Source organism: Polypterus senegalus, chromosome 7 (genome assembly GCF_016835505.1).
Source record: "Polypterus senegalus isolate Bchr_013 chromosome 7, ASM1683550v1, whole genome shotgun sequence".
Classification (NCBI taxonomy): domain Eukaryota; kingdom Metazoa; phylum Chordata; class Cladistia; order Polypteriformes; family Polypteridae; genus Polypterus; species Polypterus senegalus.
Window position 1 is genome coordinate 26,770,886 of NC_053160.1, and position 118,544 is coordinate 26,889,429.

The window sequence follows — 118,544 nt, forward strand, 5'->3', positions numbered from 1 at the left end:
GTAACCCACTGAAAACACGTTTTAAAAAACACTTTTGCGTTGGACACAATGCTGCCAAATGCAAGGCAGGCTAAATACTTTGCTCAGCACAAAAACAGGTCACTTTTTGACCACTAAGTAATATATGGCTGTCAATACCGAAGTAGTAAGCATCCAAACTAACCTTTAATTGAGCAAACCTGATTCCAATGCCGTTTATCGGCCTTGTATGCTTCCCTTACATTTGTCTTCATAGACTCGTTATGTGAAGGCTATTGAGGACAAAACTAAAAATATAAATGCATTTACCTCCACAGAAGGACACAAAAGAACTGACAAAAACACATAAATGAATGCTCCGAGCTCCTTAACCTATGAAGATTAGCAAGCCTATCGGTGTTTAAGAAATCAACTGTCAAAAGCAATAAAGAAATGTCACTTCAAAATTTGATTACAGGACATTTACTGTAAACTCTAGATTTAGAAACTGATGATTACGTCTACTTATGAGTGCAAATACTGCCCATTAAGATATCTAAATTCTTTTCATTTTATTATGAAAGGACTGGGAATGAAAATATAACCTATTTGTAAAGATCCAGTTATCCATTTTATATACAGCCATCTTTGTTAAGATTGCTGGATTACAGATGCTGCTTCAGCCACACTGAGTGCAAACCAGAAATCAGCCATGGCCAAGAAAAGATCTCAAAGAACAAACTCCTGCACAGTTAAGCTCACATTCATACAGCAATAGGGTCTGGCGGCAAATCTCCACAGTCACACTCCACGGATATCGCTGTGGACCGAGGACATTTAGCATCCCTTGCATATGTCAGTGATGTTACACAATACATCTGGCCATTTGCATCTTTCTCAGCACACCCACTTTTAAGGCGTACCTCAAGCTTCATTCTCATAAAACATCCTTACACGACGACGATGAAGATTAGTGATGTGGGACGGTTATTTAACTCATGAATAATGATGATGACTGTCGAGTAGGTATGTCTTACAGTGGACGTGTCATGAAGTACGACTGGCTTATTTAAACCATACAACGTAAATATGAAATAATCCACTTTGCTGTTCAGTGGAGCTCCTAAATTGTGGAGGTGCCTTCTTTCATACTTTCATACTTCAACTGTGAAATGAACATGGCAGCCAGACACAGGTTCAGCAAACAGATGTATACCTATCAGGAACTACCTCAAGCACAGGTCAGTGAAACAGTGTGATGGTTTTGCTCGGTACTTTCAACAAAGTATGAGGTTATTAAAATCCAAAAACAAAAAAAATATTTAAAATTACAAAATGCCTTGAATGATAAATCCTCTTGCTATTTAATATTATTATATATAACTAATAAAATGTTTTATTGGCGAATCTTAATTGGCCCTAGTGTGTGCTTAGGGTAGATTTCAGTGTGTGTGTGTGTGTGTTCACCCTGGGATGGACTGGCGCTCTGCCCAGAGTTTGTTCCTACCTTGCACCCTATGCCAGCTTGGATGGGCTCCAGCAGACCCCTGTGACCCTGATCAGAATAAAGTGGGTTAATAAAATGACTGACTTACTGACTTTAAACAATTATTACCTAATTTGTAGTATACCTGGCTAGAACATAATACCTGTTTCACTGTACACTTGGACCTTTTTAACGATGTTATTCTTACACTTATAAAGCAGTAACGAAAATCCTTTGGTTCATAATAAGGTGCATAATATAATTAAGAGATATATCAGTATTTACATGAAAATGAATTTTCCTTTTATCTTTAGGCTTTTTTAATTCAAAACTCTGAATTTAAATTTTAAAATAATTTGTGCTTACAGAACTAAAATATTACAGATATAAACTATTTATTTACCTTACAATGGCTTTTAATAAATACACACAATTGTTATTAGTGTGGGTATTGTTCTATCAAATCCCACTTGTCTAGACTTAAGCAAACAACTATAATAAATTTAGCCTACTATATTCATCCATTAGTTTAGAATAAGAAGATATCACCCAAGTGACTAAACTACATTTCTATAATAGAGTTCTTTAAAGTTTTGAATGATGTTTAAAAAAAAAAAAAAACATAAGAATTTTGTAACAATTCAATATGTTTATGACTCGAGCAAAGACAGGTTAAATGCCATTGTTAGGATGAGATGCACTGGTGCAACTGGCCGTGGGGTTTACAAATCACTGCCTTAGTCCCAAGGACCCATACATAATCTCTATAAACTTTACTCATTATAGCTAAGCTTTAGAATTCTAAAAGAGAAAAGTATAAAATCAGTATATGCTTAAAGCTGCACATAAAACATTCATGGCAGGAAAGGACTCCAGGATTACTCTCTAGAAACCAATGCAGAAGGGCTGTCAGATGGGAAAGTAAATTTAACAAATCTGTCACACCGTGTCCTCCTCGGTTCAACACTGCTTGTTATACAAGAGTAAGTCAACTGTTACTGTGTGAAGGTCATAAACATATCAATACTAATATAATACTCAATAACTCAAAAACAAAATTGAATGGAAGGCCATTTCTAAATACAGTATATTAAAGTTGTGCAGTATCTTTTCACACTACACAAAATACCCAGATCAGCTACAAGATTTGTGGGAGAAAATATCCTAAGCGTCTATTATTTATTACACATGCTTATTAGTTAAGTATATAATAATGGCCCAGCCTAGAGGACAAAGCACAACAAAGCAAAGCAAAAATGGAGCCAGGCTGAACAGTAGGTGATCTGTGACTAGAAGGAATGTAATATTTCTGGACGACACACTGCACTTATGAGTGTCTACCAATAACGTTGAGACGCAATGCACGCTCAGAAGTAGTCAAGTCATCCTGATTTCCACCCATTTACAGCAAAGCATAACACGAGCCGTAGTACACCTTCAGAGAAATTACAGAACTTGATTTTGATGTAAGAAAGAATCTAAATTTACTGGCAGCCTTTACTTCTTCAGGTTGCAGAGAATGAACTATTGAATGCATTATTTTTCTTCTTATGAAATACAGATATTGTATCAAGCAACAGTTGCTTTGCTAAGTAAAACATTAACTTTCCAAAGCAATGCCAAATTATGGGCCCTTCAAATAAATATGAAATAAAACTCTAACTCAAATGCTGTATTCCAAGAATTTGAAATACACAAATATAACAACATGATTGTGAGATTTAGAAATGCTCCCGCTAGGATGGGTGTAAAGTTCATTGCTATGTACTCACAATAAGATGCTAATGACTATTTTCTTTCTTGACTTGCAATTTACTTTATAAACTTTGGTTCCTTTGAAGCTCTCAGGCTGGAGACTTTTCTATGTCTTCAATAACCAAATAAATCACAGATGGCCAATCTGCATGTCTTCAGTTCTTGGAAAGAAGACGTGTGCAGGTAGGCAAACAATGTATTATTTATGAGCAGCAAAACTGAGACAAGAACATATAGTGTGCATATAGTCTCAATTATGATTTAATGTAGCTGAATATTATTAAAAAAAGACAAAAACAAATCACAGCACAGTAAAAAAAAAAAATGTACATGAAAGTGGACTGGTTTTATCATTAACAACCAATAAATATAACAGCCTCAAGTGTAGCAGCGTTGCTTTTGTTTTGTCCGTGCTATTAATTATCTTTGTCGTCTGCTTATTCATTTGTGAGACCTTTATTTTTATATTTAATAATATCTGACATATCAGTCCATATCATCTTTGATTTTGGCATCACACCAAGTAATTTGTAAATTTTAATGAACACATTTCACTTTCATAATCTAATGTTTAACAAGTGTTCACTTTAAATCTTACACTGTATTTACACAGTATATTCTGTATATAAGGTCTGCATTCTTTTTTTTACTTCATAAAGATCAACACTTGCCCTTCATTTAAATCAACAGTGACCGGTACTTTATACAACTGACACAACCATTTTCTTAAACATTTTACCACTAACCTGTTTATCTGAAGGCGTATAAAACCAACAAGAGCAAGTAGCCATTGTTGAGCACGTGTAAGAGATACAAAAGGCACTTTCTATGTCAATTTGTATAACTGAAAAAATATAAATGTAAGGTGGGTTTAATGTTATATTAAGAAATTTCATTCAACATTCATTATATCTACAGTTGGACTAGATATACCAGTTTGTGCTGAAGATGGTGTAAGTATATTGATTACGGTTAAAATACTGGTGTAATTAATTTTGAATATATGCAACAGGGGAATATGGCAAGCTTGTGCACTACAATCTAACAAAAGCCTCCTTTCTGAATATTTTCTTTCTAAAAATAATCTCTTATTACAATCTACCTATAAACTTAAAAAGATTTATTGCCACAAAAGTGCTTTGAATTACCACCTTCATTATTCTAATAAAGAATATATATTCATATTTATTTTTAAAATATTGAAAGGAAGAGTTGATTCAGAAACAAAATGAAAAAATGGGTGTGGCAAACTGGAAACTCAATTATATGGTGAAGTTCATACAAGAATAGTAAACCTTTTTTTTCATTTTTACTGAAGATTACACACAAAGCAGCATATTAATTACACATTCCTGACCTCACTGACCAAGGAAGCAATTCCACCAGACAATTTAAAAAGAAAACTTCAGAAATATGCAACTTATTTTAAAGGTTATGTGAGAACTAAAAAACACTGTACGCAGACTCAAGTGCTTTATTCAGCAGCAAGCTGAAATAAATGGCCCCGCGTCATGATGTCTTTCAGGTAGTACAGTGCCTTCAGTCTATAACATGCAGCAATCTGTTGTATGCCCTGTTGGTTAGGCTTGTATGCATCACTGCACCCTGTTGGTGGATATCAAACACTGCAAACACAACTGTGACAACAGTTTGATTAATAAGTGTCGCACAAAAAATTGAGTATAAAAGGGATTTTGTTAGGTGCCACAAAATGAAGAAGTAAAAGCTTGAAAATGGTTTAAAATAAAAGAAGAGGACTTCTAATAAAAGCCTTGTTCTTCAGCCACCAGCAACCTCATCCTTATTTCTCAATTTTAATGGACTGGATGGACTTACATAGTCAAATAAACAAACGATTGAGAATATTCTTTAAATTGAAAAAAAAAAAAAAAATCTGGAACAGCACAATTTTTTTTAGTTTAGTTCTTTTTTTGTTTTGTTAAAGTTTCCTAATTAGTTCTCCAAAGCCATATCACTAAATGTGCAAATTGAAATTTTCCTCAAAATACAACTCCAGATTTAAGCATTCACTTAATATGACTAAGGCAAGCTGGATGAAAAGTGATAAAATGATTGTACATATATACATAAAAATATAAATATCTGTGTGTGTGTGTGTGTGTGTATATATATATATATATATATATATATATATATATATACACACACACACACACACACAGTGTGTATATATACTTATATACACATATACATGTATATCTAGATATATACATACACACACACACATACATACATGTATATATCTAGATATATAGATATATACACATACATACATACATACATATAAATAGAAACTGAATATTCAAATTTCTTTTGATTTTATTTTACTGTATTTTCTTATGACTTTGAGATCATTTAAAGTGAATGTTTCTATTGCCACTACAGTTATAATGATAGGAGTATTTCCGGTCCCTTGGATACATATTTAGCTCAAGTAGAAAACCACAGCTAAATCAGTGCAACTAAAAATTATTTAACGAAAGTATACATATTTTGTGGAAAATGCCTATGAAGTTACAGTATCAATAAAACCCTAATTTAAGGGTTCTTTCTCTTGTTTTAGTAAACAATGCCAATAAAGGATAAAAAAAAATCTTTGAAAATATTGTCTTTCCAATTCCTAGCACAGTATGATTAAATATTTTACTTCCTGTACTAGTAAAAGGAAAAAAATACTGTGAAACAAGCTTAGGCAGATATATAATAAAACACTGTGATTTGACAGTTTAACTCAAGTAACCCGCTGTCTGCTGTAAGTCATTGAACTCGTGCACATGGGTCACCATTACATTTTGGCTTATGATTTGAATATAGTATCTCAATATTTTTAGTGGCCCCCCCATTTACACAATATAAACAGATTACAAATGTGCAAACGATAAATTTGTGAAAGTGATCATCAGGACTTGACCTTTAGAAATGAAAATAAAAACAAAGTTAAATCCTCTCATTCAGACCCAATATATGTCAAACAGATGTTTACTAAAAACACATAAATAAAGCTGGCTGTCGAGTACTTAGTTTTCCCAGTCAGTGCATGGCAAGCTTTCATCTTCAGATTCTGACTCTGGCGATGCCTCTTTAATTCGCCGCAGTGCTTCATGAATGCTACGAGTGAGTGGATCTGTGGAATCTGGAAGTTCTCCCAAGGAGTCTTTTAGCTCTTCACGTTGTACCTTCTTCAGTTTAACACCTTTGCGGATCTGTGCCAGAATATTGTTGCTATCATCTTCTTCTGGGGAGGGTGGAATGGCACGTTGTTCTACTTTGCGTAAGTGAAAACTGCCTCTTTTCAAGGATGCAAGCACTTCATCCATTGGTGAGCTTACTGTCAAAAGAACAAAATATAGACATTTGGATTTAAACACACTTACACTGGACCATTAACTATATAAAGGGCATGTGAACACATAAAACTGAAAAGTCATTTTGGGGTTTTTCAAACTAATAAATTTTGTAAATTATTTTTGATCAAAAGATACAATAACTGTTATACTTTGCTTTCAGCAGCAAAACAAAATAATGTATCTTTCATTTACTAATACATTTTCTATTCTTGTTTATACAATTACAGTAAAATGAGAAGGATAAAGATGACATTCATCAATGCAGGATACTCTCTATATACTTGCCTTTTAAAAAGCTTCTTTTCATCCTAAATTAAAGTTTCATCAGTGGCACTTTCTGGCCTTTATGAGTTGGCAATACAAGCTTGTGATCTCAAACGTCTTCTTAGTATGTAATGATGTTCTACATTCCTTATTCATGGGTTTATTTCATATGTATACCATTTTTGTTGTCCATCTTACCTGTTCAGATCTTTTCAAAAATCCCTTTAATAAAACTGTTTCTCCTTACAAATGTAATAGACTTAAACTGACCTGGAATGCCTATTGAAATTATTCTGGATCAACTCCATTAACGAAAAGTTCTGATTAATTAAAAAGGCATTCTATTATCTAAGTCTAACAAAAAGAAAATACTTTCTTTTCATATGTTAAATGATCCTAAACTGGAAGGGCCAACATTAATGTATTTGCAAATAAGCACCCCTTCACAAAGCTACATGCTAGTAGCTTATAACATTATCTTGCTTAATCTCAAGTTAATTATCATTCAAATATGCATTATGAGGGGTAAAAGAATGTGATGTGGAATTCATTACAAGCAGGAAATGTTTCTCATTTACCCTTTCATAAGATATTGTAAACAGGGAAAGATTAAGGGGAAAGGGAGAGTGTGAGGGAGTTGTCACCTCGGACCCCATGTTAGCAGTGGGGGACTTTGTATTGGTATGGGCAGAGAAGGAGAATGAGGCTGGCTGGGAGAGACGGGGGCAGTGGAATTAAAGTGCAGCCATAGCTGAACACTCAGTTTCAGCCACTGTGTAACCAATGGTCTTTTTAAGGCGGTCTCCAGCATCCATGTACCAAACAGGTTAAGAACCACTGTGTTAGGCTTTAACTACAATACATTACATACTGTTTTATGCACCTATTGTAGAATATTTTGAGCTATGTTTATTTAAAAACTACGTGAGACAATTACCTGTACTTTGATAATGTCATTTTATTCTATCCAAGAAGCCTCAGTATAAATTCTGACTATTTCACACCTGAATGCCGAAACAGGAGAGGCTTTTCATTATCACCAGTGCGTTTTGCTATTGAACTCCTGGCTACACTTCTCCACAAACAGCCAGATATATAGGGGAATCATAAGGGATGGGTTTAAACAAAAAGTATCTCTTTCAATGGCAATAAAAGTTTGATATATATTCAGCATTGCCACTCATATTAAATCAAAAGATAAATTTCACAGGATCCCTATGTTCAAAATTAACTTAAATAACGGTGTACTTATCCTAGTGAATAGTGCTGCAAATCATACTAAACTAGAACATATGGTAGAACTCCCACGTGTCTGACCAACATGCAACGTGTCACTATGCTTGGTTGCCATGAAAGTAGCAATCAAAAACAAGAACTGTGATAAAAGTCATCTAACTCTATTTACTATCAGAGTTGAATATCACTAGTACATTTGAAATGGCATAATCTACACTTATTACAGTACTGAAGTAGCCAAATGCAACTATTATTTATGAACATAGTAAAAACACACTAGTTGCTTAAAGGTAAAGGCAAGTTAGTGAAATCAAAAATCAACATGTGATGTAAACTGAATGGACAAAGATGACATTTAAGACATGCTACAAAGAACTGCATGTAAACACAGGAAAACAGAAGGAGAAAAATCAAACCATGATTACCTCTTCTTTTTTGTGATGCTTCCAATGCACTAGTTTTCTTTAGTTTTTTTCTTGCATTCACCAGCTGACTACTGTCAAAGAGTTGGGCTGAAGGTTGGGGTTTAAAGTTGTCTGAAGCATCAGTTTTTGCTGAACTTGCTGACTGCATGTCACTGACATTAGAGACATCTTCACATGGAGGGGGTGGAAGTGGGGGAGGAGGAGGAGGAGGAAGGTTTGGGACAAGAGATTCACAGGCTGCAGCAGGTGAAGTATGCACCAGAAGATCTGGAGGTAGGGAAATAGGAAGACAGACCTCCGAGGGTGTTGCGAATGGGGTACTTTCAGGAGGTAATGAGGTGGCTTCAAGCTCCACTGCTCCAGCTTCTTGCAATATTCTACAAACTGCTGGTTCAGCCGAGTCTTTCACTTCTGCTGTATTCTCAGTTTGTACACTTACTGCCAGAGACTGTGGCTGATCTGAACTGCCGACAGCAGTAACACTACTACTTTTTCTTCTTGAAGAAGCAAGCCTCAGTCTGGTTGATTTTAATATGACTTGACCAGGATAACGCTGCACAAAAAGAAATCAAAGATTTTAAACTTCATTATAAGCATCTAAAGTAAACCACATACTTTTAAAATATTACATACTGTAGCTTACAAGCTTTGAGGAGAGTTATGACTCAGAAAACGAGTGAAAATCTCCTAAGTATAACACTAATAAAAGGTTATGTTTCTACTTCTTTCATTTTTTTTAAATTAATTCATTCAAATTGTACATAATTTTATTTTTTTTAATAACTTGCAGCTGTCATTATCTTATACAGCACTATAAAATCAGTATATGAGGTGTCACAAAACTCACATTTCATTTATGTTAAATACATGCAATACTAGATTTAGAAGAAATACATAAATATTGCGAGGGTAGCATGGTGGCACAGTGGTAGCGCTGCTGCCTCATAGTAAGGAGACTCCCTGCGTGGAGTTTGCATGTTCCCCCCTTGTCTGCGTGGGTTTCCTCCTGGTGCTCTGGTCTCCTCCCACAGTCCAAAGACATGCAGGTTGGCTGGGATTGGCTCCAGACATTTTTGAATGTTTGTCCCTGTGATTTAATTGCCATAGTAAAAGCTATTCTAACGGGAAACAGTAAACGTTTTAATATGAATGGCATATCAAGATCTCCTTTGGTGTCGGTGTCCAATGTTATCCGCAGAAGATGTACTACATTACTTTTCTTGTTGCCTGTTAAAAATTTTTACACGTTAGAATTGTTTGACCAATTTTGAATACAACTAATCTTGCCCTATTGCATAGCCCATCACTCATACATAAATTACGTAATAACATTACGATACATTGTTCTGTTCTGTATATTGTATTGTATTGACCCCCTACTTTTGACACCCACTGCACGCCCAACCTACCTGGAAAGGGGTCTCTCTTTGAACTGCCTTTCCCGAGGTTTCTTCCATTTTTCCCTACAAGGTTTTTATTGGGAGTTTTTCCTTGTCTTCTCAGAGAGTCAAGGCTGGGGGGCTGTCAAAAGGCAGGGCCTGTTAAAGCCCATTGCGGCACTTCCTGTGTGATTTTGGGCTATACAAAAATAAACTGTATTGTATTGTATTGTATACATCCTTCTTTCAACAGTAATTTGGCCTGTGGAAGACCAGACGGTGTTAATGATTGTAGATATTCTAAGGAATATTGTAAGTTGATGTTTTCATCACCACCGACTTAAAAGTGAGGAAAACATAAAAATTTATAAGAGCTGAGAGCGCAGGAACTGTATCTGACAAAAGCATTCACACGAATGAGAGGTGACAGGACCGTTGGCGTAGGCCATTAACTGGAAATGGTTGAGTGCAGTGCGGGACTTGGAAAAAATCTCTTGGTAATAGTCTCGTCTCAAGATTTTCTTTTATAATAGAGAGACGAGCAAAGCCATTGAATACTCTATCAATAAATATTTAATACATGAAGAAAAGTCACTATAAAATGAACCCTAAAAATAATGGTCCCTTATTCATGGGCTGCAGATATAACATTTTGCATCAAAATACTGTTGATGTACTGTCATCTATTTTTAACAAATCAGAACAGTCATAGTTGGATCATGCTTATGGAAAATTTTGTCCTCTCTCTGCCTAATTCAATACCACAGACAACAAGCACATTTTAAACTTCTTACTGCATTAACTAAAATACCAACCAAAAATATGAACTAAGGGTTAAATACTGTTTGTTAAAAAGAAACTTCTTTCTGAAACTTCAGTTAAGCACTTAGTTACACAAGTAACGTTGCTTCCAAATTTTTTTTTTTTTTTTAAGTGCTTATAGTATTAAAGATTAATATTTTGAGTCAAAAGCTACTCCGAATATTTCCTTTTGTATATATTTTTATATTGTGGTTTACTCTGTTTTTAAATTAAGATTTAGTTAAACATGCTGCTGGTTGTCACTTTTGCTACACTATATTGTCCACCTACATGCCTACATAAATCATGTACTGGCAACACAGACCAACTTGAAGACTGAACACCTGTAGTGGGATAGTTTGGCCCGATACAAAAGGCCAAAGGATCATCTTAAACTACTACTGATTTATGAAAATGACACTATAGTAACATGAATCTGTATCATTAAAGATTAGCAAAGCAACCCTATGCAGAATGCTCACTTGAATATTTTTTCCTCTTGATCTTATTCTTTTAGTCATTATGTATGGCTTGTGATCAAAGGTGTCAACAGAGATACAGACTGAGTGTCAAACTAAAAGCTTTATGTGAAGGCATTAACTTTCACTTTACCATGAAAGTCTGAAACACTGTTATGAAAATTACCACGGCTGTTTGTTACGCAAGGTTTTATGGGATGCACAATGTTAAATTTGTCTGCAGTTCCTATGGCTCCTTCAATATTTGTTTAATGTCAAAGAGTTGACCTACTCTTCCACAACCAGGATGGAATCTGTGTTGCTCCTTCTGGATCTAAGGTTTAACTTTCACATAGAGTGTCCATCCAACCTAAACTTGCTGAGCTGTCAAATGCTTAGCCAAGACCTCTTGGATGCTGCCAAAAATTCAACACCCATTACCTCATCAAATTATTCCACATTTTAAACCTCTGTTAAAGCTGCTAGTGTTTTGGTCTAATAGTAGTTCTCAGTTAACTTCAGAAACCTTCCAGCTAACATTTCATGAAGCACTTTAACTTGACTTCTCTTTCAACTAATATCTACCAAGGAGTTCATTATGCAACTTCGAAACTCCTCCGAGATGGATCTTTCATCCACAAGTACAATTTTTAGCTATATGACACACAGCCATGTGCTTATGAGTATCTTCACACCTCGGTATCTCCTTTGGGGAAACAATAAATTAAGAGAAAGGATACCCACAGCGTAGTTAATGTTTGGTATTGAGGCGATTGGTATCTGGAAATTTTTCCACCTTTCCATAACTTATTTTCCATGCAGCAGGAATATTTGCTTCATTGCTAATCTACACATACTGGTAATCTGTTCTTGCTCCTCACGAGTAGTGTGACCAAATGGTGGCTCTTCTCTGGTCTGTGCATGTCCAGGCTATGTGAATCAACTAACAATCAGGCACTAGCCAACATTCACCAAACCTCAGACCTGGCCCCAGGAGCGGGATTTATTTCAGGTGAGGTTTGTTTGGATTTGTAGAGAGTCTCTCTTTTGGAATGTTCTTTGTGCTGTTCATGCCTTAGAAAGATTTTCTACCGGGAACACAAGGCTCCCAAAAAGTAGTTGTAAGGATCTTTGAGTCACATAAGCCCCTCCACAATGCCATTTATAATTATTATGACAATAAATGCAGAAATATATTTGTTTAGTTTTATTTAAAATTAAAAAAAAATGTTTTTGTTTTCACATTATTTGATTATTGTTTATTAAGAAATGTACTTCTGTTATCAAAATTACATTTAATTCAAAATTAGCCATACTGGCCAGTATCTATACTAATAAAAGGCAAAGCCCTCACTGACTGACTGACTGACTGACTCATCACTAATTCTCCAACTTCCCGTGTAGGTAGAAGGCTGAAATTTGGCAGGCTCATTCCTTACAGCTTACTTATAAAATTTGGGCAGGTTTCATTTCGAAGTTCTACGCGTAATGGTCTTAACTGGAACCTATTTTTATCCATATACTGTAATGGACTGCAGCTCGATGGCCGTGAGGGGCGGAGTTGCGTGTCACATCATCACGTCTCCCATGTAATCACGTGAACTGACTGTGAACGCAGTACGTAGAAAACAAGGAAGAGCTCCAAAGGGCACTGAAGAAAAAACGCATACAAGCATATTCATAAGTGCAGCTACTGCGGAAACAAATCACGGTGTAAACCGTAAGTTTAAATTAAGTTTATAGACACGCTCCTGCAGCCGTTTGTCATGCCTTCGACGAATACTTTATTCGCGAGATGCAAGTTTAATAAGAAGACACGAGGTATAAACGAGACTTTGGATCACTTTGTAATGGAGTTAAAATTGCTGTAGCGACAAAATTTTAAGTGCCGGGTCTTAGCTTACATTAAATAAAGCCGTGGACATTTAAAAAGGTTTTCTTTTCTTCTTAATAAAAATTTAAAAGCAGTACTTTGTCGCTGCGAAGCACAGGGATTTTGCTATATACAGTATATGTACTGTGTGTACAATGTATATATATATATATATATATATATATATATATATATATATATATATATATATATATATATATATATACACATACTATAAATATATAGTACAGGCCAAAAGTTTGGACACACCTCCTCATTCAATGTGTTTTCTTTATTTTCAAAAAGTTCTATCTTGGTCTCATCAGACCAGAGAATCTTATTTCTCACCATCTCCGAGTCCTTCAGGTGTCTTTTAGCAAACTCCAAGATAGAACTTTTGGGCCTTAATTCTAAGCGGTATGTGTGGAGACAACCAGGCACTGCTCATCAATTGTCCAATACAGTCCCCACAGTGAAGCATGGCGGTGGCAGCATCCTGCTGTGGGGTGTTTTCAGCTGCAGGGACAGGACAACTGGTTGCAATCGAGGGAAAGATGAATGCGACCAAGTACAGGGATATCCTGGACAAAAACCTTCTCCAGAATGCTAAGGACCTCAGACTGGGCCAAAGGTTTACCTTCCAACAAGACAATGACCCTAAGCACACAGCTAAAATAACGAAGGAGTGTCTTCACAACAACTCTGTGACTGTTCTTGAAGCCCAGCCAGAGCCCTGACTTAAACCCAATTGAGCATCTCTGGAGAGACCTAAAAATGGTTGTCCACCAACGTTTACCATCCAACCTGACAGAACTGGAGAGGATCTGCAAGGAGGAATGGCAGAGGATCCCCAAATCCAGGTTTGAAAAACTTGTTGCATCTTTCCCAAGAAGACTCATGGCTGTATTAGCTCAAAAGGGTGCTTCTACTAAATACTGAGCAAAGGGTCTGAATACTTAGGATCATGTGATATTTCAGTTTTTCTTTTTTAATAAATCTGCAACAATTTCAAAAATTCTTTTTTTTGTCTGTCAATATGGGGTACTGTGTGTACATTAATGATGGAAAAAATTTAATTAAAATGATTTTAGCAAATGGCTGCAATATAACAAACAGTGAAAAATTGAAGGGGGTCTGAATACTTTCCGTACCCACTGTATGTATGTGTGTATATATACATATACATATACACATATATATATATACATATACATACAGTGGTGTGAAAAACTATTTGCCCCCTTCCTGATTTCTTATTCTTTTGCATGTTTGTCACACAAAATGTTTCTGATCATCAAACACATTTAACCATTAGTCAAATATAACACAAGTAAACACAAAATGCAGTTTTTAAATGATGGTTTTTATTATTTAGGGAGAAAAAAAATCCAAACCTACATGGCCCTGTGTGAAAAAGTAATTGCCCCTTGAACCTAATAACTGCTTGGGCCACCCTTAGCAGCAATAACTGCAATCAAGCATTTGCGATAACTTGCAATGAGTCTTTTACAGCGCTCTGGAGGAATTTTGGCGCACTCATCTTTGCAGAATTGTTGTAATTCAGCTTTATTTGAGGGTTTTCTAGCATGAACCGCCTTTTTAAGGTCATGCCATAGCATCTCAATTGGATTCAGGTCAGTGCTTTGACTAGGCCACTCCAAAGTCTTCATTTTGTTTTTCTTCAGCCATTTAGAGGTGGATTTGCTGGTGTGTTTTGGGTCATTGTCCTGTTGCAGCACCCAAGATCGCTTCAGCTTGAGTTGACGAACAGATGGCCGGACATTCTCCTTCAGGATTTTTTGGTAGACAGTAGAATTCATGGTTTCATCTATCACAGCAAGCCTTCCAGGTCCTGAAGCAGCAAAACAACCCCAGACCATCACACTACCACCACCATATTTTACTGTTGGTATGATGTTCTTTTCTGAAATGCTGTGTTCCTTTTACGCCAGATGTAACGGACATTTGCCTTCCAAAAGTTCAACTTTTGTCTCATCAGTCCACAAGGTATTTTCCCAAAAGTCTTGGCAATCATTGAGATGTTTCTTAGCAAAATTGAGACGAGTCCTAATGTTCTTTTTGCTTATCAGTGGTTTGCGTCTTGGAAATCTGCCATGCAGTCCGTTTTTGCCCAGTCTCTTTCTTATGGTGGAGTCATGAACACTGACCTTAATTGAGGCAAGTGAGGCCTGCAGTTCTTTAGACTTTGTCCTGGGGTCTTTTGTGATCTCTCGGATGAGTCGTCTCTGTGCTCTTGGGGTAATTTTGGTCGGCCGGCCACTCCTGGGAAGGTTCACCACTGTTCCATGTTTTTGCCATTTGTGGATAATGGCTCTCACTGTGGTTCGCTGGAGTCCCAAAGCTTTAGAAATGGCTTTATAACCTTTACCAGACTGATAGATCTCAATTACTTCTGTTCTCATTTGTTCCTGAATTTCTTTGGATCTTGGCATGATGTCTAGCTTTTGAGGTGCTTTTGGTCTACTTCTCTGTGTAAGGCAGCTCCTATTTAAGTGATTTCTTGATTGAAACAGGTGTGGCAGTAATCAGGCCTGGGGGTGGCTACGGAAATTGAACTCAGGTGTGATACACCACAGTTAAGTTATTTTTAACAAGGGGTAATTACTTTTCACACAGGGCCATGTAGGTTTGGATTTTTTCTCCCTAAATAATAAAACCATCATTTAAAACTGCATTTTGTGTTTACTTGTGTTATATTTGGCTAATGGTTAAATGTGTTTGATGATCAGAAACATTTTGTGTGACAAACATGCAAAAGAATAAGAAATCAGGAAGGGGGCAAATAGTTTTTCACACCACTGTATACACATTTATATACATATACATATACACATATATATATATATACATATACATATACACATATATATATATACATATACATATATATATACATATACACATATACATATATATATACATATACATATACATATATACATATATATATATATATATATATATATATATATATATATATATATATATATATATATATATATATATATATATATATATATATATATACACACACACACACACATTATTAGGAACACCTGTTCAATTTCTCATTAATGCATTTATCTAATCAACCAATCACATGGCAGTTGCTTCAATGCATTTAGGGTGTGGTCCTGGTCAAGACAATCTCCTGAACTCCAAACTGAATGTCAGAATGGGAAAGAAAGGTGATTTAAGCAATTTTGAGCGTGGCATGGTTGTTGGTGCCAGACGGGCCGGTCTGAGTATTTCACAATCTGCTCAGTTACTGGGATTTTCACGCACAACCATTTCTAGGGTTTACAAAGAATGGTGTGAAAAGGGAAAAACATCCAGTATGCGGCAGTCCTGGGCTTAAAATGCCTTGTTGATGCTAGAGGTCAGAGGAGAATGGGCCGACTGATTCAAGCTGATAGAAGAGCAACTTTGACTGAAATAACCACTCGTTACAACCGAGGTATGCAGCAAAGCATTTGTGAAGCCACAACACGCACAACCTTGAGGCGGATGGGCTACAACAGCAGAAGACCCCACCGGGTACCACTCATCTCCACTACAAATAGGAAAAAGAGGCTACAATTTGCACGAGCTCACTAAAATTGGACAGTTTAGGACTGGAAAAATGTTGCCTGGTCTGATGAGTCTCGATTTCTGTTGAGACATTCAAATGGTAGAGTCAGAATTTGGCGTAAACAGAATGAGAACATGGATCCATCATGCCTTGTTACCACTGTGCAGGCTAGTGGTGGTGGTGTAATGGTGTGGGGGATGTTTTCTTGGCACACTTTAGGCCCCTTAGTGCCAATTGGACATCGTTTAAATGCCACGGGCTACCTGAGCATTGTTTCTGACCATGTCCATCCCTTCATGGCCACCATGTACCCATCCTCTGATGGCTACTTCCAGCAGGATAATGCACCATGTCACAAAGCTTGAATCATTTCAAATTGGTTTCTTGAACATGACAATGAGTTCACTGTACTAAAATGGCCCACACAGTCACCAGATCTCAACCCAATAGAGCATCTTTGGGATGTGGTGGAACGGAGCTTCGTGCCCTGGATGTACATCCCACAAATCTCCATCAACTGCAAGATGCTATCCTATCAATATGGGCCAACATTTCTAAAGAATGCTTTCAGCACCTTGTTGAATCAATGCCACATAGAATTAAGGCAGTTCTGAAGGCGAAAGTGGGTCAAACACCGTATTAGTATGGTGTTCCTAATAATCCTTTAGGTGAGTATATATATATATATATATATATATATATATATATATATATATATATACACACACACACACACACACATACATATAAATATATATATACAAACATATATACATATACACACCCACGTATATATATATATATATGACAGCAACACTCATAACAGTGACAAAACAATTACACTGACAATCATGTTACGTTATTTTTAAAATGTATCCTATTCTTTTTCATAACTTCTTTAACAGACTACTTCTCCGCTGCGAAGTGCGGGTATTTTGCTAGTTATAGGATAACTATTGTCAATAAAAATACCAATAAAAACTATTTCACCACTAATGGCTGTCCAAAGCAGAATGAAACTGAAGACACCCTCCAACGTATCTTTTCCCCCCTATAGGGTCTGGTGTCCAGTTTACAATAACTACCAATCCTGATTATCTAGTGGCTTTTAATTGCCCTGGCAATTGCCTTGAAAATTTCACAAAATATACAAACTCTTGGCAAGCAAAGAGTTTGGATACATTCATAAAGGGACAGCTGCAGAAAGCTACATTGAAAACCTGACCAGGCCCTTACCCTAAACAAGACATGTCCCTGAGGAACACAAAAAAATGACTCACTGTCCTCTTATCTTGCATTCAAATTATGCCTGTTGATTCAGGTAACTAAGGCGAATGGGTTTAGTATTAGTTTTTTATATGGAGCAACATCAAATGCTTTCAGTAAACACTGAACAACTACTTACTTTTCATTTTTTACATCCTTTCTTGATTGTTAAAAAAAACAAAAAAAAACCAACTTTTGAATACTGTGATTGTCTGGCTTTGTGCTTAAATCTAGAATTAGAAATTTAATTTCTGAATATTGTGCCTATTATTTGATCCAGCACAAATGAGAATACCTCACTATCATAGGCTATAAATTCTCTATCTGAAACATTCAGCAAATGATCAGTACAGACCAGAAGTAAACATTAGAATTTACAGAAATACCATGATAAGCGTGGATAAGCCAACCTTTGAATTTTTAACCAAAATACCCTAAAAATGCATCACCCAAAGGCAAGCCAGACATGAACATTAAAAATTTCTGCAGCTGTTTGTATAACATTGTGCAAATATGTACTCCAGCCATCTGGTGACAAGTAGTGAAGAAGCAGCCAATTATGTGTGTAGTATGCAGTCAAGTGAAAAGAACTGAATAAAAGTTATAGTTATGTGCTGAGCATTAAACTTAACATTAAATGTAATCCTCCCAGTTTAGGATCACAGTGGTCACTGCAGCACCACTGGGTGTAAGGCAAGAAGCAGACCTGGTACACTGGACTTTTGCAGGGCATAGCAAATCCAGTAACAGAATCCTAAAAATAAAGTATCAGTTTAATTTATTTATTTACTATAGATATTTTGAAACAGTGTGATCTGGTGGTAACAGCAGCCAGTTTTTATACTACAAATATTTGGGGCTTGTGTTAAGAATAGATAAAAGGAAATGTATGTTATTTGTTTCACAGCACATGAAGGACTAAACATATTTATAAAACACTAGAAAACCATAAAATCTGGTTATGCTCAGGTCTCAATTAACACATTCTGGTCAATGAAATGTGCTGTTTTCATACAAAAGAAGAAAAAAGTAACATAAAAGTAACAAATTGTTTATAATGCATTATATTTTATAATAATAACTACAAATTTAGTTACTGGTTTTTGTAAGTAATGGAATGTAACAAAGTTACTTTTAAAAGTATTAGTTCCCCAACACTGTTGAGACATGATGGGCTTTAATACTTTGTCACACTTGGAGTGCGACTGCAGTACTACTGTTCAAACAAACCAAGCGCCTCCTATTTCAGGAATTTCTCTTTTATGTATTCTTTTAAAACACTTATATTAAATATTACTTGAGCATCAACATTTCTGCAAATTGATTTAATAATAGCCTATATAATAAATTTTAAACTAATTTTGAATTCTGCCTCTGGTAACAATAGAAAAACACTGCAGTCAACATTTTCAACTCTGGCCTGTAGATGTGCCAAATCACATTTTTTGGGGTTTATATTGAATCCTAAAATTATTGCCTTATCCTCAAGTATATATACACAGTAAATGTTCTTATAGGGCAACCCATGTCTAGTAAAGCAAATATATTTTGACAGTGGTGGATACTTAAAAGAACTTTAATTTTTGACTAGGCTTTACATGTGTGTATATCGGGATAAACAATCATACAAGGCTGTTTATACATTTCAGAATGCATTGAGAGTGGGAGACAACACAAAAGAGTCAAGATGAAAAGGAAACCTGCTCCCCCGGCTAATTAGTCTAGTTTATTCTGTTTATATCGGGAAGCACACTCCCCACAAGCAGAGACGGCCATTCAACCCTGGCACTCTTTTACTTATACGGCTTAGTGATACTTCGATTTTTTTACAGCATGTAGCACACACATATTTTTCTTTCCAAGCAGGACAGTTTTTGTTTGCTTCTTGTTGATACAGACTGTTCTCTTTATATACAAGACATATAAAGACTGACATTTCAGATTGGTACACACTGTGACACAGATCATTTTCAGTTTAGATTGAGAAGGGTAGCTTGAAATAAAGCTCAGGGTTTCTGTATGTGCATTTAGTAGCATGTCAAACGACACTTCACTTCAAAAGCGTTTATTGGTTAGACTGTTGTCACTCACCACTATAATTCAAATACTTCACAATATTCCATAAATAAAATAGGCAGTATGGTTGTTGTATTGCTTTTCTCTCATGTGGCTTTATATAGTGTTGTCAGTCATTAACAGGTCACTAACAATCTTAAGTTTCATCTACTGCGCTGCGTCATTTGTGTCATGCTAATATAGGTACAAGAAGACCTATGAGAGTCAGCTGGGGCCTTTGAATTTCAACTGCTGCACTACACAAAATATCCCAGCAGATGGCAATTGGTATCACTATGTGGTAAGATAACACAACCTCGAAAATCACAAACATGCAGAAAGTTGTGAAAGAAAAAAAGAAAGAAATGGATCTGAGTTACCAACAGTTACACAACTCTAAAAATTGCAGGTGGTTTTCTTAAGTCAGACAAAATTCTATTTCATTAACAATATACTGTATAGGGATTAATGCAATAAAAACACATATATTAAGGGACATCAGTGTTGTTTCAAATTACACGGTCATTCATACAGTTTGCAGGACAACTAAAGACCCAACATCTGTTATCTGTTAACGACCATTATAAACACAAATATTTGAAGATAACAAGGTGACAAATGTGCAGTAATATCAAATAATTGTTATAATAAAACATTAAAATACATAAATTTAGATAGCAAGCTTTAATGAAAAGAGCATAAGTAACTTGAATTTAAGATTTTAATAAACAGGAAAAGGAAACAACATACACATCATCAATCATTTTGCTTTGCCAGGAACATATAACGATACATAAAACGATCTATAATAAATAATAATGAATTAGCAAGGCTGTTAGTCAATTAACCAACACTGACCTGCTTAAAACTCTTAAGTCTGTCCAGTGTTTTCTGACGTTCCTGACTGACCCAAAAACTCTTTTTTTCATCTTCTTCTTGTTGCTGTTTTTTCCTCTGGAAGCACATACAAAATTGAACAAGGTTTATAAACTCTGTAAAGGAGTATTTCTAAACAACTGCCCTTTTCACATTTCATAGATATGTAGATGGGGATAAAACTCCCATAATTCAAAAATCTAATGTTGTATGATTTTAGCAACAAACTACTGTTCATTTATAACTAAATGAAATAATTTATTATGCGCATAATCATAGCAATAATGACGACAACAAAAATAATAATAATAGAGTTTCCATGTTAAAAAAAAAAAAAAAAGCTTTCAGTTCTTTAGTTTTACAAATATGGAATACATTGTCTATACAGGGTGGTCCAGATCTAATTATGCAGATCCAGATCGTCTGGATGACTTTGATTTATGCGGGGACGATTCCAGGTTGGCGCGAAGACGATTCTTCATGTCGTCAGTTTGCACACTTCTCGATAGTCCAGGATTTTTCGGGTGATTTTCTATGTAATATACTTAAGTTATAGCGGAATGAAAACTGCATAATTAGATCTGCACCACCCTATACATTCATAGTCTTAGTTGAAAAATGTATGTAAATCCCTAGGCCTCTAATTACTTCTCCAAAAACTAATTGGAATCAGGTGTTTCAATTAATGTAATGAAACTGAATATGTTGGTTGAAGGTACCCTGCTGTATTCAAAAAAAGGAACTCCTGAGGGAGTTTATGTCATGAAGAAAGATCCATTAATATGAACCATGACCTGACCTGCAACAGAAACATCAGATTATCTTTGAAGAAATCTATTCCTGAGGCACAGACATTCAACAATCCACAGTAAGACAAATTCGGAGATTTCATACTGTTCCTAAGACAGAACTCCTTGCAAAGAAAATGGGGAATGGTCTTCCCTAGACTTTCTCGTATACTCAGATATGGGGATGGATATTTGAGGAGTAAACCGCAAGACGATTATTGTATTTTTATATTACGTACATTAAAGAACTATCAACAACAAATCAAATTAATAATATATTGAACAATTATTATGAAAGTAAAAGTTAAATAAATCTGACTCTGCAGCTACATGAATAAAAGGTAAAGTACAACTTCCGGTTAATGGAAAAACCCCAAAAGTTGATAGAAATTTACGTTTTGTACCTAATACTTGAATGCAAAATTGGTTGATTTAAGTGAAATCGTACTCAGGTTATTGTGTTTACATACACACAGAAAGACACACAGACATAATTCCAAAAATGGTATTTTTAGACTCAGGGAGGTCTAAAACGTCAAGATTCATCAAAATCTCAAAACTGAATTTTTGGAGGATTCCAATACTTTCCCCATACTTCATATATGAAAAATTCAGGGAGATCTAAAACATTGAGAGGTGAAAAGATCCCGAAGGGCACAGCATCTATGCAAATCTTTTAAATTTGCCAAAATCTCTAGTCATGTATCCACTATAAGAAAAACAAAGACCATGAATGGCTTTAATGGAAGGATGTCAAATATTAAACTACTATTCTGAAAAAATATAATTTTTTGTCTGTTAAGTTTACAAAGAACACTTGGATAATGCTTCTTAGAGAATGTTTTACGAATGAATAAGACAAATGTTGAACTGTTTGGCCGAACTGCATAATGCTGTGTTTGGAGGAGAAAAAGCACTGCACTCCAAAAACCAAAACCTCCTCATCTTAAATGTGAGCGATGTTTGAAGAAGAGGCATGGTTTGAGATTGTTTTGCAGCCTTGAGGCATAGACAGATTGTGGTCATAAAGGGAACAAAAAGAAGGTTTATGGGATAATGTCAGGGTAGTGATCTATCACCTTTTAAAATGTGAATAGAAGATGAGTATTACAACAAGACAATAACCCCAAAACCCAGGAGTATATCAACCACGGCTTAAAAAAAGCAAATTCATGTTCTGGAATGGCCAAGTCAGAATCCAGACATCGACCCAACTGAGATGCCTTGGCATGACCTGAAGAGAGCTATTCTTGCATGGAATCCAAGAAACATGAATGAACCAAAGCAGTTTCGTATGGAGGAATGATAGAATATTCTTCCTACCCATCGTGGGAAACTGATCAGCAGTAGGCGCTTGTGCTAATCTCTAGAGACTTTAACCATGTGACGCTGGGCAAACAATTACCTGCGTTTTGGATTGTAACACCCGGGGAAATAGGACTATTGACCTACTGTATGCAAACGTTAAAGATGCATACAGCGCCACCCTGCTGCCTGTGCTTGGGAAAGCAGATCATAACCTGGTTCTGCTTCAGCCTCACTACAAACCAAGAGTGAGAGTCGCTCATTCAGTTAGTGGTCCACTTCCCCTGAGGCAGAGCAGGCTCTGAGAGACTGCTTTGGAATTACAGACTGTGATATCCTGCAGGGGTCACATAGTGAGAACATTGAGGAGGTTGTTTACTGCACTACTGACTACATCAACTTCTGTATGGACATTGTAGTTCCAGTAAGAACAGAATGCTGCTATGCTAACAACAAGCCATGGATTACAAGTAGCATCAAGGGCCTTTTAAACCAGAAAAAAAAGGGATTTTAAAGGCGGTGATCAGCATGAGCTCCAGCGCGTGCAGAAGGAACTCCGAGTCCAGCAAAAAAGCTGGAGCAGAACTTTCAGAAAAACAGCATGAAGGAAGTGTGGGATGAGATGAAGATCATCACTGACTGCAGCTTGAAGCAGGGTGCCACCATCGAGAGAGACGTGGAGAGAGCAAACCTGATGAACAACTTTTTTTTTTTTAACAGGTTTGACCACCCTAACCCACTCTCACCTCAGAGTACTGCATCCTCCACCCATCATTCTGCTAAAATCAGCATAGGAGAGAGTTCCCTCCACCCACAATTACAGCAGCCCAGGTAAGCAGAGAGCGGAGGAGACTTTGTGCCAGAAAAGCAGTGGGTCCAGATGGAGTATCGCCATTACTGTTGAAGACCTGTGCGTTGGAGCTGGGGAGTCCTCTACAGCGCATCTTCAACCTGAGCCTGGAACAGGGGAGAATCCCGAGGCTTTGGAAAACATCTTGTATCACCCCAGTCCCAAAGGTATCACGTCCTGGTGAGCTTGTCGCTCTGATGTCACATGTGATTAAGTCCATGGAGCGGCTGCTGCTTCACCACCTGAGGCCACAGGTCTGCCACGTCCTCGACGCTCTGCAGTTCACATACCAGGAGAAGGTGGGAGTGGAGGATGCCATCATCTATATGCTACACAATCCCTCTCCCACTTGGACAGAGGCAGTGGTGCAGTAAGAATTATGTTTCTGGACTTCTCTAACGCCTTCAACACATTCCAACCTTGGCTCCTTAGTGACAAGCTGACAGAGATGAGGGTAGACTCACACCTATTTGCATGGATCGTGGACTCTTACTAACAGACCTCAGTATGTGCATCTCGGGAACTGCAGGTCTGACATTGTGGTCAGCAACACAGGAGCGCTGCAGGGGACTGTGCTTTCTCCGGTCCTGTTCAGCCTATATACATCGGACTTCCAATATAACTCGGAGTCCTGCCACGTGCAAAAGTTTGCTGACGACACTGCTATTGCGGGCTGCATCAGGAGTGGAAATGAGGAGGAATATAGGAACCTAATCAAGGGCTTTGTTAAATGGTGCGACTCAAACCACCTACACCTGAACACCAGCAAAACCAAGGAACTGGTGGTGGATTTTAGGAGGCCCAGGCATCTCCCGGACCCCGTGATCATCAGAGGTGACTGCGTGCAGACCTATAAATACCTGGGAGTGCAGCTGGATGATAAACTGGACTGGACTGCCAATACTGATGCTCTGTGCAAGAGAGGACAGAGCCGACTATACTTCCTTAGAAGGCTGGCATCTTTCAACATCTGCAATAAGATGCTGCAGATGTTCTATCAGGCGGTTGTGGCGCCCTCTACTACGTGGTGGTGTGCTGGGGAGGCAGCATAAAGAAGAGGGACGCCTCACGTCTGGACAAACTGGTGAGGAAGGCAGGCTCTATTGTAGGCATGGAGCTGGACAGTTTGACATCCGTGACAGAGCGACAGGCGCTGAGCAGGCTCCTGTCAATTATGGAGAATCCACTGCATCCACTGAACAGAGGAGCAGCTTCAGCAACAGACTGCTGTCACTGTCTTTCTCGACTGGCAGACTGAGGAGATCGTTCCTCCCCCACACTATGCGACTTTTCAATTCCACCAGAGGGGGTAAACGTTAACACTATACAAGATAATAGACTGTTATACCTGCCTCGTACTCTCCACCTTGCATTTTTTAACTTGCATTGCATTTTTTTGGTGCTGCTGGAGTATGTTAATTTCCCCTTGGGGATTAATAAAGTATCTATATATCTACATGGACTGTTTGGTGGAGATTATTGCTGCTAAAGGCAGTTCTGTAAGTTACTAATTACAAGGGTTTACGTATTTTTCCTAGCATGTACTGTGAATGTTTAAACAGTATGATTAATAATGACAACAAACTATAATCTGTTGTGTGTTTTTAGTTTAAGCAGTTCATGGTTGTCTATTATTGTCACCTCACTTTTATGAAAAACTAGGACAGAAATTCCAAAAGGTTCACAAACTTTTTTTACTTTTGCAACTGTATACATCTGCAATGACAAGAGGAATCAGATCTTAACTAAAACACATGTAAGCACATGTCCATATGTTGTTAGCAATGGAGCATGGACCTGATAGCTGCAATTTAAGAATCAGAAGCCGAAATTGTAAATATGAATAAAATATGAATTTCAAATACGAATAAATTGTGAATATGAATGTTTCAGATAAATTGGTATTCCATTATCCTAAAGTAACACACAAAGGAAGCCCCAAATCTTCATCTCTTCATGGAATATTTAACTATTTTTAAAAGGAGAAGTGTGCTCCTTCCAGTCTAAGGTGGGTTTAACATGATTTTCCTGCTAACAGGAGCATCACGCTCAGAGATAATGGATTCATTGTACAGCAGGGAAAGCATTTAAGTACACACATGCAATCAGATGTGAATATGATTTAATTTTATAAAAATACTGTATATCCATCCCACAATAGCCTGGCACCCTGTCCATCATTTTCACATGAAACTGTGTTAACATCTGCCTGACTTGTGCAGTAAGTTATTATGTTAAAAAAAGAGATAATCAAATGGAAACTACACATCACAGCTCACATAGTATTACACTTGTAGAAAGAAATACACTTACAAAGTTATGAAAATAATTCTTATTAAACATTTTTGTTAAATCATTTTCATGTTACATAAATTTGAATTTAACCAAGTATATATTTTACTTGAGTGCATTCTATACGCAGCTAAGAAGTGGGAAAATAGGTGAAAAACGTTAGCACATTATCATTTTGATGCAAGTTAAATTTTTCCATGTCTTAAAAGAAACTAAAGCAGCTCTAAAATTATTGAGATTTGTATTGTGATATTCTAATTTTAAGATTTGTTAAAATTATAGGTAGCACTACAGTGTTGGTTAGTTCAAGAAATATTATTTACTTTGAAGAATATTCTTAAAGTCTGCTTCTAACAATCAAATACCGTTAAACAAAAATGGCACAAACTAAACTCTAAACAGAGGAATTAAAATCTATTAAACTGCCTCTGGCATTTAAACTCCCTTGCTTAGAGGCTGACTGCTTTACTAATTGGCTTCACACAGTGCTTGGAAATGCCAGCACTTTTCAGGCTATTTAAAAGTATATCTTCTAGAAATGTCTATGTCTGGAAGATTGAATAATTTGATGTTTTCTCTCAGGTAACAAGTGTAGCTGACACCTTATAGCCTAACATACCATCTGAACAGCATGACAGGATGTGTAGTCTTCTTCGCTGATTTGTCGTCGTTGCATTTTCTCATTGTGATTCACAATACAGATCTCCTGTGTAAAAGAAAAGTAACACTGTTACATTATTGAAACCACAAAGGTAAACTTAAAATAATATTTCATATTAAAATTTAAACTATAATAACTGAAAGAAAAAAAAATTACAAAATGAAATGCTATGTTGTAGTATTTCTTCTTATTTCCAAGACACATGCAGATAAGAGCTATTTTCAAAGTAAATATTTAGTGTTTCATCAAAAATATCTGGTCTTTCGCAGACATCTTGATAATGAGGGATTATTGGTTGCAATCAAAATGCAGAGGACTGGGCTGTGGAGGGGAAAGCAAGGCTTCTGTATGGCGCTTTAGAGCAAAGAACAGAAAGGTTAATGTAATAACCTGCAGTAAAGAAAGAAGTAGATGGAGAATGAAAAACATGTTAACATTTGGTGGTTTAACTGCTGAGTTTTTATTTGGAAAATTATAAAAACTGTAAAACTCTGTAATAAAAGGTACACCTAAATATTTGTGGCTCTACTATCATTAACACAATCACTTTTGTAAGAAAGCAAATCAATAAAATTTAACTACAATTCTTTCAAACAAGTAAATATTTTTTTAATTGCATATAACTAACGTAGGCAAACATGACACAGTAGTGTAGTGGTTGGAGCTCTAGAGTCTAGAATTCAAATCCTAGTTTATTCAGTGTTTAATGTGAAGTTTTGATGATCAATTCATTAATTTCCTCAGTTATCCCAAAAATGTTGAAATAAGGTTGATTAGTAAATCTAAATCGACCCTGTGTGAGTGTGATGGGCAAGTACAACATCAAATGTGGCAGTTGTGTCTACTGTTCCCTACAACCACGAACCGGAATAAATGGATTGATAAAAATAAATAAATTAATTAATAATTTAGCAAACCCACATTTATTATTGATAATTCAGTATAGAAGTTTATCCAGCACATGCAGATTATGGATTTTTGAGGATCTGCATAATATAATGGAACAAATGAATCGTATTTGAAACCCATAAAAAAGGGTATCAAGAAAGCAAACATGAGTTTGTTGAGAAGTTCAGTAAACATGCTCAGTGTTACAGTACAATCTGTACTACACAAGACAATATATTTGAATTTGAAGATCTGTGCATCGTTATAAGTCACTCTGGTGAGAGGAGAACTATAACACTACATTTGATTACATCAGATTTTAATTTAACACAGTTACAAAATATAAGAAGGAAACTTTTGACTTAGTTTATATCTAAGTAAAACAGGTTACAAAATTTACTAGGTTTATAAATTAACAAGTGTGTAATAATCTCCAAATAAGCCACGTCTGCACAGTTTGAACCTTTTACAGTTAAACAGCAGCATAATTCTAGTGTTGACTGCACTTCAGAATAACTTCTAAGCGACAAAGAACAGTATAGTGTCCTAGCTTATGAACTGAAATGTATTGCCTTTTTAAAGGTGAGGCCCAAGAGGTAGTTGTCTTCCTCCAACTCATCATTTGACAGGACATGGTTCATAAGTCAAAAGACAGCAACTTTGTAGATCTTTTAAGTAAAGCAGATTGGAAGCTGCCTCAGAAATTTGAAACTTCAGGACCTATGGATGGGGTCAGTGGTGCAGTGTTCTTGAAGATTGCGAATTAAAATTTAGCTAATGGTGCCAAGAATTTATAGTCATGTGCCTGATTCTGAAAGTAATTCTGTTCTTTACCTGTCTAAGTACTCACCTCACAGTATGAAATACACCGGATCTGAGGCCATGAGGTTAGTCAGGTGGAAAACTCACCTGATGGGCATAAGCAAGCTCAGAGTCTGATGGACAGATTGAGAAGGAGAGACAGATGGAGATGATAGAGATTTTTCAAAGTGTTATAAATGTACAGGTGGGTCACATAATCAGGCTCAGAAAGCTCAGAAAGCAAGCATGATTACTTTATAATAAAGCTTATCAATTATGCATACTTTGGCCACCATGGCATCATCTGGCTAAGAAGAACCACTATGATAATTTTCCCTCTAAATAATATTACTATGATAGTGATAATCCTAAATCACATACAATTTAGATGCTAACAAAATAAGTTCATAATAATTACGGAATAGTATAAGTGTAATGTCAAATTATCCAAAACTAGGTTAGAATGTTCTTGTTACAAATAGGCATATATTTAAGAGTAAACATATTATTGTTCCTTAATGTTGTTGGTCTGCACCGCTTGCTATCTAAACCAAAGGTTTTCAAGATTGAGTCAGTTTCTACGTGAGGTTGACAACATTTATATAAAAAAAAAAAATGGGGAGAAAGGGCAGCAGCTAAAGAGTCTCCATGCTGTGTTGTGGTTTAATCCCACTGTGCCATCTCACAATGCTCCTGCTTGCAAGAATCCACTCCTCTCTTTCCTACCCTTGTTTTCCTTATTCGTGACCATCACCCACAAAAAAATCCAAGTCTTTCACTTCTCACGTTGGCTCTTAGGGAACAGCTCCCTCTCACATGAGAATTTCTGTGAAAGAGGGCTGCCTTCCTAACACTCTCCATCCATCTCTCTCAGGTCCAATGCTCCAACGTTAAAAGGTTTTTAGTACTGTTACTGTATGTTAAGAACAGTTTTTTAAACTGGCAGACCAAAGCAGAACAAAATACAATGAAAAATAAACTTTCATTTTAATCCTTCTATATAAAAGCGGTCGGGATTGTCCTTCCGTCCAGTGAGTGCTACGCAGGCGCGGAGTTTCACACACGCCCCGTTCATTTTGCAATGCACGATGGGATTTTTAGTTTCGTTTTTCCAGGTAAAAGATGATTTTCTACTCCAGACTGTGTGATATCTTCTTCTTCTTTCTTACTATATAAAAGCAGTCGGGATTGTCCTTCCGTCCCGTGAGTGGAAAGCGTAGCGGTATTCCGCTTATCACAGACTTACTACTTGCAGCTTGCGCACGGCGACATGATGTGAGCAGAGTTCTGGTGCTCCCATTGTTCCCTTGCTTTTGTGCGCGATGCGCTGGAAAAATAGACAAATTATGTCTCTGGAAATAATTAATGTTGATGGAGTACAAATGCTTCACCGCGTAGTAAATATCAGGGGAGTTCAAAAGGGCGACCTCAATATACAAAAAAAGTTTAAATTTCATCACAAAAATAACAGAAACTACGAGTATTAAAAGTAATACCACTCAAATGCAATATAACCAAATTAATGAGTTTGTATAAAATATCAAATTGATGTACATATTGAATTGCCTTAAGAAGTGGTCAACTTAAAAGTCCGTCGCCTTAAAAGGCGGGTCAGCCTAGTATTTTTAATATATTTAAAAATAAATATAGGAATAGGCTGAATTTAGGATAAGAATTGTGCTTAAAAAGTATCAAAACTGAAACCTGACATTGACCCAATAAAACAAACATATGCAACCTTCAAAACTGAGTGACTTATTTCCCTCTTTTTTGACCTGAAGTTTTATGTAACTTGTATTATTTTTATGCTTCTATTGATGTAAATTCATAATTAACTATATAATTAATTTAAAATACAAAATAAGGAAATTTTAAGCTTTCTAATTATTTTTCCTGGCCAAATCATGCTATTTTTCTTAAACTGAAAAATAATTCATTAAAAAAGCATTTGTTGTGAAGAAAAACTAAAAGACATACACAAGTCAAGTTGGGGAGCACACTGGTACAGTGGTTGCCACACCCACTACACGACGAAACAACTCGGGATCCCGGTTTGCAACCCCCAGGCAGACACACGGTCCAGTCCCACCCTCCGGAAATGACCCTCTAACTGCCGCAAGCCAGTTGTTACGTGGGCGACCCCTTGGCCTGGTCCAGCCACTCAGGTCCCCAACAATGAGGATCTTACGAGCCAGATCACCCTTGTGGAAACGCACCACATGGCCATAGTGCTGTAACTGACGCTCCCTCACAATGCAGGTAATGTGCCTCATTCGGGACTCCATGAGCAATCGCTCATTTGACACAAAGTCAAATCAATGGAACCCAAGGATTTTCGGGAGAGACACAGTACCAAAGGAGTCCAGTCTTCATCTCATGTCAATAGCGTCCATGACTCACAACCATATAGCAAGAAGGAAGCACCAGGGCTCTAAAGACTTGGGCCTTCACCCTTTTGCATAGATATCGGGAGCGCCACACACCCCTTCCCAGCGACCTCATGACCCCCCATGCTCTCCCAATCCATCTACTGAGTTCATAGGAAGAGTCACCAGAGACATGAATGTCACTGCCAAGGTAAGTAAACCTCTTGACAAGGTTGACACTCTCTCCGCAAACAGATACACTGCTGAAGGCTGTGCGCAAGAGGTCATTAAACGCCTGGATCTTGGTTTTTATCCAGGACACTCAGACTCCTCACTCAGTCTCTCGAGCGCCCCGATTAAAGCCTCCATTGACTCCGTGAAGATCATAGCATCGTCAGCAAAGTCAAGATCCGTGAACCTTTCTTCACCAACCAATGCCCCACAGCCACTGGACCTCACGACCTTGCCGAACACCCAGTCCATACAAGCACTGAACAGAGTAGGAGCAAGAACCCCAGAATCAACTGGGAAAAATGCAGAGGTCCTGCCTCCACTCTGCACAGCCTTGATATCCAGTAACCTTGAGGACATCCCGTGAAACCTTGGGATGTCCCACAGGACAGCTTGATCAACTGAGTCGAACACTTTGCGAAAATCGACAAAGGCTGCAAAGAAACTCTACTGATATTCGTGTTTACGCTCCATGAGAGCCCTCAGTGCCAGGATGTGGTCGATGGTAGACTTCTTAGGCATAAAACCAGAGACTGTTCTGGTCACTGGTAGGTGAGCAAGTGATCACGGATCCTATTGAGGATGACCCTAGCAAGAACCTTTCCCGGCACTAAGAGCAGTGTTATCCCTCTGTAGTTGCTGCAATCCAGGCGATCACCCTTCCCTTTCCAGATAGGGACGACAAATCCCGTTTTCCAGTTAATTCGGGATGATGCCAGTCTCCCAAATGGAAGCAAAGATTGTATTTGGTAGTAACAGAGATGCTGGATCAGGCTTCACTTCTTTCTGCGTTGGTTTATATTAGTGAGGGCCCTGACCAGATGGTTCAGCATTATGGTGTGCCTTGACTTAAAGTTAGGGAATCTCGATATTCTGTTAAATTTATGATGTTTGCTTTTGATTTAAAACTTTCTGAGAAGGTTCAATGGACACAATTGTCAATACTTGTAAACTTAGTGTGGGGATATTTAAATATCACAGAAGTACAATGTTCTTGGCTTATCACTTAAAAGCAAAACATGCATGATATCACCATTGAAGACTAACATGGCAGCAAAATCTGCAGCAGACTTCAAGTGTACAACACTAACACTTATTCCACTAAAGATGTCCACACACAGTAAAATGTATAGGGTAAATGTCAATTATTTCAGTGATAAGTATGCCAAATCAAAAATAAAATAAATATGGGTGTCTATCAACACATGGCAGCTAAAAGGAACATTGTCGAAAAGGGTATAAACAACCAGGACCTTTAAAAATACTAACTGAATGGCAGCAATTGCAAAGGGAGTGTGATTCAGAATTCACAGAGTATGTCTTTAATTGATTTATTGAAATAATTGTACTTTCCATAACAGATTATCTGTTTTCAATATGAATTATGGGAAAGGAAAAAATGCAAGGATAATGGGGTGAATCTGAAAGGCAAGCTACTACTAAAGGGCAACACATTAATAACAATTTACAACTGAAATATACAGAGTGGTTCATATAAGAAAAAATGTACTCTCTTCAATCTCCCAAATTATGAATGACTGTCACATTAGTAAGAAGCACTGTACCATGGGATCTCAAAGTGATAAATAATTAAAACAGACATGCAGACAAAGCTGTAGAAGTCTAAAATTCAAACTTTTAATTTATATTCACTGTCCATAATGAATAATGAGAGGGCTTAACAAACCGATTTGACTAGTAGATGGTCACAAAACTTGTCTTTAAAGGTGACCATTACTGGCATCACAAAAAAAATCATAGCAATGATTTCTTTGTGTCTACTATCGATAAGTCAACTTCACAAAAAAATTGGAAAATTGTTACAAAGTTTAAAGAATGCATATATAATGTATTACTAAGAGCATGATACAGTTTATGAAAGCTTTGGAGACTGGTGCTTAGCATCAACAGGCTCATATGGGATATTAAGTTTATAACCACCTATTGAAGAATAATTAAGAACTACAATTTATTGCATGAAACTGGAGTTAAGCAAGTAAATAAAACTGCTTGGTTATCCAACAATTGTTGACTATTTTTTAATCAGTGAATACATCTTATTGATATTCTCATTTTCTTATATTTTTAAGCTCCAAAGTCATATTTTACTGCACATTTGTAAAGAAGAAACTGTAGGTACAGTATTCTTGGTAGTAAAAAGGGGAAAAGTAAAACCTTTATACATAAAATCAGCATAAAAACTAAGCAAAAAATCAAAAAGCAAGGTAAGGAAATGAGACAAATTTCAACCTTTATAATATTTTTCATGTTAGATAAATTAGCTCAATATTCCACCATTATCAGCTGTCACAGAAAAGGCCAGGATGACATGTGGGCTACTTACTCCAAGTAGCATGGTCTGTTTGCCTACCAATGGATGACTTATCTGCTCAAATATTTCCATATATTTCTGTCTGTTAAAGGTCAGTGAGACATTACCAAACATAAAAAAGACTGAAGGCTCAGCTAAGCATGTTCAAGATATAATGAGTTTAAATATCAAAACATAATAAAAAAAGAACTTCATAGTCAAACTAGGGGAAGTGGCAGTACTCATGTCAAATATACCATTTAAAAACAGGTAATAAGTAAGCTTCTGAATGCTTTAAGCCCTACTATTCTTAATTACAATGAAATCCAATACAACAAAAAGTGAAGGCAGTTTAAGATAAGGTAATACTGGTCATTAAAAGGAAAACCTCTCCTGAACATCTGTAACTACAGCTGATTAAAATGTTAAATTGGCTTTGTACAGAATGCATAATATTTAAATATAACAACATTAATTACATTTGCAAATATACCTCATTCCATTGTACTTTTCTAAAAACACTTTTATTTGTTTGCCAACTTAAAATTGCTACTGTGTTTTACGAAGAGTGGTTTGAGACAATGTTAGTAAGAGAAAACAAACAAAACTTAAGTCATTTTTTTAATAACTGGACTTGTAGGAGCAAGATTGTTTGACCTTATTTACATTTTTCTTATACAGGACATGTTTTTCCATCTACCACTGGATATTAATCTCACCTGTTAGTAAGCTGGTACTTTGTCTACCCATTAGCCAGAGCAGGCAGGGAAAGCAATGAGGACAGGAAAGGGAAAAGGAAAGGGGCAGAAGCGAGCCTGAAAATACAGTGCGGAAAGACAAACATCAAAACTGAAGCAGACTAGTAAACCACATATGGGTAAAAATATTAAATGAAGATAATTAGGAGTCATACTGAAAAATATCAGGGCAACTGAGTAACGTTTTGTCTGCAAAATTATAAACTGTTTAGATAGCGTGGCAACAGAAAAAGCTACCAAGGAAGGACAGCAAAGGAAAAATGTATTAAACATCAAATGAATACAGCATGCTGAAGCCTTAATTATAAATATACTTCTGTCCTCCTTCCTTGGAAAAGGGGAGTTAACTTGGGGAAACTTGAACATTTTCCATAGAAATAAAACAAGAATAACATGTTTAACAAAACACACGTACACCTTTCCCCTATCATTCCAAGTGTTTACTGAATTTTACATTCATAGACCTCAATTATTTTTCCAATTTAAATGTAATATGTTTTAACTTCTTCTACTCTCGCTTTTGTTGTTAATTTGGTTCATAACTGCAATGATATAAATAAAAATTGTTAATAATGAAAGACTATTATTAACTGATCAGTTGTAATTAAAAGTTTACCCTTTTGTTCCTGAGGTAGGCTTTCTTGGCAGAAATGCGGCCTCTTCTAGCCTCCAGTTGACGTACTCTTTGCTGCAGTTTTACAAGCTCCTCTTTCTGATGATTAACTGATGAAACCATGTCTTCTGTGGCTCCCATTGCATCCAAACTCTCATATGTGTCATAATAGACCACCTCATCCTGGCATTCTGATAACAAATTTATAATAATATTATAATAATATATATAATTTGTATACTATATTGTCTTAAACTGAAATATTTCTCCATTTTCCTCACAAAGACATCTGTAACACAGTTTTAAATAGGTCTGCAGATAACGGATTGTTCATTGACCATTGAGTTTTTGTTTTTTTTTTAATTTAAATGTAGTGTTAAAAAAAAGAATACAAAAGTCCACTATATAGCCAAAAATCACTTACATTAGATATTATTCATTTGCTGGAAAAATTACAATGGCACAAATATTTTCATATTTCTATGTGCTAATAGGTTATTTGCTAAAGGTCAGAAAGTAATTCAGTAGTGGGGACTGTAGTTTTAGACTCACACTAAACACTTAAATCCCTTAATCACACATGCTAACATTCTTCAACCACAGATGGTCACTTGCATATACAAATAAAGATCATCAATAATCTCTTAAAAATAGCATGAAAAACCAAGTTACATGCAAACTATGATAAACCAACATCAAAAGAAAAATGGGTACAGTGAACACTTAATATATTAATAATGGGTTAAATTGGCTTCGGTATAAGCTAGATTGGCTTCAAAGTCTGACATGCAGTAGCATTCAGTAGATATTCTTTTATCTGTGAAAACACTGCCTACTGAAATCAGTAAACTCTGTAGCTGTATTACAAATAGCCACATCTAAGCTTCTAGAGGAGTGGTTTTCTACCGGTGGGCTGCAACCCACTAGGGGGCATCAGTAATCTTCCAAGTAGTCAATTAAATGGATTTTTATCTCCATCCTTCAAAATTTTAAGTGTTTGTAACCCTAAGAAGCAGCCACTTCAAGAGGGATTATTAGAGTGAAAGTGTATTTTTCAGGGCATTATGATACTCTATTTTATTTTTTGTAGTTTGTTATTATAGTCTCTTGCTTAAATGTTTTAAAAGCTGATTAAACTGCTGTTAACTATTTCTGTAAAATGTTACCAAATTACTAGATACAGTATATACTCTCTTTACAAAACAATGTGGCTTGTCTAGAACTTAACCCACCACAACAATAACGGCTGCAGGTACAGACAAAAGTTTTACCTTTTGGATTTTTGAACAATAAAAATACTTGGAATTTTACATTGACTAGCAGAAACACATTCAGTACCTGTAATTTGCCTCTTGATGCTCTCAAGTTGTGCTGTTAGTAAAAGCTCTTCACATTTTAGAATCTCAAACTGAATTTCATAGAGCTGTAATTGCAAGTCGTAATAATTCGACTCAAGCTGATCAAGATGAGCAATGGCATCATCCCCTCCTTGCAGAGACTGCATCTGAATTTTAAATAAAAACAACATACTATTTAATACAATGTTATATATTATTTAAAAAGATATTTACTTGTACACTGCATATAACGCATAATGAAAGATAAATGTGACCAGTTTGAGTTGAAGTTGATCTGCTATAATAGATAGATAGATAGATAGATAGATAGATAGATAGATAGATAGATAAAATTATGTCTATTATCTATCTATCTAAGTTTAAAAGTCATGCAGCCTATAACTGATCGTAGTCTCAGATACATGACTCGTTCTCCTAGTTCACATTAGAAAGCTTTTAATGACACATTCACATTTGTAGGACACACTCTATAAGGTGACAATTCTCAGATATTAAACACATAAATAAGTAACACTTGTACTTTTGTTGCCTCTTCTTAAATTCCTTCTTAACTTTTTTACAGTGCATCCGGAAAGTATTCAGAGCGCATCACTTTTTCCACATTTTGTTATGTTACAGCCTTATTCCAAAATGGATTAAATTAATTTTTTTCCTCAGAATTCTACACACAACACCCCATAATGACAACGTGAATAAAGTTTACTTGAGGTTTTTGCAAATTTATTAAAAATAAAAAAACTGAGAAATCACACGTACATAAGTATTCACAGCCTTTGCCATGAAGCTCAAAATTGAGCTCAGGTGCATCCCGTTTCCCCTGATCATCCTTGAGATGTTTCTGCAGCTTAATTGGAGTCCACCTGTGGTAAATTCAGTTGATTGGACATGATTTGGAAAGGCACACACCTGTCTTTAGAAGGTCCCACAGTTGACAGTTCATGTCAGAGCACAAACCAAGCATGAAATCAAAGGAATTGTCTGTAGACCTCCGAGACAGGATTGTCTCGAGGCACAAATCTGCGATAGGTTACAGAAAAATTTCTGCTGCTTTGAAGGTCCCAATGAGCACAGTGGCCTCCATCATCTGTAAGTGGAAGAAGTTTGAAACAACCAGGATTCTTCCTAGAGCTGGCCGGCCATCTAAACTGAGCGATCTGGGGAGAAGGGCCTTAGTCAGGGAGGTGACCAAGAACCCGATGGTCACTCTGTCAGAGCTCCAGAGGTCCTCTGTGGAGAGAGGAGAACCTTCCAGAAGGACAACCATCTCTGCAGCAATCCACCAATCAGGCCTGTATGGTAGAGTGGCCAGACGGAAGCCAAACCTTAGAAAAAGGCACATGGCAGCCCGCCTGGAGTTTGCCAAAAGGCACCTGAAGGACTCCCAGACCATGAGAAACAAAATTCTCTGGTCTGATGAGACAAAGATTGAACTCTCTGGTGTGAATGCCAGGCGTCACGTTTGGAGGAAACCAGGCACCGCTCATCACCAGGCCAATACCATCCCTACAGTGAAGCATGGTGGTGGCAGCATCATGCTGTGGGGATGTTTTTCAGTGGCAGGAACTGGAAGACTAGTCAGGATAAAGTTAAAGATGACTGTAGCAATGTACAGAGACATCCTGGATGAAAACCTGCTCCAGAGCACTCTTGACCTCAGACTGGGGCGACGGTTCATCTTTCAGCAGGACAACGACCCTAAGCACACAGCCAAGATATCAAAGGAGTGGCTTCAGGACAACTCTGTGAATGTCCTTGAGTGGCCCAGCCAGAGCCCAGACTTGAATCCGATTGAACATCTCTGGAGAGATCTTAAAATGGCTGTGCACCGACGCTTCCCATCCAACCTGATGGAGCTTTAGAGGTGCTGCAAAGAGGAATGGGCGAAACTGGCCAAGGAAAACAATGGCCAAGCTTGTGGCATCATATTCAAAAAGACTTGAGGCTGTAATTGCTGCCAAAGGTGCATCGACAAAGTATTGAGCAAAGGCTGTGAATACTTATGTACATGTGATTTCTCAGTTTTTTTATTTTTAATAAATTTGCAAAAACCTCAAGTAAACCTTTTTCACGTTGTCATTATGGGGTGTTGTGTGTAGAATTCTGAGTAAAAAAATGTATTTAATCCATTTTGGAATAAGGCTGTAACATCATAAAATGTGGAAAAAGTGATGCGCTGTGAATACTTTCCAGATGCACTGTATATTTAAAGCTACATTTAAACACAAAAACATCAAATTATTACAATAATGAGTGTGATCATGAAATTCTCTTTCCTAAATTAACAAAATTATCATAGAAAAGTAAGACCATTTTCCTTAGCTATTTAAAAAAAAACCTGTACAGTAACAAAAATTAAGAGTCAAACAAAACTAAGATTTTAATTAGAGACAGAGATAAAAAGCAAAAAACTAAGATTGATTAAAATTGTGTATTGAAAATCTTGAAAATTTTACGTGATAAACAAGGAAACATTTGTATTTGAATAGTGAAAATTTCTCTTTCTGTACCTCATTTTTCAGTGCACGTTTCTTCTGTTCAAGGCAGATTTCTTTAGCCCTCATAAGTTGAAGAGTCTCTTTAGACACAGCATATTGAAGTTTTTCCATTCGTTCAACAGCTGCTGCCCATGCTGCTTTTCCAAATTTCTTCTGATCAACCTTCATGCGGTCATATACAGCTAGATATAAATGGACAGACAGACAGACAGTTGTTCATAAACTGAAACCAGTTCAGGAAAAAAAATTGGACATTTATAATTTGAAGTCCTACAGAGAGTTTTTAGAGCATTTGCAGCTTAAGTAAAATTCAGGTTGCATAGAAATAATCTTATTCACCAGGATGATAGGCATGTTACCTGATCTTTATGGCTGTGACCATAAAGTTTTAATAAAAACTTGCTAGCATTTTACAAAGGTTTCTGTAGTACTAGGGTGCTGTACCGTGTTAGCCATTATGAATGTAGTGAAAAGTCAAGCAAAATGACACCTTTGATTGGCTAACTAAAAAGATTACAATATGCAAGCTTTCGAGGTAACTCAGGGGCTCGAGTTGCCTCGAAAGCTTGTATATTGTAATATTTTAGCCAATAAAAGGTGTCATTTTGATTGACTTTTCACTACAAAGTTTCTGAAATTATCTATTTCATTTTTTGTAAACTGGCTAACTTTCATTTGCTGATCTATTTTACTTGTGCAAACAAAATTATTTAAATTGAGCAATATTCAGTTTTAAATTACCAAAAGGTTATATAGCATTTCACTTTAGAACAATACAGAGTACAAAAAACTCATCCTTTTGTTTTTCTGAACTTGCTTTGTCCATGCATAACTATATTTAAATCGCATACAAATATGCATATTTTATTTGGCCATAGTAGCCGAAATATCCTAATTGTTTAAGACTTTTTTTGCCACTTCCATAAGCCTCACCTAGCTAAAATGTATTTGTTCTTTATACTATAATTATATTTTAATTAATCTGATGTCGTGATGTCTGCATTTCCTCTTAAGCAGCGCTGTGTAATTAAGTATTGCACCAGCATATAATACCATTTGTTTTCTCCTTTTCAAGAGGCAAAATCCTTCCAAAGGTGCTTGTTTCTTCCTTAATTATATACAGTGACATTAAACAGATCTTTCTACATGTTTGTTAACAAGGTGCCACCATGTCTTTGTGTAGATGGAACACTTGAGGTCAATGATCTCCATAGGTATCCAAAACTTGAAAAGGAAGAGCCAAAATGCTTCCTTACTGTTTGAGAAAAACAAATCTCAGGTCTATGCACACAACCTACAGTGAGTGATAGAACATTTTGAAGGATTAAATGAGGCGTGTCAATGTGAATGAGTAATGTATTCTATCAGCTGCTGATGTCCCTTACATTGGCATCCCTTACCGCAATTCCCAGAATATTGGTTGAATGAGGTATTGGGTTTGGTTGAGAGTGTTCCTATGTCTACATGGTATTTGAAATCACACACAAGGCTGTATAGTCTCCCAGCAGCTGGCAATGGCCCTCCGCCTGGTATTCATAAGGATGGGATCAATCTTCTTCATAACTATACCATCATTATTTAAAAAAAATCTATCAAGGTATGTCTCTCCGGGGAAACCCTAAGCCATTAATCTGTATTATTACATTAGCCTAAATTTCGCTTTTCCTGTGATGTCACATTGTCAGCCAAAAATGGGCTATTTCCAGTATCACACTGAAGACTCTTAAGACACCATAGAATGTCTTCATGAATCCCTCTATTTAAACATTGTTCTTATACACAGTGATTACTCTATTAGGTATACCTATCTGGTACTAGGTAGGATCACATTTTGAGTTCAAAACAGCCTGAATTCTTCAATGCTCAGATACAACTAGGAGCTGGCAACATTCCTTAAAGATTCTGGCCAATGCCGACTTGACAACCTCATGCAGTTTCTGACATTTAAAGGCTATAAATTTTCACATTGTGAACCTCCTGTTCCGCCTTATCCCAAAATTGCTCTATTGGACTGAGATCAGGGCTCAGAGTACACACAAGTAAAAGGAAGTCACTGTCATGCTCATAAAACTACCCTTAGATGATACATGCTTTGTGACATGGTGTATCAGTTTTGGGCATAGAGGGGTGCACATAGTAAGTAGCAATGCCTGTGTAGACTTTAGTAGGACTGGGTGATTTGCCCAAAAATACGTTTTCACAATATATTTTTCCAACTCATTCTATTCTGATAACTACTGATACAGTAATTAGCTTTCTGATACTCAGTTTTAAGTCTGAATTGTACTTTGAACACAGAATAACCCAAAAAGGCTTCTTATGATGCAATATACAGTACCCAAATAACTTCCTGTCAGTACTGAATGTGAGTTTAAATAAAATATGCAAATAGAAATCTAGATTTTTGAAGACCTTTTAATAATTTTTGTAACAACTAACAGCTGTATAAATGAGAATATTTTGAATGTACTGTACATATTAAAAGAGGTATAGGCTCTTACCCTCACACAGTGAACAACGGGGCTATTCTTTCATTTACAAGTTTTTGACTGTCTAGTGTCAGAGAGCTTTGGGGTTCTCTGTGCCAGGATACAATGTTGCCATTTGTTTTGAAAACACTAATCAGAAGGGGAGCTGGTGGAAAGGATTTCCAGGTTACATTTGGCCAGAGTCACTCAGATTGTGGTTCTTGCACTGGGATGAATGATACTGCCAAAAATAGTTAACATGCGATTTTTTTTTTATTTTGGTAGATTGTGATAATTACTGCAACATACGGTAAATGAAAGTTTACTGTACAATATACACACCGCAAAAGAAAGATTACTATCCAATTAAAACACGCAGTTTAAGAAAACGCAGAAAGGATCAGAAGGATCCACCAAGACTTTTTTAAGTAAATAAATGAAAATTATTATATACATAATCCCAGCCAACACAGGCACAAGGTAGGAAACAAACCCCGGGCAGGGCACGCGCACACACACCAAGCGCACACTAGGGACGATTTAGAAACACCAATGCACCTAACCTGCATGTCTTTGGACTGTGGGAGGAAACCAGAGCACCAGGAGGAAACCCACGCAGACATGGGGAGAACATGCAAACTCCACGCAGGGAGGACCCGGGAAGCGAACTCTCCTAACTGCTACCCACTGCGCCACCGTGCCGTGCCGCCCATATGTGTACATATTCATCCTTATAGATCCTCACCTATAAAATGCTATTATTAAAAAATAGTGTACCACGCACCCTCGTGTAAGACGCACACCCTAATTTTTACAAAGAAAATTTGCGAAAACCGTTTTGTCCCGTGTACGACGCGCATTGTGATTGTATAGGAAGCATTTAGAGAGAGAGAGAGCGCGAGCAATCGAGCAAGACAGAGATCGTGCGAGAGGGTGAGCAAGCGAGCGAGAGACAGAAAGAGAGAGAGAGAGAGCGAGCGAGCCCAAGCAGAAGAAGTAAACCTTACAGAATTACATTTCCTCGTGTATGACACGCACCTGATTTTGTAATGCTAATTTTCAGGAAAAAATATGCGCGTGGTACACGCATAAATACGGTATATATGAGTGAGGGACGGCTGGCATCCTTACCCAGACAGGACATCCTCAACTGGGAGGAACTGGGGGGAATGGCATACACAGGACATCTTCCCCATACCACCAGATGGCAGACCCCCTGAATTAAACCAGCATTTCTGATTCCCACACGGCACCATAGGAATTGGAGTTCTTCAACTCAGCTTTGTTGGGTTCCACGGGTGCCGCCAGGGGGTGCTGCAGGGACTGGGGAGTCCTTCTTTCTTAGGATCCAGCCTTACTCAGAAATGCTCCTGGGCCAAACCATCGGGACACTGGAAGTACGCTTGGCATATTTGTAGCTGTAAATCCACTAAGGGTGCAAAGGAATCAAGTTTCTTTTTTTTAAGCTTTTATTCCTTATCAGAGGAACCCAAGGCAATATATAGGAAATAAGGAGTGGAGGACAGATGGATGTGGGGTGTAGATTGATGAGGTGGGGTTTGGAGGGTGTTGGTCATAGTCTTATTTATTGTTTGGATGTTCTTCTTTTCAAGTCTGAATATGCTAGCTTCATGTCCAATGTCTGTTAATAGCGTTTTCATTGGATAGCCACATTTCAGCTAGTTCTTTGGCACTTTTAGTATTAGTCTTGAATTTTACTTGCACTGAGTCCCATTTAAATGTGTGTCTGGTCAAACTTGCAAGTATGTAAATCAGAGACTGTAAGTCATTTCTTCTAATTTCACTGCTATGTTCCTGTACATGTGTGGCAAGTGTTTCTGATGTCTGCCCCACATATACCACTGGGCATACATTACATGGTATGCTGTAAACTGTGTTCCGTGTCTCTGCTGCTGATTTCTTGCTTTTAGCATTAAAAAGACTGTGTGCAGCATGTTTGTGGACTTGTGTGCTACTTTGATGCCTACTCTGGACAGGATATTTGCTGTAACTTCTGATACCCTGTGATGATAAGTAATCGAGTGCAACTCAAGTGTATACAAAAATGGGTACAAAAAAGCACTCTAAAACAGTTTCCGAAACTTTTTTTTCTTATGACCCAATCTTGTTCTTCTTAGTGTCTTTGAGAACCATTCCATGATGATCGTCAGAATGAATCTTGAAAAATGAATCATGAATTCTGGAAAATCTCTGCCGAATGACATAGCACACCAGGGACCCCCTAGGAGAATCCCTGCCGATTTTCATAGCTTCCCACTTTGGAGAATGAGTTGCTTATTCAACCCACTGTGACACACTTCTCATATGTAACCAATTCGCACTTTATACTACTGTCAGTCATGAGACGAGCCAACATCTGCAACTCATTCTGGATACCAAACCTCTGCTCTAAAATAATAAAAAAAAAAAAATAACTTTAAACAAAAAGACCCACCACTTGAGTATCTTTATTAAGGAATTTAAAATATTCTTTAATCATCATCATCATTTAATTGGTCATCTTTACACTACATCATTCAAATCAAGTTCGGCTGGTATAAAGAAACCTAATGTGTGCAAAGAAAACATAATATTATGTGTCTGACAATCTCCTTTCTTCCACAGAACTGCCAAGTATCCAAGTTTTACCTCCCATTATTTTCTCCTGTTATTGATGTTGAAATGCCTAAGCAAGCAACCTTGAATCAGTGTTAAGAGGGGTCTTACCACAACATCATTCTGATGCTCATCTCCAGACTTGGTATATATAAGGGACTGGAGTAAAGTACCACAATTCCTAGGCAAGAATTAATCTCTGATGGCAAAATATATTTAATTTTCTGGCATCAGAAATTTAATAGCAATATCTTAGTAAAATACAGTAGGATTTTACTAAATTTTGTGTTTTTTGGCATCCATGCTGACTTGGTCTTAAAATTAGAAACACAGACTATAAACAACACATGATAATAATTTGAATTACCATATTTTAATACACAGTAGCCTATCTTTGACAACTTTGGAAATTCAGCACCGTAGAATTCACCTTTCAAGTTCAGAATTGGGCCCAAAAATTGTTGACTACCCCCTTATATTAGTCAGTTGCTGCCACATGACTGGATGGTTGGAGGACTAGGCTATTTATATTAACAACCATTTGCACCACACAAAGTGGCCACCGAGTGCATAATTTGTGGTGAGCACAGCATTTGCATATCCATAGGAAATTAATATATTGCCACTCTCATGGCATTATACAAAATAGTTAAACCTGACTATTTTCATAGTCAATCCATATGTATAACATTCATATGTTATACATATACTGAGCATTCCAAAAGCAACAAAGGTTCTCTAGTTTTGAATTATGACCTCTTATTAATGGAAACTAAACTGCATAATGTAGCAGAATTGTTTGAAAACATTGACAGATTTGTAGGTTTTCTTGAAGATGACCAATTCACATAAAAGTCTTTTCTCTCTATAAACAGAACAAAACAATTTCCAAAGTTACCTTTTTGAGCTCGTGCTGTAATTTCAAAGTATTTGACTGTCAGGTCCTGAATAGAAAGGACAGCCATCTGTGCTTTTTTTTGCCAGTCTGAATCTTCTTTTTTCAAGCTCTCAATTCTTCTGGGACCAAGGTAATCATTCTCCATGGAGATCTGAAAAAATATTTAAAATTAAAGTCTTCAGTAAAGTAAGAATCCATACATATATATGCTCAAATCTGCTTAATCTGTTTCAGGGCAGAAGGTTGGGCTTTAGCATATGCCCACCATTACTAATACTAAGGCCAAGTTAAGCTTACAATTTAGCCTAACTTACCAGTCTTTGTGAATATGGGAGAAAAAAAAACAAAAATACCTGGGAGGAAACCTAATATAAAAGGAGGAAAAGATATAAACTCCACACAGGCACTGACCACTGCACTGCTGACCAAAAAGAAAGAACTCCACCAAAAGAATTAATACCAATTAATAAATTGAATGTACATAAATTAAATTGAACATGCAGTGCATTTGTTTATATCAAATTCAGTACCAAGTAAAAGTTAGGCCACCCAAGAAAATTAGTTTTAATGTTAGTTATCTTGGCAATAAATGGTATTTGCTCATCAAAACACTGTATAATATTAGAACAAACAGAAAGAAACATTGACGCAACAAAAGAGTAACAAGAATGGTGTCTGTTTGTAAAATAAATCATTTTGTGTGCCTCCCTCTGAATGCTAAACAGAAACAAATGCTTTCATACATTACAGCATCATTTTTTTTCCAAATTTTTCCGTGCTTTTTGCAGTATTTGCCATAACTCACCTTTTGACTGTTTTTGGTTTTTCACCTCTCCGAGTTTCTAATCCAAGTAAGTCATAATTGTGTTTGCTCTGTATTTTGCTAATAAGTCATGGGAAATTATAATGAATCAAAATATTTTATATTTCTATCTGTCATCATTTCGTATTCTCACCAGATCCCCTACACTATTCTTTGATATGCAGCCCTCGACCATGACAGAGCTACCATTCTGCTATTTAAAGGCTGCTGAGGTATCAACACAACTCTTGTTCTTAAATAAGGGCATCTTTGTGAAAAACACATTTTAAATGTCCTTCATAAGACTTAATTCCACTAGCTGACACTCCAAGTTTTACGTATTTTTTGTATCTTCTGGGTATTGTCCTTCTGCATGAATGGTTTTGTGGCTTTGACATGCCCCACAAGACCACTTCTTTTAAGGCTACATTGAATGACAGGAGTATATGCTTTGGTGCCGATTAACTGTGCCAGTTGCTGAGCCAAGAATTTCACAATATTTCTTTCTGTCCCACAAGAAAATGATATTTAAACACTGTTTATCAGAAGCAGACGGCTTTTTTAGTCTTCTGCTGTTTAATGAGTTCCACTTGCCAAGTGTCTTCTAATTTTTTTATTGCAACGTGAACACTGCATTTTATAAACCAGATTTGCTACACTGTTACTCACTGACTATACAGTAGCTCTGCTGATGCAAAAATCTTTGTATGTCCAAGTATGTCAGCTTAGCCATTTCCAAAATTCTCTTTAGAACACCCAAGTAACGTACACATTTATAGTCTGTATTATCTATTGTCAAAACAGAAAGTGGACAAAATAAAGTGATCTTAACACAATCGATTCAAAATTGTGCACACGGAACTTAACTTGATTTGTGAAAGGTTATGTTTCGACGCTCTCAATATAAACAGTGTGCAAAGTAAATCAGTCTTCATTTATTTTAATACTTTATCTAAGGAGTATGTTTTCATTAAAATAGGATACAAGAACCCTGTGTACATATTTTAGTAAATAAAAAACTTTATTACTTTGGCCATGTGAACCGAAAGAGCCATTACACACTTTTTAACATGCATATGAAGAAGGCAATGGTACACTAATATCACCAATCAGTCCCTTGGATGTCACCTATGAACTGGCTACACCAAAAGTAACAAACACTAAAATGTTGATAGCAATGTATAGAAAGCAGTGTGTCACTGTTTACATATGGCTGCACTGGAGTTCTACTGCCAGCAGATCTTTAGACTTCAACAATACCGGCAAAATTGCATTAAATGGGAAGTGGATTTTGTAATGGATTGAATAAGAATATAAAAAGGTTACCAACAAGAGGAGATTATTCAGTCCACTAAGGTTTCTTGGCTAAGCTAAAAGCTATATTGTTCCAATAGCATGGGAAAGGCGCTATATAAATAAGATGTACTGTTATCATCATCATCTCATGCAGGTACTTCTTAAAAGATGTCAAAGTTTACATTTCAACTATGCAAGTTTGCTGCAGATTCCCACCACTCCCAATGTAAAGAAGCACTTCCCAGGTTTAGTCTTAAACACACCCATCTTTAATCTCTACCGATGTCCTCAAAGACTAGTCCAGCTTTACAGATGTCTTTGGTCATTTTGAAGACCAGTATTAGGTCCTCATGTAGCTTTTCAGCTTAAAACCAAACAGAATTAATTGCTTTAGCCTATCAAAGGAGGGTGTGCCTTTAAGTGTCAGGATGAACTTAGTTCTCTGCATAGCTTCTAAGGCTGCCATGACGTTTTAGTAGCGTGATGACCACTCCAGGTGCTGCCTCACTAACACATTACAGAGTTTGACCGATTGCAAATGTAAGAACAGTTCCGTGATCTTTCTGCTAATTTCAGTTATATTCAAGGTTCTCCACTAGGATAGTACATAGTTATTCACAGCAAACTTTCAATTGTGGGCCATAAATGGTAAACATGGAATTCCACATTCCTGCATAGTTTTTTCAATTACATGTGTTGTTTTTGGGTAAACAACATGAACATTCTTCTCTTTAAGCGTTTTCTACTTTTCAAGCATTTTCTTTAAATGGTATGAAGACTGCATAGCCCATGTGAAATCTAGAATTTCTTGGGTGTGCATAAATTGTTGTTGAACCACTTAACAGTTAAACCAAGCCTACTCACACCATGTCCAAGAATCACTAGTAAAGTGCTTATGACATGCCACCATACTATGTACAGCTACATCAGAGAAATAATGATACCTGGGATCAAATAATGGGGCTTGAGATGCTCAGTCAGCTGTTAAAACCTTGTATCTTCTACAATAGACAATGGGTGATCTTTCAAAACAATGAATATCGTCAACTTTGCTGTAATTATTTTTGTTTTTGGGCTATAGTTGACAAATTTGCTTGATTTGTTAAGGAAATGGTCAACAGGGCAAGGAACTGCAGCTTCTGGTTTTGGTGTAAAATTCTCCTCTTCTGCTTTGGGAAAGTCTACATATTTGTCTTCAGATGTGTAGTTAGTTGGTGGGACTTATATTTTGGCCCATGCAAACAAGACATTAGTCAGTGTTACAAATTAGACATTTTATGTTGCTCTCATTTACTTTGAAAAACATTCACACCGCAGAAATTGTTGTGACTAAATACTCCACTCATCAGGAACACAATGAATATGCAATCAAATGTCACTATTATTAGTCAAATTCAAATTGCGTATTAGCCAAATCTTATTATTCGAATTATTAGTCAAATCTAAACATCAGTCTGATGCAAATAAAATATTTTAAACAATTATCTGAAGATATGAATGTAATTCCGATTTCATCAAGTATCCTTAATAGAAAACTTCCCTTATTCTAAAAAAACAACAATAAAGCTGTAAAACAATTGTTACCTAAACACATACACAAACTGTTGTTTGTATATCTCACCAGTGCAAAGAATGTTTACCTGCATGGGTGTAGTATTTCAAGGAGTCCTTGGTAATAATGTGAGGAATAAGGTTAACACACGTAAGTATAATATTACAAAAATAAGTGTACCTGCTGACCTTCCTAGGACAATGACCCTGATATGCAGAAGGGTTTTGTGTGCCTTAATGATCTTTATATATATTTTACCAAAAATGTTGTGTTCTTGGTAAGTTTACTCATGGGAAATCAACATAAGGAGAAGGGTGTAATTCAACTACCACAGAAACGCATTTGACTCACAATTCAATAGTTGTTGTTTCAAAGAAAAACACACTGTCTTTAATTACTGTAAAGACATAATACTTGAATAATCATACTAGGGGTTCAACTAATGATTATTTTGGTAGTTGACTAATCTGGGAGAAAAAAGATTGAACGATTAGTCACGATTATTTCATGCCTGACTATTTTGATGCCTGCACATCCTGTTCTGGGCTCCAGTGCATGTCTTACCTCATCTGCTCACGTCTGTCCACCTGTAAGTGTTACCCTGATGTTTCTGCATTAACACGATTAAAATTAATAATAATCAAATTAAAATAACAACCAGTGAAACATGTGAATTTGAAAATAATCAGATGTTTTTATATTAGTGTGACCATCACAATAAAAAAAGAAATGCATTACAATACAAACTAAAGTGCACATAGTCTTTAAACAAAAAAGGGCATTTAACTTAACCAAAAATGGCCACTGGTGTGTCTTAAAAGTCCAAAAGTTTAAATAAAGCGTCAAATATATATATATTTTATACAGTGTATAAAAGATTCAGTTCATTTATTCCTGATCGCAGTGCAGGAACGTGAGCATTTTGACATGCTCTGGTGTGAAGCTGGTTCTCTTCTTTGAGACAATGTTCCCAGCTGCTGAGAAGAGACGCTTAGAGGGAGCAGAGGTAGCAGGAACACACAAGAATGATTTTGCAGATAGAGAAAGATGTTTTAAATCATCACACTCTTAAGGAAAAGTGTTGTAGTTTATCACATCATGTACTATATTATGCCAAAATAAAAAAATAATGGACTAAAATATGTAACAAGCTAATTACTGAAAACACAAGTTACCTAACATTACCTAACATTAGTTAGAGATGGTTTACTATTCATATGAACTCAAATATTATACAAAAAAAGAATAATAAAAAAAAAAAAAACCTAGGACGGCTCAGCTACTCCTATTCACTTGTTTACTACAGCACCAAACACGTTAGCAAACATAACTGAAATTATATTAATTTAACCCTTAAACCGCCGCAACCGGCTAGAGTCGGTTTCCAGTGCAATTTGGAAGCACGCCGAAGCTGAGTAGATTCTGCGATGTATATTCATTGAATGCTGCAACCGGCTGTAGTCATGTCTCAGTGCAACATGGGGGAGGGGGAGAGTATATTTGGCAACGTACATTCACTGAACCCTGCAACTGGCTATATTTGCTTCACAGAGCAATTTGGCAGCACGCCGGAGCTGATCAGTCAGTGCCGTACATTCGCTGAGCAGCCAGCTCATGAGCACTGCCGGCCCCAGCAGAACTGCTGCACCACTGACTCTGGGATTCAGCCACTGCACTAGATGAGCCTGCAATCATCGGCGGTTACCTCTGTGTGTTTGCGTTCAGCCAGTTCAAGTGCAGTTGGCTTGGTGATTTACTGAATTTCATCAATGGCTTCAGTTAAACCTTGAACATATAATAATAGATTGTTGCAGTGTTTTTTTTTATTTTTTTTTTATAGTTTTTACAGTTCATTTGCAATGTGTAAAATGATCAGTGTTGCAGTAATTGTGATGCTCTTTGCATGAAAAAAAATGTGTTCTGTTAAAATTTCACATTCTCTTTGTGAATTGTGACGCTTACTTAAAAAGTGCAGCTAAAAAGTATTTGACGTCCTGGGGTGCATTAACCCCCAAGTATGTGTGTCGGTTTAAGGGTCAACTATCATTGTCGAAACCTTTTTTATATACACATTATAGTACAAACATCAACATTAACATGTGACACTAACGTTACTCGCTAAATCTTGACTCTCAAGAGAAGGCGGCATCGCAGCTCCAGGATGCCTACGTTTCAGATGCTCATGCATTGCGGTGGTGCTGCCGTGAAAAGAAAGCTCCAATTGGCATAATCTGCATTCAACTTTTTTTTCTTTTTCGGTGAAGTGCTCTCACACTTTAGAAAGTTTCTGTCTCAATTTTTTTTCCCCATCTCCTTCCCCCTCCTCTATCCGACTCGCCATGCCAACCACGTTCATTTTCCTCTACATTCTTCTCCTCAGACGTTCTTTTCTCGTTGGTAGGACTGTGTGCAGTCTTGACAAACAATAACAAACGATACTGCCCCCAGATGTTCATGTAATGCATTGCAGTTACAAAAACCAATGTGGTTCTTTGTGACTAGAACCTCTATTGAAGGTTCTGTTTATGACGCGTCGACAATAACAAATCTACGTCGACGATATTTTGTAGTCGACGTCGTCGATTATGTCGACTAATCGTTGCAACCCTAATCCATACCATACCATTTTCAAAGATTGTTTATTCCTGAGCAGGGTCACGGTGTACTTGAATAATATTGGTAAAATTTATTAATTAATATGATACGTTCGAGGTCAACCCTGGGCACACAGTTATGAAATAATTGGGACATTTTCCAAAATGGCTGTGGTATAACAGGAACAATCAATAAAACAGGTTATTTAATGAAAGTAAATATTTTACTCATCAATTATATACAGTGCATCTGGAAAGTATTCACAGCGCAGCGAAAAAATGATGCACTGTGAATACTTTCTGGATGCACTGTACAATGAAGAACTTAATAAAGTGTGAAAATCTAATGGGATTTACAGAACAGCAACCCCTTTTAATGGGTATAAATGAAAACTACTAAATCTTCAAATAATGTGGAGCATTCCAGAGAAAACAAAGTAAGAAGTATAAGTAAGAAATGTAAGCATTTACCTGACTATTTGTACCTTTTATTAAATCCAAACCTCATGGATCTTCACTTTGATGAAAATTATGTAAATGTAATAAACAAATAAAAACAGCAAAGATGACTAAAAATAAGACACATTGCTCATAGCAGTAAGGTGACACTTTGATTTTCTTTGTATAGACTGTAAGTTGTAGATCATTCTGTCACAGATTAACATTTAGGTAAATCCATTTCTTATTTAGAGAGGCATCTCTCTCACTCACAAAAAGCAACTTCGTGAGACTCAAGTGCCCTGTACATGTGGTTTCTGTTGCTTGCAATGCATTAAAAATATTATAAATTGTATAAACATTTTTAAAATTTAAAAAAAAAAACAGTTTAAAGATATAGAAGGTTAAATTATAGGGTTACTTTACAAGAAAAAAATATTTTTCCTTGCTTGTGCCACTGGACTGGAAACTCTACCTGCTCTTATCACTTGCGTCATAACCACACAGAAGTTTTAAAAAAAACGAGATGAAGTGCAAATATCAAGAATATACTGTATAAGTTTTCATGCACTTACCTAACAGGCAATGTAACATAATTGTGCAATGAGTCATATGTCTAAGTAATTACATTTAAAAATCTTCTAAATTACAATACATGTCTGATGTAAGATGTTACTTAAAATCATGGCTTGCAAGTAAAAATAATAATTAAGTTTCAGACAACATAATGTGAAGTTTAAATTTCCTGCCATCTAAAAATAACGTGACACAAGACAAATATAGCATTTACCTACAGTTAAGAGTTGTAGGTTTTTCTCGGAAATGTGTACTGCCCTGTGTGTTTAGGAAATGAAGTAGCTTAAATAGAGGAGTTGCTAGCAAAACGCAAAATACTGTATTAAGACAGTAATCAAGAATCAGTATATTTTAGTTATGCTGAATTCTTTAACATCTAGCTTTTTTTTTTTGGACAGGCATAAACAAAAATGAACTGCAGAACTTGATGGCATTAAATGCAGTCGAGGTTCATTCCCGTGTGTGTGTATGTTACATAAACATATCCATAATATTAGCTCTATATTAGCTATGTGCCAAACTTGAATTTCTAGTAAATCATCTGTTAACAGGCAATATTCGTAATAATTAAGTCAAATCAATCAACACATTATCAGAGACAGTAATAGTCTCACACATACTATACTATAGGTTTCTGTTCATCATTCTTTTATTTTTTTATTTTTTTTAAACCGGAAGCAACAGACTGATAAGATTTTTTTTCCTAACAAATACGAGACTTACTCTAGAAGGTAGGTCGTACACGTCAATGGTTCAGAGGAGAAGTACTCTGCCAACCCACTGTGGGCATTCTGCAGACACATTAAGGGAATTGCTTGGGGGTCACACAGAAATTCAGAGGCTGGAACTGATCCAGTGGTTTAAAGTCCAATGCCTTGATCACTTTACAACACTGCCTGCTCCTTTAGCCAATGATGGCAGCCTCTGATACTAGAAGTACAAATTAAAGCATACACATTTAAAGTAACTTTCTTAGCGTCACACGGTGAATCAGGCATGAACTGAGCTGGATATTATGTAGGTTAAAATCCAACCACATTGCCTGAATGCCACCCTACCTGAGGTCATTTTCAATGTCATCTTGGTGGCCAGCATTTCTCTAACTTCACTCAGCCCAGAACCTGATAAGTAGGCTAGAAAATAAATAGATAAAGAATCAATATATACTGTAAATATAACCATAATGTATATGTTGCCCTCTCATGTGCGAGTGTTGTTCAGGAACCTGAGCTTTTCTGTAACTTTTGCAATCTCACCAATGAGCAAAAAAGCAAGACTTTGAAGAGGAGACTTGCTTTTTTTTGACATCTGTTAAGCTGTGCTCGAAACTGTTGTACTGTGAGGTGCCTGTCACACCATCTGGTGACCCTAAGAGAAACTTGTCTTCTGGTTGAATTGTGACTTTGGGTCTTCTAGATCTCTTTCTATCAGAGATTCTTCCAGTTTCCACTTGCCTTTCGATTGTGTAGGATACCACAGGACTTTACTTACACTTTCGATTTTTTTTCCAGTTTCTCTAAATGAAAAGCCTACATTTCTACTCGTAATAATGCTCTGTCACATTTCATTTGTTAGTTGCCCTTTTCTTGTCATTATCACTGGAATATTGTCCAAATAGGACTTCTATCTCAAGACAGACGGTGGGATTCTAAGAAATGAACAGAAGTTGGGACAAGTGAAAATTGTCTGCTTCAACTTGCAAGGCTAAGTTTACTTTAATTGCTACAGACCATCCGTAGGTTGTAACCTATTAGTTGATCCCAGAAGGAGGCCCATTTGTAATATTCTGATATTTCTTTTTTCAGTTTTTACTAAACTAAACTTTAAATTTCAACCTCTGGCAGTTTACTGCTTTCCTTATCATTGTAGGCCATTCATTGCATTTTAGCTAATTAAATTTGAAGGAAAACTAAGGTGCTCTAAAACCTTTGACCAGTAGTGTAGAAATAAGAGTGTAATATATTTAAGTTTTATATGAACTCCTAAACTTCCTTAAGTACTCAGGTTTAAATGTTATCTCTTCCTGATGATTAGTTAGTTTTCAGCCTATTGAATTCAAAAGTACTGTAGTACCTTTACAATTTCCAAATCCCTTAGTACATCCTAAGTAGTACCTACTAAATCTGGGAGGTTATCAACTTTTACGCATGTATAGACTTTACAAAAAAAGTTTATTTGCTATAAATACACATGCACATTTGTTTTCTGCAACAGATTAAGGAATAGTGGTAAGACATAATTATGCAAGGCTTCAAGGTCATGAGTACTGAAATGGTACCTTTTACCTACCTACCAACTTCCTGTCAATACGGGAATCCAACTGCCAACAACACAAAAACTAGTCGATACCTGTGTCTATTAGTTTATTTAAAGGTTTGCAAGTGGTAATTACGTTAAAATGTAGCTGTATTCAATAAATAGAATTTGGACACAAATGCAAGGTGATGAAAACTCAAGTACACTCTACTATATCCATCACTGATCTATTTTCTCTGGAAATAGTTAAGGGACCAAACTTACATTAAATAGGAAACTGAGTTACTCAAAATATACTGCTCGAAAGAATTAAAGGAATACTTTTTAATCAGAGTATAGCATAAAGTCAATGAAACTTATGGGATATTAATCTGGTCAGTTAAGTAGCAGAGGGGGTTGTTAATCGGTTTCAGCTGCTGTGGTGTTAATGAAATTAACAACAGATGCACTAGAGGGGCAACAATGAGATAACCCCCAAAACAGGAATGGTTTAACAGGTGGAGGCCACCGACATTTTTCCCTCCTCATCTTTTCTGACTGTTTCTTCACTAGTTTTGCATTTGGCTACAGTCAGTGTCACTACTGGTAGGCATGAGGCGATACCTGGACCCTACATAGGTTGCACAGGTAGTCCAACTTCTCCAGGATGGCACATCAATATGTGTCATTGCCAGAAGGTTTGCTGTGTCTCCCTGCACAGTCTCAAGGGCATGGAGGAGATTCTAGGAGACAAGCAGTTACTCTAGGAGAGCTGGAGAGGGCCATAGAAGGTCCATAACCCATCAGCAGGACCAGTATCTGCTCCTTTGGGCAAGGAGGAACAGGATGAGCACTGCCAGAGCCCTACAAAATGACCTCCAGCAGGCCACTGGTGTGAATGTCTCTGACCAAACAACCAGAAAGACTTCATTAAGGGTGACCCAAGGGCCCCATGTCCTCTAATGGGCCCTGAGCTCACTGCCCAGCAGCATGCAGCTCGATTGGCATTCGCCATAGAATACCAGAATTTGCAGATGCACCACTGGTGCCCTGTGCTTTTTACTGATGAGAGCAGGTTCACCCTGAGCACGTGACAGAAGTGAAAGGGTCTGGAGAAGCCATGGAGAACATTATGCTGCCTGTAACATCATTCAGCATGAGCAGTTTGGTGGTGGGTTAATGATTGCCTGGGGAGGCATATCCATGGAGGGTCACACAGACCGCTACAGGCTTGACAAAGGCACCTTGGCTGCCATTAGGTATCAGGGTGAAATCCTTGGACCCATTGTCAGACCCTATGCTGGTACAGTGGCTCCTGGTGCACGACAATTCCTGGCCTCATGTGGTGAGAGTATGCAGGCAGTTCCTGAAGGATGAAGGAATTGATACCATTGACTGGCCACCACACTTTCCTGACCTAAATCCAATAGAACACCTCTGGGACATTATGTTTTGATCCATCCAATGCCACCAGGTTGCACCTCGGACTGTCCAGGAGCTCAGTGATGCCCTGGTCCAGATCTGGGAGGAGATCCCCCACAACACCATCTGTCATCTCATTAGAAGCATGCACCGATGTTGTCAGGCATGTATACAAGAACACAGGGGCCATACAAAGTGCTGCGTACAATTTTGAGTTGCTGCAATTAAATTTTGGCAAAATGGACTAGCCTGCCACATAATTTTTTCACTCTGATTTTTTGGGGCATCTTTGAATTCAGGGCTCTGTAGGTTGATCATTTTCATTTCCATCAAACGATGTGGCATCCTTTCGTTCCTAACACATTACCCAGTCTATATCAGTATAGATATCCAGGAGGATTTCTTTTTCCCATTGAGATCTGATGTGTTTTCAAAGTGTTCCTTTAATTTTTTTGAGCAGTTTACATTCACTACAGCAAATGTTAATATGACTGGTATTGTAGCTTTTGAGATAAAACACTGTGAATGTCTTTGGAAGTGCTATTTCAATTGAGTTGTGACACAGTTTCCTGCTCAAGATTAATAATGCTGCATCTGTAAAAGAAGTAGATGGACTATCCCAGGATTTAATTATCTTTGATGAAAAAGGTAGGGCAAAGGTACTTATCTGGTGTTCTTTATTGTGGCAAGCTGTCTAACATTACATTTTTGAATATTAAGGCAACTGGAGTTACCCCTGTTTGTAAGAGAAATTACTTTAGCTGCATGTTGTATCAATGCACAATGCCTGCAGTAGGATTATTCCCAAGCAGTTTGTGTGGAAGAAAAAGTGCCATCAGCAGGTGCTGAAGGATTCCCTTTAACTATAGCTCTTACTATATAAGCACCAATAACAGTTAAACTATTTTAGTCCTCACTGACAGGTGTTGTCTTAACATTTGCTGGCTTTGAAATTGATATCATTTTTTTTATTCTGTTGATATTTTCAACATTGTAAATAATTTTTCTGTTGATGTTAAGCATAGTAACTGATGTGTAAAGGATGCATATGCTAACCAAAAAATTAACACACTGTCATGTACAGTTAATACTTAAAACACTACAGAAATGCTGTGGACCTCCCGGAGTTTATATTTTATGGAAATACTGTTAGCTGTCATTTTAAAATTTTCCTTTCTTTCGTTGTCAATTGTTCATAATAAAATTATGTTAATTATGACTTTTTTCTATGACACAATGAAATGATAAGTCATAAAACTGTTTGAAAAATTAAACTTAAAAATTTCAAAAGAAATTAGATGGGTTAGTTATAGTTGTCAGTGTAAAATGTGCTTTATGAATGCCATAAAATATAAGTAGGATAAATTCTTCCTTACCTTTATTTGCTGTCTCCTTAGCATAGCCAATTCTCTCATATCTCTGAATGGTTGTAAGAGATACTGATACAATTCTGTTGTTGCCTCCACCAAAGCATTATAAGCCTCATCTTCAACTTGATAAATATCCAACAGATCAACCATACTTTCAGTGGTCTTGTGTTTCTCAAGGAGCTGCAAAGCATGAAATAAATAAAAAGTTGTATTTGTTTCTTAAAGCCTTCAGTTAAAACATAAACTCTAATAACCATCCATCAAAACATTTCCTGAAACTACTTTCCCCTCTTGATAGGAGTGGTGCAAAAGTAAAACCACTCTTGACGACCAAGATTAATAAATGACAGGGTGGACGAAAGTATGCAGACTCAATTAAACACAGGATTACTTTGGCTTCTGGGAGAAAGTAATAGTATAGAAAAAAAGGCTTAATGGATGAAAAGTAGAAAATGCCTACATACAGTATGTAGACTAGTCCACTACTTTGTTTTGCCCAGGAGTTTTGTAAGCTTATGAAACAGAAATTATAAACTCACTCTTATCAAGGGTGGTATTCAAGACATGATTTGCTTGTTAGTTGGATAATTTTGGGCTTTAAGTGAAGCAGCAACACTAACCACGGAACCATCCTGCTACCCTGATAAACAGTAATAGAATGGGTTAAACCGAACACTAAATTAATATAGTATAGTGAGGTACTGACAGCACAATAACTACTGTACAGATACAAATTGAAAAAAATAATATGGCATCGCTTTATATGCTCCCCTCCTTGAACCGTCACCTTATCGTGGTGAAGGGGTTTGCGTGTCCCAATGATCCTAGGAGCTATGTTGTCTGGGGCTTTATGCCCCTGGTAGGGCCACCCAAGGCAAACTGGTCCTAGGTGAGGGATGAGACAAAGAGCGGTTCAACAAACCTCCGATGAAGAATAAAAACCTTGGACGACGTTTTCCCTTGCCCGGCGCGGGTCACCGGGGCCCCCCTCTGGAGCCAGCCCAGGAGGTGGGGCTCGATGGCGAGCACCTGGAGGCCGGGCCTGCACCCATGGGGCTCGGCCGGGCACAACCCGAAGAGGTAACGTGGGTCCTCCTCCCCATGGGCTCACCACCTATGGGAGGGGCCAAGGAAGTTGGGTGCAGTGTGAGTTGGGTGGTGGCCGAAGGCGGGGACCTTGGCGGTCTGATCCTCGGCTACAGAAACTGGCTCTTGGGACGTGGACTCACCTTGACGCACAGCTTGGACTCTGGAACCAATCTCCTTGAGAGGGCTAGACTCTCTACCACTCTGGAGTTGCCCCCGGTGAGAGGCGCCGAGCAGGTGTGGGCATACTTATTGCCCCCACTGGAGCCTGTGCATTGGGGTTTACCCCGTGGACGAGAGGGTGGCCTCCCTCCGCCTTGGGTGGGGAAGGGTCCTGACTGTTGTTTGTGCGTATCGCGAACAGCAGTTTGGAGTATCCACCCTTTTGGAGTCTCTGGAGGGGTGCTAGAGGGCATACCTTCTGGGGATTCCCTCGTTTTGCTGGGAGACTTCAATGCTCACGTGGGCAATGACAGTGAGACCTGGAAGGGCGTGATTGGGAGGAATGGCCCCCCCGATCTGAACCCGAGCGGTGTTTTGTTATTGGACTTCTGTGCTCGTCACGGATTGTCCATAACGAACACCATGTTCAAGCATAAGGGTGTTCATATGTGCACTTGGCACCAGGACACCCTAGGCCTCAGGTCGATGATCGACTTTGTGGTCGTGTCGCCGGACTTGCGGCCATATGTCTTGGACACTCGGGTGAAGAGAGGGGCGAGCTGTCAACTGATCACCACCTGGTGGTGAGTTGGCTTCGATGGTGGGGAAGATGCGGTCAGACCTGGTAGGCCCAAACGTGTTGTGAGGGTCTGCTGGGAACGGCTGGCAGAGTCCCCTGTCAGAAGTAGCTTCAACTCCCACCTCCGGCAGAACTTCAACCACGCCCCGAGGGAGGTGGGGACATTGAGTCCAATGGGCCATGTTCCGTGCCTCTATTGTTGAGGCGGCTGACCGGAGCTGTGGCCGCAAGGTGGTCGGTGCCTGTCGTGGCGGCAATCCCGAACCCGTTGGTGGACACCGCGTGAGGGATGCCGTCAAGCTGAAGAAGGAGTCCTATAGGACTTTTTGTCCTGTGGGTCTCTGGAGGCAGCTGATAGGTACCGCAGGCCAAGCGGAACGGCTTCGTTGTTGCTGAGGCAAAACTTCGGGCATGGGAGGAGTTTGGAGAGGCCATGGAGAGCGACTTTGGACGGCTTCGAGGAGATTCTGGTCCACCGTCCGGCGCCTCAGGAGGGGAAGCAGTGCAGTGTCAACACCGTATATGGTGGGGATGGTGCCTGCTGACCTCACTTCGGGCGTTAGGGTCGGTGGGAGAGTACTTGAAGACCTCCTCAATCTCACTAACATGCCTTCCAATGAGGAAGCAGAGCCTGGGGACTCTGAGGTGGGCTCTCCCATCTCTGGGACTGAAGTCACCGAGGTGGTCAAAAACTCCTTGGTGGCAGGGCCCCGGGTGGATGAGATACCGAGTTCCTTAAGGCTCTGGATGTTGTAGGACTGTCTTGGTTGACACGTCTCTGCAACATCGCATGGACATCGGGACAGTGCCTCTGGATTGGCAGACGGGGTGGTGGTCCCCTCTTTAAAAGGGGACCGGAGGGTGTGTTCCAACTATAGAGGGATCACACTCCTCAGCCTCCCTGGAAAAGTCTATTCGGGGTTCTGGAGAGGAGGGTCCGTCGGATAGTCAACCTCGGATTCAGGAGGAACAGTGTGGTTTTAGTCCTGGTCGCGAACAGTGGACCAGCTCTTCACCCTTAGCAGAGTCCTGGAGGGTGCATGGGAGTTTGCCCACCGGTCTACATGTGTTTTGTGGACTTGGAAAAGGCATTCACCGTGTCCCTCGGGAATCCTGTGGGGGTGCTCGGGAGTATGGGGTACCGGACCCCTGATAAGAGCTGTTCGGTCCTGTACAACCGGTGTCAGAGCTTGGTCCGCATTGCCGCAGTAAGTCAGCCCGCTTCCAGTGAGAGTTGGACTCCGCCAGGGCTGCCCTTTGTCACCGATTCTGTTCATAACTTTTATGGACAGAATTTCTAGGCGCAGCCAGGGTGTTGAAGGGGTCCGGTTTGGTGGACTCAGGATTGGGTCACTGCTTTTTGCAGATGATGTTGTCCTGTTTGCTTCATCAGGCCGTGATCTTCAGCTCTCTCTGGATCGGTTCGCAGCTGAGTGTGAAGCGGCTGGGATGAGAATCAGCACCTCCAAATCCGAGACCATGGTCCTCAGCCGAAAAGGGTGGAGTGCCCTCTCAGGGTTGGGGGAGAGATCCTGCCCCAAGTGGAGGAGTTTAAGTATCTCGGGGTCTTGTTCACGAGTGAGGGAAGAATGGAGCGTGAGATCGACAGGCGGATCAGTGCGGCATCCGCAGTGATGCGGGCTCTGCATCGGTCTGTCGTGGTGAAAAAGGAGCTGAGCCGTAAGGCAAAGCTCTCAATTTACCAGTCGATCTATGCTCCTACCCTCACCTATGGTCATGAGCTATGGGTAGTGACCAAAGAACGAGATCGCAATACAAGCGCTGAAATGAGTTTCCTCCGCAGGGTGTCTGGGCTTTCCCTTAAAGATAGGGTGAGAAGCTCAGTCATCCGGGAGGGGCTCAGAGTAGAGCCGCTGCTCCTCCACATCGAGAGGAGTTAGATGAGGTAGCTCGGGCATCTGATCAGGATGCCTCCTGGACGCCTCCCTGGTGAGGTGTTCCGGGCACGTCCAACCGGGAGGAGGCCCCGGGGAAGACCCAGGACACGCTGGAGGGACTGTGTTTCCCGGCTGGCCTGGGAACGCCTTGGGATTCTCCCGGAAGAGCTGGAAGAAGTGGCCGGGGAGAGGGAAGTCTGGGCCTCTCTGCTTAAGCTGCTGCCCCCGCGACCCGACCTCGGATAAGCGGAAGAGGATGGATGGATTTATATGCTAAAAAGTAGAATATACTGGTATTTTGTATTCAAAACCAACAGTTTTATAAGTTAGTTAGAGCTTTTATTTTAACAGGCATCAAAGTGAAGCAAGCTAATTACAATTTTTTTTTTTCTCTCTGTGCACTGAATGTAAGCTTTAAGGTTGTGTTCCAGTCCAGGGAGAGAGCAATTCAAAAGTAAATACACTGGAATGTACAAGCTAAATTATTTCAGTTACACTAGCACTACATAGAAGACAATACAAAGATGGCTAGAACCAAAAAATAATAATAAAACATATATTAGGCTCCTCACAATCACTACTGTCAACATTAGCAACAGCAGCTTTTCCAACAATAGTGCCAGTTACAACATTTCTGCCACCATTTCTGACAACTTTAGCAATATAAAAACAGTGCCAATGCATCACTTTATGGAACACTGCAGCCAGTCATTTTTAACCAGATGATTTTATTTATCAAAATTTTGTTAAACAGAGTCATGATAAAGCAGAGATACATCATTCCAATGTAAATGTAATGCCAATCATGGATTAAATAAATAACACTCTCAAGTAGCTTCATTTGGCTTTCTCCAGGTAGAATATTAAAAGGGAGTGTTTTATCTTTAATTATTCATTATCTATACTGAACAATGCATTTTTGAACACTGCCACAGCAGAATGCATAATAAGAAACACCCACACATTCAGCTGATATTCAAAAGAGATTCATCCTGCAAATTTCTTGGGGATGGAAAAGAAAAAAACTCTGTGGAAGTTTAATTACCAAACAAGAAAGCTGCATCTTCGTAGACAAGAGGTAAATCAACATTTAAGTTATTACTGCTCACTGGGGCTATGGGAGTGTTTTGTAAATGTAGTTATGCTTACCAGGCTAAAACAAAACCCTGATATTTAATTTAACTGATTGCAATCAAGCCTTATCATCATGGTAATTCTCTTAATTTACAGTGGTCTTAGAATTATTATAGTTTTTGCAAGAATGCATTGCATGCCACTGGCAAAATATCAGCTTAAAACTGATTTTGGTGATGAACAGGAAAGGTAAAAAGTATATAAACAATTATGTCTCATGGCTATTTGGTTCCTCACTGGCACCATTTGAGGAAGACCCTTTTACGTTCCAGAATGACTGTGCCCCTGTGCACAAAGCTAGGTCCATAAAGACATAGAGAAAAGTCTAGTGGCCGACCTTACAAATGCTAATTTGGTCAAACAGACACCAATTCCCATAAGACACACTGCAAAAACTTGCAGAAAACTTTTCCCCAGAAAAGCGTAGTTTGTTGTAGCCAGAAAAGAGGGCAACTTCATATTAATAAACAAAGTTTTCAAAAGAGATATCCAACAAGTTCATATAGGTGGGATGATCAGCTTTCCACAGTATTTGGCCATATAGTATAACCTCCCTTTTCCAAATGTAAAGCCAGCAGCAGCCTTATATAAACTGGAATGTAAAGCACCCGAGTATCCCTTGCCTATGACATGGCCGCAGGATCTCTCTAAAACAGTCTGTTTCATGGCACACAGCTTTTAAAAACATTACACTGATTTCAAGAAGTCCTGCCCATCGGCAAACACCATACAATATAGTGAATTGTGCAAGTATCATTCCTCGTCCATTGTGTACTATAAAATTGACTCTTGAATCTCTACTGTCTTTCTTTTGTTGGATTTCTGTGCCATTTCCTTTGAAATTATACAGCAACAACTGTTTGCTTGGATGCTTTTTGCAAAAGTTGCAATAGCCTTCTGCTGGATCTCGATTAATTTCATCTCATTCATTCACTGAAAATGATCCCTTTGCAAACTAATGCTCTTAGAGCTCTTAGTCAAAAGAGCCGGAATGATAACCAAGTCCAGTTCTAATAAGTGCAAGAATATGACAATCCTGGTTACGACTGGGCTGGCCAGCATTTTTTAATAGTGTTCATAATCCTGATTGCTGCTAAATCTCTACTTTATTATTAATTATCTAGGCCGATGGTAGAGACTTTATGTGGTGCTGCTGAGTGCATTGCACTTCAGAGGAATTCGGCTCATTCATTCAGGGTCTCACAAGCAGCTGACATTCGAAACACAAACAATGGTGTGCTGCTCAGAATGTTTTCGTGTGATGTTGTTCATTTGATATCTATCTGCATTATCTGGGTTTTGATGTATTTTGAAAACTGTTTGAAATCCCCCGTTACTGGAAAAAAGCTAAAGGTCTCACCTGTGATAGTTGTGGACTTAATGGTTTAGTCTTAAAAGAAAGTAAGGTAATAAAGTCATCTTTTTACCAAAAGGGGGGGTATGTGTCAGTATTGGAAGGGCTTTTTGATTATATAAATAACCCAAAAAAGTCCTGGAACTATTAAAAAGTTGAACTGTGTGAAGACAGGTTTTTACAAGTGTATTTGTTTACAACAAATTTTTAATACTACTTTAAAAAGACAATGATGGGAATGCAAACATACAACCATTACACTTCTATGATTCTTAAATGATAGATACTTCCTATTTTTAAGAGCATACATATTTGAAACAAAATAATTCACTTAAAAAACTTATTTGAAAAGTCTGAACATTAGAAAAGTGGAAAATCCAGTTAAATTGCCTGTGACCACATTTATTTCTGAGCACTCTCCGATTAATTTGTGAAAGAATATTTAAAAAAATGAAACAGTGGCACAGTTGTTGTGTTCAATGTATCCAATGTCTGTGTGTCCATCCAGCTGCTATGTCTCTGTCATTCCAACAGATGCCACACAACATTTTTGGTAATAAAATAAATTGCATTTGCTACTCCAACAGATGGAGCATGGCAGAAATTTGTAGCAATGAATTTCATTACTACAAATGTTTGAGATGCACAATCAGTTGGAATAACAACTGCAGAACATTTTATTACTACTAGCCAGCCAGCGGCGTACAATATGCAGCATAAGTCAGGCCGACTTTTTAATGATTTTTAAATCATTAACATTTGAAAAATCGGTAATGTAATAAATCAGCAAGAAAAGTAACATTGTAACAATGCACGGATAGAACCAACACACAATCGTCCGTGACTGAAAACTGGCGGACCGCCATCGCACCTTCTCCTGCCAGACAGAGGGATGAGGGTGCACGGCGCTCAGGCGCGGAGTGTGGAACGGGAGGAGAGGAGAAGGACATCCATTCAGCTCCCTCCGTCATGCTAGTCTGCTGATTTCTCATTCAGCATGCACTGCCCGCTCATGTGCCCACCTCCAACTCGTCACTTGAGTCGTTGTCGTCTTTACACAGTCCAGATGCACCTGTGACTCACGTAGACGTTTCATTGCTCTGTGCAGTTTTGGCTGCTTTGCTATATATAATCCATTAAGATACCCGACCACGGTAGTAGCAAGGTGGGAGGGGGGTGTGCACAAAGGGTAGGGACGCAACCAGTGGGAGCGTATGAGTCACACTTAGTGGGAATGCCATGGTTTGCAGCCCAAATGGGGTTCAACAGCCTACCCACGCCTCTCTGCGCCGGGTAGACACACGCGCAATCTCATGCATAATTATTTATTGAATGCTAAACACTTCTGGAAAGACATGGTTGTCTAAAACGGGTTGGTGTGAGAATACAACAGTAAGTGAAGGAAAAGATGGAACTCTGGAGAGAGCAAAATACAACGCAATAGTGAACCTGCGGCATAACAAACGCCGCATAATTATTTATTGATGGTTGAACACTTCTGGAAAGACACGGTTGTCTAAATAGGGAGGGTTTGAGGATACAACAGAAAGTGAATGAAAAGATGGAACTCTGGAAAGAGCAAAATATAATTGTCCATGAGTGAAGAAGACGCATGTTTGTCGCGGATACGAATTGCTTATGTAGCGTAGTGTAAAACAGTTTGCTATGGTGCACGTGATCGTGCGTCGTAACTGAAAACTCGTTTTTTAAAGACTGCTTACATCATTGTGTTTTAACCTCAGTTGTAAAGGATTGTTTTAAGGATCCCATGGGGTACCCCTTGCAAACCGTTTTACACACTGCATATGGCGACTCACCTACGCAAGGAACATGCCTCTATGAACAGTCAAGGTGGCTCGGAGGTACATGAAGCCTCTATGACAGATGAAAATAAATGACGCCGTTCTTTCTGTGTCGTCGCATCCGAGTTGGTGGGCGTGGCTCTGAGAGTTGTCGTCGTATCAAATGGTCTTGGAGTTGGTGGGCGTGGCTCCTCCCTGCGTGCGCCATAGGTGTCTTACTTGTCGGCGGCTTAGTGAATCCACGCCCCTTCCGGCGTGCTTTCCATGGGTGTCTTGCCTTAGTAAATTATATTATATTATATATATACACACACACACATACACACACTGCTCAAAAGAATTAAAGGAACACTTTTTAATCAGAGTATAGCATAAAGTCAATGAAACTTATGGGATATTAATCTGGTCAGTTAAGTAGCAGAGGGGGTTGTTAATCAGTTTCAGCTGCTGTGGTGTTAATGAAATTAACAACAGATGCACTAGAGGGGCAACAATGAGATGACCCCCAAAACTGGAATGGTTTAACAGGTGGAGGCCACTGACATTTTTCCCTCCTCATCTTTTCTGACTGTTTCTTCACTAGTTTTGCATTTGGCTACAGTCAGTGTCACTACTGGTAGCATGAGGCGATACCTGGACCCTACAGAGGTTGCACAGGTAGTCCAACTTCTCCAGGATGGCACATCAATACGTCTCCCTGCACAGTCTCAAGGGCATGGAGGAGATTCTAGGAGACAAGCAGTTACTCTAGAAGAGTTGGAGAGGGCCATAGAAGGTCCATAACCCATCAGCAGAACCAGTATCTGCTCCTTTGGGCAAGGAGGAACAGGATGAGCACTGCCCGAGCCCTACAAAATGACCTCCAGCAGGCCACTGGTGTGAATGTCTCTGACCAAACAACCAGAAAGACTTCATGAGGGTGACCCAAGGGCCCCATGTCCTCTAATGGGCCCTGAGCTCACTGCCCAGCAGCATGCAGCTTGATTGGCATTCGCCATAGAATACCAGAATTGGCAGATGCACCACTGGTGCCCTGTGCTTTACAGATGAGAGCAGGTTCACCCTGAGCACGTGACAGAAGTGAAAGGGTCTGGAGAAGCCATGGAGAACATTATGCTGCCTGTAACATCATTCAGCATGAGCAGTTTGGTGGTGGGTTAATGATTGTCTGGGGAGGCATATCCATGGAGGGTCACACAGACCGCTACAGGCTTGACAAAGGCACCTTGGCTGCCATTAGGTATCAGGATGAAATCCTTGGACCCATTGTCAGATCCTATGCTGGTACAGTGGCTCCTGGTGCACGACAATTCCTGGCCTCATGTGGTGAGAGTATGCAGGCAGTTTCTGGAGGATGAAGGAATTGATACCATTGACTGGCCACCACACTTTCCGGACCTAAATCCAATAGAACACCTCTGGGACATTATGTTTTGGTCCATCCAATGCCACCAGGTTGCACCTCAGACTGTCCAGGAGCTCAGTGATGCCCTGGTCCAGATCTGGGAGGAGATCCCCCACAACACCATCTGTCATCTCATTAGAAGCATGCACCGATGTTGTCAGGCATGTATACAAGAACACAGGGGCCATACAAAGTGCTGCGTACAATTTTGAGTTGCTGCAATTAAATTTTGGCAAAATGGACTAGCCTGCCACATAATTTTTCACTCTGATTTTTGGGGCATCTTTGAATTCAGGGCTCTGTAGGTTGATCATTTTCATTTCCATCAAACGATGTGGCATCCTTTCGTTCCTAACACATTACCCAGTCTATATCAGTATAGATATCTAGGAGGATTTCTTTTTCCCATTGAGATCTGATGTGTTTTCAAAGTGTTCCTTTAATTTTTTTGAGCAGTTATATATATATATATATATATCATTATAAAATACATTCCAATAGATGGTGCACTGCAAACATTAACCCTGATGTCTGCATTTATTACTTATGATTTCAACTCGTCTTAGTTGGGTAGCACAGCTTGCTTGTATATAATACAACAGTTTAATTAGAGAAGTTGCAAGAAATTTATTAACAAAAAATGTATAGTTATAAAATGTTAAAACAGGTAGAGGTTAATTCTGGTGTTTTAAAGATCCAGCATCCAGTCATTGTCTAGATAAGCTTTTCTTCGGGTACTCCTTTGTTTTTTCAAACTTCCCACAGTTGTACGTGTTAAGTAATGACTCTTAATTGACTGCATGCAAGTGTAGGACTATGTACATTAATGGGCCCAGCAATTGCCTGGCATTCAGTGTTAATGGGACTGACTCCAGCATGTTAAAACCTTGAACTGGATTGGTCAGGACTAAAAAATATAAGACATTAACATATCAGATTTGCACATAATGGAAGGATGTACATAGTTAGCTCACACATATGTAGATGCAACTATAGACCTTTTCGTTTTGTTGTACAAGTAGTGCTTATTTAAGACAAATCCATAACAATTTAAGCTTGCAATTTCTATTTAATAAAAAAAAACCTTTTATAAATGAAATAGGCTGTTTTTCCCCATTTTCAATTTATTTAAGTGCTGAGATCTTGAGAACCCAAAAGGTACTTCTCACTCTGTTAGTTCAAACAATTAAAACAACTCACACATATGAACATTAAAGGTGAAAATATTACTCCTGCCAGTTATAACTAAGTTCACAAAATGTAGTTTATTCTTTACACAGACTGACTAATTCAGCAAAAAATCTTTGCTCAATGTTTAACTTGGCATCAAGTACAACACTGGGATTCAAGCAAATGTTTGACCAACTCTCAGCTGGATTCTGCTTTCTGAAATCCTGAAATATTTCAACATGGAAGTCATGAATAACCATGGCCAGAGAGGAATATGACCTATAAGCACAGTAGAATGTATGTAATAATAATACTAAATATCGCTATTGTTGATATGTGTGCATAATTAGAAAACAAGATATTGCTTTGACAAAATTCAAAGAAAATTAGGTAATACAGGATAACTGTAAAAAAAAAAAAAACCTTAAGAAAATAGAATAAATTAAATTGCAAGATGAAATATAAATACATTTTTATTATTACTTATATATTTAAATTTGTAGAGGAGTTCCCATATGTGTTATATGCATTAAACTCTGCTGTTCTGTTACGAATGCATAGAACTTTCCACATAACAATCAGGTGAACATTCTCCACCAAATAAACTACACTAATCTAAATATAATGTACAGTCATTCTTCATACCACACTGCATACAATGCACGAACATACAAATATTAATTTCTCATTTCAAATGTATCATTGCATTCTTGGAAAGAAGTACAATACAATACAATTTATTTTGTATAGCCAAAAATCAGACAAGAAGTGCCGAAATGGGCTTTAACGGGCCCTGCCGCTTGACAGTCCCCCAGCCTTGATTCTCTAAAAAGACAAGGAAAAACTCCCAAAAAAACCCTTGTGGGGAAAAAAAAATGGAAGAGACCTTGGGAAAGGCAGTTCAAAGAGAGACCCCTTTCCAGGTAGGTTGGGTGCGTAGTGGGTGTCAAAAAAGAGGGCAAATACAATACAATACAATACAATACAATACACAGAACGGAACACAATTAATCCTCAATACAGTATAAAACAGTGCAATAGAAATATTACAAGTACAGCAGAATTCAACAGTAGATTAGATCACATAATACAATTTGGATTTGTTCAGAGTAGTTCTCCAGACACTACATACACTCATGCACAGTGATTGTGGATGAAAACAAGTGAAGCATTGAGGGAGAAAGTGGCCACCATTCTTGGCAGATCAAATAAATTAATTAATGTGGTATACACATTAAAATAAAAGGTTTATATATTGTTCACATACAGCAGGGGTGCCCACACTTTTTTGGCTTGCGAGCTACTTTTAAAATGACCAGGTCGAAATGATATATATATATATATATATATATATATATATATATATATATATATATGAGTATACTTTATACATAAAATATATGTTGTCGTACTTTGCATAACTGAATAACCTTTATGGCACAATAAAAATTCAATACATTTATGGACACTACAGTATTGGATTTAATAATCTTCATGTGGGAAACGGCTGATTCGCATAAATAAGTAAAGCCGAATAATGCAGTCAAGGAGCTTTTGAATTCATCTGAGTGAAAAATGACAGCTGTCTGATTAACTGCTATTTTTTGTTCCCTCTCCTTTCTCTTTCTCAGATCACTTTTCGAAAGGAAGTCAGTTTCGTAGTTTTTATGAACAGTTCGAAAGTGCCTTTCCACATTTTCCTTCTTTGGAATAGCAATGATAAATTGACAGATCAGACAAACACACTTCGATTGTGACATTGTGAGAGAAAAAAATCCTCTTCTAATTCCACATAAAGCCCATACACTCCCCAAACAATTTTTTTTTTTAAATCCCTTCTTAGTCGATATAAATTGGAAGGCTAACTAGATCACAGCCAGAGTTTTGCAGTAGCTTGTGCGTTTAATCGTGCGTGCTGGCTCATCAGCGTGTTAGAAGAAAGGAGATCTCAGACTGGCCACCCTGTATTTCAATCAAGTGGCAAATGCCATAGGGAGTATATGTGATAGACTAACGTTTAAAAAAACATTTTTTTGAATGCAACGCAATCTACCTGCACTACCTTTGCGATCTACCAGTCAGTCGCAATCGACGCATTGGGCACCGCTGACATACCAGTATGAAAAAAATAACTAATTGGGAATGGTCTACAAGTTTTATGTTAATGAGGGTTTAATTCATTTTGCCTTTAGACTGATGCCCGGAGACCCTGAAAATGGGGGGAGCGTGTATAAAAATGGCAAAGCTGATAACTGACTCGCTCACTCACTCATCTACAAAAATAAAATTTCCTATTTAGTTAAAAAGCTAAAATTTGGCAGGATGGTATATCTAGGGCAGTCAGTATCCACAATGAAGGGACACTTCAATATATCAATATTTAGGGGTTACCCACCTCACAACTCCGACCCCAAACAAACAAAAAGCCAAATCACTATGAAAAACAAGAAAAAGCAGGAATCATTTATAGCAGGAATGTTAATGATTTACTTATTGACAATTGTGTACAGCATGTTCAAGAGTAAGCAGCTCCAGTGACCTTGTAATATTACTATTGCTTATTCTTTGACTGATCCCTTTATCTAAGGCAGTGGTTCTCAAACTGTGGGGTGGGCCCCCTAGGGGGGGTGCAAAGTAACAAAAATGGGGGGCGCGAAGATGTGAAAAAAAGAAAACAAGAATCAAAATTATGAAAAATACATCTATTGAAACCAAAACAAATTAACGTAAACTACATTCTGATGCTAGAAAAATAAATATAGAGTTAGATTAATGTTGATTAAAGTTAAGTAGGTATAATAAAATACACATCTATGATATATCATTAATTAAAAAAAGAACAAATTGGTATTAGTGGGCTCCTTTCAAAATAATGTTAGGGGGCACAATTAAAACGGTTATGAAAACTCAGGTTGCAAATACTAAGGCAACTTACAACATCTGAGATACAATTGGTTACATTTCTTTTGTTTTTCCAGTTGGAGCATGGAGCACAGGTGAAATGACTTGCTCATGGTCACATAGTATCAGTAGCAGGATTTGAACCCACAGCCTCAGGGTTTAAATTCCTAAGTCCAAAACCTTAACCACTATACTACACCATGCTACATGCCAAGAATATTAACCCTTGAAAAATAAATAAATAAATAAAAATACTGATATTATATACAGAAAAATACAAGTTACATAATACTTCTGATACACCTGATTAACTGACAGCCAGCCCATTGTCTTAAGAGACTTCCTCTTCAAAGCCGGGTAAATTCTGGTTAATTCTACCACAACATACACTAAGCACACACACTGTGGTTACTTACTGTTAAATTACTATTTTTACTTCACCGTTTAGCCAATCACAACTACTGGTAAGCAGAATATTCAGGTTTCATTACAGACTGTGAATGATGTTGACAGTAAACATTTTCTCAATAATTACTTCGATCCTTCTTCATAGAGATGCACCAACTGCAGCTTTCATGGCCTATTACAAAGGATTTCTATGACAGTAAAACAAGCTGATTTCAAGTCGCTATACTGTCTAAATACTGTATACAGACTACATGGTCAATTCAGACCAAGAAAAAAAAGGTAAAATCCACACTGTGTTGAAAGAAAGAAAGAAAACTTTAATCAGTAATAAGTATTACAAAACATCAGAAAAAGAAAAATCACTACATAAAACATGAAGATGTGCAATATACTGCTTTCATGATAAAATGTTTCAATTACAGGGAAAAGATGAGTTCATCATTAACAACTTTACAATGTACTTTGGTTGCATGCCATTGCTTTATAAATCAAGTTATGGGTCATCTTACTATCGCCAATTCACCTAATATACATGTCTTTAGACTGTGGGAGGAAACTGGAACACCAAGACAAGAGAACATGCAAACTCCACACAGGGAGGACCCAGAACATAAACACAGGTCTCCTTGCTGCAAAGTAGCAGAGCTAACACTGTGACATTATGTGGCCCTAGGACTTACTAACGCTCTTTTTAACAAAAATGACACTTCTTTGAAAAGCTGTGCTCAATTAAAGACAAAAATGAATTAAGAGAAACAATCGCATGTACAATTCTGCATTGCTGGTCACAAGTTCCCTTATTCAATAGGGAGGCTGAAAAGACTGTCCCAAACAGGGTTAGCACTCCTTTCCCCTCCCAATTTGTCTCTCCAGGGTGAATCAGGCATAATGTATCAACATAATTAGGATTGATATTGGGATTTATATGGCTCCTTCCTTTCTGCAGAGTCAAATGGAAGATATTTGGTCTTTGTCAGAAAGAAAAAAAATTCTCAACTGTTTTGATTATTTCATGAGGTTTTAACAGATTTTTGGATGCTGAAATTAAAAATGAAAAGTTTTTTCACAATGCACATTCTTAATCTGTCAGTCAATTACAATTTTTTCATATTATTCCACACTATAATTAGATATCAAAATTTAATAATTTTCTAATATTAATATCTATGTTTAAAATAAAACAATTATTTTATTCAATAATAAGTTTAGAATATATATTGGGAATTGAACAAGGTGATGAAGCACGCATCAGCATATGAAGTCTAGCCTGTTCCATCCAAGATGCACGGGTATGCAGCTGTGCTCCCTTTTAGAGGGCCGCACAGAACTTTTGAATTGGCATGCAGCTGTTTTCATGTTGCTCACTCCACCTCCTTAGAAGTTTGGAAGTGCCACTTGTTATACTGCCCTTCACCCTCTTATCCTCTGGTAATGCAAATGCGTGCCCCAAACTCCATGGGGGACCAACGAAGCTTGTATAGTGGTGCTCTGTGCTGCTTGAAACTCAAAGAGATATTTAAGAAATCTGTCGTAAATAATTAGTACTAGCTCATTCACATCAGCTCCAGTATAAAAAAAATAGTAGGAACATTGATCTGGACTTGTCCTTTCTCATTAATGAAAATACTTCATTCATTGGAAATTGACAGCTAGAAAAAAGCTACAGCTTGGTGCCAAAAATCATCAAATCCTTGCTACCATTGATATTAAGCTTTTTTTTTTTTTAAATGAAGCAGTTTATCAAAGTCTTACCAAAAAATGCAGCCTGTTTTATGAAAATGTTATTGGGTTTGTTCGCAGCCTAATTGAAAGAGGGCATTTTTGCTACAGCTGATATCAGAAAACTGATTTTTGAGTGTGAATCTGATGATGAACAACCAGGAGTGAGAGGCTTAGGTATAATTCAAATAAGTAATTTCTAAATTTTTAGATAACAATAAAGCTCAGAATCATAAATAAATTGTACAAGATGTATTATAACAAGGAGACGGAAAGAAGGTACCATGGATGATAGGTTGTAAATATGATGGCAGAATACTGCTATATGATTCACAGAGGCGCTCCAGAAATAGTGTAAAAAAACACAATGGACCACCAAACGATTACTGAATCAAAAAAACATGACAAAAACTAGAGAAGTGATGTGTTAAGTCAAAGAGTGAAAGGAAAGATCTACAAGACGATAGTGAGACAAGCTTTGTTATATGGGTTGTAGATGGTGGCACTGACCAGAAAGCAGGAGACAGAGATGGAAGTGGCACAGTTAAAGATGCTAAGATTTGCATTGGGTGTAACGCGGATGGACAGGATTAGAAATGAGGACATTAGAGGGTCAGCTTGGGTTGGACGGTTGGCAGACAAAGTTAAAGAGGCAAGATTGTGTTGGTTTGGACATGTGCAGAGGAGAGATGCTGGGTATATTGGGAAAAGGATGCTGAAGATAGAGCTGCCAGGTAAGAGGAAAAGAAGAAGGCCTAAAAGAATGTTTATGGATGTGGTGAAAGAGGACATCCAGGTGATGGGTGTAACAGAAAAAGATGCAGAGGACAGGAAGATATGGAAAAAGATGATCTGTTGTAGCAACTCCTAACGGGAGTAAGCTGAAAGAAGAAGTTTTCTTTACATGTACATTTAAAAATATTATAATTGACTAAATATTTTCATGTTAAATTGATTTAGAATATTGTATACAGTACATTAATAAAGTGTGTAATTTGTTACATTTTATTTACATTTCTTTTCAATGTTATACTTATATTTGACATGGTGGAAACATTCCAAATAAATATTTGTTTGTGATTGCAAATAAAATAACTATTCACAATTAAAACAATTTTTAATTTTATTTTGAAGACTTGAGTTATGAGTCAGAAACAAAACTAAACAATATCCTTAGACCTTAGGAAAAAACAGGCTTGTGAACAGAAACTATATTTTCTGTGTGAGCCAGGCCTCTGGTCTCCTCTGCTTTCAACTGTCCACAGTGCAACAGTTACTTAATGGACAGCTATTACTAGGCTTCATTTATACTTATCAGTTTCAAATCTTATTGCTTTAGTGTCTCTTTAAACAAGTCTATGTCTTTATGTATAATGTATAAAGTTTGCATTTGTATTTATTAGTGAACTTGTCATATCGCTCTGTGCCTGTACTCCAGTGAAGAGCGCTATTCGAAACTGAATTGTACTGAACTATTGGCAAAGTCTTGACACAATGATGCTTTTGCAATAAATGCAACATGCCATAACATTTAATCAACAAGTCAGCCAAAACTTTACTATCTCTGATCTGTATATATTTTGTATGCTCACACAGTACCCGTTTCCACTTGGGATTGCAGTTAAACTTTAATAGATTAATCAAATAATGGTTTGACTTACACAGAGGGCATTTTTAAAAGTATCATTCATTTTTAAACAGTTTAAAAACATTTATACAGAACACAAACTAAACAGTATGATCTTAATTATGAGCTGAAAATGTATACCCTCTAATTAAAAAGGCTTCAGAGAACAAAATACAAAGAGTTACTTAAATTGTTTAGGAGTTATCTCTGTACCGATAAAGCACAATTTCTCTTAGGATGGTATGTTGTGTTATTTTTGGTTTTTTTTTCAAGCCACCCAATTCCCTTTCACCATAATTTAGGTTTTGTTACAAAACATTCGGCCTTGTGCCCTGGTCACAGAGGTGGCTTGGGATGAGAAGGACTAGCATGAAATTCTATAGTATGACCAAATAACAGAGAATCAGCAACACACAGGCTGCAGTGGTAGTTTTAGTGATTAGTTAAATCACTTGCTCGTCAAGTAGAGAGTTCAGGTTTGATTCATGTTCGTTACATTCAATTTTTTTAATCAGAGATTTCCCTCACTATTCTGTCAAAACTCTCCCCATGTGGGTCTACCTGTATATTGTCTCTAGAGGTGGTGTGTGGTTTTTCTGTCATATTTGAAGCTACACTGCGCTAACCACTTTATATGGGCATAACTCAGTCGAGTCCAATCTCACAGTGAACTGGGATCAATGACCGGATTTGGTCTAAATACAATAATTTTTCATACATTACATTCACATTAGATTTTTCAAATACCTCAACAAAACTAGGAAACACAGCAATATCTAAATAAATATAACTGAATCGACATCTCTGGTTTTATGTATGTTCTGATCCAGGCATGACATGCAATTTTCTTCCGTAAAGTGGTTGTGTAATCATTCCCATTTTATTTCTCTGCTGATGTTAAATTAAGGTAGTGTGCCCTTTGGAGTAGATTTCAGTGTAAGTGTTCATACAAGCACTCATAAATAATGTTCAGGAAAATAGAAAATAATAAGGGAATATTCTAAGTTGGAATACATGCTATATGGCATTTAAAAGCCATGCCAGGGAGGGCTTGGTGAATCTGGTATTTTTGGGGTTTTGTTGTTGACCTTTATGTTCCTCCTTTATGATGTGAGAAGCTATCTTTAAAGCTGATTGAATGAAAGGGAGTCACTGTCTGACCAGGATGGCTTCCAGGCGGAACGAGTGGCCACAATCTTAATGAGATTTGATAAAAAGAGGATCTCAATAAATTAGAATATCATCGAAAAGTTAATTTATTTCAGTAATTATTAAAGTGAAACTCATTTTATTGATTCATTACACACAGAGTGATATAAGTGTTTATTTCTTTTCATTTTGCCGATCATGGCTCATAGCTAATGATAACCCAAAATTTAGTATCTCAGAACATTGGAATATTGTGAAAAAGTTCAATATTGTAGACTCATGGTGTCACACTCCACTCAGCTAATTAACCCAAAACTCCTGCAAAGGTGTCCTGAGCCTTTAAATCGTCTCTCAGTCTGGTTCAGTAGGCCACACAAGGAGGGGAAGCCACAAAAGGTCATTGCTAAAGAAGTGGGCTATTCAGAGTGCTGTATCCAAGCATATTAATGGAAAGTCAAGTGGAAGGAAAAAATGTGGCAGAAAAAGGTGCACAAGCAACAGGGATAACGGCAGCCTTGAGAGGATTGTGAAGCACAGCCCATTCAAGAATTTGGGGGAGATTCACAAGGAGTGGACTGTGGGCTGGAGTCAGTGCTTCAAGAGCCACCACGTACAGACGTATCTGGGATATGGGCTACTGTTGCATTCCTTGTGTCAAGCCACTCCTGAACCAGAGACAACATCAGAAGCATCTTACCTGGGCTAAGGAGAAAACGGACTGGAGCTCAGTGGTTCAAATTCCTCTTTTCAGATGAAAGTAAATTTTGCATTTAATTTGTCAATCAAGGTCTCAGAGTCTGGAGGAAGAATGGAAAGGCACAGAATCCAAGTTGCTTGAGGTCCAGTGTGAAGTTTCCACAGTCAGCGATGATTTTCGGAGACATGTCATCTGCTGGTGTTGGTCCACTGTGTTTTATCAAGTGCAAAGTCAGCACAGCTGTCTACTAGGAAATTTTAGAGCACTTCATGATTCCCTCTGCTGCCAAAAGTACCAATACCTGGTTTAATGACCACGGTATCACTGTGCTTTATTGGCCAGCAAACTCACCTGACCTAATTCTCTATGGGGTTTTGTCAAGAGGAAGATGAGACAGACCCAGACACCAAACCCAACAATGCAGACAAGCTGAATACCCCTATCAAAGCATCCTGGACTTCCATAACACCTCAGCAGTGCCACAGGCTGATCTACTTAATGCCATGCCACATTGATGCACTAATTCATACAAAAGGAGCCCCGACCAAGTATTGAGTGCGTACATGGACATACTTTTCAGTAGGCCAACATTTCTGTATTAAAAATCTTTTTTTATCGGTCTTATGTAATATTCTAATTTTCTGAGATACTGAATTTAGAGTTTTCATTACCTGTTTGCCATAATCAGCAAAAAGAAAGGAAAATGCTTGAAATATCTCACTCTGTGTGTAATGAATCTATATAATACAAGTTTCATTTTTTGAATTGAATTACTGAAATAAATTAACTTTGTGATGATACTCTAATTTATTGAGATGCACCTGTATATACTGGATTCTCCTCTTGTCCTGTCAAATTTCCCATTCAGTTTTAAATGGTTGCAGTTCCCTGTGAGGGTATGTTGCAAAGGTCAAATATCATTGCTCAAACTGCTTCTCTCATGGGCTACTCTGTATTTCTTGTTTAGACTAGATCAAAGGAAAGTTTATTATTTTGAAACAATACCATCCACAATACTGGTAAACACATCTAAGACTTACATTTTTGTAGATCATGGTGCAATTAACTTTTGTAGCTTTTGTGTTGCATTTCAGCCACACATGGTTGTAAATAGGTATTTTACCAAACTAACTGAAAACCCAGGCTACATGGAGTAAACTTTGCATGTATGTTACTGTTGATACAACTTCAAATCTAGACTTTAAGGCCTTTCAAAAGTTCCATCAAGAAATGGGGTTGTAAAGGAGGTGGTGGGCCACAAAATCAAAAGTGCACTTTCATGCCAAAATGGTCCAGCCAATGGTAATAAACAATTTGACATCCAACTGTTTCTCAACATGGAATGCTATTGCATCTTCTCAGTTAACATCAGTAAGAATATGTCTATATAATTAAAATAGTGTCTTTAAGGGAGCTTTCATGTGGTTTTAAATATCCCAACATTAAAAAGAAACTACTGTCCACCATACTGCCATCATACTGCTCCATTTTATCAGCCTTGCAATAAAGAAGATGCCGGGAAAAAAAGATAGGAGAAAGTTAACTATACCTGAACAAAACCATTTTTTGAAGATAGTGAACAAGAAACATCTCCTAATGATAATATGTGAATAAGATAACTATTCCAAGGATGGCTACATGAGAGCAATGAAATAAGTATCAGAGAGGTAGTGCAGAGGAAAAATGAAACACTAGCCTTTCAGCCAGCATTAAGAAAAGGGTCAACATTTAAAAAAATATATATTGTTTATTATTCTAGCATCAATTAAAATATTAAATGCAATACATCTGAGGGTAATAAACTTTGCTATTACATACCATTTGTAGTTCCTTTTTACCTTTACTCTTTTCCATTTTCTAACCCAGCCAACATAGTGTAACTCAGCTAGTACCCATAACTAATCAGGGGTGCGGAAATCCAACGCCGACTCGTCTGACATGGGTAAATTGACCGTCGGACAAACGTGTTTTTCTGGTTTCAGTTGTCCACGGACAAGTACAATTTTCTGGAGAAAAAAGAATTAGGCCTATGTGTGCTGTGCAGGGCACATTGTTACCACTACTTTCATATTTTAGACATTTGGGTATGTACTTCGTGCGGAAACAGTCTATTTTGGCATGTTCGTCTCAAATTGGTCTTCAATATGGTTTACAAAATGATGGCTGATTTTTCAAAGGGGAAGCACTCTTACAGTCTTACGTAAGTATTTTACCCTACTATTTACACGCTTGGAGATGCGGTCATTTTTTTCATGCCGGCATTACGATGTAATCTGATGATTTTTCATTATAATCAATAACGTTTATATATTATTGATAGAATTCATTGCTTCTACATAAAAATGCAGTCACAAGTTGGTTTTGCGCTGTCAGTTTATTAAAAATAAAGAAGAAAAAATTCTAACGGTTTCCAAATGCAATGAAATATCTATAAAAAATCTTCACTTAGACGCGATTATTTTTTCCCCGACAACATCGGTAATATTTACATCTTTGAAAATGTACCATCTTGCGGAATTTCGAATACGTCATTAGTAACCCACGATGCACTGCGGTAAGCACGTTTTTCCCGCTATATGCGTGTTGCTGAAACTGAAGCAAGTAGCATCATGGATAAGAATAGATCGCTTTTTGATTAAAACTGGCACAACAGGCCCTGAAAAACCAGACAGTGAGGGCAAGAAAAGAAAAACAAAAGCTGAAAGAGACCGTGTGTATGATAAAAAACGAAAACGGTCTTTTCAATCGCAATGGCTTAAAGAGTTTCCATGGGTAAATGCAGACGACACTGACTCTGTTTTTTGCCAAATTTGCCGTCAGTATCCACTTATTGCCGACAAAACATCCACATTATTTACCGGCAAGAAAGTCGACAGAAAAGACACACTACTGTCGCATCAGCTGTCTGCGAAACACATTCCCTTTATGTCAAAGCGTGAGTCTAAAAGTAAGTTTCTTCTTCCACAGCTTCTTGTGAGAGATTATTCTCCAATATGAATTTAGTAAAGAGTTCTCTAAGACAAAATACTACTCCCTGAAAGAACTTTTTTCAGTTTTAAAATGGAAAGCAGTTTTGGTATCAATAAAAGAGATCAAAAAAAATAAACTATTTTTCACTTTTGTTATTTGTTTATGGCCAAGTAAATTTAACTGGCGGACAAGTGGATTTTCTAAGTTTACTCGTCCATGGACAAGTAGAAAAAAATTAGATTTCCACACCCCTGCTACTGTTTATGTAGTTAAAACCAAACTGAAGCCTGTTATCAAATTAAATTTTTGAGCAATCTATACCTTCAAAATCAAGCCCAAAACTCAACTCACGTTCTGACTAATCTCAGAGGACACTAATTAGCCTGACAATATTATCTAATACAGTGCTAGACATAGTAGAGGTGAATTCATAGAAGGTACAGCCCATGTTGAACCATGCTGCTTCATTATTTATAAAGATAATTAACTGCTTGAAAAAGAACAGCTCATATGATGCTTTCTGATCTTGAACAAATTCTACAAATGAGACACAGGCAACACAAGATACTTCCACTAGTATTTAATATTTTAAAAGCAGGAATAATAAACTTGCACCTTGAGTGCCATTACCATGGAGAGCAATAAGCCAATGTTTGAGATGCTATATTTTTAAAATACATTTATCTAAAATAGCACTTGAAGAAATAAGAAGCAAATGAAAGTGCCAAAATAGATAAATAAACATATACAATTAATATGTACAATAAATGAAATAAAATGAAGACATGCTTTCTAAGATCGCCTATATTGGCTAGAAATTACATAAAAAGTGGCAATTCATTGCATGAGAATTATTCAAACATGTTTACAAATTACATTAAGCATTTACAAGGACTGCAGTTTCTCATCAATTAATGTTTTTCACTTGTTTGAATCTCAAATCTTGGGCCAGCAATGCGAGTTCCATCTTGGCCATGGAATAGTGAAATAAACCTTTTTTCTTCCACAAGTACTCTTGGGAGTTTTGGGGAGATTACAATCCTGTCTACGTGTTCTTTATTGACTTGGAAAAGCTTGTGGCCATATACTGTGCTATAACATTATTGGGTCCTGTGGCCACTGTTGTGCTCTACTCACGTCCTGTATTCACAGTGTAAGAATTGTGTTTGCATGGCTGGCATCAAGTCAAGTCAATTAAATGCAAGTACTGGACTCTACTAGGAGTAAATATTTTCTTCCATCTCCTGTTTATGGTTTTTATGGGCAGTATATGAAGACGCAACAAAAGCTTAGAGAATGACCCATTTGGGAACTTAACAATTGTATTTAAAATGTCCAGTGTATACTAGATTAGAATTAACACTTCAAAATCACAGCCCCCTTCCAAATAAAAAGGAGAATCTTACTTCCTATAGGTAAGGAATACAAACCTGCCCAAAATGGAGCAATTCCTTGGCCGAGTCCTGGGGAAGTAAAATTGTCACTTTGGTACTGAAAACATTTCACTTGAAAAGCCACAGCAGACTGCAATTTCTTTTACACACAGATGTTTCATACAGAACAATTCTGTGAGACAATTTTTTTTTTTATTCTATAAATTTCCTTTATTTTCCTTTTTATGTTATCTAAGAGTATACCTCATATTATAATCCCAGGATAAAATGACCAGATTATTTAAATCTCAAATTCTAGACTTTTCCTCAAGGGAACTGAACATACTATCGATAAACACCTTTGACAAGACAAAGTGTTTTACACATACTGCCCATCAGCAGAGTAGTGAGCCAATTACTCTTATGTAACATCAGAAGATTCAGTACCCAACATGGCCATCTTGACATAAAGAACAGCCTGCCCTAGGGTGAGAGACTTCGATGTCCATTTGAATAGAATTTCTCTGATGAAGTGAAGATTTTGTATATGCATCAGCCCAACTGCCAAAGCTAAAAGTCGCCCAAGATGATCCCCCCTCTGACACAGATGTTTGCTAATCTTCAGTAAGATGAGTTTGAAGCAAGGGTGTTTTAATTAGGTCTTTACATCCAGAATTTACTATTATTCACTGGTTACTTCATTTATTTAATTGGCTATTGTTCTACTTTAATAAAAACTGCTTTGCTTTTAAATGTTTTTACTTTATCTTCAAATCTTGAGTGATTGAAGTAGTAAAGTAGATGCATAGCACCTGATAAGGGATAGAGATCGCCATTTTCTTTCTCACAAGGTTAATGGGGTTCAGGAGTGAAGCCTCCAACAGAGAACAGCATGGTTGGTAAGTGGCATTAATCAAAATGTATCAGCCTCAATGCATCTAGACTACTTTCAAGGACTAAGGTGTGCCAGCTGTTAGTATCTAGGATATATCCAGGCACACTGCAAATGCAGGTCAGCCTTTATGTGTCTAGGTCATTCTCAGGGACAAAGATACTGTATATCTGCCTTTAGCGTCTAGGTTATATCTGGGAAGACTTGCGCGCTGTGTACGCCAAAGCTATTGAGTCCCTATGTGGAATACTGAGGAGTGATGGGCTGTTTAGACATCACTCATAATCAGTGTTTAAGCAGATAGGGTCTGGGTGTGTGCATCTTTCACTGTGTGTCTTAAGCTTAAGGTGTAAAAGCAGGCCAATCCATAATGAACTTGGACAGTCCCACTTATCTCACAATAATAAAGGGTCTTTTTCACAAGAGGTGATCGTAAGATAGACGAATTAATCCAGGCATCATCAGCAGTTCTGAACGCTTAGCTCCCGCTTCACCACCATGGTAGGGTACAAAATCCTCTGATGAAGCTTTTAATTTACCAGTCACTTTACATCCCCGTCCTCACTTATGGTCACAAGCTCGGGGTACAAAATTAAAAAAAATGACATTACAAGGACAAACAGCTAAAATTAGGTTACTGTGCAGCATTGCTTGATTCACTCTGTGACAAGAGTAAGAAGCTAAGCAATAGATGAGGAGAACTGTCACTTCTGTGGATCATACAGGTGGTTCAGACATGCTGTTAGGGATCTAGGACCTAGGGATCTACCATGAGGGGTGTGCCAGGTACAGTCAACTGGGAGAAAAGCCAGGAAATACTGTCAGGATTCTGTCACTCATCTGATCTAGGAAGCATCTACGATTCCCAGGTTGGGGCTAGAGGAAATTGTGAATATTGTGGCCTGGTCTCTAGTTTGGCATATTAACTATACAAACTACCCCATAATAAGCACAGTGAAAATAATAAATTCTAAGCCCATTTTCAAACCAGTTATTTGTGAAGTGATCAAAACAACAGGAAAGACAAAGCAAGAAACTGTTCCACAATTAGAAGTGAAAAGTTTGGCCATGCTAGAACTTGAGCTCCTAAGAACCCATAGAAATGACATACTAAGAAAAAAAGTTAACAAAAAAGTAAAACATAGTTGCACTTAGTCCTCTGCTTCAATAAGTAAATATAACTTGCTACCTGCCCAGCCACATCTGAATCTCAACCTATACAACTCGGATGTACTGTGTATCTCACCCATATGGTACCTGCCTTCTTATTTTCACAGCATGACAAGTGTTATAAAAGCCAGTCCCTAATTACTTTAAATCAAATGGCTTTGATGTGCTTCCATCACTTAACAGACCATCCTTTACAACTGTAATAAACGCAAATTTCAAATGTGTCACAGGATGTTTACATACCAGTAAATCACCAATTCTTAAGACAATATATGAATTCTTTACACTAATAATGATTATTTCCTTTGTTATATGTGGTTGCAACAATGAGGTGAATAAACATTGTGCCTACACACATTTTTGAAGGCATAGAGACTGAATAACCCAAACAGAAAAACTGAATGACCAAAGCTTACTGCGAGTAATAAAGAATGAAATATAATACTACACAGAAATATCAGTGAGCAGCATGTAAAACACCTTTGCTATCAGCAATTTATGCTAATGTGTCCTTCAAATAGATTGGCTGGGTATTTCCCAGGAGGATGTAGACATCTGTGATTTTGCATTCCTTTATTATTATATCTGTATCTCAACCAGTCATGAAAGGCATACAAGTCAATGAAGTTATTCTGGGGGCTAGATGTTCCTTTACACGTCTGATAAGAAGCTCAGTAATGTGCCACTACAACACATTACTATACTGTATATGGTGTTACCTCCAGTATTTCTCAAATATGATAAAGGAATTCTCCTCTTTGTCAACAGTTTAAGATTTGCAAATGTGATTTTTAAACTCCGTTTCCTACATCCTGCAAATAGTGCCATTTGAAAGAGTGCAATTTCACATTTTTGAAACCAGAGCAGATTTCTTCAAGATCAGGGGTTCCAACACCCCCAGGTGGTGTGACAAAGAGAAAGGCTGCATCACGATTTGAAATAATTCACTGAGGTGCATTGCCTAACTTTATTGTGGTTCATTTGATGACATGCAGTGTGCGGTCATTTGTAAATCATTTGTTAGTAAGTGCTTCTGTTCTAGGATATGAAAACAATCAAGCATTTTGCGTTCAATTATCACCTGTGAATGAGCCACAGAAACGTGCATTTTCACAGGTTCCTTGCTGCAGGTGGAGCGTTCAAAGGCAAATCATTTTTTTTATGAGATTGGAATTTGAACCTTGCAATGATCTGAAGAAAAAGGCAAGGTCTAGTATCGATTTCTGTGCAAGCCCTGATCGTGAATCATCATGGATTTCGAGGTTTGATTGACATTTTTGGAAGGGCAGGGACAAATAGTACTGAAATGAATGCAACATCTAATGCTTACACTCAGCCCATCTCTCCTGCTGGCGGTCATTGCAGTAGCAGAGCAATTTAAACTGTGTGCCACATCTGTTTCTGAACTACAGGGCAGGGGATATTGGGGGGCCAAAGTTTGTTAACTGTGTTTCATTGCTTAACGGTGCGCCTGCAAAAGTTGCTTCATGGGGGTCTTCAATTACATGTAAAACATCCTGAACAACCCTCTCAAGAGTCAGGCCTTTATGTACTACAGCAGTATACTTACATACCGAGTACAGACTTTAACAAGTGAAGCATTATAACTAGGGCGGTCAAAGTTAAAAGCGTTAACACGTGATTAATTTCAAAGGTATAATGTGCTATTCTTCCTAAATCACATTTAGCACATTTATTATTCAACACCCCTTGCTATCTATTCCAATGGTTTTCAAACTGACGGATGGAGACTTAGGAAAGTTAATGTTATTAAAAAAAAAAAAAAAATTCTAACTTTAAAGATTGACCTTATATTGATTAGTTTTTAAATAAACAAATTTTAGGTGAACAAAAATGTTCTTCAATTGTTAAATAAATGTAAGTCACATATCAATGTAGTTATACACGAGACCAGCAAACCTCAACCTGTGCAGTACACAAAAAAAGGGGGTTTAAAAGGTTGTTGACTACACAGTGGATGAATCCAAGTCGCCAAACTCGGCTGTGCTTCAGTTCCACTGCTCAGTCTTCTGGTACTCCTGCAGTGAGACTCCACTCCTTTCTTTCCCACCCCTGGTCTCTTCTTCCATGTTCTCTGCCCACACGAAAATGAAGTCTATCAATGCTTATAATTGCTCTGAGGAAACAGCTCTGTCTCACTTTCACACAGTGTTGAGCCAATGCCAGGACGAAGACAGCTCAGGTACCACGCACCAGGACCAATGCATTACTGTGAAAGAGACCGTCTCAGGCAGGTGCTCTCTCTAGCCCCCCAGCCCTCACAAGATGTCTGCAAAGCATGTCTCTCTCTCTCTCAGGTCTGGTCATCAAACATTGCACTATTTTTTAGCTTTGGTGAACTTGTTTTTTGTGTCATCATTTTTAGAACAGTTTTGGAAATTGGAAGACTAAGTAGAAGAGCATACACTGAAGAACAGAGATTTATTTTAACAATTACTTAATAACTATAGTCATGCCTAGTAAGGGTTTTATACTTAGTTTAGGAATGAAAGAAAATGGTTTTACTATAAAAAAAGTTCAGTTTGTGGAGGTGACACGGCAAGAAAAAAAGATGGAAAACTCCTCGTCTGGGGATATCATATGTTGTTTGATCACACGTGTGTAAAGAACCTACAGCAGTAAAGCATTTGCTTTGATTAACAGGTCTAATATTATACGAAACCATTCAGTATGGCTACTGTCAACAATGACCAAGCTCCAAGAACATGATCCGCTTAGCATCACTGGCTTTAAAATAGTAGGGGCTCCATTTTGGGTGTCTTGACTTAAAAGTTTGTGAACCCCTAATTAAGCCATCATGCTAATGATGGCTGAGTAAGATGAAATTTATGATGGTTGCCTTTGGTTTAAAACTCTTCCAAACAGTCAAAACTTTTTACCTTGGCATATGCAAATTTAAATATACCAGAAATACAATGCCACTGGCTTATCACCAAGAAAAAAACATGCATGATGCTGCTGTTGGGGGAAAAATATCTGTGGTCTACTATAACTCAACATCCATGAATGAAACAATATCTAAAACATTAACTACCACTATCACATCAGCCCGCAGATCTCTAAAAACAATTGAAAATAGAGGGCTGAGAGACATCATTTACACATTACCCTTATGTGGAACTAAACTACTGGACATTGCGGAGCTGTCTTAGTTAATCACTCAATTAAAGAAGTAACATTTTGCTACTGATCGCAATTGCTTTGTCGTATAGGGTACTATGATAACCCTATTTTCCCCATTATATTATTTATTGTGCAGAACATAATGTAATGTGTTAAATCCCATACACTTACCACTCTGTTGTCAGGTACTTCAGCACTCCCCCCACTTCCCTTCTACATTTGTAACCTCAGACAATTAGAGAAAACAAACAGGCAGGAGCCAAGTTACACATTTAATTATGTACTACTGATAATATGCCCAAAAATAAAGAAGCAGTGTACAATGTTAATGTTGGGAAAGCATACCATTACAGCCGAAGCAGCAATGCATGTTGTGTCCATGGGAGGCACTTTGTTTACCTTCAGCCTAGCTTGCTTTGCTACCACTTGGAGGTTGAATGCAGGGGCGGATGTAGAGAATTTTATATGGGGTGGCAAGAGGGTGGCAGGAAGATTTTTAAAAGGGTTGCAACATTATTCTTTCAGTTGCGTCTATATGGCATACATGTTCGAGGAAGGCATATTTATAAGATAAATAAAATCAATTATTATAAAATAAGTCCAGCCTCAGAGTAGCAATCAGCACTTAATTCTTTGATTAGCTTTTGGGAATTGGTCTGATTAGCATATTTTACAATTCACCCTAAAAGAAACTAAAAATCACCCTAAAAGAATCTACAAATATGTTCAAAAATGTTGATGTACATTTGTAAAATGAAGTGTCATGTTGATTTTGAAATTATTCAGATGTAAAGTATCTGCAGTAAATGACCTGCCCCCAAAAACAATTTTCCTTTTCATCTGACAATTACAACTACAAAAAATTCAACTATCAGAGCTGAATACGTCAATTATGTTGTCCAGCAAAACTTTTCACAAAGTAATCCAAATTCAAAGATTTACTGTGTCTGAACTAAATGCTAAGTATAGCCAAATTTGACAATCCACTTTCCGTCATAGTAGATGGCAAATGATTCTTCACTAGCTTTAGGGCTGAAAAACTTAATTCACAAGCACTACTGCTGAGCGGTAATACCCCAACTATCTTACATAGAATACATCCCGGTATGGGTCCAAAAAATGTACAAGTTCCAACAGAGTGGCAGGATTTTGTTCACCATTCTTTTTATGTCTTTCTAAGTCTCTCCTTTTATGGTGAAGTTCATGCTTCAAGTCGTCAATATTGGCTTCATAAGCATTTCCCAAAGGAAGTACATTGTCCTCTCTTAGAAATCTGTAACTAGATGTGCTTAGCGCCTGAATACCAATCATGATACGGCAGTTGAATTAGAAAAACAACTTTCCATTTCCCCAATCATGCCATCAATAAATGGGTAGTACACTTTGATTTGAAAAGTACATTTGCTATCTGGTTCTACACGCTGCCCAAGGCTGAAGGTGACAACACAATCTTTGAGTTTTCCTAATACCTTCTTTGACCGCTTTGAGAAGTACTAGATTGTAGTAATACCACTTCTTTCACATGTCAATTATATCAATCCAAATCTCATCAAAATAGGCATCGCTATGATAATGTGCCATTGTTTCTTTGTGTAACTAAATGAAATCAACAACTTAGAAAGATCAAGTGTTTTTGACTGCAGCACATTTGACAAAACTTTTGACTCGCCTAAAACCTCTATGAACACTACAAGACACCCAACAAAATTCAAATCCATTTGACCCAGTATTCCTCTAGTTTCAATAGTGCTCTCTGAGGATTGTTCTCACATTGAATTTCCTCAAGAACTTTAAGAATAGCAGGCAGTCTGTCCATTACATTGCGACATGCTAAATGTCTGTAAGCCCAGCTACACAACTTTTGTAAAATGCATTTGAAATGTTAATTTTAAAAATGTATTAGTTGTACAGTATGCTTACTATATTTGGAATTTAGCTTAAGGTCAAGCCATCATGAGTTAAAGGCACCGGCAAACTTCAGACACAAAGGACGTCTTTTTACCCCTGTGCACCGAAGGAAAAAATTCACCTAGTTATCACATTGTACATAAAGCAATGTATATAGTTAAAGAAAAAAAAAAAAAAAAGACTGGTAAGATTGTAAAAACCCATGCAAATTATTGAATTAAGCAAGATGAGGCAGAATGAATTTGCACCATTGCACGCACACATCTTGTCATCTTTAAAAATGTGTAAACAACTTAATGTTCTAGGGGTATGTGTGAGAGTGTGATTGTACTGAGTTTAAAGTTTGAAAATCATTGTTAAAACTCATCATTTTATTTTATTTATTTATTTATATACACCTCCGGGAACTCCTTCAAGACTGTTGGAAAACCATTTCAGGTGACTACCTGTTGAAGCTCATCGAGAGAATGCCAAGAGTGTGCAAAGCAGTAATCAGAGCAAAGGGTGGCTATTTTGAAGAAACTAGAAAATAAAAAATAGAAAGAAGAAAATAGAAACTCCAGAGGGGGGCCCCGGTGACCCGCGTCCAGGCAAAGGAAAACGTCACCTTATCGTGGTGGAGGGGTTTGCGTGTCCCAATGATCCTAGGAGCTATGTTGTCTGGGGCTTTATGCCCTGGTAGGGCCACCCAAGGCAAACTGGTCCTAGGTGAGGGATGAGACAAAGAGCGGTTCAACAAACCTCTGATGAAGAATAAAAACCTTGGACTGTATATATATATATATATATATATATATATATATATATATATATATATATATATATATATATATATATATATATATATATAACACTCACAAGCTATGCACATTAGAACAATTCTCCCTTTTGCTACCACGTAGTATTTATCCCCAGCACCACGTGTCATGCCGCATTTTGAAATCACAGTGTCAGTTACATACCTTCAGCTTTAATACCGTTTCATAGCTTTTCTCTTTTCTTATAATTAAACTACTATACACTGTTATTGGCAATAAACAAATGCGTATCAACAACAACAACATTTATTTATATAGCACATTTTCATACAAAAAGTAGCTCAAAAAGTGCTTTACATAATGAAGAATAGAAAAATAAAAGACACAGTAAGAAAATAAAATAAGTCAACATTAATTAACATAGAATAAGAGTAAGGTCCAATGGCCAGGGGGGACAGAAAAAACAAAAAAACTCCAGACAGCTGGAGAAAAAAATAAAATCTGTAGGGATTCCAGACCATTAGACTGCCCAGTCCCCTCTGGGCATTCTACCTAACATAAATGAAATGGTATGGTGTTAGAATTGTCACAAAAACTTGAAATTATTAAACGTTTAAAAAATGGCAAAAGTGCTTCAATTATTGCTTCAATTTACGGAGTAGGAAAAACAACAGTGAACGATATAAAGCATAATGCCAACAAAATTGAAAAAGTCTCAAAAATGAAAACCGCTGATGGTAATGTTATTCTGTATTAATGTTAATGTTCTTCTGCATTCTAATTTTCTTTTTAAAATCTGTTATATTATGTTTTGTTAATATATTGTGACATGAAGGCAGCTTGTGATGTGCTGTGCGGGAGCAGAAAAACTGGAACGCTGTGTGATAGGACTGGGTGAATGGCTTCTGTTCCGTTAGTGGCAGACACACCTCTTATGAGATTAGTGACAGGAAAAGTTAGGAGAAAATGATAGGTGCAGGGAAGGAAATTTTGCTTGGGGAGTCAGAAGACAATACGCAAGAGTGTTTGCAGTACAGGAAAAGACGGAATGCTTTCTTTTATTGTGTTGGAGATGTGCACTGTAACCCTGATAACAGAGTATAAGACAGGGAGGGCACCTTTTGTTACAGAACAAAGACTCCCAAGTAAAATGTACAAAACTCCAGTACCTCGGAGTCGTATTTGCTGATTATGCTGGTCATATCAATATTATATAAATTAATTTTGTTAACAGTAGGATCCCTGAAGCCTATGAAAAAAGTCATAATGCAGCTATAGACTCTTCAGTCCACGAGTGACTCACCACGCTAATGTTTAGAATGACAGTGTATGTGCCAAAAAAAAGAAGTCTTACTGCATTCTTGTACCATCGCTCATGTACTGAAGCGTCAGTAAGTCTGTATTTGAAAACAGCACTGTCACAATTGGTGAGGTGGGGTGGTGGGCCATGCGTCAACGCAACTGAGAGAATAAAACTTGGGGGAAAAAAAAAAAAAACACTAACCATTACAAGTACCATAAATTTACACCGGCTGTTACAGACTCAAATCAAATGTGTTTTTATTGTATAATAGTAACAATAAGAGCAGCTCACTACTCAAAACGTTAATTCTGGGAAACAGCCAGGATCAAACCTGCCTCCTCTTGATTATGAGTCAGCACTTCTTACTACTGTACCACCAAAGTTGTTGTGTCAGCACCATACCCTAACTGGATTTCATTTTCTTTGGTTATATTCTTGAATAAAAGTGCACTTGTTTTGTTATACATGCACTTTTTGTGAAAGTGTTTATTTTGATATTTGAACTTCAGTCTTCACACATTATACACTTCATGTCAAAAAAGTTTGTGTTTTAGGTATGTGTTCAACATTTCTTACATTTCCTGTCATCCTACACTTACATAGACAGTTGTAGACACAGAAAACACATGAGATTCACGTGTTTCAAATAACAATTTACCCTATACAACTCTAGGCACCACACACCAAGATAAAGGAGGCTTGAGCTGGGAAAGCTTTTTGCCCGAGTTGAACTCCATCGGTAGGGGGGATGGGACAGCAGTCTGCTTGCTGCTTGTGCTGATCGACACATTTACGAAAACAAAAGACACCGATGGAGAGGTGCAAAGAAATTTAAGATGGCCCAGGATTAGGAAAGTTTTTTTGTAGGCTTTAGGGATTCTAGTGTTAAAGCAAGCAACTTAGTAAGTTAATTTAAATCTTACGTCTGGTCTTTTAGACTCAGCTCCAACTGATTTGCTGAAAAATTCAATTGCAGAAGTCCTTTCCAGTCGATGGCTGCCTGAAGTCTGAAACCCATGGCCATCTCCAAGTGCCGTTTCTACCCTACTGTTGCTTAGCCAGAGTTTTAATGCAGTGGTCTTCAGGTGCTGCTTGTTTGCTGGACTTTCTGCCCTCAGTTTGGTCTTCAGCAAGTGAAATGCATATCCATTTGGGTTGAGGTCAGTTGATTGACTTGGCCATTGAAGAATATTCCACTTCTTTGCCTTGAAAAACACTTGCTTTGCTTTTACAGTATGTTTAGGCTCATTGTCCATCTGTACCATGCAGCGTCATCCTATCAGTTTTGCAGCATTTGTCTGAATCGGAGCAGATAGTATAGCCTTATATATTTCAGGAATCATCCTGCTACTTCTGCCAGCAGTCACATCATCAATAAACACTAGTGACACAGTTCCATTGGCAGTCATGGATGCCCATACCATAATACTGCCTCTACCATGTTTCACAGATGAGGTAGTATGCTACAGATCATAAACTGCTCCTTCTCTAGCCATCATTCTGGTACATACTGATCTTAGTTTCACTTGTCCAAAGAAAACTGTTCCAAAACTGGACTTTAATTTTATTTTTTGGTAAAGTCAAATCTGTGCTTCCTATGCTTGAGGTTTACCAGTGGCTTGCATCTTGAAGTAAACCCTCTGTATTTACTTATCTTGATTGTAGACTTTGGGAAATAGACCTATCATTGCCAGAGAGTGTTCTTGGTTTGGCTAAATGTTCTGAAAAGGGTTATACTTCGCTAAGCAAAGAATTCTATGATCATAACATTTGTCTTCCGTGGTTGGGTGTCCAAGGCTTCTGGTGTTGCTGAGCTCACCAGTGTGTTCCTTCTCTTTACAAATGTACCAGATAGTTGATTTGATTTGACAACTCTCAGTGTTTCTACTATCTCTCTGATGGGCTTATTTTGTTTTCTTTTCTTAAATGATGGACTTTCATGGCAACTCTTTGGACCTCAAATTGAGAATTCACAGTGTCAGCTTCCAAATGCAAATTCTACAATTGGAATCAACTGTAGACCTTCTACCTGCTTAATAATTAATGAAATGATGAGGGACTTGCTCACACCTGGCTATAAAACAGCTTATCAGTCAATTGTCCAATACTTTTGAGCCCCTGAAAATAGGTTACCATGTATAAAAATGGTTGGCTCGTATGATATATTTGTTAAACTATTTGCATTAATAATGAAAATCTACAGTTCAATCATGTAAATTATTTCTTCATTTCAAATCCATTGTGGTCGCATACAGAGCCAAAATTATGAAAATTATGTCACTGTCTAAATACTTATGGACCTAACTGTATAAACAATTAAAACAGCAACATCTCAAACATCTTCAAAGTAGTCATTGTTAGATCTCTATTAAAGATATCAGACTGAGATGCAAATGTTCTTAAGAATAATAGACCAATTTCCATTTCTTTGTAAAGTTTAACTATACAACGTGAATGTTATCAAAAAACAATCTTCATAACAAATGTCAGTCTTATGCTTAACTAACACTGTAAATGATCTTCTAATCTACTATGTTTTCGCATTGAAGTGCAGCATTTGATATTATTCATCTCAGTACTCTTCTAGGCTTCATACTTTTGTTGGACTACCAGGCACTGTTCTAACTTGGTCATATCAAATAATTTCTGACATTTTCAAAATTCTGAAGACAGTACAGGGTTAACCCCCACTTGATGAACACTTTATAAAAATGTAAATATACAAAGAAATTTTTATAACATCCCTTTTCATCTTATAAACCACAATTAAGTAAACTTTTGCATATTGAAAGACAAATGTATTTCAGAGGTATTTAGGGGCAAATAACACTTAAAAATGTTTTCCATTTAAATTAATTAAAAATTTAAAATCATGTATTCACATTAGCATAATTGACTTTACAAAGAGGTTTTTCAGTGGACAGGTTAGCTTCATAAAAAAGAGAAAGCCTGTGCTCCCTTATTCCTGTCCACAGTTGCACAGTTGAGGTTTCTCAGGGTTTGGTCCTGAGGCTAATGTTATTGTCTCCATAATGATTTGCTATTAAGAGATGAAATTCAAAATCCAGCTTTCATTTCCATCCTCATGATACTCAGCTGTAGGATTCATTGAAACAAAATGTTACTTTTTTGATAACACCGTTAGTTAACTCTATTACTGATTTATAATAACATTGGATGGAAAAAAAATGGTTTTTTTTTTCCCCCAGAGTTTAAATGCAAACAGAAGTTATTTTACTTCTGTGAATAGTAAGGTAATAGTAAAAAGGTTTGCTTTTTACTTTTCGTGAATCTATCCAAAATGTAGCTATTTTAAACAAGGATTTAACATTCAGCCAACATGTTTCTTTCAAAACCATGTTTTATCCAGCTTACAAATACTGAAAAAGTAAGGAAGGATCTAAAACTACAGGATCTCAAGAAGATGATCTCTTCATTTGTGTCAAGCACCATTGACAATTAAAACGTTTTATGGTCAGGCTGTTTAGATCATTCAGCTACTACACTACATTTCATTCAAAACATTGATCATAACTAGAATCAAGAAATAAAAACCACGTAACTTTAATTTCTTAAATTTCTTCACTTGCTCATTTTAGCTATAGAGATCATTTTAAAATTCTTGTTCAAACATAACGTCACGTGTGGTCTATCTCATAAAACTTTCCAGTACATTCTATATTCTTGGCTTATACAGCCTTAATATATACACAAATCCACTTTTATGAAACTAACCCAATTTCTTATAAGTAGAGCAAATTTCAGTGAAATGCCGGATGTCTGCCTTAATACAAAGCACTTGAACCCCCTAAATATATCACTGTGCAGAAAATGTGGCTGGTGATTATCATGGAACCAGACTTCATTTCCAACATCTGCACCACAAACAAAAAGAAAAAGGATCTTCTTAACTTTGTTTCCAGAGTTAAATGATACTCATTTTTATGGTGGGCTTAAAATTTTGTCAAGCCTACTGTACATTAAAAAGAAGAATGCTGATAAAACTTGTGTTAATATAATGATTTCTAATTCTCAGTCTGCCAAAGTACCCTCACACATTAGAAGAAAGTCTATAGAAAAATTCTCTCTATAAAAAGCACAAGTAAAAGATGAAAACCTGCTTGAATAACCTACTGCAAGAACTAAAATTTGACGGATTTATTAGCATCTTCATCAAGAGGAAAATGTTGCAGCACTAGATTAATTTCAGGCAAGTAAAGGCTGGTTAGCAATATTCATTGGAGATGAAAAAATGCACAGTTTAAAGATTTTAAGTAAATCAGCTAGTGTGGACTATGAACCTGAAGGTAAATTTCCTGATTAATTAGTAAAACTCGTTACCATAATGGCCTATAAACCAAAGCATGTGTATAATGTCTGCACTGGGCTGGCACCCTGCCCAGGATTGGTTCCTGCCTTGTGCCCTTTGTTGCCTGAGATTGGCTCCAGTAGACCCCCGTGAACCTGTGTTCGGATTCAGCGGGTTGGAAAATGGATGGATGTGTATAATGTTGACAAATCAAGCTTATTTTGAGAGTGAATTCTTTCAAGGACTTGCGTCAGCAAAGAAGAGAAAGTAGATTCAGGCTTTAGATAATCTAATGGAAATTGCTTTGGAAAATAAAGAATATGATGAACAAGAACAGTACACGGTTGAGAAAGTGAAGAATTTGTCTCTGAAGCAGTTATCTGCATTATCTTCTCAAGCTGCAGCACCCGTAGAGGCAATAATGAAAGCAGACTCCGTTATAAGAGATGCCTGTTTTCAAATATGGTCTTGATAACATTCTGACACCGTACAAGGAACTCTATGCAGAGGAGCAGAAACTCAGAAGACTCTTATTGCACAGTACCATAGAACACGGACTTCACCTCCTGATACAGGAATTTCTCTATTTAATCATATTCCCTTGAGTCTTATTGTTTACTTTTATGATGTATTTTTTCATTTTTAATTTCAGTTGAAATAAATTAACAAATTGTGTTTAATGGTAATTAATATTGTATCTCAGCATGTATTTATATGACACTACACTTAACACCTTTCAGTGCAACCCTTATTTTTCAAGTGATAAGGTTACTGCTTTACGTGAAGTTTTTACAGAACAAAGCCCCTGTGTAAAGCTGGGGACACATATACTGCATCCTGTAAATTGCAAATGCATACTACCTAATAATCCAAGGGTAAATAAACCCTAGTGAAGAATCTGTAATCTTTACCTACAGTGGGGGAAATATGTACGGGTAGTACCCAAGTTACGGACATCCAACTTACGAACGGGGCTGCAGCTGCGACACATGCGCCTCAGTAACTGCCACTCTGTCATCTTCGGTCTGGGGACGCTACAAGTGGTGGCAATTTTGCTGCTCGCGCAGTGTAGTGTAGTGTAGTGTCCCTCGGGTGGCTCCTGACGGCAAGCGGTGACCCGAGGTCCACAGTCACCAGGGTCACAGCTATCACTCACGTGCAGGACGGAGTGGTTTGCTGCCCATCCACCACACCACCACAGCTACTGCTCCTGACTGGACACAGGCTGGATGGAGCGGAGGGGGTTCACTACACACGGCTGCCCCATTCGTGCTCGGTGGGCGGCTGGTGATGATGCAAGCTACCTGGTTACCTGGTTGTGGCTGAACGGAGGCCACCAAGGGTGAACGGGGCAGTAGGGGGTAGCATTGTAGTGTGTTTTGGGTGGCTGCCTGTTGAATGGGGGCAGTGGTGGGCGATTCACTACCCGCCTTTGGCCACACCGCGTTCGTTCTCGGTAGGCGGACGCTGCAGGCAGCATACTGTAGTGGAGGTGACTGTGTGGTGGGCGGGTGGTGAACCACTCCTCACCGCCCCCATTCATTAACAATAGCAAGCCTGCTTGTACTGTTATGTACATAGAAGGAAGTTGTCTCTTGTCAGTACATCAGACGTGTTGACGACGGGTGCCTTCCTGCTGTGATAGCGTGGACTGTGCTGTGCAGAAGAGCTCATCTTAACCTTTTGTCTTCACCCTTCAAGAATGTCTCTGAAACACAAATCTGATGCAAGTGCTGGTGATAGTGATACAGTAAAGATGAGAAAAACCATCACCATTGAAAATAAAGCAGAAATAATAAAAAGGTCACAGAGAGGTGAAACTCCATCATTCTTTGGAAGAGCACTTGGTTACAGATGTTCAACAACAGCATTTATTAAAATAATAAACCTGTTCCGACTTGCATATAAATTCAACTTAAGTACAAACCTATCTTGTATGTAACCCGGGGACTGTCTGCATTTGATCCCCTGCTGAATTTGTAAGTTTGTTCACTTACAAAGAAATAACCAGTCTCCAATTTTTATGGTAGTTTAATTTTAATGGAGAGAGGCAGAAAATCAACCAAACTTACAAATTCAGCAGGGGAACAAATACTTATTTCGCCCACTGTAAATGCTGAAAAAGTCTGTGCCAGGCAATATAAGGGAAGCTAATTCAACCATCCTCTGCATTTAAATCAGAGGCCCATTTTGACAGAGGTGCTTCCGAGATTGTTTCATATTAATCTCCTAAATTGCTTTTTACTAAATTTAGTCGTTATTTTCAATTTATTTGCCACTACTGTCTTTTTACACATTGCATGTCATATAACTGTCTTTGGCATCACTTGATGTGCCATCTTGGAATTAATGCAACATCATGTATTGCATTTACATTCATTTGCTTAACAGATGTTTTTATTCAAATAGGCTTACAAGAGAATTCAACGGAATCAAGTAAACTTCAGTCTGGGAGACGGATTGGGAAACAAATGCTACAGGATAAGGATAAAAAAAATTGATAACCACGGGTGAACAGCTCAGAACAAAATAGAAGCTTGTTACAATTCTTAGGTTACAGAAATTCACTCAACAAGAGAGTTTTCAAAATGCTTCCTAAATACATTGAGTGAATCATCAGAATTTCAAAATGGAGGTAGGTGGTTCATTCCACAGGCCAGGAGCTACATACAGTATGAAGAGTCTGAACTGACATCCAATGTCATGCATAGGTGGTATCACCAGACACGGTTGAACAGCAGACCCAACTTGTCCAGAAGAGGCATAGGATCTCAGGAATATCAGGTTCTTAGACACAAACCAGTGATCTTTATGCCAAAACTTTAGTTCACTAAACTGATTCACATACAAAACACACTAAAATTCAAAAGAGTGGCTCAGCTTAAACTAAAGCAAGATTGGCAGCGACTTTAAGGATGCTGTTCCTTGGCATTACACACAGAAGGTTTAACTGCAAGTAACGACTTTGACCAACTACAAACAATGTCACCCGGGTCTCTTCCATAATAAGCTTGAATACTCAACATGTAAATCAGAAGCCATCACATAATAACACCCCAAGTCGACAGCTTTAAAAAAATCAGAACCATTTTAATCTTGAAATTGTAATATACATTCTAATAAACTTAATATCTGGATAGGTGGGGGAAAAGTGAAAACTCTAGCATAACAGATGATCTCAGTGCAATACAACTGTTAACAAATTATAACTGTGTTTGAGCATACTCATACACATAAGAGGGAGGAAACTATAGGGGAAAAAAGTTGATTATAGCATCAAATAAAGAAATTAGCAATATGTGAGTCCCTGTGTTGAAAATGTGATAAATCCATAAACTACAACAGCAACAAGAATGTTGTGGATAATTTGAAGTTGGACGACTGGAAACAATAAATGTGCACACTCAAGTCTATAACAAGCTTTTCACTTCTTGTGCTAGATTCTTTAAAAGGTATGCTTAGCTCCATCAAATGAAATGATGAAAACTGAAAGCATTATCACTTTTTGAATACCTCAGGACATTTTAATAAATAGAATCTACAGAAAGCCAAAATGAATCAGTAGTAAATTTTGCCTATACTACAGACGACCCCTGAAATTCACAGGGGTTACGTTCCTAGAGCACCCGCAAATTGTGGAAAACTGCGAATTTTAGATGTGATCAAAAAAAAAAAAAATGCCTCTACATGCCTATTTTTATAGTTTAAACCCTAAATATGCCCCCAAAACACTTTAATTTCATTTCAAACACATTACCCTAAAAAAAATATATATATATAATAAAGGTAAACCCGTATACTATACAGTACTGGACTGCAATGTCTCCCGTAGTGCTAGAATGTAAAATACCGATGTTAACCCTATATGTACTGTAATTCATGCAAGCAAGTTTTTTTTGGTATGCACTGTCATTTTCTCTGGTGTAAGTAGGGTAAATATATAATAATTTAATTTACTTTAATGAAATAAAAATAAAAGTAATGTACGGGTAATCACCAATAATGAATGATATTGTATAAAGATGATGATGAATTAGCTGTGCAGTACAGTGAAGGTATGTAATGAAGATAACAACTGCACAGTAAAGCAGAGGATTTACAGCTCCTCGGGTGGCTACTGCAGCATAACTTTAGTTCCTGGAGCAAATCTAGTAGTTCAGCCTTCTCCCGGAGTGTCTTAAACTTCTTCTGGTGCTTAGGTTCCTTACCAGAAACCTTAGAAAGTGCAGAACATTTGGGTGGCATCTTAGTTCTTTAGGAAGAACAAAATGAAAAACACGAGAACACTCAGCGAAACACTCGAGATAGCTACACTGTTATGATGCAGGAATGCTGGGCTGCATCTGCCGGAGATGCATCACAGGGCAGCAGCCAATCAGCAGCAAGGAGAAATGAATAGCACTGTCAGATTGGCTACTTTCACCATCCCAAGCCACGTTTTCCTCTACGGTTGCTTTGTGTTCTCTCTACAGTGCAGTATTGCCACGAAAAAAGCCATTAAAAAATTGGAGGATATTTGGGGTTTCCGCTAATAATTATTAGTCATGTTCTAAGGAACAATCAGCAAACGACTGAGGCTGTGAACTTTGCAGGGGTCTACTGTATAGCTGTAAAAAACAAGCATTAATACACACTCACTGAGCAAATTTTTAGGAACACCTATATGTCTGCTTATCCATGCAGTTATCTAATCTGCAAAGCATATGGCAGCACCACATTGCACAAAATAATACTGATACAGGTCAGGAGCTTCAATGAATGTTCACATCAAACAGAATGGAGAAAAAAAATATATGATTTCAGCGATTTCAACCATTGCATAGTTGTTGGTTCCAGACGGGCTGGTTTGTAAATTCTTATCTCCGGAGATTTTCACGCTTCAATAGTCTCTAGATAATGGTACAAAAAACATCCAGTGAGTGGCAGTTCCATGGAAAGAAATGCCTTGTTGATGGGAGAGGTCAAAGGAAAATAACCAGAATGTTTCAGCTGACAGAAAGACTACAATAACTCAGATAATTACTCTGTACAACTGTAGCTATCAGAAAAGCATCTCAAAATGCTCAACAATTCAAACCTTGAGGCAGATGGGCTACAACAGCCAAAGGCCTTGTTGTGTTCCACTCTTGTCAGCCATCAACAATAAACAAGAGGCTGCAGTGGGCACAGGCTAATCAAAAATGGACAGCTGAAAACTGGAAAACATACCCTGTCTCATGCATTGCAATTTCTGCTCAGACACAGAGACAGAAGGGTCAGAATTTGGCATCAACTGGAAGAATCTATGAATCCAAGCACCAAACTCGCCTTGTGTCAACAGTCCGGGCAGGTGGTGTTGGTATAATGGTGTGGGGAATGTTTTGTTTTCATTGCACACTTTTAACCTGTTAATACCAATCAATCATCACTTGAATGGAAGAAAGAGTCTGTTTGACTACTGTTGCTAACCATGCACATGTCTTCATGGCAAAATTTTCCAATCTTCCAATGGCCACATCCACTATGAAAGTGCACCATTTCACAAAATTTATCTCAAACTGGTTTCATGAACATGACAATGAGTTCAGTGATCTTCAGTGTCCAACCCAGTCTTCTAATCTGAATCTACTAGAACACCTTTAGGATGGTGTAGAACAGGAGATTAGCAGCATGAATGTGCAGCTGACAAATCTGCAGAAAATGCATGATGTAATCATGTCATAAAGGCCCAACTCTCAAATTAATGTTTCCAATATCTTGTGGAATCCATGCCATGAAGAACTGAGGCTGTTTTGAGAGCAAAAGGAGGCCTTATGCAGTATTAGTGTAATATTTGCAATAATTTGCTCAATGAGCATATACTGTATAGAGTATGTATCTGGGGCAGTTAACAACAGGAAAAAAGTGTCCCATTTCTAAACTATGCAAACAGAGAAAGGCCAAGAAAAGCCATATTTGTCTTAACATTGGCATACAGTCTTAAAGCCAAAAACCCGATAATGTTACACAGATACATACATTTCAAAACATTGACATTGGTGAGTCACTTTTTAAAATATAACTCACCTAAGTATTTCATTTACCTATCCTTCCATTTATTCAGCCACTCATTTTCTAATCTCTTCACCTAGCTCAGGTAGCAGATGCTGGCTATCCCAGCAGCACTCTGCATAAGACAAGAACTACCCGCTGAGACGGGGTATCAGTTCATACCTGGGTATACTCACAGACATATTCACAATCACTCATATGGAGCCATTTTACTCCCCTAGCAAACACAACATAAAGGTCTTTGGGATATGGGAGGAAAACTGGGTAGCCTGAAGAGAAACGCACACAGACATAGAAAAAAAACTTCCAAACTTCGCAAAGACAATGCCAGGGCGAGGAATTAAACTTTTTTATCAATAACTAAATCAATGATTAATGCATATAGCACATTTCATGGAAGTACAATATCAATACACTTTAAAAACAGAAACAATCACTATAAAAAGTATAAGGCATCGCTTCCAGGGCTGCAGTTACTGCACATTTCCATAATTGATTATTCAATTGGATATTGTATAGAATTTTCAAATATTTTAGGCTATGAAAAATGTTAAACTAATGTATTCAGTATAATAGTTAAGTTAAAAAATGGATTGCATCCAAAAAACATCCCCAAAACAGACAGTATATTTATATACTGTTAACTGAATTCTTTTTGGATATTTGGATAAAGACTGAGAAATGTAAGACTAAAACCAATATTGACTTAAGTTTTGATTATACCTACAATTGTAAAATATTTGCCTTGCAAGGAAGAAAAGACACAAGGACAGGTAGTATTTCCTAATGAGAAAACATGCCGAGGAAGTTCATCTTGCTGGTATGCTAGGAAAGCTTGGGAGGTATGTGTGTCCCACTAATCTTATACAATGGAAAGGAATCATTCTTCTTGGTATTAAACGATTTCCAAAATAATTAATTTCTTTCTAAACTAGAGGCAGTGGAAGAACAGAATTATCTAACAATATACTGATATCAAGAACAAGATAAGGGGCAGGGCTATCCATTACCTTTAGAACATCCTTAGCCCTTCTTGGAAAACTGACGTGTAAATCCTGAACTATATGTATTGAGATATTGGACAAGAAAAGTTGTTTGTTAAATTAAGATGGCGGAAATCTATTTTTTATAACTTTCCGTAAAAGTTTTTGGTTGGCAGAAAAAGTTGTTGGTGGCTAAATTTGCACTCCAGCCACCATAGAAAAACCTCGCACTGTTCCATTCAATCTGAACTAGTGTGGTTCTGAGGTATCACCTGTTGCATGGCTGCACTCCCTAATCTGGGATCCTGAGGTGGTTTGTCCTGAGTGGGTGCAGCAATGCTCTGTATCAGCGTGTGCTCCTAAACCCTCTCTCTCCTCTCTTCCATAAAAGGTTCAGTGATGTTTAGATCTGTTGACTGAGGGGGCCATAGAAAATGTTTAAAGTGAACTCTGGTGCCCAAAACAGTATGTATGAGAGTATTATCAGCCTTGAATAAGGGAACATAATAATCAGGGAAGGTCAAATCAGTAGTCTGGACACCCGGGAATACCAGTTTTTAATAACGGACAACCAAATTATAGACTCACAAAGCAGTGAGGGGGAAGTACGACAAAAGTTAATCGTATCCTACTGCTGTTCGTCAGGATATAAACAAGAGTGAATGCATATTTTGATATGGATTTAAAAAAAAACTAAAAGAACTGAAATACAGCACATTGGATGAACTTTCTCAGCTGTTTACATACAAAAGATGTTCGGCAAGATGCAATGATGACAGGGAGTGAACAGCAACAGAAACAGGTATGCTCCGAATAAGGTTTTTTTTTTTTAGGTCAATACCGATCATTGATTCCAAGTTTCTTTTTTTTTTCCTTTTAACCCTTTAAAAAACGTTTTACACTAATCTCCTGCATAACCAGACAAACAGAAGTCTGATGTCCTATATTAAAGTGATTTTATAATTAATCTACAGACCACAGGTGTCAACTGATTAATTGATTTTGGCAATTGAACACTGCTTATATGTAAATATACATGCTCTTACACTGTGGGTTTTAATATTTTTAAATCATTGACTGTACCACAGCTTTTTGCTTTTAAAATAAATGTTTACTATATTTATAGAGGTGCGTTTTTCTCCAGTGTATCCGCTAGATAATAATCATTTTCAAGGTGTAATGATAATTAAAACAGTAATCTATGTTTTATGTAGTACTTGTTTCTTACCCAAACATAGGCTGTATGACTCACATCAACAAATAATAAAAGTACAAATCTTTAAATAAAAAAGCACCTTATGTTTAAAAGGACAAAATAAAAAGGTCTGAATTCTTTAAAGTACCTTTATTTGTAGTGTTTATAATTAAACAGGATGACTTTTCCGGTTCCTTTTTTTTTTTTGGGCTTTGCGCCCTCCCCTACCACAATTTATCATCTATGGGGGATTCGTCAAAAATTTTGATCTCCAGTTTTCAACGGATCTCAATGTTTTAGGATCCCCCGGAATCTAAAACATCAGTATCAAGATGATGGGTGTGTGTCTGTGTTTCACAGTTTCTTGAGGACGACCTAGAGCTAAAAACGGCTACAGTAATCCCTCGCTATATCACGCTTTGACTTTCGCAGCTTCACTCTATCGCGGATTTTATATGAAAGCATAACTAAATATATAAAGCGGATTATTCGCTGCTTCGCGGGTTCTGCAGGCAATGTGTCCTTTTACTTCCTGTACATGCTTCCTCAGTTGGTTTGCCCAGTTGATTTCATACAAGGGACGCTATTGGCGGAAGACTGAGAAGCTAACCAATCAGAGCACGCAGTTAAGTTCCTGCGTGCTGAATGCAGTGTTAACCAGGAAGTCTCGTCTCGCTCATTCAGCATCAATGTGTTTCGCTGTGTAAAGAGTTGTGCTCTTTTGTGTTTATCTTTGTGCATAGTCAAGCCCTTCATTATGGCTCCAAAACGATCTGCTACTGCTTCAGGGGCCGTGCCCAAGCGCAAACGGAAGATGTTAACGATTGCCGAAAAGGTAAACGTTTTGGATTTGTTGAAGGCAACGATTCTTTTTATTTAAAAAGTAGGAAAGGAATATAAGATCTACGGCCGCAGTGTTCTTTTAACCAGGGTGCAAAACGAGTTGTAAGTGGATGTAATAAGGCAGTAGTCTGGATGGAATCTGCTTTAGGGATTTGGATTGAAGACTGCCAGAAGAAGAACAACGGCAGTGCTACACAATTGCCTGAAGTGGCTCCTTTGGAAGAGATGCAACGCTCTCCTTTGTTGTGCAGTAAAATTAAACTCGTTATCGGACAAGTCATCGTGTCATTGTTGGTGAGTAACAATAATTAATTTTCTTCTTACAGTGCTTAGTACATGTACGTACGTTTAGTGTCACTGTACACACATTTACTGCATACTGTTTTTCTTGCATTGTACGTATTTATTGCTGGTGGCCTGTCTATCGAAATGGCTGTAAAATATGTGATATCGGAGACACTCAATATCTTTAAAATAATATTTACGTTTTACTGTATATAAACAGTGTGTTTACATACATAATTTCAATGAATCTTACCTAATATCTAAGAGAATACAAAGGGATTATGCTGTATAACTCTGCGGGGAATATTTATAAACAGCGTGGGAGAGTTTATAAGGGCTTAAAATATATAAAAATAACCATACAAACATATGGTTTCTACTTCGTGGATTTTCACCTATCGCGGGGGGGTCTGGAATGCAACCCCCGCGATCGAGGAGGGATTACTGTATATAGAAAAATACCAAACTCGAAACTTGTTATGAGATAACGATGTGCTGATTTGTTTTTGAGCCAAATCATGCAAGAGAAAAAGGCACTCTAGAAGAACGATTAAATACTGTAACCCTGCAATTAATTATGAATTCTTTTCATCAATTGCTATCGTAATGACCTATTTTATGACCAGAAAGATCAGCATCAGAGCAGAAAATAATTACTGAAATGTTACAGAATTGTTCAGGTAACTTGGTTCCTAGGGTGCAAAGCCTAATGACATTCATATCCAAATTTTTCAGATTACTTTACTTAATGGAATGGCTCATATTCCAGTTGCCTCTTGCTCACTGATAAAACAAGCCTCCACTCACAGCTCTTTTACACCGCACTGAATGCAAGAAAATTGCTTCAAATGAAATAAATAAATAAAAATACCTTGCGTAAAGATGCACAACAACTAAATTACCATAAAGCCTAGAAAAGCAGGGGCTGCAAATATCATTTTTTGTGACCGACCTATTTACCAATCACCAATCAAGCCTTTTTTCAGTGAAAAATCAGTCGATTTAAACTAGCAGCCAATTGATCAAAGCATTTATAATCAGAGAAAAGTCTGAGAATGTACTGTGTTGTAATCAAAAAGTACACAGAAACCAGTGAAAAAAGAGGAGAGAAAAAAAAAAAGTTCTTTGTTTTCAGGCAAAACTAATTTTACGACTGAAAGGATTAAAAAGCACTAATCAGACTCCACAACCTAAGAATTGCTGATGCGGTGCTGAGTCGTTTTGTGACATATGCAACATTTAACCAAAAAGCTATAGTGATGCAGTAAGCAACTCTTTTAAAACAGACAGGTCTTACTTACTACCGCTGAAAATAGGGCTTAAAATATTCAGCAGCTTGCTAGTCACATATGTGAAAACCTTTATGATTTAGATGGTTAAATAATACTCCTAACATATTTTGAAGTGTTCCGTTTTAGGAAATGGCCATTAACCTCTGCAAATCAGACGACAATACTGAGGTTATTAATAGAGCCTGGTCTGTGCAATTACTCATAAGGCACTTCTAACAAAGTGGAATCTCATAAAAGCAAGGTGATCACCATTAGCAGATTCATATTCTTACAGAAATAACACTTCCCCCTCTGGCATACTAGACGCTGAGAAAATGCTCCTCACTATTAGCCAAAACGCTTCAGAGTGTATACAGGTTTTTACAGGCCTAAAATCTATACTAACACAAGGTCCAACCTAACGGAGAAAAACAAGGGCAACTTCTTGAAAATTCAGTGCGATGATCCAAATGTGACAGATTTTTATGCAAATGTATAAATAAATCACTGGCTATGCTCAACTAAAGGGCATATTGCACCTCAGAATAATATTGAAGGTCAAAGCAGTGATGTTTTTGACACAGAAATTAATTTGAAGGGTCTGACAGAAGCCTGAAAACACAATTTGAAAATACAATACTAATGTAGTGTTCAAATCCTTTTTCATCATTTTTGTTTATATTGGAAAAAAAGACCATGCATCAACATGACATTATCATTTAAAATCATTTGGTATTAAATCATTCTCCTCCAAGATGCCAATTGTGTTTAAACTGGACTTGAAGATGGAGTCCCATGAACTCATGAATAAAAATACTTTACAAATAAACATTCCTGTAAAACATTGCAGCCCCAATCCATATATAAAGCTCTGATACTGGTACCTAGACTACCAAGTTTGGAAACAGGCTACTCTTCATTCTGTAAAATGGTCTCACATACCTTAGTCATTGTACGAACATGAAGAACAATCACCTGACCCAATAACCCATCCCCGGAGAGATGACTATATCATAACAGATTTTGCACCACATGTAATGCTTAACAGTAAAAATTGTGCTTTAAGACAACTTTTGGCTTTCTCCAAATGTAAAAATGCCCAGATGTTGGAAAAAGTGTAAAAGATGACTCAAACCATATTCGTTTTTTTTCTGTTGCTCAAGGGTCCACATTTTTTGCTGCTTACATCAGACAACATGTCTTAATGTGGGTAAGAGAGATTTCCAAATAGCATCTCTGCCATAGATTCCAGCTTTGTGAAGCTCAAAAACTATACTTTTTGCTGACACTGAGTCACAGAGATGCTGATTCATTTCTATAGAAAATTTTGCTCCTGTACTTTGGTGGTATTTAGCAACTATCCTGTAATGTATCAGCTTGGAGCAATTAGTTTCATGGATGAACCAGGTTCAATGTTGGGAAATGCCCTTAAAAAACAGTGCCACCTCAGAGCCAAACTGGTGACAAAATAACCACAACAGTAAAAACCAATCATTGCACGGATACCAATTGTGCTTAGCTTGTATTAATGAAACATTCAGTACAATCCACAATAAGGCACTGTCAATAGACCCACAATAAAAGTTGACGGAACTGAACACAGCAGTCAGAGCTGGTGCTCACCATGCTCCGGCTGCTGTTGGAGAGTACAGAAGTCCGAAGGGTTGAAGGTTACAGAATGCAAAACTTTGAGATTCCCAGAGATGAACAAGTGAGCAGCACTATCAACAACTGATGTTCCAGTGTTTCTGTGTCACTGCAGCTTTGGGGTCTCAAATGCCTGGGTGTGAGAAAACTTTTTGCAATATTATGGTAATATGTTTTGACACAATAAACCAATCAGTGTTTTAACTAGAAGCTTCACCAATTGTTACAAAACACTGGAAACAAATAACATTCTCACAGCCTGATGTGGCATAATAGTCAAAACAAAAATCAAGAAAACATAATAAAAAAAAGAATAATAAGCAATGTAACATAACAATAAGTAGTGGAAGGAAAATATATTCTACATACGGTACATGAAAGAATTACATGCTGTTAAGTTATAGGATTGTAGAGCTTATTGAATGGATGGACTACAGTGATACATTGAATACTAATTGAACTTCATGAATGCCAACACATACAATACCCTTATATCTTTTCATCCATTACAACATATAGGATAAAATAAACTGTTGGCTAATGCCATTTCAACCTGGCGTTACATCTGACTCACGGTTTTCATAGCAAAAAAAATTGTCTGAATAATGAATATTATATTTTTTACAACAAGAAGTTAGGTACCAGAAAATAGTATAAAGACATTTCTATTCAATATATATGGAAGATATGCAAACTGTGAAAGACAAACCAAGAACTCATACAATAATAGCAAGTGCTGCATTCTTTCAAACCACTTGTGACACGTATAACTAAAAGGACAAAGGTCTTTCTGTTTCACTAATTAGGCAAATTTAAATACATATCTCACAAAATGTTAATAACCTCATGAAAACAATCCAAGCTTCCTAATTTTAATTTTCATCACCAACCTAATGAATGCAGACTTCATTCCATACAATCTGCTACCAAACATTTTAGCCCAAGTATAGCAGCCGAGGTCAAAAGGGTAAAGCTTTCATTTATTACCATTCCCACGTACATGCAAGTGGTTTGATCAGCTCACATCTTAAATCTCTCAAAAGCTAAGCTCCACCTCTTCCAGCCCACTTACATTGGTTTAGCTAAATACAGAATCTGAGGATTAGTTAATCAGTCTGGTTGCTCACAAAAAGAGATACACCTGTGTCTGATCGGTTTTATACACCAATTCTTTAGATGCAAGCAAATTTGAACAATGTAATTAAATAAGGTAATAAATGCAGTGTACGTTACGCACTTAGTTAATAAAGAGAACATCTAAAAACAGTTCAACAAAAACCACAAGTCTGACAGAGAAGGCCGAATACTACAATTAATGCACAAACCCAGTAATTCAAGTTTCCCCAAATAAACTTTCAGTATTCTGCAAAGATGCTGACATCTCGCTTCATTTATCACTATATGCCCCATAACACCCATGAATGATAAATATTCCTGCCACCATTTAATTTAAAAAGAAACTGGATTTTTACCTGTCTTTTTTTCCATTATTGCCTTTCCAACATAAAAACTTGCAACAAAGAAGTGGTCAAAAAGCAATTAAACATCCAAAGTAGATAATGTTTTTTGAGTGATTACTAAAGTAAATTAGCCTGTGCTGCCTATTTGCAGGTTAAAACAAAGCCATCAGCCAACTACTAAAACCATCACACACACACAGGTCAGTCCACTGTAGTATATATACTGTATTAGAAATTTCTTTTGATGGAACATCGATTATTTTGTCTTTATATACACCTTTTCAAAGAATGCATTAGCCGATTTAAATAATACAAAAACACACCACAGAAAACTTAAAATTCTAAAAGGCATCTGTGGTCCAGCTCAAGTAGTAATGCATTTTTTTTAAATAAACCACTGTATTCTCAGGAAGTTCTGTCTGCTGCACCTTGGATCATGTTTCTCACATTTAAAGCAACAGATGGCAGCTTAGGAGATTTTCAAAACAAAGAAGAGTGAGGGGCCATGTGTTCAGCATTTCACCAGCTTTACTGTGAACCCAACACTCCATAGACAACCTTCCGAGTGAGGATTAATGTCAATTAAAAGAACAGGAAGAGATGACTATAGTATAATGGTGCAAAGAAATAAAAGACTAAAAAGTGACAACATTTTAATTTATTAATGCAAACAAGTAATATAATAAATGTGGTCGGCTGTGAGGCCTAATGCCTAAGGCATTTTGAATGTAATACACAAGGTTCAACAGACTGGTTCATTGTTCGATTCCAAATTAATCACTAATCCTGGCTAGCAATCCATGTGTACTGTACAGAAACAAACTGAACAGCTGTAACATTTTAAGTCACATTGTAAGTAACTCATATGATTAAACATAAATGAAACCAAACTTGCAAAACAAATTCTATTTTGAATCTTCCAAATGTCTTTATGCTACCACAAATTAAAGTCTGAATACTGTAACATATTCTACGCGCTCACTAAAATAGGTCTTGTTCAAAAACTCATGGATTAACACTATTTACGACAGTGATGTGATCAATAAAACACAGCTGCTTAGATCCGTCTGTTCTGTAAAACCACTTTTTCTATCAAATAGTGATGGGAAATTTTGATAGGCAGTGGGTGACAAGTGTGGAACTAAACTTGAGCAAAAGCACATTTCTTTATGTCATACAGCTCTTTTCACTAAACATAATACAGACCACCTTATAGGTTTCAAAGCCAAAAATATTTTAAAGAACAAACTTGGTGAAGTTACTGCACTCACAACTTTCTTTTTATATTCATTTTCGAATTTTTCCACATACACAATAGATTTTCCTCCAGTTTTTTCAAGCTGTAAAGTATAACAGTATAGGAATTAAAATCAATCCAATCATTTACTGATTTGCTACTCATTCTTATTTCTCTGTATGCAAGTTAAAAAATGTAATAGCATACAGAGGCAGTGGGCCAATGTACACAGCAAAGTATGTAAATTGGCAAGTTTGCATGTCTCTTGTGTTCACATGCTCCACAGATAGGTAAAAGAAACCACTGTAGTTATTTAAAATGCTTATACTGTTGTTATCATCACTAACAGGGGCCAAATCATTGGTCTTCATGAGGATGTGGGGATCGGCAAATATAATGCGGTACATCTGTTCCACCCTATTTTTCTAATAGATAAATGGAAGACTACATATAGCTTTCAATCTACTGCGAAAGCTTATGCCACATCAACAGCCGTCTTTAACTATCTGTACTACTTGATTCATATCCAATAGGTGATCTTGTATTCATATGTGTGTGATACTCCAGAATGTCAGCTACAGTTTGCTCCAAATCACTTGTGCACCACTATCCTAGAAAGGGTAGTTACACAATGTTTGGTTATAACTGCACTAGCACATCATTCATCACCTGTATGCATCTATGCAATGATGCGTAGTGGCATGTATAGCCACAGATGGTAGTTTTACCAAAGTCCACATTCATCCCATTTAAATAATGAATGTCTTCTTGTTTTAATATCATTTCTAACATGCCTGTCCCCGGCTCCATATTTTAGTTTACATGCAGAGAGAACCACCTCTATTACGTGAACCTATCATTTGTTAGACTGTTCAAAGTACATTACAAGGCACTTAGGGACTAAGTCAACAATCTAACAACAAAATAACACAAATATTTAATTCATTTTTTTACAGTAAAATGCTGTGGCGATGAAGAGCCTGCCTGCAATGGATGGGAAACAGGAACTGTAAGTGAAATTAACAGCAAAATATTAATTCTGATTTTATATAGCTCACTGTCAGCACTGTATATTGTAACAAGACAGCAATGGCAGACAGTTTACGTCAATCGGAATTTGATTATTAACTTTTTTTAAATGTGTAGTAATTGGTATTGGGGTTATTTGCATTACTGTAGACTTTATATTCCTTTCCTCTTTTAGGATGGGATCTAAAAACCTCAAAAATGTGCAACATACGTGTATGACACTCTATGCTAAAATTAGTCCTCTGCCAATGATAATGTCAAAAGTACTTTACATTTAATATTAGAGCATTGGAATGGGCCATTCAGCCCAAAAAAAAAAAAAAGATTACAAATCCTGTCCAATTACTCCAAAATAATGTCCGACTGTCTACTGAACTACTTAGTAATTTATCCCATCTGCCTAAAGTTCTGTGTGTAAGGAAAAACTTTCTAAACATTTATGAAAAATTTACCCTTAACACATTTCCAAATGTGTCCCCATGTATTACTGAAATAATTTTAAAGCAACAGTCTCTATCGGCTGTACTAATTCCTTTCAGAATTTTAAACACTTTATTCACACTACTTCTTAAGGTCTATTTGGTTAAACTGTAAAGGTGCAACTCCTCTATTCTTTGCTTGTAACTCATCCCCTGCAGTCATGGAATCAAGCTAGCTGCTTTTCTCTGGACTGTGTCTAGCACTGCTATGTCTTTTTTGCAGTCCGGAGACCAAAACTGTACACGGTATTCCAGATAAAGCTTTACCACAACATTATATGGCTTAAGCATAGCTTCCTTTGACTTGTACTCTGCACATCGTGATGTATAAGCCAACATTCTGTTAGCCTTATTAATGGCTTCTGAACACTGTCTGCAGGTTATAGTGGCGAGTCCACTACAACTCCTAACTCCTTCTCATAAGCGGTACTTTCAATGTTTTAGATCTCCATTGTGTATTTAAACCTAACATTACCTATGTGTAATACTTGACATTTATTTCAATTAAATTTTATCTGCCATAAATCTCCCAAAGATGGTATGCTGTCAAGTCCCTCTGTAATGATTCCAAGGATCCCAGATTATCAGCCAATCCACCTACCTTGGTGTCATCTTCATCTTAACCAGCATGTTGTTTATATTCCTATACACATCATTTATATATATTAGAAATAGCAACAACCCCAGCGATGACCCCTGAGAGACACCACTTTTAACTTTACTCACTTCTGACAAGGTTCTTTGCACCATCACCCTCTGCTTCCTGTGTCTGAGCCAATTTTGCAAACATCTGTTAAACTACACCCTTAACTCACACTTCTTTTAGTTTGATGGCCAACCACTAATGTGGCACCTTATCAAATGCTTTCTGGAAAGTAAGCTCAATAATATCATACGCACAACTCTGTCAATATCCTTTAGTTGCTACCTCATAGAATTCTCTCTCACATGTTAGTAAAACATGACCCCCCTCTTCTCAACCCATGTTCACTGCTCACTAACACAAATGACCCTGGCATGTGATGCTCAAACTTATCCTTAATAATTGCTCCCATTAATTTACCTGTAATGCACATTAAGCTTACTGGCCTCTAGTGACTTGGATCTGCTTCATCACCCTTGTCATATAATAATATAATATGGGATAATATTAGAAAAAAGTTATTTGTTTAACTGTTTATTTAGTTTGTGTGCAAGACTCGGATAACCCCAAAGGTCATGCAAAAATACAATTTCCCTTCTAGGATTAATAAAGTGTATCAAATAAAAAAAAAAATCTAAATTTTACCATGAAGGATGCCAACTAAAATGAATAAAACTGAACTAAACAAACACTTTCTACCAACAGGACAGTTTCACAGATACTCGCCAATCACCAAGTTACAAACGGAGGTGTTTTTAATAAATTATGCACGAAAGGAAACAGAGGGCGGAAATAAGGCTGGCCTGGAGGTGCAACCTGACTCTCTTCACACACTTCATGCAATCATAGGTGCAACCCTGTTGCTAACAAAAGTGAAATAAACTTTTGACTGCTAGGAAACTAGGGCAGGTCAATGGCACAGTCCTATTACTGCTGCCTCACAATAAGGAAACCGGGATTTTACGTCACAGTTCTATGTTCTTTCTCTCTGCATGGTGTCAACATGTTCTCCCTGTGTCCACTGGTGGTTCTCCAGTTTCCTCCCACAATCCAAAGACATGCTGGTTAGGTGCAATGATAGGTTGACCTGTTAGTGTGATGGATTGGTGCCCCATCCAGAAATTGTTCCTGCCTTGTGACACATTTGCTGGGATAGACTGTAGCTCCCCATTTACCCAGCTCAGAATGAAGGGGGTTTGAAAAGGGATAGATGGGTGGATGGATGCTAGGAAAGTAGATGGATGTCCAAACCCCTTACCTCGTAAAGACGTTTCCGGGCTCTGTGTAGCACTTCCTCGTAGCCTTTCTGCCTGAGCTCACTGAGACTCTCATAGTACTCCTCGGGGTCATCGCTCTCTGTGAAAAGGACCTGGGACAGTATCTTCCAACCGCAGGTATCCAGTGCATGGCCCAGGTAAACCTGTAACTGGTAACAGAGGGTGTCCATCTCTTTGTGGCTGATTTCCGACGGCCCGAACAATACAGTCCACATACCTGAAGGCTCTTCGGGGAAGAGAGGCAGGCAGGGCTCCAGGTCCGAATTCACAGCGCAGAGCTGCGAGTGTATCATTCTCAAGTCTTGGAATGAGAAGAGCCCGGCCCAGCTACACTCTTCTCGAGATGTACCGTCAAGTTCCTCCGACTCGACCGGTTCTTTTTCCGGAGTCGCGGAGTCATCGTGGCCGGGTACCGGCTCCAAGATCTCAATATCCCCTAGTTTGCCTGGACTCCTTCGCCGGCCTGCAGCAACCTGGCCAGCTTTAGCACGAGAAGGACTCGGTGCACTGGTCTCTGCGTGGCTCTGGGGCCGCGGCTCACCGATCAGTTGACCGGGCTTTTTCCATCCATCTGCCCGTTCTTTCACGGGACTTCTAAAACTTTTCAACTCCGAGCTCGGTTGTGATGGTGCTGGTGCTGCCGCGGTTGTCTCTCCTTTGGTAGATAGGACGTCCGCTGCCCTGGTGCCATCGGCAGTGGGCTCCTTCGCTGCGGTCCTTTGTCTCTGCACGGTGCGATTGTGACACGTGATCGCAAACTTGCCTTCCACTTCATTCCAAGCAGCTATGAACACAAATTTGTGCTTTTCCTTGTCCTCGAACACGTTCGGTCTCACGGCAACCCAGCCAGACTCCAGAGTGTCTTCCATGGTGAATGACATCGCTATTTCAAGCCTGGACACTTTCTAGCCCGTCCACGGGGCCTTTCGCTGACTTCCCAGTGGACCGAAGAGAGTCAGTAAAATAAATAAATAAATAAATAGATCCTACTGGGCAGCGAGTTAACGATGCAAAAAAAACCATAAAGAGCACCCGATTCCTGCCTAACTCCCACATCCGCTGTCACGCATTCCCAAATAAACCTGCCATCTTTGTCCTTTCCAAAATCATCGTTGCCCAACCTGACCGGCCGCAGTCTCCGTTTCTTCTGCGTCTGCCATCCCACTCCGCGTCACGTCCTTGCACCCCACTCCACCTGATACCCAATAGCGCAGAGGAACGTTGTCTTTTTATGATTCTCCACATGAAAAGCGCCCCCCTCCTCTCGCTCGCTTGCTCGTTCTCCCTTCTCACTCTCAGACAATGAGGTCGGTTCACATGGTCACGTGTCGGGATCTGTTTACAAGCAACTCAAGCAGCCGCGCGGCTGTCAAATTACAGACCATCGAGGTGTGCGTGCGTGAATGCCTGCGTAAGTGCGTGGCTCTCTTTTTACCCGACAACTTGAATATTCCAAACCGACAGTGTAAGTATACCCCAAACGACTGTGTGATTCTTATTTTTTTTTGTATTTGCTCGCTTGTTTGCTTTTAACGACGTTTTCTGCTTTCGTCTATTGCGCTTCCCTTTGCTCCATAACAACGTCTCTCCCTCTCTGTGCCTAGTGATGTCAGCTTGCCGTGGGATACGCCGGCGACGTAGTGACGTCACTGCTCAAGGACTGGCCAAGCGAGCGCACCCCGTGCGGCTTTGATGTTTCATACCGGAGTCGGAAAACGGTCTTGTGTTCCGGATGGCTAATTAGTAACTTTTCCTATGTTTTACGTAGCTAGATAAGTGGCACAATGGGAGTGTTTATTAGAAGTAATGATACGCCGGTAGGGCTCGCTTATGGAGCGCCGTTTGGGTCAAAATATCTTAACGGCGCATTTGTATCCGCTAGTTATTTATTTCTTTATATTTTATTAACACGCTTTTGCCGGGCGCTTAGTTATTCAGTTAAAAGTGCACTTTTTAGACGCTTGCAACTAGAAATTTCAAGTCGCCTTTTTGAACCTTTTATGGCAGGGGTACGCAACGTCGGTCCTTGAGGGCCACAGTTGTGTTCAAACCCAGTTTCTTCATGAGAAGTCAATAATTGCTGTTGAAGCGCTTATTGCTCAAGTGACATTTTGATGCTTCATTTTAGTGGTCTTGCTTGTTATGGTTCCCCACACTTAATTGTTTGTTTTAGTCTTAAACAGCTGCATTCAGTGTTTTTAATGGCACCTTATTAGCAATAAGAAGCAAATTGCAAAGGAGCCAGCAGTACCCCATCTAACTTGTTTCCATTTACATCTGTTTGGATAAATCATACACCATTTGGTTTAATAAAACACTTGAGAGAAAAATGTGACAGACTGAAAATTATCAGTTTTAGGGTGCAAATCATTTGGATGATATCCTAGGGACGGAAAAAAAATCAACGATTTAAGAACCTAACTTGCAGACTAACAAGCAATAACATTAAATTATGTCTGAAACTGGCAAGGATTGGTTCCTAATTAAGCAATTGGGTTGGAAGAAAAACCTGAAGTCACCGTGGCCCTCCAGGACTGATGTTGCTTACCCCTATTTTATGGCATCTAGAACATTTCCCTATTGTCAATTGGCATGGCACATGTGCATATATTTATATTAATTAATTCATTTATTAAGGATATAAAAAGTTAAAGTTTATTTCCATACTGAAAAGGAAGGAAGGTAAAAGATGCAATGTTTCGGCTGTATAGTCTTCTCGTGTGTGCAACTGAAAAGAAAAAAACAGGTAACATACGTAGTGGGGGAACAGAGCCAGGGCAGGTGAACGGAGAATGTGAGAGTCGGTGAGAAAAATGCAGCCATCAGAAAAGATGAATGGAGAGATTAAAAAGTTAGTTGATTGTCAAGACTTGGAGAAATATGTGATCCCATGCTAGGAATGAGTTTAGCTTCTTCCTTTTTTCTTTGCATAATATCTTTGAAGCCCTGGGAAAAATTGGAGCATGCACTGATAACAGCACGTTGCCAGACCAACAACACGACTAGCCACCTCAGGACCCAAGCACAGCCATGCAGAACACAAACAAAAAGATCCCTGTGGCAATTATCCAGTCATGTGAAGTCATCTGCAATAGGTTTTGTGGGGTCTGTGATTTTAAAGGCATGGACCACTCATATTTGAGCTTTTCTTGACACCTTGAATTTTCTACAGTGTGGTATTTTCTGTGAGTGCTCTGTTTTTTTTCTGTCACATTCTAAGCAGACTATAAATTAATCAATTGGAAACTCTAAATTATACTCATATGTGTAAGTGTGAATATGTGCACAAATGTGCTCAGCAGTTGAGTACTGCACTGTTTAGGATTCGTTCTGGCCGTGTGCCCAACAATCTAGGAAGATGCACTGAATTAGAAGGTGGAAAAAATGAGCTCTCCAAAGCAATCCCGTGGTAGATAACAAAACAACTATCTCAAACCGAATAGCAATAATACTGAACCGCTCCTTCTTGGGTCTAAGTCAACACTGGTAAATACATGCAGCTTCAATATTTCCATTACTGGATGCACTATATCCATTTCTACACAGGGCAAGAGCCTTGGTGTTATTTTGGATAATCCTTTTACTGTTCACAGGAATCTTTGTTCCTCGATTGTCTTTTTTTTTTCTAGACTACAACCTGGTTTAATACAGCACATTTCAGAAGTTCTAGTCACTTCCTTGGTTACTCCTCACATTGACAATGAAGAATAATCTTCTTCACTGACTTCAACTCATCCAGAACTTGATCCAAATTACTGCATGTCTAAGTTCACTGAACATCTCACAATTCTACTCATTCAGCATCTTTGGCTTCCTGTGTCCCATTTAATAGTTTGAAATTTTACTGTTACTATTTAAAGCCCTTCATAATTTTACTTCAAGCTGTCCTGCAGATGTTCTTCATACATATATTTTTCCCGGTCCCTACAATCAAGTTTACTTTTCTGTCTCAGCCTATAACCTTAGTGCTTTTGGTACCAGGGCCTCCTCGTACGCTGCACCCAAACTCTGCAGTTCACTTTCTCCTCATATTTGATTACTGGGCTCAATTTAACAAATTGAAACCTGCTGTTAAAACTCTTCTCATTTATGAAGGAATATTTCTGGCGAAATTAAATGCATAAATAAATCAGAAAATAAAATTAAAAATGTGTCACAAAATATGTTTTTTGTTGCTTATTTATTTAATTTTGTCTGTAATATTCCTCCAAATGCATCATGAAATACTCCTTGAAATAAAATTGTCAATTTCAGTCATCAACATTGAGGGGGTGTGCTCTAACACATATTATGTTTTGATTGGTGAATTGTTTTCTGTAGATTGCTTATGTGTAATTCAATATGTCAGAGCAGGAGATGGTAGTAATAATAATTATAGTAAGTTTATATAGTACTTTATCATACATATACATGCAACTCAAGTCCTTCTCACATATTAATCAACAAAAATACAGACATACCACATTTACTTGGATTATTATCATTAATTAATGCTATGATAATTTCTGATAAACGAAAGTATACTAAATACAAAATCAACCAGGTATTGTTAAGCAAAATGTAACCATTAAAGTGCAAAACAAACCTTCACTCTTATCAGAAAAAGGTTTTCTAATTAAAACCATTATTTATAAAGGCAGACAATAGAACATCCAGATCTAATTAATACATTTAAAAATAAATATATACAGTATGTATCTACATTTTACCTAGGCATATATACATGGCAACCCATTGAGTAGAAACAGTTTGATGTTTTTGAAGTTAATAAAAAGATACAAAAGCAAATACAACAGTCCATAGCAGCTTCCGTTGATTTAGGATATAGATGAAGTTCTTTATTTCAGAATGTGATTCTTTGAGTAGCTGACATGGAGGAGAGGAAAACAAAAAATTCCTACGATGAGCCATAAGTGAAAAATAAATCCCTGGAGGGCCATGGTCGGAAGATAGAAATGAGCAAATCAAATAGTTAGGTCTGATGATAATCAGTTTCTGCGTCATGAAAGTCAGAATGACCTATGCCAGCGGGTCAGACACCCTGCACTGGGCACAGTTTATACATTTGGCACAGTCAATAATAAGGTTTCCAAGTTCTCCTCATCTCCTCCAGTACCCCAGGTAACTGCAGGTGTGGGTGGCGCATAGCGTCGCCACACAGAAACGGAGAAAAAAAGTATAAAATATCAATGGATTAATGCTGGGTACTTATTAATGCAACAAGGAGATAAACTTATAATCAGATCATTATGATTATATTATATTATTATATTATCATTATATATAATTACTGGAGAGCCAGAGCAAAAAATTGTTTCTTAGAAATAAATCAGAGAGCAGAGGAATTAGTTAGAAACATGCCTACTACTGCTGGTGAAATGGATTCTGCCAAAGTTATTATGTATTTCACAGAGAAAAATTAAAGATTTTTGGAAGAAATTACAACGTTGGCGAACCTTTAAGACTACAGTATTGATGAAACTGTTTTTGAAACATTGAAGAGCTGGTGCAATGGACTAGGCTACACGACAGCTCAGGCGACAAAGTTACCTTCCCCAGACTCTCATCCTTTGACATTCAAGCTGAGTCAATAGAACACTTTCTTTTATGTGGTTTAAAAGTACAACAGATCGCAGATCCATATGGTGTATCACAGAGGATGATCACAAAGCGGATAAGCCAGTGTGAGATAGGGTGAGCTGCACCTGTATCAAATTAGACAATTTGACATGGAAAGCCCAAAACAGCGCCAATTTATATTCTGGTTTTAGTCTTGTTTGGCCATCAGACATTTTGCAGTTTTATGATAAAGAGCACCCTAATTTAATCGTAACCCAACTGCAATTTAACCGAAGTGTGTTTCTTATCAGAAAACTGTCACAAGTTAGATGACCCAATGCAGTTAAGCAGTGTGTGTGCCCTGTTTGCCAGGTAATGTCACTAGTATCATCCAAGAATCTTTCATAAAATTATTATGTCTGCTTTCTTTTTATTATAACAAAAATGCCTCATAAATGCAGAAAGCATATTTTCTTATATTGAAACCTTTGCTGTCTCAAAGTGGGGACATTATTGTATACTTGATTCTTTTTGCTGTATTTTCAGTTCCATAGATGTATATGTACATGCATTTTATCATTTTATTATTTGTACGGTTTCCTTGGATGTTTAGAAAGGCGCACTGAAATAAAATGTATATTATTATTATATCTCTCATATGGCCCTTGGTACCATTCAGCCCCATTGTAAGCTGAAAGAACAGACAAGATATTTCCATCCATCCATTTTCTAACCCGCTGAATCCGAATAGGGTCACGGGGGTCTGCTGGAGCCAATCCCAGCCAACACAGGGCACAAGGCAGGAACCAATCCCAGGCAGGGTGCCAACCGACAAGATATTTTTAACATGAAAAAAGAAACACCACTTTAGGACACAAAATAATGTAAATAATAATAATAATACATTTTAT

The 118,544-nt window shown here is 37.7% G+C and overlaps 1 protein-coding gene across 1 annotated transcript; it reads right to left on the reverse strand.

Moving 5' to 3' along the window:
- Positions 1-5,532: 5,532 nt before the first annotated feature.
- On the reverse strand, positions 5,533-113,682 carry jmy (junction mediating and regulatory protein, p53 cofactor). Its single transcript, XM_039758381.1, has 10 exons — positions 112,056-113,682; positions 56,783-56,956; positions 44,492-44,642; positions 38,522-38,691; positions 35,995-36,160; positions 34,660-34,847; positions 26,647-26,733; positions 20,775-20,870; positions 8,493-9,045; positions 5,533-6,548 (listed from the first exon to the last, which is right to left on the reverse strand). The coding sequence occupies exons 1-10, from the start codon at positions 112,953-112,955 to the stop codon at positions 6,238-6,240; spliced, it is 2,796 nt and encodes a 931-aa protein (XP_039614315.1). The 5' UTR covers positions 112,956-113,682; the 3' UTR covers positions 5,533-6,237.
- Between the last annotated feature and the right edge of the window lie 4,862 nt (positions 113,683-118,544).

Excerpts from the sequence above, each read along its gene's own strand:
- jmy (XM_039758381.1), bottom strand. The coding sequence starts at position 112,955 with ATGTCATTCACCATGGAAGACACTCTGGAGTCTGGCTGGGTTGCCGTG. Across the intron at positions 56,957-112,055 it reads CCCGGAAACGTCTTTACGAG|CTCCTTGAGAAACACAAGAC; the intron begins GTAAGGGGTTTG and ends CATGCTTTGCAG. Across the intron at positions 20,871-26,646 it reads CCTGTCATGCTGTTCAGATG|AGGAAAAAACAGCAACAAGA; the intron begins GTATGTTAGGCT and ends ATGTGCTTCCAG.